At 36.6% G+C, this 144,179-nt stretch overlaps 1 protein-coding gene, 1 long non-coding RNA gene and 2 pseudogenes across 2 annotated transcripts; 2 read left to right on the top strand and 2 right to left on the bottom strand.

Annotated features, from left to right (window-relative positions):
• Positions 1 to 22,218: 22,218 nt before the first annotated feature.
• LOC119544997 lies at positions 22,219 to 23,428 on the bottom strand (annotated as a pseudogene).
• A 19,014-nt stretch (positions 23,429 to 42,442) lies between these two features.
• SLC38A11 (solute carrier family 38 member 11) lies at positions 42,443 to 113,254 on the top strand. Its single transcript, XM_037850413.1, has 12 exons — positions 42,443 to 42,721; positions 43,274 to 43,391; positions 45,217 to 45,291; positions 62,305 to 62,439; positions 63,388 to 63,453; positions 66,364 to 66,470; positions 68,593 to 68,672; positions 98,817 to 98,887; positions 99,576 to 99,737; positions 102,701 to 102,813; positions 105,754 to 105,885; positions 112,910 to 113,254. Exons 1-12 carry the CDS (start codon positions 42,683 to 42,685, stop codon positions 113,201 to 113,203), a joined length of 1,392 nt encoding a protein of 463 aa, XP_037706341.1. The 5' UTR covers positions 42,443 to 42,682; the 3' UTR covers positions 113,204 to 113,254.
• On the top strand, positions 83,829 to 86,893 carry LOC119544483 (annotated as a pseudogene).
• Positions 110,930 to 142,680, bottom strand: LOC119544861. Its single transcript, XR_005218942.1, has 3 exons — positions 142,538 to 142,680; positions 140,873 to 140,938; positions 110,930 to 111,087 (listed from the first exon to the last, which is right to left on the bottom strand). It is a non-coding gene; the product is annotated as an uncharacterized LOC119544861 (long non-coding RNA).
• Between the last annotated feature and the right edge of the window lie 1,499 nt (positions 142,681 to 144,179).

Raw genomic sequence — 144,179 nt, 5'->3', positions numbered from 1 at the left:
AAGAAAAAAAAAATAATAAAGGAAGCAGCTGGAGAGGAGTCCTGGGATTTGCCTGTAAGATAATTAATTTTCAATTAAACAAAAGGCAGAATGACTGATACTGAAATCAAACTGGGTAAATAGGGAAAGGTATACAAAGCATACATTTATGCTGAAATAAGTTATGGTCTTGGAGAATGGGCCAATTATGAGAGGATCATTTTGTATGGCCAACAAGCTAGACATTTCATAAATAAATAATTTTTGTCAGTTCCAGTGGGATGGATGTAGGTAGAATCCCATTTTACTTTCTACTCTTCATGATCCCAAATAAGGTATTAACTCTGTGATTATATGAACATGTGTGTTTTTACCCCCCCATATTGAAACAACCTAAAACTTTCCTTGTTGGTTTAATTTCTTTCATTCCCGTTTTTAATATTTTGTTTCAGTGAACAAAATTAGGGAAATTTATAGAGGTATTAATTGTCTTTCTTTGGATTATTCTTATTCATTTTTCCTATAAAATTGCTGATAGAATTTGGTGCTTAGAAACTTTCAGCATACTTCCTTAGGGGAAATAAACATGATCCTCTTCAATTCTGTTATATTATGCATTGTAGTGCAGAATTGAAATTTGAAAATTGTTTAGTTCTTGAAAATGTGATATATCTCCTCATTCTTTTTAGCACACTAGACCAATTATATTCAAATAAATGGCATTTTAAAATCTTAAACATCAGATAATCTACCTACTATTTAAACTATTCCATGGCATAAAAAGAAAGTCCCTCAGTTAACTTTATGAAGACATGATAATCACAAATTTTTTAATTCTGATAAAATGTTTTTAAAATGTGTCATCGGTCTATTCACTGGGAGAACCTAAGATGGCGGCTAGGTGGGACAGGGCAAAAAAACACCTCCGTGAAAAATACTAGATAAAAACCAGAAAGTGACCCAGAATACCAGTTTCAACAATGCACCAGCTGGACAAGGTCTGCTAAAACCACAGGGGCCGTGCACTTGGTGAAACCAGCAGTCTGCATTCTGAAACGAGTGACTAAGCCGGCTGAAAGCCCCGTGGCCATGCTGCAGTGTGGGGAAACCAGGGGTTGCTGTTTGGTAAAGGACTAGTTCTTTAAAAAAAAAAAAAACTCAGGATCGGCTGCAGTTACAATGGCGAGAACCATACAGTGAAGCACGGCAGGAGCAAGCTGTGCCAACATCTCGGTGTCTGGCATGGAGGATAGACTGCTGCTGATTTCCTCAGGGCTGGAGGGCAGAGGGGAGAACCAAAAGGAGAAAGAAACCATGCTACTCACAGCTGGCTCCCCGGTGGGCTGGAGACACTCCTGCCCGGGGCTGTACCCACAGTACAGAGCCACTCCAGGAAACCCAGTGTGATGGGGAGTGTATCCACGGCAGTGCGCACATGCCACAATATCGGCTGTGGACAGTGACCTTGGGTGCATACACAGCTAGTCCTGGAGCTGGGAAGGCAGAGCTGTGCGAAAAGGGGGGGGGTTGAGACACCCCATTCAGCCATCTTTGCATCAGGCTGGGAGCGCCACTGCACAGCCCGGCGGCCCGGGGCTTCCCTTGAGGGACGGCACGTACTTGTGACACAGCACAGCCTTCCCTCAGCAGAGGTCCTGGAAGATCACAGCTGAGAAGGGGGGCCCGCTCGGAAAACCCAGGGACGCTACATCAATGCCGGCAAATTGTGGATCAGTGGCAGAAAAAATCTGGGGCAAAACTGAAATGAAGGCTTAGAATCTTGCAACAGCCTTGAATCTCAGGGAACACCTGGGAGGTTTGATTATTAAAGCTGCCCTGCCTCCCTAACCACCCAGACACAAGCCCCACAAGTTGTATTTTTTACAACTTGAAAGAACCCTATCAAGCAAAGCAAATGCCAAGAGGCCAAAAACAACAGAAAATCTTAATGTGTATGATACAACCAGACGATATGGAGAACCCAATCCCAAACACCCAAATCAAAATATCAGAAGAGACACAGTACTTGGCACAATTAATCAAAGGACTACAAGCAAAGAAATCAAGAGTCTAAAAAGGTATAAGACTAACAAAGACAAAATAGCTAAATGTCAGAAGAAAATCCTGAATTATCAATAGTTACTTTACATGTAGTTGGGTCTTGCTTTTTTGTCCATTCTCCAATCTCTGCCTTTTGACTTGGGAGTTTAATCCATCTACATGTAAAGTAACTATTGATAATTCAATATTATTTGCATTTATATTTACCCATATGGTTTACAAAAAAATATAATTCAATATTATTTGCATTTATATTTACCCATATGGTTACTTTACTGGAGGTCTTTATTCCTTATGCTGCTTTAATTCACTGTGCAATATTCTTTCCTTTCAGTCTGAAGGACTTCCTTTAGCATTGCTTGTAAGGGAGGCTGTGCAGGTTTGGATGTATTATGTCCTGCAGAAAAAGTCATATTCTTAATGCAATCTTGGGGTGATGGATTGATTAATCTTTTTGATTAGAGTGTGACCTCTTGATTAAATGTCTCCATGGAGATTTGGCCCTGCGCATTCAGAGTGGGTCTTGATTAGTTTACTGGAGTCTTTTAAAAGAGCCACACAGGCCCAGATGCTTGTTTACACTGACATTTACAGATACTTGGAGATGCACCCAGAAGGACATTTTGCTACACAATGAAGCCCAGATATTCTAAGACAGGCCCCCCAGGTGCTTTGAGAGAAACATCTTGGGGGAAAGAACCAAGAATGCACAGGAGCTGAGAGAGGAGCTGGAACACAACCCAGGATCAGCAGATGCCAGCCACATGCCTTCCCAGCTAACAGAGGTTTTCTGGATGCCATTGGCCATTCTTCAGTGAAGGTTTCATCAGTTGATGCCTTAGTTTGGACACTTTTATGGCCTTAGGACTGTAACTGTGTAACCAAAAAAAAACAACTCTTTATAAAAGCTAATCCATTTCTGATATTTTGCTTAATGGCAGCATTAGAAAACCATAACAGAGGTCTAGTTATAATGAGCTCATTCAGCTTTTGTTTCTCTGGGAATATCTTAATCTCTCTCTCATTTTTTTTAAAAAAAGTCTCTCCAGATATGAAATTCTTGGTTGGGAATTGTGTTCTTTCAGCATTTTAAATATTTCATACCACAGCCTCTTGTCTCCATGGTTCCGATGAAAAATGGGCACTTAATCGTATTGATATTCTCTTATACATAACTCATTGCTTTTCTCTTGCAGCTTTCAGAACTCATTCCTTGTCTTGGCATTGGACAATTTGATCATTATGTGTCTGAACATCATTCTCTTTGAGTTTATCCTGTTTGGGTTTTATTGAGCTTCTTGAATGTGCATATTCATGTCTTTTGCTGCATTTGGGAAGCTTTCTGCCTTTATTTCTTTGAATATTCCTTCTGCTCCTTTCTCTCTTCTCCCTCTGGGACTCCCACAATGAATATATTTGTATGTTTAATGGTGTATCTCAGTTATCTTAGACTGTTAATTCTGTTATTCATTTTTATTTCTGTTCCTTAGCCTGAATCATTTCAATTGCCTTGTGGTTGAGAACACTGATTTCATTCTGCTACCTCCAATCTGCTGTTGAAACCATCTATGGAATTATTCATTTCAGTAATTTTGTTCTTTAACTAGTTTTTTTGTTTTGTTTTGTTTTGTTCCTATTGAAAATTCAAAGAGATTCCCTTATTGCTCATTCATTATTTTCCTCATATCCTTTAGTTCTTTCTCCATGTTTTCCTTTATCTCCTTGAGCATACTGAGGATCTTTTTTTTAAGGCCCTATCCAGTAAGTCCAAAGTCTGGTCCTCTTCACTGATGGTTTCTGAATTTTTATCTTGTTTCTTTGGATGGGCCATCATTGCCTGTTTCTTTGTCTGTCATGTCATCTTCTGTTGCATACTCTACATTTTAATATTTTAAAGTGTTTACTCTTAGATTTTGTCATTGAGCTGTCTGTTCCTAAAGTTTGTATCTAGCTTGTGATATGACAGAGATTTTCTTGAAAATCAAAACAAATAAACCAAAGCATAAAGCACTTTTCTCAGTCTTTGAAATTTGGCTCTGGTTTGGTTCATGGTCTCCTTCAGAGCTTAGTCCTCCTATCAAGAAGATCACCCCAAGGCAAAAGCAAAGTGCAGGGTTCTCTCTGTCTTATCTGAGTCTGTGTGGAGCTGTGAAGTCTAATTCTCTCCCTGGGCTTGTACTTGCTAGAGGTCTTAGGAATTCCCTTATTTACATTTTACAGGAATTCCAGTGAATGCCGCCTCCCACCTCTCCTCCCTTTGAAATAGACATTCATCCTCTCCTGGGTGCTTTCTTGTGTGACTTAACGAAGGTGGTTCTTTGCTCCAGACCACTTCAACTTAATTGTTTCTCACACTGTTCCAGTTATCTGAAAGCTGCTTCTCTACCCAAAGGACAAACCATGGTAGGGTGAGCCTGCAATTAGTTTCCCACTGAGTTTTTCTGATTTCCATATAATAGATTGGCCCTGACATATATGCATCCCAGTATGTGCGTAGGGATCACTCTCTTCTGCTGTCTCTGGAACAAGGGCCAGATTCCCACAATGGAAGCACAGTGTAGCTCCAATGGTGCCAGGTGCTTCTTCTGTGGCTTTTGAAGCTGTGATGTTTTGATTCACACTTGCCCAGTCACTGCAGCCCTTTAACTGTTGTCCGAAGTTTTGAGGAAAGTTGCTGTCTTTAGGATTCCTCTGCCACCTTTGCCCAAGGGGGCTTGGAACAATGGTTCCCAGTGAACTGAAGTAGCTGATCAAAAACAGGGATCTGCAATCAGATCACACACCCCTGGAGTTTGGAGGACTAGGTCTTTATGTCTCACACTGGCCCCTGCAAGTACACCAGGAACCCAAGCTGTGGTCCCCACTGCTGCCCACCCACCTCAAGACTGGGGAATGGGATATGCAGTCGCTGAAGGAAGGATGAAACTCATCAGTGTTTGTCACAATTTACCGGTCTCTTCCTCCTGCTCCTCCCTGTGTTCCACTAGACTCAAGAGTTTCAAAATAGTTGATTCAGACAGTTGCTCCCAGTTCTATAGTTGTCCAAATTAAATATTGCATTTAATGACAATATTAAGAGGTTATCAATAAGGAAGTAAAATATCATATCCCATTTTTTTCACCATGGGTCCCTTCCTATGGATTAGGTTTAGGTTTCTGAGAAACAACATGCCCTGAAATATTTCTCTTATGAACTCTAAAGGAATTCTACTCAAGAAATTCCCATCTTTAGGATTGCATTTTAAGGGAAAAGGAGTAGAAAAGAGGACTATCTCTAGTAATATACAGGGAAGTATGCAGATATGTTTCAGGACTAGATTCCCCTTTAGTGCCCCATGGTTTGGTCCCAGTGAAGTGAGATACAAACCAAGAAAATTTGAATAGTGATACAGAGGGGCAAGAATAGACCCTAAGACTGGAAATAGAGGGTTTCAAAGATGCCCTTCAGGTAATGAAAATTTAACTTGGTGCTTCTCTTGGTAGTATCACTTTCCATTTTATTTGGTAAATGAAGTTTTTGTTGTTCCCTATCTTGAATTTGCACTTGAGGGAGTGCAAAGGAAATGTAAGTCATAGTCACTGCCCTCAAGGAGCTTAAAATGTAATTGAAGAGCTAATTACATGCAAGACAAACTCACAAGAAAATATACTAAATGAAGAACTACAAAAATAAATAGTAACAAAGTAGACAAGTGCAGTGAGGATGGGCAGAAGGAAAAGTTGGTGCATGTGGGGCCCATAGGCAAATTATTGCAAACATCTGTGTGTCTTCACACACACAGAGCATGTGATGTTGGCAACTTCTCTGTGAAAAACCCTTCTTAGTTTAGACATTACGATTGCTTGTTTTCTGGGGTTTAAATTAAAAAAAGAAAAATGTGGTCCATATGGTCCTAATGAGGATCACCTTTGACCTACCCCAAAAGAGGGAAAATAACTGTGGTTGAATTGATAAGGACAATTGGTATTCATACATCACCACATCCTCTTCTTGGTAGGTAACACTTTGACCTATGTAGTTATTATCTAATTACAAGAGGTCCCAAGACTCAGCCTTCAGGTTCTGACTTACTCTTAAACATTTGTGTTTTGTACTATCTAGTGAAGGTTAATTTATCCTTAGCGTATCTCAGTCAGGGAAAAAAGTTCTAAACCTGTATTTAAAAAATCTCTGATACTATATTGCTCATCCTAGGACAAATGTGCATCTTTTCTTTGCAATGCAATGTTTCCTCATGACAATACAAAATACTCATCCACCCCAAAACCCCCATTTACAGTGCATATGTCCTGGCTCTTATTCCAAATAAGTCATTTCAGTACTGGATGATAGCTTCAGTTAATTCCATGTTACAGATTGAAGAATTGCTTAACAATCCACTAGATAAAATGTCATGGTGTAACAGAGAAGAGATCTTCATTGGCACCATCATGAAGAGGTTTTGTGATATATTTCAGTCAGTAGCACGTTTAAAGAGCAGCATTTAAAAGTGCCCCCATCCCAAAGGGTGAAAATTTCAAAAAAAGTGGGTCAAAAATATACTTTGAAAGTACCAGCCACTCTGTAATTATGAATTTAAATTTTAAATGTCCTCAAATAACTTCTCAACCATTAAGACTAACGGCTTGGCAAATTTCTTCTTTCTCTTTCTGAGGATTGGCAAGAGTCACACAGAATCATTTGCTCACTTCTTTGAGCAATCAGGAAATGGTGGGTTTTACTGCAGATTTCTGAAGATTTTCCACACTTCACAGCCCTCCAGGTACAGTTCAGCATTCTGTCAGAGCCAGACATTAAATCTTAAAAGAAGAAACATGCTTCCCTCTTGTGGCTAAAGTAAAACACTGATTAAAACAGCATTACTTCATTTTATTCAAAAGTAGCCAAGGCCAAGGCCGAGAGCAGTATTTAGTTTTAAATAGGTTTGTAAGTAAGAGGACTGGAGAGCCTTGATATGAAGCAAGAAGACCCTTTAAGAAATGAAATTCTGAATCAGACCAAATTAAAGGGTTTTAAAATGGGGCCTAAGATTGTAATTACCCTCATAACTCTCCATTTATGCAGATTTTTCCTCCAAATTCTTCAAAATTTGACTTAAAATCCAGTGATCTTGATTTCTGATCCAACACTTACCTTCTATATAAGATAAATGAACACTCAGTGAGACCAATTTTTCAACAGACTATTTATTGGGCCCTACCTCTTCTAGCCCCTGGCCAGATTTGTTCTTTTCATGCTCTCCGTTCCAAAAAAAATTGATTCTACATTACTACAGGTCTTGCTTCCTACTGCCAAGGAATATTTTAAGTCCCATTGCAGCCTGTAGGATGGACGTGGCACATGGTGGGAGGTGGGGGGTGGGGTGGTATTTAATAAGTGTTTGAATGAATGAATGTTAATGGGAATTGAGTAAAGAAAGAATGGATGGATACATGGTAAAATAATCATTGTAGTGGTCTTTTTGTTGAATACCATAGTCTTTTTTTGGCCTCTCTTCAACATGTAACATTTCTACATTCTCGATTACCCATTCCTAGAAGAATCTCCTGACCCTGCACCTTCCTGATTTTCCTCCCAAGACTAATCATTGGTGAGTAGGCATTTAAGCCACTTCATTGTTTTCTTGCTTGTTTTTTTTTTTTGAGTCCAAACATTATGGTATGTTTTAAATGTTTACTGTTATTAGATTAAAAGTGTAATGCATACTCAGAAAATATAGTGACATGATCTCATTTGGAGATGTCAGAAATCCAAACTTGAGGCCATGTATGGCTGTGAAGTCCCACTGTGGAAGGCCCATTATGATAGGTTTTTCCTGCCTCTCTATCTAGCTTTGACATCTCTTTCAAAGAGCAAGAAACTCCTCTTGCTACAAAATTCAGTTCTCGGTGCTCCAGTCTCTCTACTTTCTTTCCCTTGGCCTACTGTTCCTATGTTTTAGCTCCAATAATCATTTTTATATTAGTCACTTCCCAACTGATTTCCTAACCCTAAACTCTCATCCAAGCCTAGATTTCATGCCTCTGGTTGACTAGAGGACTTCATTTACAAACTGATTGCATCACCTTCCCTCTGGACAGGAAACCAGCTTTCCTATTTCCCCTGTCTTAAATCTTATTTCAGCAGAAGCTAAGTGTGCTATACCTGAGCTATATGCAGGGAAGGAAGACCATCCTATTTGAGCCTTTAAAACTGGGTGTAATGATCTGAGACAGAGGAATAAATCTTAAGGAGCTTAGCAGATAAACAATTCTAGTTATAAGGTGATGGATAGTAAGCTGTTACACCTTTTTAGAACACGACAGTTTTCAAGGTAAAAGGCAGAGCTCTGAGCTTATATAGTAGGGGGCATATTTTTATGGGTTAGGAGGGAGTGGTTAGGGTGTCCAAACAGTTTAGACATCTCTTAGCAAACTGGGAAGCAATCGCCTCCATGCCACATACCCAAGTCCTATTTATTAATTACATGCATGTCACAAGTAATAAAATGTAAAATATGATTTTTATTACCATTAACTTTTGTTTTCCTCTCTATAAATTATTCACTCTGTGGATTTTTTTGTAGTCAATTTTTAATCCCAGTGTTAGGGTGATGTCTCAGGAAAATCTCTTTATGGTCTGAGACCATCCAACATCTCCAGGTCATTCTCGTAGGTGTGGATAGAATTAACCAACAATGTCAGTGCATATCTTTTCTTAGGCATATTATTGCAAGCATCTATGTTTCTCTTCACAGAAAATACACCATACATATTACCATAAGGAAGAAGAGCCTGTGATGTTGGCAACTTCTCTGTGAAAAACCCTTCTTAGTTTAGACATTATGATTGTTTGTTTTCTGGGATTTAAATTAAAAAAGAAAAATGTGCTCCATATGATCCTAATGAATATTACCTTTGACCTGCCCCAAAAGAGGTAAAATAATTGTGGTTGGATTGATAAGGGCAATTGATATCCCTGCACCACAAGATCCTCTTCTTGATAAGTAACATTTTAACCTATATGGTTATCATTTAATTACAAGAGCTCCCAAGGCACATGATTTCAGACTCAGCCTTCAGGTTCTGACTTACACTTAAACATTTATATTTTATACTCTCTAGTGATGGTTAACTTATACTTAGCGTATCTCAGTCAGGGAAAAACCTTCTAAACCCATAATCAAAAAATCTCTGGTACTATGCTGCTCATCCTAGGACAAATGTGCATCTTTCCTTTGCAATGCAATGCTTCCTTGTAATAATACAAAATATTCTTCCACCCAAATACCCCCATTTATACTGCATATGTCCTAGCTCTTATTTCAAATACAGTCATTTCAGCAGTGGATGATCGCCTCAGTTAATTCCATATGTTACAGATTGAAGAATGTCTTACCAAGCCTCCTGATAACAAAGGCAAGCAACAGAGCCCTAGATAACCCATCTGGTGATCACTTTCCCACTTGTGTTTACATTTACTCACATCACTAAACAGCCATTCTGACTTCTGCCCAGTAAACCTCACAAAGAAGATCACAGCTAGGTTTGATCAAAGGTGTGCGTTAACAAGGGTGTTACCATTTATATGGAACAGTCTGAGTCCAGAGCCATACTTTTAGCACACCACCGTATTGTGTTTGTAAAGACAGAAAACACTTTTTAAAATATAATTTTATTATTAGCAATATATTAATATGAATTATATCTATTATACTACAAAATTTGACAGTCACAAAATCTATCTAAAGAGAAAAATCTGAAATCATTAAAGATTACTTTCATGAGGACAAAAATGTTTGATCAAATTTAGAAAGCCAATAGAAGCAATGAGCAGTAAGTTGAGTCATTTTTAAAAATACAGTAATTTATAAAAATAGCTAGAGAAATTTCTTCCATAACTAAAAGGGAAAAAAATAGATACAGTTGAATTTAATGAAGGAGAAGATAAGAGATTTGGTAGACAAATTGTGGTACATCTATACCATATACTCAGCAATAAAAAGGAATAACTATTTGTACAAACAGAAACTTGGATGGATCTCAAGGGCATTATGCTGAATGAAAACAGCCAGTCTCCAGAGGTCATGCTATGGATTGAATCTTGTCCCCCACAAAGATATGTTCAAGTCCTAACCCCCAATTTTGTGGATGTGAACTCATTTGTAAATAGGATCTTGGAAGATTCTATTAGTGAAGGTGAGGCCAAATTGAATCAAGGTGGACCTTAATCAATTATGACCGGAGTTCTTATAAGCAGAGAAAATTTTGACACACGAATAGGAGTCAGTAGGAGCGAGAAGACAGATGGCCATGTGACAGAGGCAGAGCTGTGAATTGCCCACAAGCCACCACCAGAACGCTACAGATTTAAGAAAAAGTATGATCCTGCCGACACCATTTTTTTTAAATAAATTTGAACATTTTCACTCACCCACCCCAAAGGGTATATTCTTCCCACATCCAGTGTATAGCCCAGGATGTTGAGAAGTAACCAGTATTCTCCAACTCAAAAGATCTTAGCCGGAACAGATGTAAATAAAACCTACACTAGCCTTTCCAAGCACTTTACCTGGCATTCTCTTAATTTTCAGTAGGTATCCACTGAGTTCCTCTCTTTGAGACTCTCGCTATAACAGCAATGGTACCATTGTTTTCCTTCTCACTCAGTCAACATGGATTTCTCCCCTTCTTACAACACATCCAAAGTGGAGGGGTGAGGGGTGGAGCAGGAAATAGAGTAGATTTTCATCTCATCTCTTTTCTGTGACTAAATGAAATAAAAGAATAATTCCATGAGAGAAGTATAACTACATGTCATTTTAAAGTAAAATCATCTTAATTTGTATCCTTGACCTCTCTCTGGTGAAATTGCTAAAAATGAAGGAAGTATCTTTGCAGACTAAATGCAGTTGTAAATAAAAGAATTGTAAGAGAAACGTAATGCCCAAGCCAAGTCTTTAAAAAGAGGGTTTTTTACATCTTCTTTTATTACCAAAACTTTGAGTTGCTGTTACAATTATTATTATACTTTTATTTTTAATTGGTGCTTTTGGTGGAAAAGTGTTAGGTTTGACAGATATAAAGACTGTAATAAAGCCATTTGTCCTAAAAACAAAGCACATAGAGTAATGCGGTTCTTCATTAAAGGTTTCCCACACCTTGGTTTGCATGGGCCTTAAAGTTCAAGAGATTCAACCCAGGGCTTCAGTAAAATGAAGATCCTATATCTCCTTCAATATTTGACTCAAAGGGAAATAAAGCAAACACTTCTTTTGATGCCACTCTCTATTGTAAGAATTAGTTGTGTCAGTTAATGTGTCTAGGTTTATATTTTCTTCCTCAAATGTTTGAAACCACTTACACTACCCTAGGGTAAATGAGAGGTAAACATTTGTGGATTAGTTTTAATCTGAACAGGAAAACAGAACCACCTCAAGTGTTCACGGCAGAAGGATGGGTCCTCCAGGGACCCATCCATGGAAGATGGAAAGGCTGAGAGTCAAACAGGAGGCTGTAAGTTCACCTTCTTGCTGAGGGTTAGCAAGAGCAGGAACTCTTTACTGTCCTTAAACTGGAAGTACAGAGAGAGAATGTGAAATTACTGGAACCAAACTGGAACTATAGTAGGTCTGGATTTGGTGGAGGCTGGAGCCACAGAGGAGATAAAGCCACTGGAGAAACCATTCTAGGCTGAAAGAGAGGCAGTGGAGGGGTGAGGGGTGGTCCTTGATTTCTCCCTCCCCCAAAATCACTCTTCACCCTGCCCTCAGATCTCCAGCTATTGACTTAATCCTGCCTTCATTGGCTTAATTCTGCAGTAAATCAGCTAACACTGGAGCTGGAAAAGTAAACCTGCTGGGATCTACCTCATCCACTAAGCTACAAACAGAGCAGGAGAGGGATCTCTGGGCAAATCTCTGGACAAGCACACCCTATGCTTAAATGATCTTATAATATTACATAATTTAGTATATCATTTAATTCAACCCATTCATTTTACTAAGAGGAATCAGGGTCCAGAGAGAGTAAACAGTTTACCTAAATGCACACATGCAGCATGCTTTTAGGTCTCAGCACACAGCATGTTTTTATTAGGATCTACTATTTATTATGCAATTGTTTTCTGCTTAATTTAAGCTACATTGTAAACTGCTTGGGAGCTGAGTTTAGTTCATATTTATTCCCAGCCTGATATAGCACTTGGTGCATAGAAAGCATTCAATAAAATATTTATTGAATTAATACAAATTGAAAGAGAAAACATAGCCCATCGACTGATTTAAGGTTTTAAATAATTTTAAATAATTTCCAGTCAAATATGGGTTACTAAGTACATTAAACAAAGGAGATTGCCAAAACTACTTCTCTTAAGCATTTTAAAGGGAATTACACATTCTCATTGGCCTTGATACTGGACAAAACTGGTGGATTCGCTGCCTGATGTGCACAAATGACCAATTCCTGAGACACTGGGGTTTCAAAGAGAGAAAGAGTTTATTGCTAGGCATGAAACAGAAGATCGGATGGCCTTTTGACCTAAAAATCTGTCTCCCTGAACTGCAGTAATTCTTAGTTTTACGATAATGAGTACAGTGGCTCCAGATGATGTAATTAGAGGTGATCTAATTATTGAGCATGCGCAGATTGATTTCATGGTTAGTCACAGAATGTATGTAAGAAAATAGAGGCCTTAATATGATGATGGGCATGAGTTGTAGTATTTTAATGAGGTATAGGTCACTTATAGGTTAAAGCCTAAGCTACTGCACATGTCAGGTGGGCCCATTTTGGTTAGATCCAGCTTCCTTTATCAAGATAGCCTTGGAATTGGGTGGGTTAATTCTGGGCTGACCCAAGTCCCTTCATTAATAAACATTAGGGGCTGTCTTTAGTGACCATAAAACTCTAAAGTTGAAAAACTGGATAAAATCGGTACAAGTAAAGATCAGTTACAAGGTTTTTACAATCACAAGGGCACAAGATAAAGGCTATACAATCATTATCAGAGATCAAGGCAGCTGGATTACAGTTCCAAGATTTCAGGTATTTCCCTCTGTCTACTGTAATATTACAGAAAGTAAAAAAGGAATATTTATATAATGATTCAGTAATCATAATCATCCCTTAAATCCAAACTTCTTGGTTATAGCCTGCTGTGGTTTAAGCTCTCTACCATTTAAAACAAGGACAAAGATATGATCCCCTTTTAACTGTGCATTTGAAATAATAAACACGCATGTCAGCAATGAAAAACTGTACAGGTTGTACGGAACATAGAGATACAAATAAAAAACTAATAAATATTTATGTGGTCATGTGTGGGAGTGTTTCCTCCACAGCCACGTCTCCGGAGTGAAAAAGGAAACATAGGAAAAAATATACCCAAAGAAGGATATTTAAATAGTACAGTGGGCAGCTGGGGGAGAGATGAGTAATACTGCTGCTAGTAGTGGTTTAGAAACAAATGTGGCAAGTCTGCTCGAAAGCTCCTGTTTTCTTTACTGCTCCTCTTTAAAGCTTAAAGGCTGGAGAGAAGGGGAGAGAGAGAGAGCAGACATTGAAGAGACTGCAAACTGAAAACCTATTTAAACTATTTCCTGCCTTTGGCCAACCAGTAATATACAGGTTAAAAAGTTCATGTTGATGGGAATCCAATTTAAATAGATTAAATGCAACTCCTACATCACTCAAAAATTGAACATTAATTGACTTTCTTTATCCATAAAAACATAGCATTATCCTTACACACCATTTTTAAAATCTAGCATTGAACTAATAATGTACATGAGTTCATTAATTGTATATTAAATGTGTAGCATTTGATGGAAGTCAAAAGAACTCCCGATCAAATGTCAAGAGAAAAATAAATATCATTTAATTTGAAGTGGAGCAACCAAAAGATAAAAAAAAAAAAAAAAAGGCAGGGGGTAATTAAATAACAGAAAGAGTTTGCTTGAAACCCTCAATTGCTGGGGCATTTTTGCTCAAGGCTTCCTAGGCATCAGGAGCACAGAGGGTTGCTCTGACTCTTGGATCAATCATTAGTCACTGCAATCACCCATTGCTAATTTAGGATCAAGTGGAAAAGAGATCAAATATGTATAAGAATGAAAAAGAAAGAAAAAACTATCCTTCTGTTTCAAGAAAACTATGCAAGGTAAAATTCCATTAGAGCTTTCTGAGGGAAGACACATTGAGGATAGAAGTTAGATTTGAAACATAAAGAATCCAAGAAAGACATAATATGTTTGTAGAATTTAGCCTCATTTTTATAGACGGCTGGAATAAAATGAAAGGTTAAGTAGTTTAAATATTATGTAAATTTTAACAATTTTGTATCAGGAGATTTATATCAACAGAATACATATAATAGGACTGAGCAGGAAAAAAATTAATGTTAAATCCCAAAATAAGGGTCGTTTAGGATATGAGCAAATTATTACACCGTGGATAAGTAAATAAACTAGGAGAAAATAGTTTAGGGAAGGGAAATTCAAAACTTGCATAAAATGGCATAAATTAGAAAAAAAATTGAGTGCCAGCCAAAGGCTAAAAGCATTTTTTAAAAGAAAAAGCAATATCAGAATTTAAAGCTTAAAAAATCTTTATTAAAAAAACACATCATCAATTATGTGGTATTCATGCCTAATATGTTTTGTCTAAATTTAGTCATGAGGAAACAATCAGGTAAATCCAAATGTAGTCCAATCTGCAAAAGGAGTAGCCTGCACTCTTCAAAAATGTTAGTATCAAAAAAGTGAAAAAAAATTTTTTTTAATTTTAATTTTAAAAAAGGCGAGATTCTAGATTAAAGGAGACTAAAGAGACTGGGCAATTGGCTTAGACTGGATTTCCCAAGAAGCAGACTGTGAGATCACGATCACGGATAGACATTGATGAAGAAACAGATCAGTGAAGCTGGGCTGAAAAGAAAAAGAGGTGCATATCAAACAAATACATAGAGAGAATTGCTTCAGTCCCCCAGGGGCAATCTCTGTCCCACTGTTGCTTAGTAGCAATACTTCTAGTCCATCCTGCTCTTCCGGCAATTTGTGAGCCCTGCAGGCAAAGTAGGTTCTGGCAGCCTTGACTCAGAGAAGCAAATTTAAGCTCTTGGAGCAATGACATGTCTGCTGTAACTACAAACAATGCCTCATCCTTGGTTGAATTAAGGATGGGAGTGGGCAGCTATAAAGGGCATTACTGAGACAAGTAGGGAAATTTTTTAATGAGCCCTACATTACATAGGTGTATGTTTTTATCGATGATAAATTTTGAATGTGATAATTATGTTATGTGTGGTTATGTAAGAGCATATCCACTTACCTAGGAGATACACGACTGAAGTATTTAGAAGAAAAGCGCTGTGATATTTAAATTTGAAATAGCTTAACAACAAACTATATATATAGTATTAATGTATGTGTGTGTATGGATATATATGTATACATTTATATATACAGATAGCGTGCACGAAAAGAGGGGGAGAGAAAAAGAGGGGAAAATGTAGAAAATGTTAACACATTGTGACTAAGTAAAAAGGCCTATGGGTATTCATTGTTCTGTTCTTTCAACTCTGTGAATTTGAAATTTTCAAAATAGAAGTTGAAGGTGTCAACCAAGAAATTACGGGCTGAGCTGCAAAGCAACAAAAGTGTTTATTTGTGATCTTAGAATTGCAATTCAGGGAGCATAGATTCAGGCAGTAACCCAAACTGTGTCCCATCTTGGGGCTTCCGAGCAAGGTTTTTTAAAGAAAAAGAAGTAGACTACATTAGTTGTTTGTGGAGAATTTTGATTGGGGAAGTTTTAAGTCTGCTTGGCTGCCAAAATGTAACATATCAGAAAATGTGTTGGCTTTTAACAATGAGAATTTATTAGTTTACAAGCTTCCATAGCTTTCTCTCTGAGCTTCTGTGTCTTTCTCTTTGTGTCTTTCTCTGAATTTTATCCTCTTATAAGGGCCTCCAATAAAAGGATTAAGACCTACTTGGGGCACCTCAACTGAAATAACCTAATCAAAAGGTCCCACCCACAATAGGTTTACACACACAGGAATGGATTAGCTTTAAGAACATGGTCTTCTGGGGCCCATAAAGCCTCCAAACCATCATAGTGGATATTTGGGGCTTTCCGAATGTTCTTCAAGTTAGACAATCTATTGATTTCTTTATCTTGTAGTTCTTTCTTAGCATCCAGATTTCCACAGAAACATTGTTGCTTTTGATTTTGCACAACTTGGCAGTTTGTGATATCTGGCTGAGACACGCATAAGAGTAATTTCCTGAATGGCTTCCCGACTCCATTTGAAATGTCTTAATCATGGTAACTACATTTTGTTCTATCTCTTTTCTCAAGGGAAATAGAAATTAGTACTTGTCAATGTAACTCTTGAAAGAAAAAAGCTGTATCAATATCATTGCATTGTTGAATGAAGTTATATTGAACACCCAGTAAGAAACTGAGAATAAATAAAATGGAATAGAAAATGGAGAAAACAAAGTCTTTATGAAGTTCTTATGAAGCACAATCATAATAGGATGCATGGCTCCCTGACTTTCTGACTACATGACTTCCCATTTCTTTACTGTTTATTATAGAATGGTCCCTGTTCCTTCCAATTGTAACTTACTTTTTTTAGTGATACTCAGCCCTTGGGGTTCAAAGTCTTTGGTGGCATATTTAAAGAAAACATTTAAGATATCCAAAATATCGTTAATCAAGTCTATAACAATCACTGTGCACATGTTGTAACTGTATACCTCTGTCCTAGAATGTCTTAAAAGCATCCATAATTATTGCCAGCTCTGTGTAACTAATTGCTTGAATAGAAATAATCACTATCCTGATTTTGTGTTCCTTTATGCTGACAAAGACAAAATTCTCGTGTGTTCGAGTAAAAACCCCATCTTTGTTTAGCACTTTGCATCTTATCTCTTACTTACAGAAAATTGTAGTCAATTTACATGATTGACATGATCTGCTCCACCCAATAGTTCTCTTTGATCAACACTGCCACAATACCACATACACTTGTTTAACCAGAAATTAATTTTACACATTCATTTTGATACTCATTATAGCGATCCACAAAATATTTCCTGTTCTTCCTGCTGCAGACCTGTGGCATGACTGCAACTTCCTGGCCTCCTTGTGGTAAGCGATTAGGTGACCAGTCCTAGCATAAGGGGTGAGTGGAAGTGACAAACAACCTCTGGGCCAGAATATTTAATTATTGATGAAAAATCTACCACAGTTCCACCGTTCTCTCCTTCCCTTCAGCACAGCAGCGGGCAATTTTCTAGGTGGTGCCACCCTGTTAGATGAGTTCTTAATGACCACCATGAGCAGAAGTCTCCTGCCTATCCATGATAGACATCTAACAGGAGCAAGAAATAGACAAAAACAAAACAAAACAAAACAAAACATGTTGTTTAAGCCACTGAGATTAGGGATGGTTTGTTACCAGAGAATTACCTAACTATCCTGACTGACAAATTAATCAAATAAAAGAGTATACTTATGAAGAATGTATGTGTGGTTCAATAGTTTGCCCCATCACACACAAGGAAATGGCTGTTTTATAGGACTTATATCAATGAAAGGTTTTAAACACAGAACACCCAGTTTAAAATAAAACAATAAAAAGGATGCATAGTATTTGTATAATTGCCTTTTTGTAAGCAGGTCGTTCCCATGGTTTTTTTTATCAAGTTATATTAATATTAGATAGACCATGTCTTCATTTTTCTTTATTGGTTCTGAACATTTGGAAGTGGAAAGATTTATTATGGGAATATATAAATATACTCTCTTGAAAAGTCCTATTTTGTGGAAGGCATTAGTTCCCTTTATTAATCAAATGAAGTTAAACTGTTCTTTAGACCTTAATCTTAAGGAATCCAAGAACTATAAGCTAACTGAAAACATGAGACTAAAGAATAAGTTAGCTGAACTTTATTCTAAGAGTTTCTACCTTGAATGATGTAATTCTAGCCAAGTCATCTAAATGCTTTGAATTTTTTTCATGTGTGTCTAAGACAACTGTAGGCTTTTAAAGAAGGATTAAAATGTTTTCAGTCCTTTTGCCTAAAGTACAAAACACTAAACACTGTATTACTTGGATTATTTATGTGTACTTCCCCTTGTTTCAAAAAGGATTTAAAACATAGTCTATATTATTATTTTATTAACACATTAAAAAAAAAAAAACTGAAGTAACCCCCTAAGAGGATTTTAGGGTTTTCCCCCTGTCATACATCTTAGAGAATTTTAAGCTTATTGTAGATTTAATTCACTTATAAATCTGATAAAAACTAAAGTGAAAATCTCTTCTCTAGAATCTCAAAATACCTAGAAAGCATAGCAACATTTCTAAAGAAAGAGGTAGATCATGTTGAGAGGAATTTCCTGTTTTAAGGTTTCTTGTAATGATAAGATACTCAAAATAAAATACTCAAAACACTGTAAATTAGGGAATATGATTTGATTATATATATTTTAGATTTATGAGTAAGAATTAATCATATCTGTTTCACTGAGTAGAAAACATTTAATATAATGTAATGGGTTTAATCTCCCGATGTATATGTATATGATCTAAAATATCAAAACATTATTGAACTTGCAGTGTAATAAAATTAAAAGGTGATTAACCGAAATTAAATCAATTTTTACAGCCTATAGCTATTCAAAAACTAGGCAGATACCTGAAAATGATTTCTTTTGAAAAACACAATTTTATAGCGTATTAGTAACTAAAAATCTATAATTATGAATGTTCAGAGGTCTTCATAAATATTAAATAATCAAGTCTTATAGATTTCTCAATTGTTAAATGTTTCCTTTCATGAGATACTTTGTAAATCTTTGCAATGGTATATTAGGGCATGGACTTTGTAATTAAATCAGCACATATTGTATATAGCCTTGGACAGTTTATCTACTTAAACTGAAGAGCTTTATCCTCAAAATTTCTAACTTGGGGATAGTAGTACCTCATAGGGATGTTGTAAACAATAATTAGGTCTATTCAGTTATATTCAATAAGTAATCACCCACCCTGTGAAAAGTGTCAGTGATACAATAGTAAATGTATATAAGTAAAACAGCTACCAAAAGTCAGGTACCTATTTAATTAATTCTCACTTCCCCTTTCCCTCAACCCAAAACCCCAATAAATGTAAAAAGAAATGGGAATGTTTTAAGACATTTTCTTCAACCAATACAATTTGGGATATCTGGAGACTCATCCATCCATCCTCTTAGTCAATAGTACCTTCCACAGCTATTTATGAGACTAAGTATACCAAAATTAGACCTTACTTTTATCCCTAAATTTCAAGGCAGTGATTAAGAGCTGTGATTAAACTACCAAAATAAAGAATCCTGGAGGAATAATGAACATTGACGACAAATTAAACTGATTATCACATATTCTCTCTGGTTATTTGAGAAGCCACTTCTCATTGTACACTGTAATTCAATGAAAAAAAACAGCACACACAAAACAAGTATTTAAGAATAAGGAAAAATTGAGACTTAAAATATGCTGTCAATGTAATGTTCCATGTTAGAAAGGAGTAATAATTAAAATGTGCCTCAAGGGCTAAGTAAGGCACTTTTTCTCCTTTTTTCTTTGTTAAAAAATACTTCTAGAATAAAAGTAAAACAAAACAAACAGACAAAAAAACACCGATAGAACTGTGCAACACAGTGAACCCTAATGTAAACTATGGACTATAGTCAATAGTACAAATATGTTAGTATTCACTCATCAATTGTAATAAAGTTACCACACCAATGCAAAGTGTTAAAAATGGGGACAAATGATGGGAACTCTGTCTTTTCTGCATGATCTTTCTGCAAATTTACAGCCTCTTTAATAAAAAAAATTAAAGATAGAAAAAATAATACAAGGGAGTTTTTTATCTACAAAAAAAAATTTCAATCCATATGGCCAAATCAATGATGCTTACAGCAGTTTCCCTGTAAATTCTTGACTCAGTTCTTGACATCTGAGTCATATGATAATGTTCTATTTCCTGTACTTCCTTACTTAAATAAAATCTTGCTTCAGGCAGCATTTCTGTATGTATATAGACACCAGGGACTCTTACTGAATTGTTTCTCCCTGGCTACCTGATCTTTACAAGGAATTTAAATAGTCCTGATGCCTGGGGTTTAACAGTGGGGTTTCCTAGCTTATCAGTTACTTAGCAGCACACAGCACATTACAACTCATCTGAGTCAAAGAGAAATTATGGCACGCAGGGCTAATACACTGAGTACTTTTTACGTAATTCACCTCTGGATTATTTATTCCTTAATGACTTATAAAATAATAATGAAACAAACCTGCTAACCTAAAATGTATGTTTCCCAGCATAAGCACTAGCCAAAAATAAAAGTTTGTGCCACAATAACAATTTAAGAAACATAAAATTTCAGGCAAAAAGCATAAAGACAATGAAGGGAATTATATAAGGATAAAAAGGACATTCAAAACAAACAAAAAGATACCATAATCATGTAGTTAAAGACACCAAACAATAGAGCCTAAAAATATATAATGCACATACTTTTAAGATGACAGGGAAAAAAATGGATAAATCCACAATTATTCTGGAAATTTTTATATAACTCCATCAGAAACCAGTAGATTAATAAACAAAAAATTAATAAGATATAAAGTTTGAACAACATAATTAACAAGCTTAATATAATATATATACATCCTTTTCCATACAACTATGTACATATGTATGTGTGTATATGTATATATACATAAACACATGCACACACATATATAAAACCCTGCTTCAGCACATAGATAATATACATTCTTTCCAATCACACAAAGAAAATTAACCATTATCTGAAAATTCTTAGTAAATAAAAAAACTTGACATCATAGAGACCATGTCCTCTGAACTCAGATACATGGATTTGAAATAGTCATATTATTTCATGACACATGATCATCAATGCATTATGTAGGACACTCTTTTTATTTGTTTGTTTTTTAAGATATAATCAACACCCAAAAAAGCAGCACCCAACACAAGGACTAAAATATTGTTATATCTTATATACCTCAATAAGATTATTACAAATCAAATGCAAAGTCTATTTTTAAATATTTTGAACCTAAAAAAATTCAGAGTTAACTCGTGAAAAAAGAAAAAAGCAAAATGGAAATAACAAAACATTAAGCATATAATAAAATTACTGAAAACACTACACAGTCATTATAATTTAAAATTATATATATATTTGCTTTGCAAGTTTCTTTAAATTCTTGCTTCACTTCAAGGAAACCAGAACTGGGAATTATAAAGGTTGAGTAACGGGTATGAACTTCAAACAGTGGATTTACACTCGCAGAAGAATTTCTGGCCGTATAACCAAGGACTGGCAAATGAATGTGCATTTCTGTTTTATATTAAAATAAAATCATTTTTATATACATTTATATACATATTATATGTACATACATGCACATATGTATATATATTCATGAATCATTTTTGAGTCCCTACTTTAATTGGCCTTTTCAATTAATTGAACTGCTGATTTCAAACACATTGAATTAGCAGGCTTGTAAACTGTGCTCAAATTTTGGATTCACTCAAATTTTGTGAAGGGAGGACCTACACCAGGGAGAGATTACTGTTTGTGTTTCATTATAATTCTGCCATAATTAGGGTTGCCAGATTTAGCAAATAAAAATAATTCACCTAATTAAATTTGAATTTCAGATAAATAATGAATTTTTTTTAGCTTAAGTATGTCCCATTATTACATGGTGTCCAGTAACTTATCTGGCAACCCCAGCCAGAATATACTATTTATCATCACTTAAGGAGTAGGAATTTTAATGACTTAGATAAAAATAAATTTTCATTCAAACTTTAGATTTCTTTCCACATTGTGAAAATAATGTTAGTCTCTCTTCCAATTCTAAGGAATGCTGTACAAAATGTTTAAATGCATCAGTAAAAGGGCAAAAAAAGTTTTTGATTTTAAAATGAAAGCATCTGATACATAAAATATCAGTATATAAAAGTACTTTTTTAAAAAAAGCATTAGCTCTTATCTATGTATTATGGCAAATAGCTGAACCTAATAAAAACAATAGAAATGTTTTGGCTTTACCCTTCAATCAGTCAAAAATCTCCTTTTGGTCTAAAAGGATCAAAATGTGGGAGACTGTGGTTAGTCACAAGAACCCTTCACTTTCACAATCTCTTCATCTGTTTCTGGACTGCTAATCATGGATGCTTCCTCTTGGTTACTACTATCAGTATCTGTTTTGGATGGTCTTTTTTGTACCTCCAACAGCCGTTATTTCTTGACTTGCCATCCATTATCCACGTCCAAAACTTTCGCTTAATCATTTGCTGTCCACTAGCTTGATTAGCTTCAAGAATGTCAGTGTATTCTACCATTAAAAGTCAGTTTGTCTACCACATTGAAATGGTGGCTAGTATTACAGGAATTTTATAAATATGCTTATGTTTCAAGGAGATAACACATGAATGAAGAAGCTCACAATCTGGAAATAAGGTCTGTAAAGCTGGACAAAGAAAAGCATTCTCCGGTGGGTCTTGTGGAACATTCTTCTCTCCTGCTGCTGCTTGGATCTGTGCCCATTTTCTTTTTTTACCTTCTTGTTTTAGTCTTTACATCCTCTAGTAGTTTCTGTTTGCTCTCTCACCATGTTTCACTTTTTTGCATATGCTCTTTAATTCCTCTTATAATGAAGGCTACATTTCATTTATCTTCTGTACCTCCTTTAAAGATCCATCATCTTTTTAAAAAATCCAGGACTGTGTGTTTTACTGCTCGGCTAAAACCAATGGACACACAGGAACCTGATGCAGTTTTATAACCCAGTTGTTCAGTCATGCCCAGTTTAGCAACCAGTAAAGTACCCTATGAAAAAGTTCTTGAGGTTTTTGTAAAGCATGCTCCAACCATGGATAGAGCGGCTTTCTGTTGTTATATTTGGTGTTAATATTAGTTCTTGGCTTGAAAGATACTTTTGTAAATTTCTGTGAAGCAATCTCTCTCTGAAAGTCATGATCTGATCTGAAAGATGTCAGAATTTGTGCCAATATATCACATTCTTTTTGACACTAGATAATATTTTCTTCAGTGCTTGCTCATCACCTAAAGAACTGTAAAAGCTGAAAAGCTGATAGCTTGGAATGTATTTCTGAATGTTAATTGTATAAACAACCTCAACATCATCCATGTGGTAGTTAGTAATGCTATTCTAGGCTTCACCTTTCACTCCCCCAATGAGAAAACCTTCCGTGTTATAGTGCATGTTGAGGTGCTGGAAGGCAAGCACACCAAGCAGAAATCCCGAGATCATCGTAGATGTGCTCTTGGCCTCCATGTTCCAGCTGTCACCTCCACACAGCTGCAAGCTGGGGATCTTACATATATATTTTTTTCTTGTTAATGCAATTTTATTGAGCTGTATTCACATACCAGATAATCATCCAAACTTACAAATCAGTGGTTCATGGAATCATCATATAGTTGTGCGTTCATCACCACAATCAATTTTTGAACATTTTCATTACTCCCAAAAATAAAAAAATAATAAAACACCCAGAACATCCCATATCCCTTATCCCTCCCTATTATTTATTTATTTATTGTCTTTGTTTTCTTACTTATCAGTCCATATACTGGATAAAGGGAGTGTCAGTCACAAATGGATCTTATATATACTTGTGAATGCACATTTTAAAAAAGGAAAGAGTTCAGTTTTCAGGAATATATCAGGGTAAATTATCAAACCAACACTTCCAATGAAAATAACTAAAAATACTAGGCAAAAAGCACCAAATGTCTGAGAAGATAGTAAATAAGTATCTACGAGAAGGCGAGACCCCAAATAGGTAATGGAAATTTTGCCCATCATGGCAAGTTTGAACTTCACTTTTAGCAGCTTTTTGGGTGTAGGGAGACATAAATTAAACCCAGAGCTCACGGGATAACCTTCCCCACATTAAGTTGGGACCCCAAAGGAAAGAAGAATTGCAGTTACCTTGAGTCTGATCCCATTCCCAAGACCTGTCGAAAGCAAGAAATTTGAAAGTTTTTCCTATGGTTCAGATAGGACTGTGGGCAAATCTCATGTCCTGTCAAGGCAACAAAACTAACCTAAGCTCCCCAACATCCTCATCTCTGGCTTCCAATCAGATTGCCTAGAAATCCTAGAAGCTACCCACCACTCTAGTCCACCAGTTATAACTGGGAGTCATTCTGTATAAATGTAGATGCCCAACCTTTCTTTGAAGTTGGGTGTGAGGGAGAAGAATGGAGGCATGGAGGAGTGCAGTGGGTATTAAAAATTAAAATGGTGAGGAGGGAGTCTTTAAAAAGAGCCAATAGAGACAGTTCACTTGAGTTATGCTGTGAGGGGCAGCAAACAGTGTTGAGTTAATCTTTTCTTGTTCCCCAGTCAAAATGAGAAGGATCTATAGGCTCCTGCAGGGAAACACAGTGAAGATCCAGCATCACTCAATCAGAATGGAATCTGGTCTCTGAGAAGACAGTGGAAGGAAGAATAGAATGAGGAAATTGGTGGAGGGAAGGGTTGATAAAGGAGGAGAGCAGAGAAAAAGGGAATTTCCTATCTGAGGTAGACTCTATTTGGGCTGGCTGGCACCCTGAGAAAAGTTTGTAAATGCACCATCCTCCGGACCCCACATGCAACTCCTTAGAGATATTCTGTAGCCTACTTAATCACCCAGAAGATCTACACTTACAGTACTATTGATGCTAGGACCACCTCCTTAAGGACCAGATCACAGGATCTTGCGAATGAATTATGACCCATTTAACTACAAAAGACCATGTTTCTCTGAGTGTGACTATTCTTTTGTATCAGTGAAATCACTGAAGGAGTTAAGTTGCCTTCCTTGAATCTTATCAGCTGACTGGTCACACAAGAAAAGATGTCAGTTAGTAGCTTACCAGGAAAGTGACTAGAGATAACTTGAAATGACATGGAACCTATCATAAATGGATTATTATGGAATCCTAATTTCAGAAGTTATTGTGCTTTCCATTTCATTTTTTTTCTACATTATTTTTAATCTTACTGTCTTCCAAAAATATTTGGGTGGTTATAGTTAACAAAATAGACTTATATTAAGCATATATATCACAGGTTACATAAAATAAAAAATAATTTCAAAACAAATTTCTAAAAAGGAAACATTTCTTCTAACTAAGGTACAGAAAATATGCTTGTACAAATGGACAAATGGGGAAAAAATGAAGGTTTTTCTTCCTCTAGCTGAATTATTGACAAGTTACAATGCCCTGATAACCACTGGCTATTTAAGTTAAGCAAAAAAAGTACACTTGATTTATTTTTATCCCCTCCCCCCCAGGATTTCAAGTGTGTTTGTGTGTGTGTGTGTGTGAGAGAGAGAGAGAGATTAAGGGGAGGTGTACATTAAACTTGGCAGATTGCTCTTATTTTTCACTACAAGTCATCCAAGGATAAAATTTACAGAATTTTTAGTAGGAAATATTTCACACCAAAAAGTTAACTGACTTTCACATACACAACATACTCATATACACCCAAATACTCACAGTTTTCTTATTTCTTACTCAGTTTTTGCTACTATTCTTCATTTCCAATCTTTGATTCCATGGTTTCTTCCATTTAGATGATTTCCATTTTACTTAGAATATGTTTTACATTATTTAATTACCATTTTTGTTTGCCTTTGTAGTAGGGACATTTCAGGACAGGCCAACATCATGCATAAAAAAAAAGATTGAGTAAGTCCTGTGTTTCCCACTGGGTCACGCTCCTGCAAAGCAAGGTCGTGAGAATGTGACTACTTTCTGGGCTGCTCCTTTCCTAGCCCTGAGGGAAATTAAGGTCCTTTTGGACATTAAGTCGAAGAAGGTGGCAGTATTCATAAATAAATATACATGAATTCTTACCTTGCCCATACTATTTTTTTAATTCATTTTATTGAGATATATTCATGTACTATGTAGTCATACAAAACAAAGCATACATTCAGTTGTTCACAGTACCATTACATAGTTGTGCATTCATCACCAAAATCAATCCCTGACACCTTCATTAGCACACACACAAAAATAACAAGAATAATAATTAAAGTGAAAAAGAGCAATTAAAGTAGAAAAGAACACTGGGTGCCTTTGTTGTTTGTTTGTTTGTTTTTTCCTTCCCCCATTTTTCTACTTATCCATCCATAAACTAGACAAAGGGGAGTGTGGTCCATATGGCTTTCCCAATCCCATTATCACCCCTCATAAGCTACATTTTTATACAATCGTCTTCAAGTTTCATGGGTTCTGGGTTGTAGTTTGATAGTTTCAGGTATTTACTGCTAGCTACTCCAATTCACTAGAACCTAAAAAGGGTTGCCTATATTATGCATAAGATACTCCTATTCACTAGAACCTAAAAAGGGTTGTCTATATTGTACGTAACAGTGCCTACCAGAGTGACCTCTAGGCTCCTTTTGGAATCTCTCAGCCACCGTAGCTTATTTCATTTCCTTTCACATCCCCCTTTTGGTCAAGATGTTCTCCATCCCACGACACTGGGTCTACATTCCTCACTGGGAGTCATATTCCACGTTGCCAGGGAGATTCACTCCCCTGGATGTCTGATCCCGTGTAGTAGGGAGGGCAGTGATTTCACCTGCCAAGTTGGCTTAGCTAGAGAGAGAGGGCCACATCTGAGCAACAAAGAGGTATTCGGGAGGAGGCTCTTAGGCACAATTATAGGGAGGCCTAGCCTCTCCTTTGCAGCAACAGTCTTCCCAAGGGCAAGTCCTGTGGTAGAGGGCTCAGCCCATCAACCACCAGTCCCCTATATCTGTGAGCACATTAGCAACTATCGAGGTCGGGGAACCCAATACCCCTGCATTCTCCACCAGCTCCTTAAGGGGGCTCTGCATATTTTTTTCATTTTTTTTTAATTAACTCTTTTTTTTTTTAATCAACTATATAAAAAATTAAAAAAAAAAAATTTTAAACAGACCATAAGAAGGGAGTAAGAAAAAGACAACTAACCTAAGATAACTACTTTACTTCCAACATGTTCCTACTCTACCCCAAGAAAGTAACCTAATATAGCAACATTTCTGTGAACTTGTTCCTACTATACCCATCAGAATTTAACAGACCATAGTCATTCCTGGGCATCCCCAAAACGTTAAATTTACCCACGATAGCTTATCTGTTCTTATTGGATTATCGTTCCCCCTTCCTTAATTGCTCTCTATCACTAGTTCCCCTACATTCTACATTATAAACCATTTGTTTTACATTTTTCAATGTTCACATTAGTGGTAGCATATAATATTTCTCTTTTGGTGCCTGGCTTATTTCACTCAGCATTATGTCTTCAAGGTTCATCCATGTTGTCGTATATTTCATGACATCGTTTCTTACCTATACTATTTTAAAATTACTTTTCATAATCAATCGGAGTTCCTGTAGTGAGAGGCCACTTTGTTCACACTAACATTTTTAAGAAAACATTTTAGATATACAGGCTCATGTTGAGTAGGGCATAGGTTGAAACAGCTAAGGACAGGAAAATTAAAGCAAAATGACTGAAACTAAAAACATATGCCTTAAAAATAAGAATACTGAAATAATCAACTGAAGAAATGCCTTTGCTTCATTCTTGCTTTCACTTCATTTTCCCACATGGCTTTCTATATAAAGAAATTAGCTACTAGTAAGAATGAAGTCACTTATTACGTTATTTTTAACTTCATGAAACATTCATAGTGCTTCATATTTTACATCTTTGCAGATAGTCTGAGCACTTTTTCATGTTTTTGTGTAGTAACATGCCCATGGTCCCTCCACAGTTAATAGGAGGAAAGTAAGTAGGAAAAGATATAAATTGAAAAGTAATGAGGAATAATAATAAAACTAACTAAAATCTACCTTAATCTAGTTCCTGATACCTCCTCTTTCTTATTTTATTCACCAATAATATGTTTCTGCTTTATTCCCCATATGAGAAATTGCCATATCATCCTCTTAGTCTTTTTTCAGTGATCATGATCCAGTTCAAATTCCACCTGGTATCATAGAACTGGAGAATTGCAAGTTCAAGAGGAAAATTAAACGTGTCTAATGTTTCCATGTATACTGGTAATACTGCAGGCCACTGCCAATGTCCACCCTTAGCTCAAACTGTTCCCCTCACTCCCACTCCCTAGTGCTTGACAGGAAAGTCACAGTAACTGTTCTAGCGGTTGGCCATTGACTGGATAAGGGACAGGTACCTGCCCCAAGGATAGTCCATCACTGGGCCATCAGTTACCCAAAAGGAAGCGTGGGTCAAAGATTCTGATCAACAGAGGTGATGGTATTGAGATAAGTCTATCAGACTTGCTTGTTCCAGAATTTTCCTTGGAGAATTGAGTGATTAGCTCATCAGCAAGAGAATAATGGAGCAGACCCACAGATAAAAGCCAAGATTCCATGAGCAAAAGATCATGCTGGCCATGATAGATAGAGAAGGCAACCATCCAGGAATCCTGACAATTTTTCTATCCCTAGATCCAGCATTTAAGTTCTTCTAACAAATCCCCCCATCCCATTCCTGAGGAAGCCCAAGTAATCTATTGTTACTTGCAAGCAATGGATAACACCTAGCACCCCTTCTATCTTTCATTATCCCCTACAGCACCCTATAATCCAGTATTCATGCTCAGTGGTCATCCCTGTATTTAAATATCTACAGTAGGAACTTACCACTCAAGTTGCCATAGTACATCTCTGGGCAACTAGATTATAAAGGATTCCTTGTATTGAGTAAATTCTTAACCCCTGGAATCTTACTCTCAACTTACTTAAACTGTCGTGAGACATGGTGTCAAGTTCTTTCATCATTCTGATTCCTTTCCTCTGAAAATGTCCCAGTTTATCTGTAGCTTTTTCAAATTGTGGCTTCTACAGCTGAAAGCAATACTCCATGTGTGCTGTGTGGCCTGGGCTAGCACCTTCCTTATTCTATGTAGTATATTTCAAGTACTGTTGTCTAAGACTGCTTTAGACATTTCGGCAATCTTTGTTCTTGTTGAATCATTTAAAATTTATTTTTAATTAAAATCGTTAACTTTTTGAAATGAGTTGTAGATAATTCCCATGTTCCCACCTCATATCCAGTAGTTGTTTTAAAAAAGTTGAATTTCATCTTTGCTAAGCTAAATCTTGTTAGTTTCCAGTCTTCCATTAAATGTCCATGACCACCAACTCCAGCTTTTTATTATCACTTCCTCGTCTGAATCACTGTAGCAAATTTGTCTATTGCACTCATTTGGTACATCACTCATACTAAATTTCTCATTCTTTAATGAAGATTGGCTCCAAACTACAGAGCTGACATATCTCATCTTCAGAAACTATAGAGTTCCAAACACAAAATCTGTGTTTGTAACTAGTAATGATTAACAAAAAAGAAAAATTTGAGCATACCCAGTGGATCCTATACTGTTTCTCTAGTCAAAACCTGTGAGCTTTCAGATATATGACTGGAGTGGGACTGTGCATGGAGCCTAGTGCCTTCTCTCCTCCTCCTTCTAGATGATGAGTGGATAGTCCTCTTGCAAGGTTAGTGGATAATTTTAACTTCAACTATTAGCCTTTCAGGTGTCTTTAGCATCTTTTTTTAGGTATTTCTACTAAACTTTATGATATAGGCAATGCATATCCAAAGGGGGCTCAGAAGGGCCATTTGACTTGATCCTTCCATGCTTTAAGAGCCTCAAATTTAGCTATTGTCTCTAAATGAAATTGTATGTACAGCAACAGAGATACACCAAGATTAAAGTACGTTGCTCATAACAAGTTTAAACTCATATCCCATTATCACACCATCCCACTTTTGTGCATTATGAATAAATATATTTTAATAGATCCTACAATTATCATATGGATAATAGAATGATATTCTGCATTGTATTTTGGGGTTAAAAGCAAAGCACTAATTTATTAAATTTAAACATTTAAAAATGTATCAGTTCAGTCAGACGGGGGATGGAGATGCTTCTGAAAGAAACTTTGTGATGGTTGCCCTAGAATTTCCCCAAGTTCAGTTTAAACTTGTATTGGTTGGCAATGGCAGTACTGGAAAAACTACATTTGTAAAATGTCACCTGACTGGTGAATTTGAGAGAAGTATGTAGCCACCTGGGGGTTGGGGTCCATCCCCTTGTGTTCCATACCAACAGAGGACCTATTAAATTCAATGTATGGGATATGGCTGGTCAGAAGAAATTTGATGGACTGAGAGATGGCTATTATATCTAAGCCCAGTGTGCCATTCTAATGGTTTGATGTAACACTGAGAGTTACAAGAATGTTCCTAACTTGCATAGAGATCTGGTAAGAGTGTGTGGCATCAGAGTGGATATTGAGGACAAGAAAGTTAAGGCAAAATCCATCATCTTCCACCAAAAGAAGAATCTTCAGTACTATGACATTTCTGTGAAAAGTAACTACAAATTTGAAAAACGCTTCCTTTGGCTCGCTAGAAAACTGATTGGAGACCCTAACTTGGAGCTTGTGGCCATGCCTGCTCCTGCCCCACCAGAGGTTGTCATGGACCCAGCTTTGGCAGCACAGTATAACATGACTTAGTGGTTGCTCAGACAACTGCTCTGCTGGGTGAGGATGACAACCTGTGAGAAAGTGAAGCTGGAGCCCAGTGTCAGCAGTCTAGTTTTATAGGCAACTGTCCTGTGATGTCAGTGGTGCAAGCGTGTTTGCCACTTTAATATACAGCTAAGCAGAAAATATGCTTAATCTTTGGGATGCTTAAGGAGATGAATGGACTTCAGAGTGAACGTGGCAGTTAAAAAAATACCTTCATTTTTTGGACCTGCATATTTAGCTATGGAAACACAGTTGTTTCCTTTTTGAGTTTCAAATATAAGACTGCTACAGTCACATCACAATATTCAGTGCTAAAGTCTTGCTTGATACTGTCATACCTACCTTTTGCTTAGAATTAGAATAAAATTGTATTTCAAATATCAAAAATTTTTAAAAAAAGGTTTTGGAATTTTGTGTCACCCTTTCTAGAATTTCCTTTTTTAAAATATTCTAGTTGTGTTAATAAATGGAGATGAGCCAGGCCTTTCTCAGTTTCTCAGATGCCTTGGACTGAAATGTTCTCCTGATGGCCCTTAGTAAGCTTATAAGTGTCTAATTAAACTTATTCTCATTTAACAAGGCTGCTTCTCACTGACTAATTCCCCTTGAGATTGTTTCTTTCATCTGGTACATTTTTAATGAGCTGCAGTAATTGTATGAATCATTGTGCTAGGTTCATTGAAGGAAAAATGACATCATCATAAACAGCAACAACCAAAAAATGTGATCCTTTCCCTCAAGAAGCTTACTTTCCCACAAACAAGTCCAAAATTACCTATAGTACAAAATAAAGGATTGAGTATTGAAATTTAGGAATAAACAAAATTATCCAAGAACAGAAAGCAACAGACATAAGCCAGATAGAAGATTGGGAAAAGTTTTCCAGCCCCTTATTTATACACTATCTGCAATCTTGGCTCTAGTCAAAAAGTTCATTAAGGTCCATTTGTTCTCACTTCCTGATTTTAACCCCACTTGCCATTCTTGATGGCAAAGAGTATTTCTGGAACATGTCATGCATGAGAAGGCAATGCTCCAGCTGGGAGAGGATCCACTCACAGTTGTCCCTAACACTCCTGCTGCCAATGTTCCACCCCACTCTCTGCTCCAATTCTGCTGGTTTTTGAGCTGCAATAGTCATTAGTACTATCTTACTGAGTCTCTGATCCTGCTTACCAGCCCATCCTTGGGGTACACAATATTTTTTCTCCCAGTGTCTGATTCAACTGAAATGAAATTTTGCAAATGGAACTTTATTAAAACATAAGGATAAGAGAGAGGAGTGAAAGTTAGTTAGTCCCCCCCCAGAACAACTAATAAACAGCCAGGAACAACTAGAAAATAATTTAGAATAACTGTGGGGGGCAAGTGTGACCATCCACTCATCATACACCAACCTGAATTGAGAGGAATGCCTATGATCGCAGCATAAAATCTGTAAGTAAAAACTGTGGACCCAAGCCAGGAGCCCCCTCCCCCCACAGACTGAACTACAAAGCCTCATGGTGCTAAAGAGCAGCACTCTCCCAAACTGCAAAGCCTCGCCGTGCTAGAGAGCAGCACTCTCCAAGCAAGCAAATATAGCTCAACTGAGCTCCAACTGGGGTTTTAATTGGCACACATGGACTGCTCAATACAAACTATGAATCCCCAACAAGCAGACAGAGGTTTTTGGTGATGACTAACCTTGGAGAGCTGGAAGACCTCTCTGGGAGGGAGGGAGAGCCCAGAGGACTGGGTGCTGTCTCTGGCCGACGGGTGAAACCGAGGGGGCTGCAGACTGACCCTGAAGGGGGTCTTTCTGTCCCTTTTTCAGCTCAGTGGAGAAAGCCTCAGCCATTTTCAATTTCCAGCACTCAGACCCAGACAAGGGTGGAGATAGCAGAGTCAGAGACAATTCAAATTAAAATGACCTCTCCCCAGGGGGTATATCTTCCCTAAGAAGAAAGAGGCAGTGCCAAGCTCAACTACCTGCCTTCCATTCAAAACCAGACCCTAGAGCCTGGGGGAAAACGGCCACAGGCCACACCTCCTTACACCAGTCTGGAGCTACAGGCTGAGAGGCACCACCTGCTGGGCAGAAAATCACAGTGACTCAAGGCCTCAATCTTCTAAGACACCCTCAGGGAGACCTGAAACTATTGCCTCCTTCCAAGACCTGAGCCCTTCTGGTCTAGGAAAACCTGATTGGGGTAACCAAGAAGCCAGATGCCTAGACAACAGAAAACTACAACCTACACTAAGAGGGGCGAAGTTATGGCCCAGTCAAAGGAACAAGCTTACACTTCAACTGAGATACAGGAATTTAAACAACTAATGCTGGATCAATTCAGAAAGTTTAGGGATGATATTGGCAAAAGAGATGAAGCGTATAATGAAAATACTGGGCGAACATAAGGTAGAAATCAAAAGTTAAAAAAAACAACTGACAGAATCTATGGAAATGAAAGGCATAAAACATGAGATGAAGGACACAATAGAGACATACAACAGCAGATCTCAAGAGGCAGAGGAAAACACTCAAGAACTGGAGAACAAGGCACCTGAAAACCTACACACAAAAGAACAGTTAGAGAAAAGAATGGAAAAATATGAGCAACATCTCTGGGAACTTAAGAACAAAACAAAATGCAGGAATGTACGTGTCATTGGTGTCCCAGAAGGAGACGAGAAGAGAAAAGGGGCAGAAGCAATAATACAGGAAATAATCAATGAAAATTTCCCATCTCTTATGAAAGACATAAAATTATGGATCCAAGAAGTGCAGCATACCCCAAACAGAATAGATCCAAATAGGCCTATGCCAAGACACTTAATAATCAGATTATCAAACATCAAAGATAAACAGAGAATCCTGAAAGCAGCAAGAGAAAAACAATCCATCACATACAATGGAAGCTTGATAAGACTATGTGCAGATTTCTCAACAGAAACCATGGAGGCAAGAAGGAAGTGGGATAATATATTTAACGTACTTAAAGAGAAAAACCACCAACCAAGAATCCTATATCTGGCAAAACTGTCCTTCAAATATGAGGGAGAGCTTAAAATATTCTTGGACAAACAGACAATGACAGAGTTTGTGAACAAAATATGTGGTCTACAGGAAACACTAAAGGGAGCACTACAGATAGAAAGGAAAAGACAGGAGTAAGAGGTTTGGAACACAATTTTGGGAGACAGTAGCACCAGCAATGTAAGTACACTGAACAAAGATGACTGTGAGTATGGTTGAAAGAGGAAGGTTAGGAGCATGTGGGACACCAGAAGGAAAGAGGAAAGATAAAGACTGGAACTGTATAACTCAGTGAAACCTAGGGTGCTCAATGATTGTGATAAGTACAAATATGTTTTTACATGAGGTAGAACAAATGAATGTCAGCATTGCAATGTGTTAAAAATGGGGTGGGATGGGGGAAAAATACAATCAATGCAAACTAGAGGCTACAGTTAACAGAAACATTGTATTATACTCCCTTTAATATAGCATAGGTAATATACCAAAGCTAAATGCTTATGGTGGGGGGCATAGGGGAAGGGTATGGGACTCTTGGCATTGGTGATGTTGTCTGACTCTTTATTCTACTTTAGTTTAATGTTCTTACCTTTTGTTGCTTCCTAGCTGTCAAGTCTTTTTTTTTAATTATTATTCTTTTTTTCCTCTCTTTTTTCTTTTTCTTTTTCTCCTGTCTGTCTACCTTCTTTGACTCTTCCTACTCCTTGGTGGAAGAAATGGAGATGTCCTTATACAGATATTGGTGATGGTGGTGAATACATAAATACATGACTACACAGGGAAGCATCGATTGTTTACTTAGGATGGAATGTATGGTGTGTGAACAAAACCGTCTTAAAAAAAATGGGCTGATGAAGAAAACTTGAGGACACTATATTAAGTGAAATAAGACAGACACATAAGGACAAATATTGCAGGGTCTCACTGATATGAACTAATTACACTATGTAAACTCATAGACATGAAATGTAAGTTATAAGGATATAGAATGAGGCTAAAGAATGGGGAGCAGTTGCTTATTATGAGCAGAATGTTCAACTAGGGTGAACTTAAATGTTTGAAAATGGACAGAGGTGATGGTAGCACATTGTGAGAATAACTAACAGTGCTGAATGGTGTGTGAAGGTGGTGGAAACGGTAAGCTCAGAGTCATGTATGTCCCCAGAAGGAAAGTTGAAGGTTAAAAGATGGAATGTATAAAACAGTGAATCTTGTGGTGGACAATGTCTGTGATTAACTGTACAAATATTAGAAATCTCTCTCATGAACTAGAACAAATGTATGACACTATCACTAGAAGTTAATAATAGAGGGGCATATAGGAAAAAAATATAGACCTATTGCAAACTATATACTACAGTTAGTAGTATTTTTACATTCTTTCATCAACAGTAACAAATGTACTATACCAATACTATGAATCAGTAATGGAGGTGGTATGGTTAGGGGTATGGGAGGATTTGAGTTTCCTTTTTTTGTCTTTATTTCTTTTCTGGAGTAATGAAAATTTTCTAAAAATTGGAAAAAAAAAAAAAAAAAAAAAACTGTGGTGATGGATCCACAGCTGTATGATGGTACCATGGGCAAGTGATTGTACCACTTGGGATATTTGGATAATTGTATGGTATATAAACAATCTCAATTTAAAAATGGAAAAAAGCAAGCTAAAAAAAAAAACAGAAAGATAAGAAAGATCAAAAAAAAAGCAAATATCTTTTTACTTATTCTAGTGCAAGCTTCATAGATTAGCTTGACCAAATGATCCAATATAGTGGACTCACAACCCACAATTTGATTCCTTCAGCTCTGTCTTTTTAGGTGTGTCTTGGGCATATTTATTAATTAATGATAAAAACTAGTTCTATTTGAAGGTAAATCTCTGCTTGTTCACCTTTTTCTTGCATATCATTACTCACATTATAGTGGGCATGGAAGACCAGGCTATAATAGCCACCCACCTCCAGCTTCCAAAGCCTAGGAAATCATTAGTGGTTTTACAAAGAAAATATTATAAGCTGCAAACAGGAAGGATCAAATTTCTGTTTGTTTTCTCAGTAGAAAGACATTTCCATAGAGACTTTAGAATTGCATCTCATCACATTTGCAGAGAATATAGGCACCCAAGGGGAAGGAAACTGAGAGTACTCACAAGTCAGAGTCAGAGCTGCAGTTTAGCTGGGTCATTCCTCAGGTTAATGATTAAAGCCTAAGAATTTGTGGTGATAAATTGTGCAGACCCTGAAGCAAGACATGGATAATGGGTGCTGACCAGACACTAAGGACAAGACCAACATGGGACACACAAAATGTCCACACCATACTGACAGAGAGAGTATTTCCCTAGCCACATTAGACAAAGTTTTTACTAGTTCATTAGTGAAGCAAAACTAAAAATATCAGAATCCAATGATTTATAGTTCATTTATTAATTTATTAATACAGGGTTTAATGAAATGACAACAAACCCTCCTGTGAGATCCACAATATAATCAGTTGAAGAACCTCTTTAGGTGCTATTATACAGAAATATCTGGATTGGATGAATCCTGTTTGACTATTAGAATCATAGTTGTGGTACCCAGAGGAAGTATATGAATAAGGATTAGATTTGACTCCAAATGACAGAAATGACTCCAAATAACAGGGGTTTAAACAAGATCACACTTACCTAACCATGAACAATTCAGAGCTGGTACTGTGCTTGCCTATCCATTAGGGACCCAGGCCCCTTCTATCTTATTGCTCAATCATCCTCAATATGAAGTTTCCAACAAGTGGTTGGCAGAATAATGTCCCTGTTTTGGCCGTCATGTCTCTGCACCCCAGCCAGTAGAAAGGAGCGAATGAGAGCTAAGGTATAACCCATCTCTTTAAGGACACACATTCCACCTACATCCCCTTGGCCAGAACCTGGCTGCATGATCAAACGCAGTTGCAGGAGGAGGTGTGAACTGCAGTCTTCATTCTATGGGGCCAGAGGTCCAGACAAAAATCAGAGAGGCTCCATAACAGTGGAAGAAAGGAGAATGGATATTTAGAGCCAAATAGCAGTCTCTTCTGCAATAGCCCAAACTCCCATGCCCCATTTACACTTTCAGCCTAAAAAAGTATTTTTCTGTTTGGATATAGCAGTGGAAAACTCATGGAGAACTTGTTACATGCCAGGCAATTAAATCCTTTTAAATTGCTTTTATTTTCAATTAAGTCCCACAACTACTGCTAAGAAAGATGTACTGTTTTTCTTCCCTTTTCACAAATAAGAAAATGAAGGTTCAAAAAAGTTAGGCTTGCCAAGATCACTTGTGCTTGAATTCAAACCCAGGTTTTTCCAATTCCAGAGCCTGGGCTCTCAATCTGCTGTACTAAGTATTAACCAAAAGTCTGCTTTTTAGATCTGCCATCCCTTCTCAGCTTGGATACAATGTAAGAAAATTGTGATATACCATGCAAATATTAGGTGATATTAATATATCAGTGGTGCCTGTTAGCAAGATCTTATAAGCTGTCATCCAAACTGGGACACTTGAGAATGAAAAAGATGCTACTGATATTTACACTGAGACAAGAAACATAAACCAGGACTGTCTCAGGTAAATTAGGGCTTACAGTTATACTAATTTTAATTCATTCCTCAATACCAACCCACCCTGACTCCTAACCAGAAATGTCACTATACGGTCTCTACAGTATTCTAGTAATTACTGTTACATGAAAAGACCTTAATTCTTCAATAATAATAACATGGTACCATAAGATATTTGATAATGAGTAACATATATATCATAGAAGATCATTACAGGAATTATTTTGTAACGTTATTAATCCATAAAAGACATATACATTTTGATAAGTTAGCCAAAAGCATCTGAGCATTCCTTCCAGACCTCCCAAAGTCTGAGAAAAGACTTTAACCTCTAGGAAGTTAAAAAAGAGAAAGAAAGCTCCATCTTGTTTGAGACTTTGTATTTTAGTGCTGTGTTTGTTACAGCAATTAAGCCAAAACCCTAAATACTGTGGAAAAAATCAAGCATCCATTTTTACCAAAACCAAAAGTACACCTAGTCCAGACTCCTTTCCAAGGTTGAAGATAAGGGACTTCTTCCTTAAAGTTGTAGATTGAAAGTCATTATCTCTAGTCTCATCCAAACTTGTACCTTAATAATGTCAGAAAAAGAGTCAGGTGAGTCATCAGGAACAGCTTTCTAAGTTCAGACTTCTGCCAAGATAGAGCCATCTTTGGTTATTTCCAAGAAAGCCACGGGTGCTTCTTAGAGGTCACCTGGTCTGGATTGAAAACAAATAATGAAGAAAAGTAATCATCCTACATCATCATAGTATATTATCTACATAATTATACAATCCAATTAAAAGGCCAAACTATGGATCTCTACATTCCTGAAGATTTGGCTCCCATGGCTCTGTCTGGGGCTAGGACAGACTCAGGAAAACTATTTGTGAGCATGTGAATATGCACTTTATCCTCCAAACCAAGCACTGTATAATCTGACTAAACTAGGGTTCCAAAATGTGAACTGTGTTTACCTCTGAGTAGGAGGATTATCAGTGATTCTATGTATCCTTTTCTTTCTGCTTCAAGTTTTCTCATTCAGAATATAGTACTTTTGAAATTATATTGAATAAATAATAATTTTGAAATTCGAAAAATAGATCATTAAGAAGAATCATTAAAATATGTACAAAATGATCCTGTATTAGTTATCTATTGCTGTGTAACAAACAACCAACTCCCAAACTTAGTGGCCAAAACAATAAAAAGTATTATTTCACAGTTTCTGTGGGTCAGGAATTTGGTAACAGCTTGGCTGGGTGGCTCTGACTCAGGGTCTCTCATGAGTTTGCCGCCAGGATGATGGCAAGAGGGCAGTTACCTGGAGGTTTGACTGGAGCTGGAGGAGCCACTTTCAACATATCTCACTGATAGGGCATTCATTGGCAGGAGGCCTTGTAGGCCTCTCCATAGGCAGCTTGAATGTCCTCAGATCATGGCAGCTGGCTTCCCCTAGAACAAGAGATCTGAGAGAGATCAAGGCACAAAAAGCCTTTAATGACCTAGTACTGGAAGTCACACACTGTCATTTCAGCCATATGCTATTTATTAGATGCAGCCCACATTCTAGGAAAAGTGAATTAAACTCCACTTCTCAAAGGAAGGAATATTAGAGGATATGTGGACATATTTTAAAACCACAACTGAGTGCATACTCTCAGAAACAGAAAAAAAAAGGGTATGCACACAGAAACATAAAATATATTGAAAAAACATCCTAAAGATAAATCAAAGTCACAAAAACAGTTATATCTGAGAAAGACAATACAATAACTTATACAGCTTTCTTCTTTTACTTTATTTTCTACTTTTTCTAAACAAAAATATTTTTCTTTTGCAATAAAAAGGAAAGTTTTATAAATTTACCTTCCTGGATATTGTGGTCAATATGGTGAAATTAGCTGTTAATCAATAAATGATTAACTAATTGATATTCTTAGAATTAGTTTATATTCTTAGAATTTTATTATTATTATTATCCATGAATATAGTATATCTCTCCATTTATTTAGGTCTTCTTTAAAGTCTCTTAATTGATATAATTTTCTCTGAAGAAATAGTGCAAATCTTTGGTTGGACTTACTCCTAAGTACTTGACATTCTCTGACACTATTATTATCTTCTTTCAAATTATGATATCTAGGTTTTAGCAGCTGCTGTAGGGAAATTAATATATTTTCATGTTAATCTTTCAACTAGTCAGTTCTCTAAGCTCACTTATTATTTCTAATATTTTATCTTAGATTTTGGATTTTCTTTATAAATAATCTTATCTGAAAATAATGACAGTTTTATTTCCTCCTTTCCAACAGTTATACCTCTAATTATCTTTTTCCTTTATTATTGCTGTAGGATATTAACTCCACAACCACATTAAGTAAAAGACATGATTGTTGCATTTTTGTTTCATTTCTGAATGAAATGGGAATGCTTTCAAAGTTTCCCCATTAATGAATATATTTGCTGTAGGTTTTTTATAGAAAGTTTTTTAAGGAAGTTGTCTTCTACTTCTAATTTACAAAGAGTTATTTTTTTAACAAGAATTCAATATTATCAAATGCTTTTTCTGCATCTAGTGAAATAATTACATTGTTTTCTCTTATAATCTCTTAATGTGGGGAATTATGTTTGTAGGTTTTCAAAAAATCATAGAATCCTTTCATAGGTGGGGCACACTCAACATGGTCATGATATTAACTTTGTTATACAGTTATAACAAATTGGATTCAAATTGGTATTATCTTATTTGTGATTTTTTTAAATCTATATTTATTTGTGAAATAGGGCTGTAAATTTTTTTCTCCTAATGCACTTTTATCAGGATTAAGATTACTCATTTTGAGTATATCAAAATTGTAAACCTTACATGATAAAAAAAATAAAAAATACCATAAACAATTTTTAAAGAGAGAAGCTGGGAGAAGAGATGTGCAAAATATATAATTGACAAAGTATTGGCACTCTAAATATATAAATAACTCTTACAAATTGATAACAAAAAGACTAAAACCAAAATCAAATGGGCAAAAGATAAGAAATGCAATTCACAAAGAAGACAACCCAAATGTTTAATTGCTATATAAAAAGATTGTCAACCTCACTATTGATAAGAATAATGCAAATTTATACAATAGTTGTATATCATTTAAAAACTCTTCAGAACAACAAAATTTTAAAAAGAAACCAAATCTTGGTGTTGTTGACAATGCAGAAAAACAAGAATTCTCCTACTCTGCTGGTGGAAGTGTAAATTGGTGCTAACATTTTGTAGAGCAATTTAGAAATACTTAGTGAAGTTGAAAATGTGCATGTCCTAACACTCAGCAGTATACTTCTAGAGAAACTATGACTTATATGATCCAGAAATACGCAGTTTGAAACAACTTTAATACCTTTCAATAGGTGGGTGGTTAAGTAAACTATGAGGCAGATAAAATGAATAAGCTGTATCTGCATTTATCTACAGGCATATATTTTGAAAACATTATATTGAGCAAACAAAAATGTCAGTGGAAAATAGCATGAACAACTGTGCCGGTTTGAGTGTATTGTGTCCCCCAAATGCCATTATCTTTGTGGTCTTGTGTGGGGCAGGCGTTTTGGTGATGGTTGGATTTGCTTGGAATGTGCCCCACCCAGCTGTGGGCAATGATTCTGATGAGATGTTCTCATGGAGGCGTGGCCCCGCCCATTCAGGGTGGGCCCTTATCAGTGGAGCTATATAAATGAGCTGACTGGGGGGGGGGGGGAGAGTGCAGCTGGGAGTGATGTTTCGAAGAGAAGCAAGCTTGCAAGAGAGGAACGTCCTGGGAGAAAGTCATTTTGAGGCCGGAGCTTTGGAGCAGACGCCAGCTGCCTTCCTAGCTAGCAGAGGTTTTCCGGACTCCATCGGCCATCCTCCGGTGAAAGTACCCGATTGCTGAGGTGTTACCTTGGATGCTTTGTGGCCTTAAGACTGTAACTGTGTAGTGAAATAAACCCCTGTTTTATAAAAGCCTATCCATCTCTGGTGTTTTGCATTCTGCAGCATTAGCAAACTAGGACAACAACCATCTTTGCAAATCTTGAAAACATACAAGTCAGAGTTATATTTGTTTACAGCTGCAAATGCATGAGTTAAAATATAAAGCATGGATAGAAAAGATACACACCAATTTCATGAGAGTGCATGATTCCAGGAATGAAGGGAGAGGAAAAGGAATGGAGAGGGGCAAAGGGGTTTCAATTGTGACACTAAGATGTTTGTTCATTTTTACAAATTTGAAGAAAATTATGACAAAATATTCACATTTGTTAATTTGATGGTGAAGAAAATATGGATGTTTATTTCATATCTAATTTTCTATGTTTTTGTAATTTTTCATAATTTAAAATAAATTATGTAAAACAACCTCTTTAAGTTTTTTATAACTACTGATGTCATATTACCACTCTGACATGTTTTCTATGTATTCTGTACATTCATAACTGAACATTCCTGAGCCTCGATTTAACCATCTATAATATGAGAGTGTTGAATAGATGGTCATTTAAGAGTCTTTCTAGCTCCTATATGCTAACTGCTTTTCCTTTTACATCCACTTACCCACCACTCCTCCTTTTAAGGTTCATTACCTGAATCTATTATCAATCCTTCCTCCTTTCTCCTCTTTAAATCTCATTTTCTGAAAAGTTACCAGAAAGCATTTGGCCAAAGCATGACCAGTAATCAAATTTGTTGATACCCTAGACAAGTTTTTTCTGTTTGTTTTCTCCTGAGTCCTCCAATTTCCACTTAAAAGTCCTAAATTTTCTCCTTTCATCTCTGACATAGAAGAGGTGCAGGAAAAAGAAGGAGGTTGTGATTGAATGGCGTTCCGTGGAGACAGGGATGATACTGCGTTCTTACCTGGGTATTAGGTCCAGCAAAATAGCAGCTAATTAGGGAATTGACTAAAATGAGGCCATCGTACTCTTTGTACAATCTGGGAAGGGCAGCATGGGTGGAACAAGTTGTACTTTGCCAGCTTCCAGCAAGAGTAAGTCTCCGTGTACTGCGGGGGTGGAGAGGGGGAAAGGGAGGTGGCTCGGAGAGGGGGTTGCCTCAGGTCAAAAACATCCTGTAGCTTCTTTGCGTCTCCGCATCAGAAGGAAGGTACTTTGGGCTGGGGATTCTCCGGTGGGAAACCGTCCTGGACCGCGGCAGCGTAGAGAGCTCCGGGCTACAGCCCGCGCGGCCCGCAGAGGTGGGGCCCGGGAGAGCCGCGGAACCTGCTCCTTCCAGCTCGCCTGCCGAGCTCCGGCCCTGGTGGCCGAGGTCGCCGAAGAGGCTGGCTCGGCAAGAGCCGGCTACCCAGGCCCGCGAACCTTCCCAAGCTCAGGACGACTACGCAGCCATGGGCTACCAGGGGCAGCTGCCGGTCATCCCGCCGCAGGTAAAACTGGCGACTAGGGCTAGTCTGAAGTGAGTTCTCTACAAGTTGCAACCTCAACCGAAGTCAGCTACCTCCACCCTGAGGTCTTGGTTTAGCACCGCAGAAGTTCTCCAGGAGAAAAAGTTTTGCGTTAATCTTTTTCTGGCAAGCACTATTCATTAACACTTTTTTTTAAAAACAATGTTATTCATACACCATACAATACATCCTAAGTGTACAATCAATGGCTCTTAGTTCAGTAACACTTTTTAATTTCACAAATTCACGTTAGTAAATTCACTAACATATCATGTACACTGGATTTCTTGCAAGGACCCAGACTCTTGGGCAGAACTTTACAGTATTTGGAACATTTTAGGATGGAATTTGCTTACAAAGCTCTGTTTACTAGCTATTGTTATCATCATTAATTATTTATTATTATCCTTAAAATTATTTTATTGATAATAGTGTACTGATATTATCGTGTGAGCAGCCTGTATTTCATATTTGTCTGACACTTTTCTGTTTGAGCTTGTAAGTATTTAATAGCCATTTTATCTATTGAAATAGAGAGATCTAGATGGCAAAGAGACTCTCGTTTCTCAACATAAACATAAAGAGAAAACTTGTCGTCAGTCCGCTGCTGTTTTTAATGTTGTCAACTCAATCATAGGATCCAGTGTAATAGGTAAGTGCTTTTTTTAAATTTTCAGGTGAAAAGGCCAGACTTAACAGATTCTTATTACGCTGCTAGTGTCCATTGATTGTCTTTAAAGGAAGAATCTTAAACCATAAAATTGGTGATTTTCTTCCATAAAGGCCCTTGTTTTCCATTGTAGCAATGTACACATCAGTCTTTTTAGGCTGAAAATGGGATTATGATTCACACTCTTTACACATTTGAGACCAATTCTCTATGTGCCGTGAAATTAAGGTGCAGCTCACAATGCTGATTTCTTTTTTTCATAGGTCGCATGGTCAATTGATAGTGGCATGTGATTTATTTTTTCCTCTTCCTGAAGTGTCTCCCATTACTTGAAACACCCTTCTATGACCTTCTAAAATGTAAAACCTCCAGAAATCTGGAAATATTGGAGGCATGAAAGATTAATTTGAAAACATAACGATTTTGTGAAAAATCAAATCCAAAAAAATATTTCTGTACCCATCTTTTAACATTCAATTTTAAAGTACCAACTTAATATGACTTATTAATTTAAATTCATTGAGCAATTAATTACAAATTTCTTCACTGAAAAATTCACTTAAATTTTTAACAAAGGAGCCAAACAATCAGAATTAAAAGAAATGATCAGCTTTATTTTCCCAGTATTTTAGAAGCCAGAGAAAAATTCTGAAAAAATACTTTTTTTAAATGTATTGTGTTATAGTAATAAAGGCATTTGATTTTTCAACAAATAATATTCTTTCCATTATTTGAAAACATTTGTTTTCAGAAAAGGCAGGGGACAAAACAAAGTTCTGCAAAGAGCAATACTCATTGAGAGTACAACTTTTTACTACAAAGTTCTGACATTTTAGTCAATCATTGTCCCCTGAAAATTGAGTGTTTATCTGGGGTGAGTTACTTTTCTCATCTTTCACAGGTTATGTTTCTTGGTTTCACACATTTCCATGCATAGACAATTTTTTTATTCCAAATGATACATAAAATGGAGGTACCTGAGGCAAAGTAGAAGTAAGTAGGGGCAAAGAGAGTTTGAAAGTCTGCCTCCATGAACCAGGGAGATGAGGGGCAGCTCTGCCTGGTGGAATTCCAGAGTTAATTCCTGATATGAACACCTTAAACTGATTCAGGCCAGCAACTTTAAAAGGTACCTCACAATTGTGCCATGCAGAATTTTTGTATGGGTTTTTCTTTTTTTTTTTAAGGAAATCCTTTTCAGAGGATAAAAACTCTGGATGGAACTATTTTTAAATGTTTTATTTTAAATATTTTATTGTCTATAATCTAAAATTGTTTACCCCTCCAAATATCCTAAGAAATAATTTTATGTTCCCCATTCCTGATTTTTTGAAGAATACTCTTGCCTTTTTCCTACATGCCCATCACATTTTGACTCTGGAGTCAGTCTTTTGGAATGTGGCATTACCCTTCTATGCTCCTTATTATTCTCCGTACTTTCCTGGTGAGCACATAGGAAGGGTTTGAGTGTCATTACTCTCCACGTATTCTAGGGCATATCTCACCCTCACCCTGAAGTGCACATTACTTGCATGAAATAGCATCTATTTTTCATTAGCTGCTTTCTAATTCTTTTTCCATCACCTCATAAACTTGCTTTTTTGTCATGTCTCTAAATTAATTAACATTTTATTTTGAAATAAGTGTTAATATGCTCAGTAACATTTCATCTTAATACTGCATTGTTACAACTATGTCATGCAAATATGTATATTTACTTAACCTATTATACACAGGAATTGAGGAAAAGCTTCTGTATTTCTATGTCTTATTAATGTGAAGGGTGGGGCATTTTATGTATTTCCAGGATTGCCTTATTCAATGAAGCAAGCTGGCTTTCCTCTGGGAATATTGCTTTTATTCTGGGTTTCATATGTAACAGGTAAATTACTATATAATTACTTATTCCTGCAGCTGAAATTGTACTATGACTTTTTCATATCCACATGCACACACACACACACACACACACACACATACACACACAAGCCCTGCTATTGAATTTCTTAGTTAATTAAAAAGTGCATCATAGTATCTCAAAGAAAGAATCCTTAGACATTTATGTTTGAGGAGATTTATTTTTCTCCCTAATCCTCTGAACAGATTAGAAAAAGTAAAAGAGCATTATGTGTCACCAAGCTTAAATCCTTTTCATGTGCCTTTTTCCACTTTATGCAGAAAGTGGTAGATGGAGGAGTCATTTTAAAGGTTAGAGTAAGGCTAAGAAAGGACTATGTCTGAAAGTGTATACGGCAGCGTTTCCATTCCCACCAGAGCCGTCGGCAAGTGCATTCAAATAAGCCACCTCTTTCAGCAATGTTTGTACAGGTGGAATTGAAATCCCAGGTGCTCAACTAGAAGGGTTTAAACCCCTCCCCACTTCATCCCCTGCCTGCCCTCTCTCACTGCCTACAGTAACAAGAGGCTTCCAACTGAATTCCTCTCTTCTGTTTCCTCCTCTTCTTGTAACATTCATTTGCAGCCATGTTTTTCTGCTACTCTGTCTAAATGCAGGCTTCACTACTCATAATCCTCTTCATCCCATTTCCCTCATCCCTGCCTTGTCATTCTTCTCTCTCACCCCATGACAAACATGGAAACTTTCTTCTACCTTAGGATCATTGTGAAATATCCAGCAATCATAAACAGACACCATTTGCAGTGTTTGCTGCTGTGGTGGATGCTGTGTATGGCTGCCTGGATGCCCGTTTACCAGCCAGTGGAAAACACCTCAGCTGCCTTCTTATGCAGAGCATTGGCCTGGTCCTTGAAGGAGCTGCCTCCCTATGAAGCCATGAGGTCTTGACCTCCATCCCCCCTTTCCCTACAGCCTTCAGCCAATGACTGACTGACAGAGACTCAAAGGCCGGCCTCTGCCTTCACGAGGGACCAATGTGTGGTGTAGTCTGAGCTTCACCCAGGACCAGGCTGCAGCTGAGCTCCACCTGAGACCACATGCTTCCTTACTAAGCTGTTTCTCCTGCCCTGTGTTCTTATTCTTCTCCCTTGAGAGTGCACCATCAGTAAATCCCTTGCCAAAAATCTCTAAGATCTGCTTCTGGGGATCCTCACCTAAGATCTCAGGCTTTGAGAACCAGCTGATAACTATTTCTCCACCACACCCCCCCACACCCCCACCCCTTCAGGCTGCAGAAGAGACAATAAAGCTTGTAGCAGTTACCAAATTCAGAGTTGTAGAGTCAGTGAACTCCCTTCCACCCTGCTCAATCTCCACAACACCACCTGTACCCCAAGACCTAAGCTACTTATAACTTCTACAGCTCTTAATTTGTAGCTTAAGACCCATAACTTAGTAGCGTGGAACTCCTGCCTTTGTGCTTATTGACATGCTGGTGTTTAAAAATTGCATTCTATTTATTAGAGCATTTATCACATAAAAAAAATCTCATTCAAGGATTTCCTCTTGTCCTTTTTTAATTTCCTGTTTCTCAGTCAATCACCACTGACAAACAGTTAATTTCCTCCCAGGCATAATAATCATGACTTAAGTGCATTGTAAACATTTATGTCTATTGTAAACTAGTGGATTGAAAAACATAGACAGCATTTATGAATTCAGTTCTTGAGTTTAATAAACCCAAAGCATATTATAAATAAGTAATTTAAAAAGTTAATAACTTTCTCAATTGATGTTACATGAACCTACAGCAATGACTGAGCAATACTTTGCAAAGTTATGTGTATATACATATATATATAATATTACAAGAAAAAAGCAAAAAATATATAGAATACAGTTCATTTTGTTTTGTAATTAGTCTTTCATAAGCAAAATCTACAAGTAGAGTATAAATTTGATTTTTTTTAATTGACACTATAATTAAACAGTAGTTTTTCTCTAGAGTTGTTCTTTTGTTTTTTTAAGACCTCTAATGAGATATTTTCAGTTTAACAGGTAGTTTTTCTAAGTTGTTTTTATGTTTGTGAATTGTTGAGGAAAGAAACAATTATAAATATCTACAACAAATAATTATATTTTACTTTGCTTTAATATTTTCATATATTTGACTAGAGAAAAGTAATTTTTGTTGTCCAAGCATATGTAAGATTTAAATGACAATTTTGCTGTTAAATAACATACACTCATTAATGGATTATTTAAAATTTTTCATTCAACTACATGTTATAGTAATTGGTATTTAAGACTCCTAAAACTTTTCAGAAAATATATTTATAGCTTATGTTTTTGAAAAGGTTTTTTATTAGAGAAGTTACAGGTTTACAGAAAAATCATGCAGAAAATTCAGTGTTCCCAAATACCCCCCACCTGTTATTAACACCTAGGATAAGTGTGTTATAATTGATGTTATATGTTATAATTGTTGTAATGTTAGATTTGTTATGTTATAATTGATGATATATGTTATAGTTGTACTATTAACCATTGTCCATTGTTTACATTAGGATTCTCAGTTTGTGTTGTATAGTCCTATGAGTTTTTAAAATTTTTATTCTAGTAACATATATATAACCTAAAATTTCCCCTTTTGATCACATTCAAATATATAATTTGATGCTTTTAATTACGTTCACCGTATTGTTCTACCATCATCACCATCCATTACCAAACTTTTCCTTCACCCCAAACAGAAACGCTGCACAATATAAGCATTAACTCCCCATTCTCTACCCCACTCCACAGGCCCCTGGTGATCTATATTCTAGTTTCTGACTCTATGAATATGCTTATTCTAATTCTTTCCTAACAGTAATATCATACAATATTTTATGTCTGGCTTATTTCACTCAACATAATGTCTTCAAGGTTCATCCATGTTGTCATATATATCAGCACTTCATTCCTTTTAATGATTGAATAATATTCCATTGTGTGCATATACCACATATTGTTTATCTTTTCATTGGTAGATGGACACTTGGGTTGCTTTCATCTTTTGGCAGTAATGAATAATACCTTTATCACTGGTGTGCAAATGTATTTTCTAGTCCCTGCTTTCAGATCTTTTGGGTATATACCTAGAAGTGGGATTGCCAGCTCATGTGGTAATTCCATACCTTCTTTCTGAGGAACCACCAAACTGTCTTCCATAGCAGCTGCATGATTTTACATTCCCACCAACAGTGAATGAGTGTTCCTATTTCTACACATGCTCTTCAAACTTGTTATTTTCCTTTTTTTAAAAAAATAGTAGCCATTATAGTGGGTGTGAAATATTATCTCATTATGGTTTTGATTTGCATTTCCTAATGGCTAATGATGTTGAGCATATTTTCATGTGCTTTTTGGCCATTTGTATATTTCCTTGGAGGAATGTCTATTGAAGTCTTTTGCCTATTTTTTAATTGGATTGTTTGTTTTTTGTTGTTGAATTGTAGGATTTCTTTATAGATGCTGGACATTAAAACCTAATTGAATATGTGGTTTCCAAATACTTTCTCCTGTTCTGTAGGTGGTCTTTTACTTCCATAATAAAGTCCTTTGATGCACAAACATTTTTGATTTTGATGAAGTCCCATTTATTTATTTATTTTTTCTGTTGTTGCTTGTGCTTTGGATGTGAAGTCTAAGAAACTATTGCCTAACACTAGGTCCTGAAATGCTCAATATGTTTTCTTCCAGGAGTTTTACAGTTCTGGTTCTTATATTTAAATGAATATAAGATCCAATATTTGATCCATTTTGAGTTGAACTTGTATATAATGTGAGAGAGGGGTCCACCTTCATTGTTTTGCATATGAATATGCAGTTTTCCCAGCACCATTTGTTGAAGAGATTATTCTTTACCAATTGAGAGGACTTGGCACCCTTTCAAAAATCAGTTGGCTATAGATTTAAGATATGGTCTATATGTCTGTCTTTGTACCAAGACTAGCTTTTTGATTACTATGGCTTTATAATATGTTTTAAGATCAGGAAGTATGAGCCCTCCACTTTTGTTCTTTTTTCAAGATAGCTTTAGTATGCAGGGCTCCTTATCCTTCCATATAAAGTTGATGCTTGGTTTTTCAGTTTCTACAAAGAAGGCTGTTAGAATTTTGATTGGGATGCATTGAATCTATAAATCACTATGGGCAGAACTGACATTTTTTTTATTTGAAGCTGTATGTGCCCCAGAAAAACATGTTCTTAAATTTAATTCATTCCTATAAGTATAGACCCATTGTAAGTAGTACCTTTTTTCTTTTTTTCTTTTTTTTAATTCATTTTATTGAAATATATTCACATAGCATGCAGTCATACAAAACAAAGCGCACATTCAGTTGTTCACAGTACCACCATATAGTTGTGCATTCATCACCAAAATCAATCCCTGACACCTTCATTACCACACACACAAAAATAACAAGAATAAAAATTAAAGAGAAAAAGAGCAATTAAAGTAAAAGAGAACACTGGGTGCCTTTTTTTTTTTCATTTGTTTGTTTGTTTGTTTGTTTCCTTCCCCCATTTTTCTACTCATCCATCCATAAACTAGACAAAAAGGATTGTGGTCCATATGGCTTTCCCAATCACATTGTCACCCCTCATGTAAGTAGTACCTTTTGATGACTCTACTTCAGTTAAGGCGTAACTCACCTTTTTCAGGATAGGTCTTAATCCTATTACTAGAGTCTTTTATAAGAGAATGAAATTCAGACAAAGAGAGATAAAGCTGAAATCAAAAAAAGAAGAGAAGAGAGAGACCAGGAAATACTGCTGGGTGGCAGAGAAGCTAAGGATCACTGGCAGCTGGTCTTCGAGAAGAAAGCATCACTTTGATGATGCCTTGATTTGGACATTTTCCCAGCCTCAAAACTGTAAGCTACTAAATTCCCATTGTTTAAGCCAATCTATTGCATAATATTTGCTGGAGCATCTTAGGAAACTAAAACAGACATCTTAGCAATACTTAGTATTCTTACAAATACAAAATGTCCTTTATTATTATGTCTTTGATTTCTTTTAGAAATGTTTTACAGTTTTTATATCCTTTCTATCCTTGGTTAAATTTTTTCCTAGATATTTGATTCTTTTAGTTGCTATTGTAAATGGAATATTTTTCTTGATTTCCTCTTCAGATTGTGCATTACTACGTATAGAAACACTACTGATTTTTGCATGTTGATATTGTACCCTGCAACTTGCTGAATTCATTCATAGTTCTAACAGATTTGTTGTGGATTTTTCAGGATTTTCTATACATTGGATCATGTCATCTGCAAGTAGGGAAAATTTTATTTCTTCATTTCCAATTTGGAAACAATTTGGAAATAAAAGGCCATTTTGCCTTTTATTACTTTTTCTTGCCTAATTGTTCTGGCTAGATCGTCCAGTACAATGTTAAATAATAGTGGTGACAGTGGGCATCTTTGTCTTTTTCCTGATCTTTCAGAGAAAGTTTTCAGTCTTTCACCATTAAACAGGATGTTAGCAGTGGGTTTTTCATATATCCCTATGTCATTTTAAGGAAATTTCCTTCTATACCTGGTTTTCAAAGTATTTTTATCAAGAGGAGTTTTTTTCCTTCTGGATTTTGTCAAATGTCTTTTCTGTGTCCATTGATAAGATCATGTGAGTTTTTTCCTTCGTTTGGGTAATATGGTATATTACATTAATTGATTTTCTTATGCTGTGTCACTTTCCATATGTGGTATAAATCCACATGATCATGGAGTATAATTATTTTAATGTTCTGTTAGGTTCAGTTTGCTAGTATTTTGTTGATGATTTTTGCAGTTATATTCAGAAGGGATATTGGTCTTTTATTTTCTTTTCTAGTGGTATCTTTTTCTGGCTTTCATATGAGGGTGATGATGGCCTCATAACATGAGTTAGGTAGTGTTTCCTCCTCTTCAATTTTTTGGAAGAGTTTGAGGAGGATTGGTGTTAATTCTTCTTGGAATATTTGGCAAAATTCATCTGTGAAGCCATATGGTCCTGATCTTTGTTAGGGATTTTTGATTACTGATTTGATCTTTTTACTACTTAGTGGTTTGTTGATATCTTCTATTTCTTCTTGAGTAAGTGGAGGTAATTTATGTGTTTCATGAAGTTAGACCATTTCATCTAGGTTAACCAATATATTGGCATATGGTTGTTCATAGTATCTTTTCATAGTCTTTTTAATTTTTGTGGAGTTGGTGGCAATGTCCACTCCACTTTTCATTTCTTATTTTAGTTATTTGGGTCCTATCTCTTTTTTTTTCTTTGTCAGTCTAGCTAAAGGTTTGTCAGTTTTATTGATCTTTTCAAAGAGCCAACTTTTGGTTTTGTTGATTCTCTCTAATTTTTTTTATTCTCTTTTTCATTTATCTCTGCTTTAATCTTTCTTATCTCCTTCCTTCTGCTTGCTTTGGGTTTAGCTTGCTCTTCTTTTTCTAGATCCTCCAGTTGTGAAGTTTGGTCTCTGATTTGAGATCTTTCTTCTTTTTTACTGTAAGCATTTAGAGCTATGAATTTTCTCCTCAGCACTGCCCTTGCTGTATCCCATAAGTTTTGGTATGTTTTGTTTTCTCCTCAAGATAATTTTTAATTTCTCTTGTGATTTCTTCTTTGACTCATTGGTTGTTTAAGACCATATTGTTAAATTTCCAAAAATTTATGAATTTTCCATCTCTTCTTCTGTTATTGATTTCTAGCTTCATTTCATTGTAGTCAGAGAAGGTACATTTTATGATTTCAATATGTTTGAATTTATTGAGACTTGTTTTGTGACTAACATATGGTCTATCCTAGCAAATGATCCATGTGCACTTGAGAAGAATGTGTATGCTGCTGCTGCTGGGTGGCATGTTCTATATACGTCTGTTAGGACAAACTGGCTTATAGTATCTTTCAAATCTTCTATTTCCTTACATTCACTTTCTGTCTAGATGTTCTATCCATTATTGAAAGTGGTGTCTCATATTATTAATGTAGAATCGTCTATTTCTCTGTCAATATTTGCTTCATTTTTTTGAGGCTCTGCTCTTAGGTCCGTATATATTAATAATTGTTGTCTCTTCTTATTCCTTTCATTAGAATATGGTGACCTAACTTTGTCCCTCATAACAGTTTTTGACTTAGAGCGTGTTTTATCTGCCATTATCATAGCTATCCCAACTCTTTTTCTATTACTATTTGCATTATATATATATTTTCCACCTTTTCACTTTCAATCTGCTATTGTCTTTTAATTTTAAGTGAATCTCTTGTAAAGAGTATTTAGCTGGGTTATGCTTTTTTAATCCATTCTGCCAGTTTCTGCCTTTTGAATGGAGAGTTTAATCCATTTTCATTTAGGTAAATAATGATAATGCAGGACTTTTTCTGCCATTTTGCTATTTTGCCTTTGTTAATCTTACACATTTTTGACCCTCAATTCTGTTAATGCCTACTTTCATACGTATTTGATTTTTTATATTGTATCATTTTTAGTTCCTTCTCATTTCTTTCTCAATATATTTTTCACTTATTTTCTTTGTGGTTACTGTGGAGTTTAACATCCTAAATCTATAATAATCATATTTGATTTGATACCAACTTATTTTCAGTAGTCTACATATACACTGCTCCTATACACTTCTGTCCCCCCACCTTTTCTTTTGTACTTGTTGCAAATTATATCTTTGTACTTTGTATGTTCAGAAACATAGATTTATCATTACTATTTATGCATTTGCATTTTAGCATCTATAAGAATTAAGAAGTGGAGAGAGAGAAACTAAGATGGCAGCTAGGTGAGACAGGGCAAAAAAAACGCCTCCGTGAAAAACACTAGATAAAAATCAGAAAGTGACCCAGAATACCGGTTACAGCAATGCGCCAGCTGGACAAGGTCTGTTAGTTCCACAGGGGTCGTATACTTGGTGAAACCAGGAGTCTGCATTCTGAAACGAGTGAGTAAGCTGACTGGAAGACCCACAGCTGTGGGAGGTCTGGAGAAGCCAGGGTTTGGCGTTTGGAGACCAACGGGCTCTTTTAAAAAAAAAAAAGGGGGGGAAAACCCAGGAGCGGCTGCAGCTGCAATAGTGGGAACCACGCAGTAAAACACAGCAAGAGGGGGCTGGGCTGGCTCCTTGGTGTCTGGCCTAGAAGATAGCCCACTGCAGATACCCTTGGGGCCGGGGGAATGAAGGGGAGAGCCAGAAGCAGAAAGAAACCCTGCAGCTAGCAGCTGGCTCCCCGGAGGTCTGGATAAACTCCTGCCTGGGGCCATGCCCATAGCCCAGAGCCCCGCCAGTTGTCCTGGAGCTGGGAAGGAGGAACTGTGCAAGGAGTGGGGTGTGGAGACGCCCCGTTCAGCCATCTTTGCATCAGGCTGAAAGCGCCCTGGCATGGGCCGGCGGCCCAGAGCTTCCCTTGAGGGTCAGCGCGCACTGGTGACGTAGCATGGCATTCCCTCAGCAGAGGTCCTGGAGGATCGCGGCTGGGAGGGGGGACCCGCTTGGAGAACCCAGGGATACTACACCAAGTCCGGTGGTTTGTGGGACAGCGAGAGAGAGGGTCTGGGGCTGAAATGAAATGAAGGCTTAGATTCTTGCAGCGGCCTTGAATCTCCGGGAACCTGGGGGATTTGAATATTAAAGCTGTCCTTCCTCCCTGGCCACCCGTACGCACGCCCCACATTCAGGGCGGATGGCTCCAGCAACACACCCAAACTAAGTTCTCCAACTGAACCCCACAAGAATCATTTCCCCACACACTGCGGGGACAAGGTGGAGAACTGACTTGAGGGATATAGGTGACTCACAGACACCATCTGCTGCTTAGTTAGAGAAAGTGTAAGCCACCAAACTGTGTTTCTGAAAAATTAGATAGGTATTTTTTTTTACAACTTGAAAGAACCCTATCAAGCAAAGCAAATGCCAAGAGGCCAAAAACAACAGAAAATCTTAATGCATATGATAAAACCAGACGATATGGAGAATCTAACTCCAAACACACAAATCAAGATATCTGAAGAGACACAGTACCTTGCACAATTAATCAAAGAACTACAATCAAGGAACGAAAACATGGCAAAGGATTTAAAGGACATCAAGAAGACCATGGCCCAGGATATAAGCAACATAAAGAAGACCTAGAAGAGCATAAAGAAGACATTGCAAGAGTAAATAAAAAAATAGAAGATCTTATGGAAATAAAAGACACTGTTGACCAAATTAAAAAGACTCTGGATATTCATAATACAAGACTAGAGGAAGCTGAACAATGTCTCAGTGTCCTAGAAGTCCACAGAACAGAAAATGAAAGAACAAAAGAAAGAATGGAGAAAAAAATTGAAAAAATTGAAATGGATCTCAGGGAAACAATAGATAAAATAAAACGTCCAAACTTAAGACTCATTGGTGTCCCAGAAGGGGAAGAGAAGGATAAAGGTCTAGAAAGAGTATTCAAAGAAATTGTTGGGGAAAACTTCCCAAACCTTCTACACAATATAAGTGCACAAAGCATAAATGCCCAGCGAACTCCAAATAGAATAAATCCAAATAAACCCACTCCGAGACATATTCTGGTCAGACTCTCAAATACTGAAGAGAAGGAGCAAGCTCTGAAAGTAGCAAGAGAAAAGCAACTCACCACATACAAAGGAAACAACATAACACTAAATTGTGACTGCTCAGCAGCCACCATGGAGGTGAGAAGGCAGTGACATGACATATTTAAAATTCTGAGAGAGAAGAATTTCCAGCCAAGAATACTTTATCCAGCAAAACTCTCCTTCAGATTTGAGAGAGAGCTTAAATTTTTCACAGAGAAACAAATGCTGAGAGAGTTTGCCAATAAAAGACCTGCCATACTTCAGATTCTAAAGGGAGCCTTACCAACAGAAACACAAAGAAAGGAGAAAGAGATATAGAGAATTTTAACACACATATATAGTGTCTTACATCCCAAATCACCAGGACACTTATTTTTCTCTGGTGATCACAGATCTTTCTCCAGAAGGGACCATAAGCTGGGACATAAAACAAGCCTCAATAAATTAAAAAAAATTTGAATATACTCAAAGCACATTCTCCAACCACAATGGAATACAAATAGAACTCAATAATTTTTGAACTGTAACTCCACTATTTGCTTCCTACATGATATAAAATACACAAACTCTAATGACAAATCAGTGGTTTTGAACTCAATGTAAAATATGTAATTTTAGACAACTATATAAAGATGAGGTAATGGAGGAGTATGGGAACATAGTTTATGTGTCCTACTGAAATGAAGGTGGTATCAAAGAAAAACAAGATTGATATGGATTTAAGAGGTTAATTTTAAGCCCCACAGTAAACACAAAGAAATCATCAGAGAATATAACCATAGAGATGAAAAGTAGAGTTTGGGTTAAGAGAAATGGGGGAAGGGGCAATGGGGAGTTAAGAAATGAGTGTAGGGTTGCTATTTGAGGTGAAGGGAAATTTTTAGTAATGGATGGTGGGAAAGAGCATTACAACATTCTAAACGTGATTAATCCCACTAATGGAAGGCTAGGGAGGGGGTGGAATGGGAAGATTTAGGCTGTATATATGTTTCCACAATTGAAAAAAAAAAAAAAAGACAGTCTAAATAGATGGCAATTGAATGCCAAGGATGAGCTTGGATGGGATTGGAGGATAGAGGGCAGGTGGCTCAAAGGGACACAGTTGAGACATAAGGAAAAGGAAATATAGAATGTAAGCTTCGTATCATTGTTGAATCTCTTGTACTTCTTAGCTGCACTTAATGGGATTGCATAAAAGAATGTTCTTGTTCATGGGAAGTGTATATGTGAATTATAGTGTATGTTCAAGGATGTGTGCAGCTAGCTCTCATATGTTCAGAAGACAGAGCAATAGATGATGGATGATAGATAGGGAGGGAAAGAAATAGCGATATGACAGCATGTTAAAGTTGGTGGATTGGGCTATCGGGGGAGGGGGGTCAGGGTATGATGGAATTGTGTGTATGGGGTTAGTATTGTTTTTGCAACTGTTCCCATAACTTTGAATTTATTTCAAAATTAAAAAAAACGTATAGTCAAATATTTAAAATACCATACGGTAGTACTGGCATTTATAATTATCTGTTTGCTTACCTTTACCAGAGGTCTTTATTTCTTTATGCCACTTCTATCCACTGTGTAGTGTCCCTTCCTTTTGATCTGAGGAACTCTTTTTAGCATTGCTTGTAGGACAGAGCTAGTGGTGACAAATTCCCTCAGCTTTTGATTATCTGAGAATGTCCTCATGTATCCCTCATTTTGGAAAAAAGATCTTGTCAGATATAAAATTCTTGGTTGACAATTGTGTTCTTTCATCGCTTTAAATATTTCATTACACTACCTTTATGCCTCCATAGTTTGTGATGAGAAATAATAATGATAATATTGGGATTCCTTTGCCCATAACTTTTCTCTTGCAGCTTTCAGAACCCATTCTTTGTCCTTGGTATTGGAAAATTTGATTACTATGCATCTAGGCATGGTTCTCTTTGAATTTATCCTGTTTGACTTTAATTGGGCTTCTTCAATGTGCATATTCATGCAGTTGGGCTTCTTAAATTTGGAAAGTTTTCTGCTGTTATATCCTTGAATATTCCTTCTGCCCTTTTCTCTCTTTGTTCAACTTCTGAGACTCCTATAGTGTGTATATTGGTACACTTGATGGTGCCCCATAAGTCTCTTGGACTCTGTTTACTATTTGTTTTTCTTTTTTTTTTTTTTTCCTGCTCCTCAGCCTGAGTCATTTCAATTGTCTGTCTTTGAGATCACTAATTCTTTCTTCCGCCAGCTCCAATCTGCTGCTGAAACCTCTAAGGAATTTTTTCATTTCAAATATTGTGGTCTTCAACTCTAGTATTTCTGTTTCGTTGTTATTGAGCATCTCAAAGAGATCTCATATTGCTCATTTGTTTTCCTCATATCTTTTAGTTCTTTGTGTTTTCTTTTAACACCTTGAGTGTATTGGGGATTTATTTATTTATTTATTTATTTATTTATTTATTTATTTATTTTTTGAGGGTGGTTTCTGATGTCAGGTGTTCTGGGGGTAGGGGTAGTGGCACCTCCTTCATGGTGGATTGGGAAGATGGAGAGTGGTATTTGCAGAAAGAACCAAAGTGGGGTTGAGGATTTATTTTTAAAGTATTTTTCATGTATATTCAAAGTCTGGACCTCTTCACTGATGGTTATTGGATTTTTATTTTGCTCCTTTGGATAGGCCATTGTTTCCTGTTCCTTTGTTTGTCTTATAATCTTTTTTGCACACTGTACAATTTAATATTTTAAAGTGTTAACTCTGGGATTTAGTCCTTGAGCTGTCTGTTCCTTGGATTTGTATGCAGTGAGTGATATGACAGAGATTGCCTTGAAGCCAGGAACTAAGAAAAACAAGCCAAAGCAAACAGCACCTTTCGCAGTCTTCAAAAAATCACTCTGCCTGTATTGTGATTTCCTTCAAAGCTTAGCCCTCCTATCAAGCAGGTCAGCCTGAGGGAAGTGAGAAATGCTGGGTCCTCTCTGTCTTATCTGAGGCTGTGTAGAGCCATGGAGTCTGCTTCTTTTCCTGAGCTTGTGCTTGCTGGGGCCTTAGAAGTCCCTTCTTTGCAGTTTACTTCAATTGCCCCCTCTACTCCCTTTGAAACACATTTTCATCCCATCCTGGATGCTCTGTTGTATGACTTAATGCAGGTAGTCCTTTGACACTGGCAGCTTTGACTTAATCATTTCTTACAGTGCTTTAGCTGCCTTCAAGCAGCTTCTCTCCCTTCAGGGCAGATTCTGGAAAGGCAAGCTTCCTGTTGCAGACTGGGATTCCACTGGATAGACTGACATATAGGCACCCCAATATGCACATAGGGGTTACTCTGTTCCCTCTGGAACAGGGCTATGGCCCCACCATGGGAACACAAGCTGACCCCACACTGTGCCTGGGAGGGTGTGTGGGAGGGGTAGCAAGGGCACCACAAGTTCACCTACCATTTTTCGGGCTGCTTTTTCTTGATTTGGCACTTGCCCAGTTATTGCAACCCTTTAACTGTTTTCTAGAGTTTTGTGGAAGATGGCACTGCTACTTTTTTGCTAGTTGTTCAAACATTCTGTGGGGCACAGAACCTGGGAGTGTCTTATACTGTCATCTTGGTTGACTGGAAATATAGCCTGTATTTTACAAGCAGTTGAAAGCATTTACATTCACTATTGTAAATACTTGAAATTGTTAAACTGTTAAACTTATGCAATACATTTTGGATTTTTATAAAATTCTCAGCCTTCTCACTCCCAAACATATAGTTCATCGCCAAACCTTTAAAACATCTGTTAAATTGGTTGCCTCTTCTCTGTTAATTAAGTCATCATTGGTTCTCTTCCTAGGCCTATAAGCTGCTATTCAGTTTTCTGACTTCTAGTGTCTCTTTTCTTTCTGGCCAATCCTTCATATTGCTGCAAGATTTATCTTTATAAAACCTCAGCCTAATCCTCTGTTACACCCCTAATAAAAACATTCCATGACACTATAATGACAACAGGAAAATATTATCACTCTGAAATCCCTTCATACTTTGGCTACAGTCTGCCTTCTTAGTCTTATCTCCAACTACTCTAATGTCTCTCTCACCTAACAACAATGCCATAATGTGTTAACCTTAAATTTTATCTATTCTGGATTATTCTGCTCTCCGCATGGAGAATATGCTTTCATGCTGCCTTCCATCAGTTGTCCCCCTGCCTGACATTCCTTTCTTCTCTACCTGGTGAAATCCTGTTCATCTTTTAGGACACAAATATAGTGATGAAAAATATTATCACTGCCTTTATGAAGCTCATAATGTAGTGTGGCAGGCAGACAAAAAACACTTAATTTTAATACTTTGTGAAAAATACCATAATAAAAATATGTAAAAGATGATAGGACACAGGCATATAGCCCAGTCTCAAATGGACGGAACTATTCTGGATAGGAGGAAACCCTACCAATGAGTGTTTACAAAAAAAAAAAAAAGTTGAGTTAGCAAAGAAAATGGAAGGGTATTCTAAGCATAGGGAAATATGGAAATGTAAAAATGAAATGTGTAAGTCATTCAATCTGTCTAAAGTTTAGGGTTGATGTTCATGAGTGGAAAGAGATGCAGTTAGAGTAGTTTGCAGAGATAGATATGAAGGCTGTTCATGTAACAACAAACATTACTATTTCTTGAGGGCTGGCTAGGCATTGAGCATAATGCACCTACTATGTTTTGTCCTTCTCCCTGTGAGGTAGGTATTCATGCTCTACTTTTATGGAAGAAGAAAATTGCGATTTTAACAGGTTAAAGTGACTTGCCCAAGATGATGCAGTTACTGCTGACGGAGTTGGGATTTTGTATAGGTACATGGATTCTGGAGTCCAGCTATCAGGGTTTGAATCCTGACTCTGCTATTGCTAGCTAGCTGTGTGGGCTTGGGCAAGTTACTAACCCTTCTGTGCCTCATGTTTCTCACTGATTAAGTGATATAATAATAACACTTACCTAGGTTGTCGTGAGGAGTAAAGGAGTTAATATATGTATATATAAAGCATTTGTAAAAGTGTCTGGCATATCGAAAGTATTGTGAAAGTATACACTAGTGTTTTTGTGGTTGATATTATTATTATTGTCTGGCTCCAAACACAGTGCTTTTCCACCATAATCTGCAACCACTCAAAAATGAGGAAAAAATAGAACAAGCACTCATTTATTGAGTCCCTATAACAAATCAGGCATAGTGGTAGACATTTGAACACCATAATCCTCACATCACCCTCAAAGCTGGTGTTAATGCCCTTACCTTACCGATGAAACTCAGGAAAGCCAAGTCCTTAACCCAAAGTCACACATTTAATGAATAATTATTCTGCCTCATAAGGAGTTGGTTTTTATGCAAAGGCAGAAAAGGATCCCTTGGAGGATTTTAAGCAGAAGAGAGACATGATCAGATTTATGCTGGGGTCATATCTGTCTGGTAGAGGCAGAATGACGAGAATGCCTTGGAATGGAGGGGACATCAAAAATGTCCTGGTGCAGGCCAGACTGGCAGATGAGAGAACTTATTAGGAGTTTATTGCAGTAATCCAGGCACTAGGTGATAAAGACCTAAACCCTAAAATAAAACAGGTAAGAGATTAGAAGTGAGGGTATACAGTGGAATAATACATATGATGCAGTAGTTAATGGACTTGGTGTCCAAGGGAAGATAGAAAGGGATGGATAATAAGAAGTCTAGGGTGATTTTCAAGTTTCTGTTGATACTATTTTCAGATTGGAGGAATATGGATAGGAAGCAGTCTCAGAACAAATATATAAATTAGAATTTGGGCATTATAAAATTGAGATGCTTAAGAGAACTCTACAGTAAAATGTTTTATAGGCAGCTAGGTAGAGGTAGAGAGAAGTTGGGGCTGGAGATACAGATTTGGGGGCTACTAACATATGTATGAAAACTGAAGCAACAGCATGGATGAGATTACAGTAAGAGAACATCATGGAGAGTGGGAAAAAAGCTCACGAATTCAGGGGCTGGGCAGAGTAAAAGAAACTGGTAAAAAATTTTAAAAAAATGTTTAAAAGAGAGTATAAATGGCCAGAGAAATAAAAGGAAAACCAAGAGAAAGTGATGTTACAGAAGCCAAGAAAGAAGTTTGAAAGAGAGGGGAATTATAAACAGGGGAAAATGCTGCTGAAAGAACAAATAATATTAAGGTCTATGGGCGATCAATCAGATTTATCAACTTGAAGCTCACTGATGAACTTGAAAAATGCTTCATCGATGTGGAAGAGAATCAAGGTGGAAACCCTATTACAATGATTTGCATTTTTCTTCTTTGTACTTTAATGCATATTTAAATTATTTAAAGGGTGAAAAAGAAATCACTTGTGATGGCAGTATGAAAGGAGAAAAGAGAGAGCAAGAATCACACCTTGTACATAGTTGTGTACCCACTACAACTGCAGTGCCTTGCAGTACCTGCTCAAAAACATTTAGTGAAATGTAAAAACAGAGAGCGAGAGAGAGAGACCTTACATTTTTTTTTTTTTACAAAACAAATCGTACATTCGATTGTTCACAGTACCATTACATAGTTGTACATTCATCGTCTAAATCAATCCCTGACACCTTCATTAGCACACACACAAAAATAACAAGAATAATAATTAAAGTGAAAAAGAGCAATTGAAGTAAAAAAGAACACTGGATACCTTTGTCTGTTTGTTTGTTTGTTTCCTTCCCCTACTTTTCTACTCATCCGTCCATAAGCTAGACAAAGGGAAGTGTGGTCCTTATGGCTTTCCCAATCCCATTGTCACCCCTCATAAGCTACATTTTTATACAATTGAGAGAGACCTTACATTTTAATTACACAATTTCTATTGTATCTTGAACTTCAACTCCAAAATGGGAAACTGAGGTCCCTAAATTGTTAATTTTAAAGAAAGTTCTTAGCCATAATTACTAGAAAATAAAATTACTAATTTTAATTTGTTATAAAACAAATACCCTGGTTCTCCTAATTCTATTTTTTCTAAGTTAGTTTTAAAAATATGTGGTATACTCACAGCACTTTTCATTCTTAATCCTCACACATTGAATACCTATGAAATGTTTGTCTACAGTCTATTGCTTTGAAAGTTGGGCCACATCCTGATAATAGTTGTTGCACTGGTTTTGTTAGGAAATTAAAAGGACTCTTATTCTATGTACCCACTTATGTCCAGTTCATTGCATGGATATATTTAGGATATTTGCATCTAGACTGAAAAATATTTAACTAGAAACAGCACTGTTTCATGAAAGGTAATAAATATTACTTGAAAAGAAAGAAAACTTGTCATGGTAATACTATAGCATTACATTAAATACTTCTTTAAAATTTCCCTTTTTCTCAGAATTAAGCTACACATGAAAATCCATTGCATTAAATGAAATCTGACTATAAATTTTTTTTTTTTTTGCTACAGACTTTTCCCTTGTTTTATTGATAAAAGGAGGATCCCTCTCTGGAACTGACACTTACCAGTCTTTGGTCAATAAAGCCTTTGGTTTTCCAGGATATCTCCTCCTCTCTGTTTTGCAGTTTTTGTATCCTTTTATAGGTAAGATAATTGTGAAGATGATTATTGTATTTATTTGGGTAAACATACAGCCATTTCTGAATGAAATATTTTTAATAGTCATTAAGTACTCATTAAAAAATATTAGCAGCTGAAATATTTTCCAAATTAAATGTTTATTTCCTGAACCATTTCTTCCTTATTCTCTGGTATTTTTGTTTGTTTTCTGTGTATTTCTTTGAAATAAAATGAGGGTGAATCTCTTTGGGTTAATGTTTGTGCTTCCCTAGTCTGTTGAAATATAGAATGATCTGACATGAAAGGTGAATGAGACAAAGAATAAATTTCCTCTAAGACTGAACATATTTTTTGAAAACCCAAGGATCTGTGGATGTCACATACAAGGCCAACATGCTATTTAAAGATTGTACTGTAATGGTGAAGCTGTTACTTAGCACTTCTTAAATAATTTGTGTTAACATTCACCAATGGCCAAGTGATTTCAATTTTAAAAATCAACACTACAGAAACTATTGTTCAAACTATTGTTCTTTTTGTCTCTACAGAAGGCTGAGTACATTTCCAAAAAATATCTGACTTGTCAATTGAAGAGATATTTTAGTGCCTTTACAGTTATCTATTATCATTCCTCACTTTATATAGTATATATGTTCCTGGAAAAGTGTTTGAAAACTAAACTTTAATAACAAAATCAATCACATTTTAAATGACTACCAAAACTCATATTTAAAGGTGTGGCATGAATCCATTTTTGACATGGAAATCTTTTTGTAGTACCAATTGATTGTTTTCCTTAAATCTATTCTCTTGTTATTTTGAAATCATGCATATTGATAATCACAATATATATTTGAAAGTAGTAGGATTGTGCCAATATTTGGGAAGCAATAACTGATTACTTTTCAAAATATTCAGGATGAAATATGTTATGGCTTATTGGTAACTGTATTATTTTCATTATGTTTTTAGCTATGATAAGTTACAACATAATAACTGGAGATACTTTGAGCAAAGTTCTTCAAAGAATACCAGGAGGTAAGTCAAAATAAAAATTTTGAGGATTTAAATATATTTATTTTATATAGTTACTTTATAGTTAATGTGGTTCATAATAATTTATAAACTAAATATTCGCAAGTGAATGAAATGGAAGACTTCAATTATCTGGCAACACTCATGATCAATTCTGGTCCTAAATTATTAATTTACTTTTATGTATAATTTAGGTCTTTTTAGCTGCTTGAAAAAAATGTTACTATTCATATACTTAGAATACCTTCTAATTTTAATTCTTTTATCATGTAAATATATTTGAAGCTTACAAATTCTGTTTGAATTTTCTGTTAACCAATAATAAATCTAAAAGGATAGCTGCCAACTTTGAACAAGTTAATATTAACACAGACTGTAATTTTCAACATTAATTCTAAAGTATTCAGATTAATTAGATGCCTATGACTTATTTATTCTGTGCCAAGGTCCCCAAATTGATTATCATCTTTTTTATCACAACCAAAATGAGACTCTAGAACCCTCTACAGTTAAATTATACTTCTGTAAGTAATTGCATTTAGATTGTTGTGTCTGTTGATTTGTCCCATCCATAGTTCAAAGAGTTAAGGAGATACATTGTTTCCTTGATTGTTTGTACTGATATGACAGGGAGAAAGTGGGGAAATTTTAGGTTTAGGTAGTCATCTGCAATGATTAACTTGAAAAATCTTATTTATGCAATTATATTTATAAAGCATTTTAATAGGAAATAAATAAATGTTTGCACAGGTATATATGGTTAAATATACTATAAGTTAGTGCACTATAAAGCATTTCAAATGAACTCCTAAAATTCTTTCAAAAAAGTAAAAAAAAAAAAATCACAGAATAACATCTAATTACTGATTCAAAAAAAACATTGTTTATATCCAGTCATAGGTAGATATCAATGATCATCAGCTATCTGAATACTTTTTTGTTCATTATGAATTTCTGGGACAATCTGGCAAAAATGATTCACTATCGCTATGAATTTGTTGTAGAAATAGCCTGAAAATAAGGGGATTTTTCAATATCTGTTGGCCTTTCCCAACTTCATAATTTTGAAGTACATAAACAGATGACTATTGGAAACAGTGTTTTCATCAGATATCTATTTCAACCATCTTTTATTGATTCAGTAAAACTAAGACACAGGGAGCAAGTGGTCCCATATCATCTGCCTGTTGGGTGACTGCCACATCTTTAGTACATAACTCCACAGATAAAAACAATGAAATTGATGTGGAAAAAGGAATAATTTTCTAGTTATTCACACTGGTAGAAATCTGAAAGATAATTTAAAAGGAGTCTTCATTTAGATTTGGAAATGTCTTATAGGAAATAACTTTACAGGAAATATTTTAACTGTTATCTTTATCCCCCTAAGAATCAAAAAGTAGGCCATGATTAAATATAAGAAAATTTACAACATAGTGGAATATTTTCCATCTCTATGAAATTCCATGAAGAGATGTTACTCCATTACCTAGATAAGTCCAAATATCCTAGCAAGGGAGAAAAGTCCTTTATGATCCGTCCCTAGCCTAACTCTCTAGCCTTATTTCTGCTACACAATCTCACAAGCAACACCATGTCAGCCATAATGATTGCAGTAGTTACCATTCATTGAGCATCTACTATTTCCAGACATACTTACATAATATCATAGCCATCCTGCAAAGCTTCTAGATTGTCCTCATTTATAGTTAAGAAGATTCTCAACTCAGGGTTGCCTAATTAACTACCTGAGTTCATATATCCAGGGAGCAATGGATCTGGGATTCAAGCCCAAGTCTGTTTAACCATGAAGATCTTTTCACTACCACAGAATGCAAAATTACTGACAGCTCTCTGAATCCATCATGTTCTTTTTCTGCCTCTCACCATTTCATTCACTTGTCCCATCCTTCCCTTTAAACCACCCTACTTGCATGCACTTTAAGAAATCCAGACTAGTTTTAAAGACTCAAGTTCCATGTCAGTTCTACAGAAAGGCTTCCCTGTCCTCCCCATTGGCACAAGGGGCATATAGCCCTGAGATGCTGGAGTGGTTATTGCTTCACCTGTCTGTGCTTATCTCTCCTCACTTTTTATCCCACCAACTTACTACAAGTCTCAGCATGTACTAGGCATCTGACCATGCTTGAATAAATATAGGCCTTTCTGGGGTTAGAGGGATGAACTAAACTCTCTTCTATAAATTTGTTCATATAATTTAGAACCTATGATTTTAAATATACTGGTGTCATTATGATATCCAAGAATGTGCAATGTATACCAGTTCCCCCAGCTTCCCTGTGACTTCTTCCCCCCAACCAACAACTTGTTTCTGCCTACTTTCCTTCAGTGACACCACTTGTTTCTGAAGGGAGGGATAGATAAATACTAAATACTTTTATCTGAACCTTGATTTTTTGAAATTTTGTTAAAGTTTTACTGTTCTAGGTCCTTGAAATACAGAAGTAAAAAAAAAAAAAATCAGAAAAATACCCTGTTCTCATGTAACTTACAGTCCACAGGAAGGGTTCTGCCTTTAGAGGTTTTCAATTTTGTTTTTGTTTTTTACCTTTTAAAAGGATCTCTGTAGTTGCTGGTGAAGATTGTACTGTAAGAGGACAAAGGAAGGCAGAAGCAGGAAACTGATTAGGAGGCTTTGAAAATAATTTGAATGTAAATTATTAAAACATTTGTCAAACTATAGGTTCATCCTTAAGTTGTTTGGTATTTACATTTTTGTGATTTATTTCTATTTTTACCTTGTTTTCTGGAGTTTATTCTTAAAATTTTTGCCATTTAGGTAGTATTTAATGTTATTTGTCATTTTTTATAATTAAGTATTTGGCTATTTAGGCACGTTATTAGTGTGTTATTTAGACTTATAACCACTTTCTAATATTCATTGTGTTTTAGTTGATCCAGGAAACTTGTTTATTGGTCGCCACTTCATTATTGTGCTTTCCACAGTTGCCTTTACCCTGCCTTTATCCTTGTACCGAGATATAGCAAAGCTTGGAAAGGTAATTTTTATATTTTAAATAGGAGTAGAAATGCACCTCGTTACCTGCATTAATTTTTTCAAACTACTCTCTACATGGCAAAGTTCTTAATTTCAGTGTTCATCTTTAATTTCAGATGATTTATGATCATGCTGGAGTAAACTATGGTTGAATCATTGGCTTGATTTTCAGAACTGATGTAAATAGTTGATGAATGTGAATTAAATATGTCCTTCCTTTCTCTTTTTTAAGGTAGATATTCTGATGTCAGACCACATCCTTTAAATTCGGAAAATATGAAATATACTTCAAGTTTAATTTATCTAAAAAGTGTTCTTTCTTTTATAGGTAATTAAAACAATTTAAAATTAGACTAACTTTAAGAAGTAAGCATGAATCACATCAATGACAATGTATTTTTATTTGTACATTGCAATATCTGTTGTGCTTATTTTCATCCAATGAATTTAAATGAATATAGGGTCAGTGTGTTGATTGACACATTGACACATGGTTGACTGATTATTGAGAATTTGGCCATTTTTCATAATTTTTATTGTTAAAGAGAAATGCTGATCTCTTTCTAAGGAAACCAACCAAATAGTTACCGAGCTCACCACAAAGCTTACTTGAACAGATTTAGCCTTTATCTGGCTGTGTTTTATTTCCCCTATACTCAAGGAATGTTTATATATTATCCAAAATGTCAATGTCGCTTAACATTTTCAGTTTTCATAGAAACCTGACGCCAAGAATTCTGATGAAAAAGGGAAAAAAAATTCATATGATACTTTTATATTCTATTTTGAAAAATCCAACAGTTGAATTTCACTTTTCACTGTGATGCTGGATGTTTTATATCCACAGCTTCACAAAGTCACTCCTTCCAGGTGGAGCTCAGGGTGGCTACAATATTCCAGAGTATTTGGAGCACCACCCTCCATCCCTAACAGTCCTCCGGAAATAAACAAGCGTATAGCAGAAGGAGTTTTTCATGAATTACCTAAAATGATTGGACTACTTTCTATTTCACATGTTGAATGTACATAAATGTTATCTTCTGAGAGCAGAAGGCAAGGCAGTGATTGTACTTTTCTATCATATTGTTAACACCTGAACATTTTTTTGTAAATGTTCTTTAATTGTTTCATACTGAAATACTTAAATTAATCTCCCAATGAGCAAAGCAGAGTATTTAGGAGCCCTGATGTGGAGTCAGCTGCTTGCATATGAGTTCTGCCTCTCTCACTTTCTAGCTGTGTGGCTTTGGGCAAGTTAACTAATCACTCTGTTCCTCAGAAATCCTGTGGACTCATTCATAATAGAGCCTTCTTTCTGGTTAGAGTTAAAGACCAAACAACCCAGAAAACAAGATTAATGAGACTCACATGAAGTAAAAGTAATTTTCTATTAATTTTTTTCTTATCAGAGAAAAAAGTCTAAGATGTGCTTATACATCAAAAACTAATAACAGAAATATACATTTCCATTCAGTAAGGAGTGCACAGAGCACATCACACACAAACTAATTTTTACTTTAACCAGGTAGAGGAAGTGATAGAGAGAGGAAGAAGCAAAGCATTCCTAGAAACACAGACCCAACAACAAAACCACATAGAAAAAATAGACTAACAAAGAGCAGAAAGGAAAAACAGAGGCACCCCCAGAAATGTATGTGTATGGGTATGTGTATGAGTTTTGTGTTGGGAGGGAGGAGGTAGGATACAGACAGAAGAAGAAGAAACAATCACAGATAGAAAAAAGGTTCAAGTCAGTGCTAAAAGAGGGCCTTTTGGAAAAGAAAACATAATTTCACTCTTACTTTCATAAACTGAAATTACCAGTTTGTGTATTTTAAGAAAAGAAGCCATTAAGAAGTTTTCAAATAAAGTTGCAAGATTGTATAGTAATCTATATTTCTTGCTCTCTTGTTTGGGAGGAAAAAACTAAGACTGTGATCTGATAAGAAATTAAGTGCCTGCGATTACCAACACCAATCCTTAAGGATAAACTACTGAAAAATTGGATAGAAAATTCTATGCATACATTTACATCAAGCAAAAAAGAGAGAAAACTAATATTTTAAATAAAATAAAATATTATTTATTCTAAACTGGAAATAACTTTACATTTTTTTTTTCAGATATCCCTTATTTCTACAGTTTTAATAACGCTGATTCTTGGAATTGTAATTGCAAGGCTAGTTTCATTGGATTCACACATGTAAGTTTTATTGTTGCATTTGTTGGTCTTTGATTTTTAGCCTTCATATGGATATTTATATTGCACACTGTAAGTACAGAAATACAAAGTAATTGTGCTATCATAATCATTTATCCTTAGAATTTGACAAATTGAGAGAAAATAATTATATCTAAGGAAACATGCATTTTTCAGTTGGACCTGGCATGGCTGATTGGATGAAAATCAATTTTACTTATTATTTTAACAGCTACCCCAAAAAATTAGAATAAGGAAGGGATCTTGAATAGTGAAAAATAGGATCAAAGTAGACCACTCAGGAAGAAAAGTGGTTGCTGGTGAAAGTGTCTACATCTATCCTAGAGATGGGCTTGTTCATAACAAAATTTTGCCAGTCTAGGCTGAAATGAGAAAAGTAAAGGCAACATAAGTGGGTGTTTTTCTCCATTAAACTAAATGTATTCACTTTGAAAACCTCTTGTTATTCCCTTCTAAGATTCTATTGTTTAATTATTTTGTGTTACATGCTCCTTGATTTCTGAACTGGTGGTGATAGCTGTTAGTGGTGTTTGTTTTTTTTAATGTTATTATATGGCAAAATAAAATGCTGGCAACTTGGTATTGATTCCTCAAATTTTAAAAATCTTGCATATCCATGAAATTTAAAATTGTGGGTACCATTGATCTAAGCTACCAGAAAAGAACCAGGTAAGATTCATCAGATAAGAATTAGATAGTACATATTCCTTAGAGAAGGCTGGAATGAAACTAGCTTAAGTTGACTTTAAAACATAATTGAATTCCCACAATGCATGATAAGTATATATTGAATAAACAGTTAATTAATACATTGTGGAGTTTCCATGATACCTTAAATATTTCTCTAGTCTAAACAAGACAAAGTGAAATTCATTTAAAGCATTGTCTAGCACATTGCAAGGAACATACTTTGATGAATGGTTGCTGTGGGAAAAATTAAGAAACCTGGTGAATAGTTATCACAGATAATGCAGTCCCAAAGGTAACTTCTTTTTTTCTTATTGATTAATTGCTGTTCAGCAAAATTACTTCATTTCCCACTGTATACACTTTTTTTCAGGCTTCTTAGTTTACCAGGAAAATGCTACAAAAATACCTCAAGTTTATTTGGAAATATGAACTATCTACTCTAACTGTATTTGAAAGGGTATTATCTTTGAAAAAGCAAACACCTATTTTTCAACAGATATAGACATTTGACAAAAGGCCTAAATATCTATAATGTTCATATTGATTTTCTCTTCAAATAACTTAATCCTGGTTCATATTGTTTTTGTAATGCACCTGGTTCACTTCAGTGTGATCATTCATTCTTTCATTTAGCAAATACTTTTTGAGTGCCTATTGTTTGCGACTACTGTGCTGTGCACTGGGAGGAGAGGAACAGAAAGGCGTAAGTCATCATCTGCTGCAAGTTGTTCGCAATCATATATGGAGAATAGACTTATTAAAATATTCAAGAAAAACAAAAACAAAAAAGAAGATGAAGAAAAAGAAGTGACAGCACTGTTTACAGGTAGAAAAGAAAAGCATGAATGAGAACAGAGGCAGTGCCAAAGAAGTGAGTGCTTAGTAGTCTAGATCAGGGAGGGCTCTCTGGAAGAAGAGAAATATGATCCAAGTGTTTTAAAAGATGAATGGGAATTTTTTTTTCAGATAGATGAGGGCATAAAAGATATTACAGGCCTGGGAAAGATAGATATACAAGAGCACAGAAGTATGTATTCCATTCTACTGACAATTATTTAGTGTCTATTACACTGGTACTATATTCAGTTCTGGTGTTCAAAAGCTGAATTCACAGCAACAAAAAGGTGACGTATATTGAGAAATATCCAAAAGATAATAATGTTTGGTTATATTTAATTTGTACAAGACTAAACAATTTTTGTTTTATTCTTATAAAAGTAATTCTAGGGAACAAATCATAAGTTCATAATAAGAGATCCTACGCATTTGGTAAATATAGTACTATGAGGAAATATTGAGAAAAAGAAAAAAAAAACATGAGTAGTTGAAATTGTGAGGTAAACAAATTAATCATGAGTTAAAAGCAATGATTTTCAGCTCCAGCTTCACTTTAGAACCACCCATGTAGCTTTAAAAACTACTGCTGCCAAGGCACCACCTGCAGAGATTGGGCTGGCATGGGTCTAGGAGCCAGGTAAGGGATTTATTTAATAACTGATGGTTCTGTTGTGCAACAAGGATCCAGAACCTCTTGGTTTTATAAAGATTAGAATCTAAGTACACATTTTAAACTGATACATTGTTTCTAAAATAAGACAAGGAGATTTTGTGTTATGTTAGTTACTGTTATATGGTAATTTTTCATGATTCATTTTCCACTTTTTTTTTCAATATCTTTTATATGCAAAATGTGATGTGAGATACTCTCATGGATCCAAACAGAAATAAAATACCTCTGCTCTTAAGGGCTTACAGTTTAGGAGGGAGATAAGGCTATACAAATGACTGTCACGAGAGGCAGTGTAGCTTGATAGAAAGGAAAGAGGAAGGAGAGTCACTTCCCTGGTGGGATTAATGAATTGATTTTATGGCCAAAGAGCCATTTATCTCTGTTGTAAACAAAATGTGGCCTGTATCTGCTTGACCTTCCTCTAGTGGTGATATAATATTTTTTCTGAGCCTTTGTAATTTTTCTAATAACAGATTATTTACTTAACCCTTTCAGTATTTAGATGTTAAAAGAAGTACGTTTTTAAATTTGTGCTGCCTTTTATGTCTGTTTGAACACTACTGCAAACAACTCCTGTTTGTTCAGATTCACGGTCCGGCTAATCACATCCCATGTTCAGGGGCTGACTAGGCAGGCAGGTTTCTTTCTGAAAATATGATGGCCGCAAATGCTTATAATCCATAAAACATGAGAAATTCAATACTCTATGTGATTTTTTCCCTTGCTTTTGGTTCAAATGAATGATCAGAAAAACTGTACTTTTTCCACAGAGCCTTTAAAGTGGCATTTGAAAAAGATCTTTAAACCCACTATCCTAAAAGAGGAAGGTCTGTCATGGTTACTGGTATTGACCTTGTTACTATGGAAACACCTTTTTAGTGGTTGTGTTTTATAAATAAAGCACACAATTCAATTTCCTTTTCCATAACTCATAGTGCCATAAATTCTGCTTTTCAATATGGTTTCAAATATCTCATAGTCCAATAACTTTCAATTCTTTTTGGAAATAATGTTCAGTTTTATTTTAGTTTCTAACCTTTTGCTTTCTTAAAACTGAGAATGGCAAGGCTATTTAATTGCTTTCCTGCAGGTGTGCTAGTATCAAAATGCAATAGCACAGCTCTCCCATTTTACATTTTTTAAAAAAATCTAGATTCAGAGGCATTATCATTGTGAAAACCTCCATTCTGTGCCTCATTAATATTCAATTCTTTACATTGAGAATGGAAATTATAATCATGCATCCCAAATTACAACTATTTTCCCTTCATATGACATCTCTTTCATAGTATTTTAATCAATAGTGTGGCATTTTAAGCATAATTCCACAAAGTATGTCTATACTTTGAACAAATATGCATGTAAAACATGCCTTCCCAGAGAATTTAAAAAATATTAGTTTCCTTATCCCTTAATCATTCCAACCCTGAAATTCCATCATTTTTTGCTGCACATAGAGAGGATCTAGAGAGGAATAAAGACAGGATTTAAAAAAAAAATGGGTAAAGGCAAAGGAAGAGTGCATATCTGAGGAAGGGAATGATGCCTGTTTTCATGAAGGTCATCATATGTGGGGAAAGACATAAAATATACACACAAGAAAATACATAAAAGATGAATAAAGAAAATTTAACAAATACAAAGCTTTTTTTATTCTTGTGTGCTGATCTTTCTCATTTTCCACAGTGAAAGTTCCATATTTAACCAACTAAAATATTCAAGTTCTGAACCTCTGCCAAACACACTCTCCGATAATAATCTCATCTCTGAAAAAAATAGAGGTTACTGGGCAAGAATATTCAAATTTCCTCCATTTGGCCTCAGAATGTATTCATATTTTACTCTCCATATTCTGATCCTATTATTTCAATAAGAAAACACCAGCTCTTTTCCAGGTATCACCATCCTAACAATATCCTAAATTCCAACCTTTCAAGATCTTCTGTGGGTACACTTGGTTCTATTACTGACATATTTTAGCTTGGTCTACAACATTCTCAAATATCTCCTGTAGTTAAAAGGATTTTGTTTTGGAGCTGTTACTCTCTCACGTCACTATTTTCTTATATTACTTTCATTCATTGATGCTTTTCTCAAAAAGATGAGATTTGATGAATTTACTTCCCTGGCATTTACTCACATATTTACTCTCTTTCACCTGGCTTCCACCCATACCATTTGAATGAAACTCGCAAAGGTTACCAGTGATGTTCTGTAACCTGAAGTGGACATCTGTTGTGTTCACCATGAAATGCTTACTCTCCCTTCCTTCCCTTGGCATCAGTGCCTTGATTTCCATTGGGACTAACCCCTCCCACATGCTCAGTCCATGGCTTTAGTTAGGGTGATCCTAACCTTACCTGCCGGGGTGGGTTAACCTTTATTAACAAGGTAAACCCATTGTTCAGCACAGTACCTAACTTAATTAAAATTCAGCAAAGAATTTTTGAGTAATCAATTGAGTAGAAGAATGAATCCATGTGCCTTGTGGTTTTAGTCAATTCAACTTGGAGATTAACTGACCAAAATTTTGGAGTAATGAGACAATAAAGATTTCTAGCATAAACTCTTACTGTCTAAGATAAATTTTTCTGAGGTCACTTTTACGTTGGCAAAATTTGCTAACTTATTTGCTAAATCCATTTGACTCCACCTATTGTCAGGTTCTACAGCACTAGTAGAGCTAGCAATATGTTTTACAAGACAGATTGCCTACATGTAGCAACACACAGAACCATTGTTTTACTTGAATCTACATGAAGCAGGAAACATATCTGAAATATAGCACATTCTTAAGGAGGATTAGTGCAGTCATTTTAAGTGTCAGGGATGCTAGAGGAAGGTCCTAGGCTGCTCAATGTTAAGAACTCATTCCACGCATCAACAATTATTTTTACAGATGGCTGCTTTAGTGAGGTTTGGCACCTGTCTGTTATTACCATTTAGAAGCCAGGCTGGGCACTGGCAAGGATTCATAACCAAAGAGCAAAACCAGAGGATATAGTCATTCAATCAGAAGCATGTATTAAATGCCTACTGATGCCAATCACTCTTGTAGGTACTGGGGCTGTGAAGAAAAAGTCTTTGACTTCAGAGCCTTATAGTTTATGGAGGGGGGAAAGACTTATCAAAGATCATTCAATAAAATATTTAATGGAAGTATGGGCAGAGTGCTGTGAAAACAGAGAAACGGCCCTAAGAACAGAACCTGTGTAGGCAGATAATGTTTGATGATAGTACAACACATCTGCTTGAAAAATATGTAACATCAGTTGGGTCAGAAAAAGGTGGGGAGGGGAGAGATTAGGGCTATTGTTGGCAGACGTGTTTGAGGCCCCAAAGTGTAATGGATATAAAAGTAGAAGCAGGAGGCGGGGCAAGACGGCAGACTGGTGAGCTGTAAGTTTTAGTTACTCCTCCAGGAAAGTAGGTAAAAGGCCAGGAACTGCGTGGACTGGACACCACAGAGCAATCTGTCTTTGGGCATACTTCATACAACACTCATGAAAACGTGGAACTGCTGAGATCAGCGAAATCTGTAAGTTTTTGCGGCCAGAGGACTCGCGCCCCTCCCTGCCAGGCTCAGTCCCGGGGGAGGAGGGGCTGTCAGCTCCGGGAAGGAGAAGGGAGAACTGCAGTGGCTGCTCTTATAGAAAACTCATTCTACTGATTCAAACTCCAACCATAGATAGACTGAGACCAGACACCAGAGACTCTGAGAGCAGCCAGCCCAGCAGAGAGGAGACAGGCATAGAAAAAAAACAACACGAAAAACTCCAAAATAAAAGCAGAGGATTTTTGGAGTTCTGGTGAACACAGAAAGGGGAAGGGCGGAGCTCAGGCTTTGAGGCGCATATGCAAATCCCGAAGCAAAGCTGATCTCTCTGCCCTGTGCACCTTTCCTTAATGGCCCTGGTTGCTTTGTCTATTAGCATTTCAATAACCCATTAGATCTCTGAGGAGGGCCGTTTTTTTCTTTTTTTTTTTTTTTTTTTAAATCCTTTTTGCTTTTTCTAAAACAATTACTCTAAGAAGCTCAATACAGAAAGCTTCAAAGAACTGCAATTTGGGCACGTCAAGTCAAGAGCAGAACTAAGAGAGCTCTGAGACAAAAGGCAATAATCCAGTGGCTGAGAAAATTCACTAAACAACACAACTTCCCAAGAAAAGGGGGGTTTCCGCTCACAGCCACCATCCTGGTGGACAGGAAACACTCCTGCCCATCGCCAGCCCCATAGCCCAGAGCTGCCCCAGACAACCCAGTGTGACGGAAGTGCTTCAAATAACAGGCACACACCACAAAACTGGGCGTGGACATTAGCCTTCCCTGCAACCTCAGCTGAATCTCCCAGAGCTGGGAAGGTGGAGCAGTGTGAATTAACAAAGCCCCATTCAGCCATCATTTGAGCAGACTGGGAGCCTCCCTACACAGCCCAGCAGCCCAGAACTGCCCTGGGGGGACGGCACTCACCTGTGACATAGCACAGTCATCCCTCAACAGAGGACCCGGGGTGCACAGCCTGGAAGAGGGGCCCACTTGCAAGTCTCAGGAGCCATACGCCAATACCAAAGACTTGTGGGTCAGTGGCAGAGACAAACTGTGGCAGGACTGAACTGAAGGATTAGACTATTGCAGCAGCTTTAAAACTCCAGGATCATCAGGGAGATTTGATTGTTAGGGCCACCCCCCCTCCCCGACTGCCCAGAAACACGCCCCACATACAGGGCAGGCAACACCAACTACACACGCAAGCTTGGTACACCAATTGGGCCCCACAAGACTCACTCCCCCACTCACCAAAAAGGCTAAGCAGGGGAGAACTGGCTTGTGGAGAACAGGTGGCTCGTGGACGCCACCTGCTGGTTAGTTAGAGAAAGTGTACTCCACGAAGCTGTAGATCTGATAAAGTAGAGATAAGGACTTCAATAGGTCTACAAACCCTAAAAGAACCCTATCAAGTTCAACAAATGCCACGAGGCCAAAAACAACAGAAAATTATAAAGCATATGAAAAAACCAGACGATATGGATAACGCAAGCCCAAGCACCCAAATCAAAATACCAGAAGAGACACAGCACCTAGAGCAGCTACTCAAAGAACTAAAGATGAACAATGAGACCATAGTACGGGATATGAAGGAAATCAAGAAGACCCTAGAAGAGCATAAAGAAGACATTGCAAGACTAAATAAAAAAATGGATGATCTTATGGAAATTAAAGAAACTGTTGACCAAATTAAAAAGATTCTGGACACTCATAGTACAAGACTAGAGGAAGTTGAACAACGAATCAGTGACCTGGAAGATGACAGAATGGAAAATGAAAGCATAAAAGAAAGAATGGGGAAAAAAATTGAAAAACTCGAAATGGACCTCAGGGATATGATAGATAATATGAAACGTCCGAATATAAGACTCATTGGTGTCCCAGAAGGGGAAGAAAAGGGTAAAGGTCTAGGAAGAGTATTCAAAGAAATTGTTGGGGAAAACTTCCCAAATCTTCTAAACAACATAAATACACAAATCATAAATGCTCAGCGAACTCCAAATAGAATAAATCCAAAAAAACCCACTCCGAGACATATACTGATCACACTGTCAAACATAGAAGAGAAGGAGCAAGTTCTGAAAGCAGCAAGAGAAAAGCAATTCACCACATACAAAGGAAACAGCATAAGACTAAGTAGTGACTACTCAGCAGCCACCATGGAGGCAAGAAGGCAGTGGCACGATATATTTAAAATTCTGAGTGAGAGGAATTTCCAGCCAAGAATACTTTATCCAGCAAAGCTCTCCTTCAAATTTGAGGGAGAGCTTAAATTTTTCACAGACAAAGAAATGCTGAGAGAATTTGCTAACAAGAGACCTGCCCTACTGGAGATACTAAAGGGAGCCCTACAGACAGAGAAACAAAGACAGGACAGAGAGACTTGGAGAAAGGTTCAGTACTAAAGAGATTCGGTATGGGTACAATAAAGGATATTAATAGAGAGAGGGAAAAATATGGTAAACATAATCCAAAGGATAAGATGGCCGATTCAAGAAATGCCTTCACGGTTTTAACGTTGAATGTAAATGGATTAAACTCCCCAATTAAAAGATATAGATTCGCAGAATGGATCAAAAAAAATGAACCATCAATATGTTGCATACAAGAGACTCATCTTAGACACAGGGACACAAAGAAACTGAAAGTGAAAGGATGGAAAAAAATATTTCATGCAAGCTACAGCCAAAAGAAAGCAGGTGTAGCAATATTAATCTCAGATAAAATAGACTTCAAATGCAGGGATGTTTTGAGAGACAAAGAAGGCCACTACATACTAATAAAAGGGGCAATTCAGCAAGAAGAAATAACAATCGTAAATGTCTATGCACCCAATCAAGGTGCCACAAAATACATGAGAGAAACACTGGCAAAACTAAAGGAAACAATTGATGTTTCCACAATAATTGTGGGAGACTTCAACACATCACTCTCTCCTATAGATAGATCAACCAGACAGAAGACCAATAAGGAAATTGAAAACCTAAACAATCTGATAAATGAATTAGATTTAACAGACATCTACAGGACATTACATCCCAAATCACCAGGATACACATACTTTTCTAGTGCTCACGGAACTTTCTCCAGAATAGATCATATGCTGGGACATAAAACAAGCCTCAATAAATTTAAAAAGATTGAAATTATTCAAAGCACATTCTCTGACCACAATGGAATACAATTAGAAGTCAATAACCATCAGAGACTTAGAAAATTCACAAATACCTGGAGGTTAAACAACACACTCCTAAACAATCAGTGGGTTAAAGAAGAAATAGCAAGAGAAATTGCTAAATATATAGAGACGAATGAAAATGAGAACACAACATACCAAAACCTATGGGATGCAGCAAAAGCAGTGCTAAGGGGGAAATTTATAGCACTAAACGCATATATTAAATAGGAAGAAAGAGCCAAAATCAAAGATCTAATGGATCAACTGAAGAAGCTAGAAAATGAACAGCAAACCAATCCTAAACCAAGTACAAGAAAAGAAATAACAAGGATTAAAGCAGAAATAAATGACATAGAGAACAAAAAAACAATAGAAAGGATAAATATCACCAAAAGTTGGTTCTTTGAGAAGATCAACAAGATTGACAAGCCCCTAGCTAGACTGACAAAATCAAAAAGAGAGAAGACCCATATAAACAAAATAATGAATGAAAAAGGTGACATAACTGCAGATCCTGAAGAAATTAAAAAAATTATAAGAGGATATTATGAACAACTGTATGGCAACAAACTGGATAATGTAGAAGAAATGGACAATTTCCTGGAAACATATGAACAACCTAGACTGACCCGAGAAGAAATAGAAGACCTCAACCAACCCATCACAAGCAAAGAGATCCAATCAGTCATCAAAAATCTTCCCACAAATAAATGCCCAGGGCCAGATGGCTTCACAGGGGAATTCTACCAAACTTTCCAGAAAGAACTGACACCAATCTTACTCAAACTCTTTCAAAACATTGAAAAAAATGGAACACTACCTAACTCATTTTATGAAGCTAACATCAATCTAATACCAAAACCAGGCAAAGATGCTACAAAAAAGGAAAACTACCGGCCAATCTCCCTATTGAATATAGATGCAAAAATCCTCAACAAAATACTTGCAAATCGATTCCAAAGACACATTAAAAAAATCATACACCATGACCAAGTGGGGTTCATTCCAGGCATGCAAGGATGGTTCAACATAAGAAAAACAATCAATGTATTACAACACATTAAAAACTCGAAAGGGAAAAATCAATTGATCATCTCAATAGATGCTGAAAAAGCATTTGACAAAATCCAACATCCCTTTTTGATAAAAACACTTCTAAAGGTAGGAATTGAAGGAAACTTCCTCAACATGATAAAGAGCATATATGAAAAACCCACAGCCAGCATAGTACTCAATGGTGAGAGACTGAAAGCCTTCCCTCTAAGATCAGGAACAAGACAAGGATGCCCGCTGTCACCACTGTTATTCAACATTGTGCTGGAAGTGCTAGCCAGGGCAATCCGGCAAGACAAAGAAATAAAAGGCATCCAAATTGGAAAAGAAGAAGTAAAACTGTCATTGTTTGCAGATGATATGATCTTATATCTAGAAAACCCTGAGAAATCAACGATACACCTACTAGAGCTAATAAACAAATTTAGCAAAGTAGCGGGATACAAGATTAATGCACATAAGTCAGTAATGTTTCTATATGCTAGAAATGAACAAACTGAAGAGACACTCAAGAAAAAGATACCATTTTCAATAGCAACTAAAAAAATCAAGTACCTAGGAATAAACTTAACCAAAGATGTAAAAGACCTATACAAAGAAAACTACATAACTCTACTAAAAGAAATAGAAGGGGACCTTAAAAGATGGAAAAATATTCCATGTTCATGGATAGGAAGGCTAAATGTCATTAAGATGTCAATTCTACCGAAACTCATCTACAGATTCAATGCAATCCCAATCAAAATTCCAACAACCTACTTTGCAGACTTGGAAAAGCTAGTTATCAAAGTTATTTGGAAAGGGAAGATGCCTCGAATTGCCAAAGACACTCTAAAAAAAAAAAACGAAGTGGGAGGACTTACACTCCCTGACTTTGAAGCTTATTATAAAGCCACAGTTGCCAAAACAGCATGGTACTGGCACAAAGATAGACATATAGATCAATGGAATCGAATTGAGAATTCAGAGATAGACCCTCAGATCTATGGCCGACTGATCTTTGATAAGGCCCCCAAAGTCACCGAACTGAGCCATAATGGTCTTTTCAACAAATGGGGCTGGGAGAGTTGGATAGCCATATCCAAAAGAATGAAAGAGGACCCCTACCTCACCCCCTACACAAAAATTAACTCAAAATGGACCAAAGATCTCAATATAAAAGAAAGTACCATTAAACTCCTAGAAGATAATGTAGGAAAACATCTTCAAGACCTTGTATTAGGAGGCCACTTCCTAGACTTTACACCCAAAGCACAAGCAACAAAAGAGAAAATAGATAAATGGGAACTCCTCAAGCTTAGAAGTTTCTGCACCTCAAAGGAATTTCTCAAAAAGGTAAAGAGGCAGCCAACTCAATGGGAAAAAATTTTTGGAAACCATGTATCTGACAAAAGACTGATATCGTGCATATACAAAGAAATCCTACAACTCAGTGACAATAGTACAGACAGCCCAATTATAAAATGGGCAAAAGATATGAAAAGACAGTTCTCTGAAGAGGAAATACAAATGGCCAAGAAACACATGAAAAAATGTTCAGCTTCACTAGCTATTAGAGAGATGCAAATTAAGACCACAATGAGATACCATCTAACACCGGTTAGAATGGCTGCCATTAAACAAACAGGAAACTACAAATGCTGGAGGGGATGTGGAGAAATTGGAACTCTTATTCATTGTTGGTGGGACTGTATAATGGTTCAGCCACTCTGGAAGTCAGTCTGGCAGTTCCTTAGAAAACTAGATATAGAGCTACCATTCGATCCAGCGATTGCACTTCTCGGTATATACCCGGAAGATCGGAAAGCAGTGACACGAACAGATATCTGCACGCCAATGTTCATAGCAGCATTATTCACAATTGCCAAGAGATGGAAACAACCCAAATGTCCTTCAACAGATGAGTGGATAAATAAAATGTGGTATATACACACGATGGAATACTACGCGGCAGTAAGAAGGAACGATCTGGTAAAACATATGACAACATGGATGAACCTTGAAGACATAATGCTGAGCGAAATAAGCCAGGCACAAAAAGAGAAATATTATATGCTACCACTAATGTGAACTTTGAAAAATGTAAAACAAATGGTTTATAATGTAGAATGTAGGGGAACTAACAATAGAGAGCAATTAAGGAAGGGGGAACAATAATCCAAGAAGAACAGATAAACTATTTAACGTTCTGGGGATGCCCAGAAATGACTATGGTCTGTTAATTTCTGATGGATGTAGTAGGAACAAGTTCACTGAAATGTTGCTATATTATGTAACTTTCTTGGGGTAAAGTAGGAACATGTTGGAAGTTAAGCAGTTATCTTAGGTTAGTTGTCTTTTTCTTACTCCCTTGTTATGGTCTCTTTGAAATGTTCTTTTATTGTATGTTTGTTTTCTTCTTAACTTTTTTTTCATACAGTTGATTTAAAAAAGAAGGGAAAGTTAAAAAAAAAAAAAAAAGAAAAAAGAAAAACAAGAAAAAAAAAAAAAAAAAAAGATGTAGTGCCCCCTTGAGGAGCCTGTGGAGAATGCAGGGGTATTCGCCTACCCCACCTCCATGGTTGCTAACATGACCACAGACATAGGGGACTGGTGGTTTGATGGGTTGAGCCCTCTACCATAAGTTTTACCCTTGGGAAGACGGTTGCTGCAAAGGAGAGGCTAGGCCTCCCTGTATTTGTGCCTAAGAGTCTCCTCCTGAATGCCTCTTTGTTGCTCAGATGTGGCCCTCTCTCTCTGGCTAAGCCAACTTGAAAGGTGAAATCACTGCCCTCCCCCCTACGTGGGATCAGACACCCAGGGAAGTGAATCTCCCTGGCAACGTGGAATATGACTCCCGGGGAGGAATGTAGACCCGGCATCGTGGGATGGAGAACATCTTCTTGACCAAAAGGGGGATGTGAAAGGAAATGAAATAAGCTTCAGTGGCAGAGAGATTCCAAAACGAGCCGAGAGATCACTCTGGTGGGCACTCTTACGCACACTTTAGACAACCTTTTTTAGGTTCTAAAGAATTGGGGTAGCTGGTGGTGGATACCTGAAACTATTAAACTACAACCCAGAACCCATGAATCTCGAAGACAGTTGTATAAAAATGTAGCTTATGAGGGGTGACAGTGGGATTGGGAAAGCCATAAGGACCAAACTCCACTTTGTCTAGTTTATGGATGGATGTGTAGAAAAGTAGGGGAAGGAAACAAACAGACAAAGGTACCCAGTGTTCTTTTTTACTTCAATTGCTCTTTTTCACTCTAATTATTATTCTTGTTATTTTTGTGTGTGTGCTAATGAAGGTGTCAGGGATTGATTTAGGTGATGAATGTACAACTATGTAATGGTACTGTAAACAATCGAAAGTACAATTTGTTTTGTATGACTGCGTGGTATGTGAATATATCTCAATAAAATGATGGAAAAAAAAAAAAAAAAAAAAAAAGTAGAAGCAGTGCTATGTTTTAACACCACAAGGGACTTGGAGGGAAAGGGTACTTTAGCAATGGTTGGGGAACTTAGCATATAAAAGTAAAGGTGCCTGCACAATCCCTTTCTGCAGATCCCTGATAGCTTATGAGTAGAGAAGGGGCATGAATAAATGAATGAAAGGTCATCTCAGTAGGATATTTAATTGAATTATGAGCAGGATGCTAAGGAAACAGAGGAAGAGCCTTAATTCTTTTTAAGTTATTAATTAGGTTAGAAGAAAAAGCAGATCGAGGAAAAATATAGTAAGTTTTTCATGGTTTACTATCTTGACTGTAAGAAACTCTTGGTGGAGTGGGAAGAGGAAAAGGAAAGAAGTCACCTGGAGCTTTGAAAATAAAACTCTGGAGTTTAGGGATAATCTGGTGTGACACAAGATTGCACAGGTGTAGCATATAAGAGATGTGATCTAAGCAAGCAGAAGACTAATTGTTAGAATTATGGGTTGTTTTTTTTTTAGTTTTTGTGTGTGTGGTTTTTTCGGGGAGGGGCTATCTATTCTGTTTTTCTCTAAATAGAGTTAAAATATCATGTGAATTTATATTAAAATAAATATAATTTCAGATGTCAACTCACCCATAATTTTAACAATTGCTCAGTATATTAAAAAAGTGAAATCCTTCCTCCCCAACTCATTCTCTGCCCTTTCAATCCAAACCCAAAGAGGAAAGCACTGTTAACACCGATTTTTAAAGAGTTAGCAGAGGAACTGGAACCAATACTGAAAAAAGACAGTAGGTTACAGAATAAGAATCAAAACAAGTTGGTGTCCCTAATACTAAAATGGAAGAACTTGTGATGCATATGGTGCCAAGCCATGCTAGCTTTTTATATGATTCATATTTTTAAAACCCACAAAATTATGTTTTGACAAAAATCAGCATAAAGTGTTATATAAATTTTAATTCAAGATTAGCTTTAAAAAAGAAAAATGTGTTTTAAGAAAATGGAAGAATTTCAGTGTTTAGAGTGATTCCCAAGAAGAATTTTCCTAGATAGCTTTATATGTTCATGTAAACCATAATTGTCTATAGAACAGAATCAGAGTAGAAGTGAGCTGAGGGTGAGGAAGCGGCAGAGGGCCGGCAGCTGGAGGAAATGGGCAGGTCTGTCGATGTCATTAATGGCTTGTGGTGTGGCAGGAAACGCAGAGCCTTTGTTGGTGTGCCACACATAACTCTCAGATGTGTATAGTTAAGGAGGTTAATATGCAAGGCTCTCTTAACAAAAAATGCAGTTGTCTGCCGAGATTGTAAGCTTTGGGAAGTGCCTGTGTTTAGAGAAATGTGATGTTACTTGATCCTCCTGATCTGGGGGTCTAAGGTTCTGAGGATCAGAAGCAAACACACTGAAGCTTGCTTTCATAAGTCTATGAAGACTGGAGGTGTATTTGGTAGGACTGCTTGCCACTGCTCTGCCTTATTACTACTCAACTGTTATAAAGATAAGGAGGCCTTTCAAAACTGAATGAAATGCACGAATCCAAGAATCCAAACTGAGACAATTTTGCAAAATGATTTTAAATAACTCCCCAACCCTGCAAAAAAAAAAAAAAGTTTCTTAAAAGTATATAACTAGTTTTCCTCTTTGGCTGCTTGAGGATCACCCGCCATCATGAACAACATGGTAACCATCTGGACCAGGAAATTCATGACCAACTGACTACTTCAGGGGAAACAAATGGTCATTGATGTTCTTCACCCTGGAAAGGCAACAGTACTTAAGACAGAAATTCAGGAAAAACTAGCCAAAATGTACACGATTACACCGGATGTCATCTTTGTATTTGGATTCAGAACCCATTTTGGTGGTGGCAAGACAACCGGCTTTGGCATGATTTATGTCTCCTTGGATTATGCAAAGAAAAATGAACCCAAACACAGACTTGCAAGACATGGTCTGTATGAGAAGAAAAAGACCTCCAGAAAATAGTGAAAGGAACGCAAGAACAGAATGAAGAAAGTCAAGGGGACTGCAAAGGCCAATGTTGGTACTGGCAAAAAGAAATGAAGTGTCTAACAAAAGGAGTAAAGATTCTTCAATTACTTGATCCATGATAGTGCAGATTTTACCAGAAGATTAATAGAACTGTAAAAACTTAAAAAAAAAAAAGTGTATAACTAAACAGCCATCTAAATTTTTCAGGGCAAAAGAAGCAATCATTCTTATAAAAAGTACTTGCTATGCCAAGGCTTCAAAGACCTATCAGACAGTACCTATTTTTGTTAGTATATAAAATAGTAAAAATATTTTTAAAACACTTGAATCATTTCCTAAAATGATTTGAACTTCATAGTAAATCTGCCGTAAGTTACCATGACTTTTTGAATCTTTATAAGGCATTTTGAAGGATCCTGCTTCTTTTCAATACTGCTTTTATTGGGATTTATTCAGTTTACTTTTTTCAAAAGAATACATTCACATGTTCTTAAAAAATTAAATATTACAAAGTGCTTTTAATGAAATAGAGCAATCTGCTACCAAACCTCTTCCTATTTCAACCCTTTAAGCTGTATTTCTGGGTAATATACTTGTAACTGCAATTTCTGGATTCTCACTATTGTCTTCTCTTACATTGGAAGAGTATTTAGCTTTCTCAAATTATCTTTCCTCTTCTTACATCTCCATAATATATGGAGATAAAACACAACTTTTAAAATTAAATAATCAGGTTTCTCTTCTCATACACTTACTTTTTTATTTTTTTCTAGTGTTAATAATAGCTTTGTTATGAGGGGTGACTGTGTGATTGGGAAAGCCATGTGGATCACCCTCCCCTTTTTCCAGTGTATGGATGGATGAGTAGAAAAACTGGGGCAAAAAAAAAAAAAAAGCACCCAGTGTTCTTTTTTACTTTAATTGTTCTTTTTCACTTTAATTTTTATTCTTATTACTTTTGTGTTTGTGGTAATGAAAATGTTCAAAAATTTAAAAAAAAATAATTGCTTTGGTTTTGTTTTTAACCATGTTTAATTGTATGTCCAGTTTAACTTTTAGTTTTGTTAATTTTTAATATTCCTTTTTCAAATGCTCAAACATTTAAGATAATCCATTAATTTTATTATTTTCCCTGAAGTTCTCCCTTCCAAAGCTTTTTGTCCTCTTGCTCCTTTTTAGACAGATTAATTTATCAACTTGCTGTCCTACTATCATCTTAGGTTTTCCTTTTACCTCTTTCTGTGCTGAATACCCTATATTTAGGATCCCAGAGCTTCCATTTTTCTTTATTTTCTCCTTTTCCTTGTGCATCCTCAGTGGCTCTCCTGTGTCTCTGGGTCCTGCAAAGTGAAACAGCTCCTTTCTCATCATTATTGGTTGTAACTTCTTCCCCTCTCAGCAGTTACCACTTCAGCATCTGTTTCCCTCTTCACAAAATTTATTCTCTCTCCTCTGTCACTATCCCCTTCCCCATGGATTTATTTGCCTTTTAAATTCTTTTAGTAGTACCTTAGTGGGATCTCAAGAGAGAGGGAAAATAAGCAAATGCAGCCTATGAACCATGTTTAACTGGATGTACAAATTTACTTTTGATTATTAAATTGTCTGAGGTTTTTAAGTACAAATTCAAACATTTTATTTTAAATACTTTTTCTGCCATAGAGAAGTTATTTCATTTTTTGTGGGGCTTGCACTATGTCATTAAGGTTAGCAGACTTAGTCCATTGGAGGAAGTTGGGGAGATAATTCTTTCTCAAAATTTATTCAGTTACTGGATTATCTAGTTCCCTTCAAACATTTCAGTTTTTAGCCATTTAGCTATTTTATCTTTATTTGATCTAGAGATTAGTAAAGAAAAAGAGGAACAAATACCATCTGTATTAGCATCTAGTCGAAAGATACGGGAAGAAATAATCTGTTCAAAGCAATGACTAAAATAAGGTGGGTTTTTTTTTTTTTTTGCCAAAAATTTCTTTTTCAGCACCCCAAATTGGGAATTGTTTACTTGTGCCCATTATTTAAACATTTATTGAAAATTACTTATCTTCAATTTGGTAAAAATCATGAGAGATTGTGCCGGGGAAGATGTAGCTGCCTCTTCTCCGAGCCACCCCTTTGCCTCCGGACTTCTCTGGGGCCAGCAGCCGCCGGACCAGGGGCCCGGGGCCGCGGACTCAGGCGACTACCAGGGGCTCCGTGTCCAACCAGCAGTTTGCAGGTGGCTGCGCCAAGGCGGCGGAGGAGGCCCTGCAGAATGCAGCCGGGGAGGCCGAGGAGCCATAGCCGCTGCACGGTGCGGGCATCTGTAAGTGGTTCAACGTGCGCGTGGGGTTCAGCTTCCTGTCCATGACCGCCCGTGCCGGGGTCGCACTTGACCCCTCTGTGGACGTCTTTGTGCATCAGAGTAAGTTGCACATGGAGGGCTTCCAGAGCCTGAAGGAGGGTGAGGCAGTGGAGTTCACCTTTAAGAAGACTGCCAAGGGCCTGGAATCTATCCGTGTCACTGGACCTGGTAGGGTGTTCTGGATGGGGAGTGAGAGACGGCCAAAGGGGAAGAACATGCAGAAGCGCAGATCGAAAGGAGACAGGTGCTACAATTGTGGAGCTCTAGACCATCATGCCAAGGAATGCAAGCTGCCACCCTAGCCGAAAAAAAATGTCACTTCTGCCAAAGCATCAGCTATATGGTGGCCTCATGCCCACTGAAGGCCCAGCAGGCACCCAGCTCACAGGGAAAGCCCTTCTACTTTTGGGAGGAAGAAGAAGAGATCCACAGCCCTGCCCTGCTCCCAGAGGCCCAGAATTGAGCCTACAGCACATGGGGTCAATCCTTTTGCAATTAGGAAGTTCCAAGGAGCAGGCATCAATTGGCAGAGTGGAGAAAGTGGGAGAGGGTGGGTAGGGGGCAGCTGGCACTGCTGTGTATCTCAGGCTGAGGTCCATAGCATCACTGCCTCTTCCATCTTGGTGGGGGAGAGGGGTGAGGCAAAGGAATTCCAACCATGCTCTATCCAAATACAAGTGAGGGCTTTCGGTAGAAATACCCTTAGAGCCTGCATGAAATACTCTAGAATCTCTAGTTTTATGACAGTGGCCTGGATAGGGAAGTTTTCCTTTGAAAGAGGATTTATAAAAATTTCTCATGCCAGAATGAAAAGATGAGAGCAGTCTGATGGACCCAAACCGGGAGCCAATACATTCTGTGGGAGGGAATCTCAGGGGTGGAACAAAGGTTTTTCCATGTCTTGTTTCATAACTCTCTCTTGGGTCAGGGTGCTGGGAACTATCCTAAGCAGTGGGTTGTGATGACAGGCAAAAGGGGTGGTTGGTGGGACAGCTGCAGACCAACTGCTCCTAAGCTCACTACCCCATTTCTGGGCCAATACAATTTTATTTATTTGCTTCCTTGGATAACTGCACCTTGGGTCCCACTTTCTCCAGGATGCCAACTGCACTAGCTGTGTGCGAATGATGTATCTTGTGCATTTTAACTTTTTTTCTTAATATAAATATTCTGGTTTTGTATTTTTGTATATTTTAATCTAAGGCCCTCATTCCTGCACTGTGTTCTCAGGCACATGAATGGTCTCAGGGATAAGTCAGCAGCAACTCCAGGTCTGCACAGCAGGAATACTTTTTTATTGTTGTTGCTTTATCACCACAAAGAACAACTACTTGAACTACTTCATATTTGCCAATTAGAGCAGGCTTTTCTGCCATGGTGTCCTCTTGAAATCCCTCCCTTCATGGGAGACTAGGTTTTAATTGGGTCGCCCCATGACTTGATCTCCTATTGGAAGATTGGAAATTAGTTTAAATGGGAAGATGGTGCAGAGAGGTTAGGAGAGACTGGGCCAGGTTAAAGGTCAAGAGAAGAAGCCAAGATTAGATGAGAGTTACCAATATATGTAATAAGGGATTCCTGTTTCCTTATTACATATGTTGGTAATCTCTTAATCATAGGGCACAGGACTTGGCTTGGGACACCGGATCCATCCATCTCTGGATTAGGCTGGGCCTGCCACGCACAGTGGGGGTGTGTGTGTGTCTCCAAGGATGGATGTATGAAGCAAAGACTAAAATTCTTAACCTTTCAAATGTCTGGACTTTTCCTGCTTGGCTTCCAGAGAGACATCAGTGAAGGCTTCTTCGTGGCACCCAGAGCCAATGTCCTACCCTGCTGCAGTAGTGATTATAGTGTCATAGTAGCTAAAGGAGAAAAGGGGTTTTGTTTACATGCTGTGGGATCACTGCAAACCTACCTCACTGTGTTGAAACGGGGCAAATGCAATAGAACGCATTGGGTGATGTGTGTCTGATCCTGAGTTCTTGTCTCCCCCAAATGCTGCCCCCCTCTAGTTACTGTATTTGTCTGGGCTTTGTAGAACGTCACATGTCGCTGATTTGGTGATTGCTAGGTGGCCTAATTTGTGTAACTATAATGTGTTGGTCTTTCTCCATGTTCTTTTGGGGTTCTTATTGTTTACAAACTTCTTTTTTGTGTGTGTGGTGAAAGAAAAATAGCCAAAGCATCTTTGACAGAAGATTCTGCATCAGGCAAAAAGAACTGAAACATGCTTGGGAGCTACTCTTTGAAGTGGGGATCTTGAACCATCCTTTCTTTCGTGTTCTCCTTCCCTTGTTTCCAATTTTGGACTAGATCTTCTGTCCTAAAAGCTTACCCCATTGCCCCTTTCCAGTTCCCCCTCCCCAAATCCCCATACACATAATTTTGGGGTTATCATCTCCACAACTCTTCAGCAACTTATGCAAAAGACTTGAGGAATCTAGGAACCCTCCATCCCTCATTCCCAACCTTCTGAATTAAGGCCATTCCTTGATGTGATTCATGCCAAAAGTTAATTTCCCATTACTTCCAAAGAAGATGAAACACACATAAAGCACACACACAAACACACACATATACACACACCTCAAGATTTTGTATTACAGGCCACTCCACCTAATTAAAACAAAATGCAGAACCTCCAAATAATTACTGGTAAACTCCAAGTAAATAGAGCTTTTCCTCTTGAGTTTCTCCATACTTCAGGGGCAAGGCCGTAACTAGTATTTTGCTGCCATCATCATACTGGACAAAGGACCCCAGTGCTTCCCTCTCTCTTTTATATTATTATTTTTATTTAAGGAATGTATGCACTTAGTTTCAAGAGACAAATAGTTTGCAATGTGATTTACAACAACGTCAACAAAAATCCCCTACTCCATTCTTTTCAACTCCAAAATTCAGCTTCTCATAGTCAACTACTTTCAACTTTTTTGCATGTTCTTCTTTATTTATTTCTAAATAACTGTATATTCTGCTATTTTTTGATTGTTTTTTCTCCACATAAAATGTTATCTATTAACTTCTATCAAAACTTTTGGGCCAGAGATTTGCTTATTTTCCTGTAAATGACTAGGATTCTCTAAACAGGTTTAATCATGTGTTCATTAATAAATTTAATTAATTTATAGAGTATCAACTATATGCCTCCAATCGCTATGTTAGACCTAGAAGTGAATGCAAAGCATAAAAGACACTGGGTTTGTTATAACTCTCTAACTTGGGGGGTGGAAGGCAAGGGGATAGGAGGGAAACAGTGGTTCTGCAAGAAGAGGAAGTATGAATCATTGCTTCTGTTTTAAAGCTCACATCAAACAGGGTGAGCACAGTTCAGAGAGGCTGAAATGCTAAAAAAGACTGTTAAAGTGAAGACAGACTAAGAGGGCATAAACCCAGTACACCGTACAAAATTCAGATTTCTCTTTCTAATGCACTCACTCTCTTAGGATTCACAGTTTGTGTCTTATTGGGCCCAGGACCTGTGGTACCAACCTCTGGCCTACTATGTCGCAATGCAGCCTGTGGTGGATGACTTGGAGAGATTCATAAACAACAATTCAGCTTACCCTACCCCAGACCCACGTAAAAAGCACTGGAAACGTGATCTTGATGCACAGCAGGGTACCACTTCTCCCTGCCTTTCTAGCTCCAGTCCTATTGCTGTAACTTATTGTATGCTCCACTATCCAGGAGTTGCCTCCCAAACAAAGAAATGCCTTCCTCTTAATTTCAGAATCTCGATCCAATATGCATTTCTCTCTACCTGATTAATAATCAATAAACATTCCCATATATCAAATAAAACTGAGGCCTCTATCTGCAGGAGAGTGACTCTATCTTTCTCTACCCAAGTACTTAAACATTCATATCAATATTTATAGGAGGTTCCATACATATTGTATGGTAGAGTGAATTGTGTACCCCAGTTTGGACATGTTCTTGGTTTTGGTCTGCATTCAGTAGGTGTAGACCCATTGTAATAAGATTCGTCAAGATGTTACTTCAGCTGAGGTGTGGTTCCACAGAATCAGGTTGGGCTTTAATCAGATTACTGGAATCTTTCACAGGCAGAGTGAAAGTCAAACAGAGAGAGAAGCAATGTGCATTGCCATGTGACAGAAAAGCCAAGGACCCAAGGATCACTGGCAACAAGACTCAGAATGCCACAGTCTTTAAGAAGAAAGCATTGCCTTGCTGACATGTCGATTTTGGACTTCCAGCTTCAAAACTGTGAGCCAATAAATTCCCATTGTTTAAACCAATCCATAGTGTGGTATTTGTTTTAGCAGCTTGGAAATGAAAACATGGATACAGAAAAGCCCTATTTTTCTCAAGAACAATTGTTAGAACTGCTCAAAAGTTCAAATGGCAATGACAAAACTACTGATCTTGTAGAAAAGAGAGGTGTCTGTATAATGGGACATTATTCTCTTTAATGTTCTTTAAACTGTAATAAACCATCATAAACTGTCACTCTTTTGCTTCCCAGAGTAACAGAAGTACTGAACTTGAATGCTGTCAAAAATATTAGAAAGTTCACCATGAATATTTTATGGTTACAATGCTGTGCCTTAACAGTGCATTTCCACATGTTTGGAAGGTATTTACATAGGCATCTCCTAGTACTTTTCAACAGATTCCACAATTATACCTATGAAATATGAAAAATGAGGAAAACTACAGAATTAGTTGACTAGTATTTGTCTTAGTTTCTAGGCTGCTATGACAAATACCACACAATGGGTTGGTTTAAACAACAGGAATTTATTACCTCATGGTTTCAGAAGCTGGAAGGCTTGCCTCTTCCTGGGATCAGTAGCATTCTGGAGACCAGCAATTCTCAGATTCCTTGGCTTTCCCATCACATATCAATATCCTCTCCTTTCTCTTCCCTATTCCCTTGACTTCCAACTTCTGGCTCCTCCCCATGACTTTCTTTTTATAAGGCCTCCAGTAATTGGATTGAGAGTCATCCCAATTCAGTTGGCCATAATTTTCACTAAAAAATAAGCTCTTCAAAAATACCTATTTACAATGGGTTGAAACCCACAGAAATGGGGTTAAGATTAAGAATATGTTTTTTCTGGGATACATAACTCAATCTCCCCTAGTGTTTAATCTGATTAAACCTGTTTAATGCCAGACATATCAAAGTCCTTGGCACTACAACAATAAGCAAGCCACAATGTCTACCATCAAGTAGCCTTCAGTCTAGTGATTTGTATGGTGGAGGAAACAGAAAAGAAGACAAATTGACAGGCAGTTTAATTCAGGGTAATAAATATTCCTGTGTGGAAAACAAAGAAGAGAGAAGGCATGTACCTCATCCAGTCTAGGGAAATGATTCTTAGAGGAAAAGATCTAACTTTACTAGGGGTTCGAATTCACATAGTTATTTTAACAAAGCATGAATACAGGGGCAAATATGTCTTTTAAACATGAGTCTATGGATTTGACTTCATAAAAAGCAAATTAAAATGATTGATCTATAAATTAAATTGCTTTTTATTACTGATAAGAGAGTGCTTTTATTTTTAGTGCTCTTTCATTTATTCACTCATACAACAAATTTTTATTGAGCATGAACTAAAAGGGTGTAACATTTCATTTACTCATAAAGTGATATGAATTTGTGCAGTTCATATTGAGGATGATATGAAAGAAATTATAAATTTTTCTTATTCATTTTATCAGTATCACTGATAAAATATAAGTACAGTCTTTCATAACCTTCCCTGTGGTGAAATACAAAAGGAATACAGTTTATCTTCAAAATACTGACAGAATAAAACCCCTTCTGTAGCTGGAAATTTATATGACAACATACAAATAAGAAGAAGAATCCTTTATTTGTATGTGTATATGTAGATAGAAGCTTAAAAATGTAAAAGGTTAATTTTTATATTTTTTTTCTTTCATGTGATTAGTCTAGGATCTTATCCAGATTAATCAGGCAATGTGTCCCCTATCCATTTTAGATGCCAAATATCTTAAGGTTTAATGAGTGCCCTCTTTTATTCAAACATTTAATTGCCTTTCATTGGTAGTCTCCACACCATTATAGCTGTGTTTATCATATCAACACAGAGCTACAGCTTATGTGGGGAGACGCATGGTTGGGTTAAGAGACCTACCCTGGAGTGAGACAGACAGCTCTCAATTCCCTTAGATTCTCTAAAAGGGCTTTATGCAGCTGGAACTTTGACCAATTTGGCAGATTCCATTGCACAGAAAATTAGTGTATGAGATAAAGTGTTAGAACTATTGGTATACACTGAGAATTTGCTATGAATATCCAAAGCAGAAATGGCACTCTTTCTTCCTTGTCATCATTATCAGCCATTAGGTTGCAAAGATGTTTGTTATCAAGATTAATCATTCATTTGTTTTATATATCTTGCCTTCCCAAGGTCCTTCTTTCTCTAAGAAAAGAATATGAATACCATGAGGAAGTTTGTATTTTATGTCCTTTCAAGACCTTATGCTGACCCAGACCAATGTATGAAATATTACTTTAATGATAAGATAAGTAAAGGGACAAAGGGTAGAAGGGGGTATCATCTGACATTGATTGTCTAATATGTACTACACTCTTTCATTCATTTTCTCATTTAACCCTTATACCAAATATGTAAAATTGAATTATTAATATTGTCTCTATTCTATAAAGGAGAAAATTGAGACCAGCGTCATTAAGTAATCTGCCCAAAGTACCCTGCTAGCAAATTATAGAGTTAGGATTTAAATCCAAGTCTGCCTGACCGCAAAGCCCATAATTTTTTTTTCCTTTATAGCATGCTGTATTTCATAGGGTGTTTCCTAGACATGAGAAAGAGTGTCTTTCACAATAGAAATTAAGTTCATTTTTGTTCTAGCTGTTGTCTTTTATTGATAATATTAACCACTGTTGGGTTTTAGCCAGCAAATTGTGACATTAAATGAAAGAAGCAGTTAGGAACCAAATCGTATCATAACATGTGGAAGCTTTTCCATTCATCAGCAGGTAACGTTAACATTTGTTGAAGAGATGATATTGACTTAAGTAGGCTAATTTCAGATCCATTGACTTCTATTATGCACTCTAGACACTCACTAACAAATCAGGGTGGTTTCAATTCTTTAGGGAAATTAACTTCTTCTATAGCAACAGAAGAATCTAAAATAGAAGTTGGGATAGTCTAAACCAGAGCCCATCCTCTTTTTTCTTTTCTTTTTTTTCTTTTTTCTTTTTTTGCCAAATAGACTTTACATAATAAATAACTGTACAAGTAAGTATAACTTTAACTGACATTCCACAAAAACAGTTTTTATTTCCAGATTTGTATGATGTAGTTTTTAATATGAGACTTGCATATCCTTCAAGTGAACACATTTTTAAAGCTTTTGTCTCTTTCTCCATTTTTATTCTGCTAGCCATCTTGAAGTGATATTGTTTACCATAAATTGTACTACTGAATTTGACTTTATGGGTGGAAACATTAATGGTTTATCAGTATTAGAGACACCAAGTTCTCCAAACACTGATGCATTTTGTTCTTTAAGTGAAATCTGTGCAATAAAATAACTGTTTTCAAAAAAAGAAAGAAAGAAATTGGAGTGCAGTTCTTACTTGAGGGTTGCTTCAGAAGAAAACTTGCTTCATTTTGTACAAAAGAAATGCTCCTGTAGAGTTGTATATTAATTCATACATTTGAATTAGAATAATAATTTGAATGTCACTCCCTGCTAACAGATACCTTATTGTGAATTAATCAAAATAAAAAATTCTTATAAAGCACTTATCTTATAATCTTTTTAATAACATTAATATTTATTTAATTGATTCATACTTTATGGTGTTTAAATATGACTAATTCCCATATATATGGTTTCCCCATTTTTCTCTATTTATAGCGACAATTTCAATTTGTTTCTCCCAGTTTTCCATTTTTGCTTTTTTTTTCAAATTCTCTAATACCCATTGTTCTTTGTAAGTTGACAAAAGTATACTTCTTTGTTTATCATTATACCAACCCTGCCATTCTTCTTATTGGCAAATGATAAGCTTTAATTTTGGATGTAGCCTATACTCCAGGAAAAATTGAATCTCTTTATGTAATTTCTCTGTCTTTTTTAAGCCATTAAAAAGATAATTAACTTTTCTTGGACAAGACCCCTTAAGTAGTCACATGTGGCTATTTAAATTTAAATTAGATAAAATTAAATAAAATTAATCCCTCAGTCTCACTAGCCATATTGCAAATGCTCAATGCCCAATGAGGCTAGTGTCTACCATATTAGGTAGTACAGATGTGAGCATTCCCATCATCACAGAAAATCCTATTGTAGATTGCTGTTCTAGATTTTGATATAGAGTATATACAAAACAGTTGAACTCTTTTGTCTTTTTTCCTGCAGTATCCCCATTTATTATAACAGTGATTGCCACATAGTACTGAACAAGTATTATTGAAAATGGAATGAATTGAATAAGTGACTGGAAAGAAGGAAGAACCTAGTTTCAGTAATAGAATATTTGTGAAAATATAAGTATAAAATTTAAGTTCAACTGCAGAGTGATTTTGTCTAGAAAACTGTATAATTGCATAAAATTCAGGAATCAGGAAATTGGGTGAGATCCTTTTGAAGCAATTTTCTAAATCTGCTTCCAATCTTTAAAGCAATAGAACTATCATATTTAATTTGTCTTCCCTAAGAGGTAACTATTATTCCTTAGTTTGAAACATACCTGTTCCTGCTTTTATTCTTTTATTATGCATTTTTCTTGGCAGAAAGACAAAGAATTGAAGAGTATTTTTGTAAAATACACATAAATGATCTCTGCAGTAAAAACTTAGACATTCCTTCTATAACTTGCTATTTTTCCTTCAGTATTATGTTCCACATTTCTGTATTTTGATACATTTAGCATTGAGTGAATCATTTTAATTGCTGTACAACACAATTTTATGACAATGTCGCATTTTATTTGTCAATTCTATGCTGGACATTGAGATTGTTTCCAATTTGGGGGCTAATAAAAACAATGCAGCAGTGAACACTCTTATACGTATCTACTTGTGGACATGGGCACTTGCTTTGGCATAGGATGTATACCTAGCAATGTAATTGTTTGTTTAGAAGGTCTGATTGCCTTCAACTTTACTAAATATTGCCAAATTCTTCTCTGAAGTGTTTTACAATTTACAAGTTCTCCAGTAATGATTGAGAATTGTCCTTTCCCAGCAACTTATCCACCTTGGTATTGTTTTATTAGGTGGGAAATGCTCTTATTTTAGTTTTCATTTGAATTTCTCTAATTATTCAGAGTGAGGAACATTTGCATATTTATTGGCTATATTTATTTGCCATTTTATTCTTTGAATTTAAATGTTAATTTGAGGAAATTGGCATCTAAATAATATTGAATCTTCCTACTTATATTTATGGATATGGCATATCTTTCCGTTTATTTATCTTCCAATAAAATTATGCAGTTTTATCAATAAACATCATGTGTATCTTTTGATACATTTAGTGTTCTTTTTGTCACTGCCATTTAAAAAATACATTTCAATTGGTTATTTCCATTTATCGGCCCTATTGATGTGGATATATTGAACTTGAATCTGCTAATCCTTTTGAATATTCTTATTAATTTCAAAAGTTTGTTAGTAGTTTCACCTGAGTTTTCTAAACACTCAATTCAATTGTGTACAAATAACTTATTTCTCTCTTTCCAGTGGTTACTCCTCTTATTATTTCTTATTTTATTGCATTAGTTAGGAATTCCAGTATTATATTCTGGAAGCAGTGCTGATGAATATCTTTATCTGATTTCTCCCTTTAATTTTAATGTTTCTAAATTTTCAATCTTGCTGTAGGTTTTGTAGGTTTTATTCTTTCTTAGGTCAAGAAATTTCTTTTTATTTCTAGCTTGCTTAGCATGGTTATCAAAATAAATATTTGAAATGATCATAAACTTTTTTCCTACATTAATTTGTCAGTGTGGTAAATTACATTAATTAATTAATAGATTTTGTCTGTTAGTAAACTATCCTTGCATTTATTGGAAAAATCCTTCTTAGTCATTTTTTCCCCTTATACATTGCTTGACTGCATTTGATAACACTTCATTTTGTATTTCAACATCTTTTTCTTGAGTCAGAACAGTATATTACTTCATCTTCTAATCCAGTTTAGGTATCAAGGTTATAGCAACCCATAAAATATACCAGGGAACTTTCTCTTTCTCTTTGGTGGAACTGGTTTATGTTTGGAACTCAATACCAGGCTGTTTTATGAGTGGAAAGCCATATTCAGTATCACCTCTTTCCCTAGATTTGGACATATATATTTTCCTATCTGTAACACCTGTTTTTTTTTGTTTGTTTTTGTTTTTTTGGCACTTTTGATTTTATAAGCTCACCATCAAGACAGGCACAGAAAATCCAAAATTATCCCTAGGTATGGTTTCACACTGCATTTTATACAGTAAATACACTCTAGCAGTCAAAAAGACATCAGGAGAGAGAGAGAGATGAAAATAAAGCTCCTGCATTTTCATTAGTAATTTAAGATTTGAAAGTAAGAACACTACTTTGTACTGTGAGAAAAATAATAAAAAGAGTATTTTTCATATGCAAAATACCCAAACTGGAAAAGCATATTATTTAAAATATTAGAAAATTAGATAAGCTTCAAATTTCCATAGCTGTTAGTGCTGCCTGATCAAAATCAGTTTTTAAGGATCATATGCATCATCTTTATGTGTGTTTTCCACCTATATAGGATTTCAACATTAATTACAATTTGACAGTTATACTGCTATCCTTTAACGTTTGCTGCAGCAAGAGTACTACAGACAGCAGGTGGCAGCAGCTCCCACTCAAATAGCTGTGGGACTTGGATCATGCCATCTAACAGCCCAAGGCCTCCCTTGCAGGCTAGCCTCCCAGTAAAGTTCTTTTAAGGAGCAAAAGATAATATAATGCATAAATCCCACAACCTTAGACAAAATAGTTCTTTTTTGTGTCTTCTTTGAGTAAAAAATGAATAACAAGCTTATGAAATAGGTGGATTTTTAATTCCCTGTTTTTATTTTAAACACCCAGTGCATTCACACTTTCTAGGACCCTTCCCCTGACCCCTTATTTTACTTTCATGTAATCTTTTGGATCTCACTCATTACTCAAGCCTGTTCTTCCCAGGCAAGCTAGCCATACTTTCAGACTTTTTACTATCTTTAATTAAATGATTTCTAGACTTTTTACCACCTTTAATTAATTAAGTGGATAATAATAACAATATCAATACATAATGATGGTAATAATAGTGGCCATTTATTGGGTACTTACTGTGTTCCAGGCTCTCTTCTAGAAGTTTTATATATATTATCTCATTTAATCCACACAATAATTCAATCAATTGGTACTGCTATTATTATTCCTGTTTTATTGATGTAGAAACTGAAACACAGAGAAGTTAAGTAGCTTGCTTAAGATCACACAGCTAATAAGTGGAAGGGCCAGAAGAACACAGGCTATCTTACCTTGGAGTTTATGCTTTTCACCATTACTTTACCATTTGTAGACCAATCCATGCCAGTATCAGCTAGGAAATATTTTAATTCCTCTAGGAAACAGGCTGCTTCAAGCTATTTAAAATGCACTTATTTACAAAACTTTGTTGAGAAATGTAACCACAAATGACAATTTGAGGCCACTAGCAGCTTAGTATGGAGAAGATATTGGGAAAGAAAGCCAAGGAGATAAATCAACTTTTTCACTTATTATCTGTAGAAGCAGGACAAGTTTCTTCACTGACTAGAAATCATGTGTTAAATCATGTTAATAATATGTCATAGTGCTGTTGTGAAGATTAAATGAGATAACACAGCATCCTTCCTGGAACATTCTCAATTAATGTTAGTTCATTTGCACCTCTCTCAATAAACTGGTGCCAACTATGAATTTCCCTTGCATGGATTGAACCTGTAAGAATGAGTTAGAGGGGAGTAAAGGTAAGTATATTAGGGAAGAATATTGCATTATTAATCTTTGTATCTCCCTCAATGAGTATCTCAACTGGTGAATGCATAATGTTTGTTGTTAAATTGATGAGTAAATAAACAAATTCACAAAGTTAAATAGTCAATGGATATTTTACATATGTAAAAAGAGCCTTTCAAAGTATTTGACACGCGTTTTACAAGACTGAGATGAAAAGTAACGTTGCTATTCCTGGGAAGTTTATTTATAATTAAATAGCATTAATGGGGATCCCTTATTGATTTCTGGCTTAAAAATACTCAAATCAAACTTCTGAGACTATTTCTTGTTCTCTGATGTTCTTATGCTTGCATTTATTTAATCACTTATCAAATTAGCTGATTTCTCTTCTAGACCAAAAACAGAAGATGCCTGGGAATTTGCAAAGCCCAATGCCATTCAGGCTGTTGGTGTTATGTCATTTGGTGAGTATAATGGTTTCAAAGACCCTTTTTCAATAGGGAGTCATCTCTACCATAAAAAAAGTACTGTTTCATATTTGTGTCTGCATAGCAGATATCTTAACTTTTAGACTCCCATTAGCAGCATATGATCTAGTTTGTGCCAATATAAAATTAGACTCAAACTTTTCTCACTCATCGCTACAATTTGTTTCAATTTGGATAAATCTCTCTCATGCAGAAAACTCATTACAGCCATCTTGTTTCCTAACTTGGAAGTCTAGCAGATGTTATGGACTTCTTCAAAACCTTGCACACGAAGTATTTCTAATTGGCTGGATTTCTAAATTTTCCTATTATAACCAGATTGCAGAGGAAACCAAGGACTGAAAATATGATGCTATTTAGAGTCCCCTTAAGATGGTAAAAGGTACTAGGAATAAGAAAATGGGAGAGAAAGTTGGATGAGACGGGCCTTTTTTATGTCAAGAGTGACATGAAAAGACCCCATAAGCCTTATGTGAATGAGTTTCTCCTTCCTGGAGCTGTTAAAAATTATTTTCGTGCCTATTTAGTAAATTAGGATATTTGAACTTCAGTTCATTGGCATGCTAAAGTAGCATCTCTCTCTCAATTTTCAGAATTAAAAAGAAAACCCTGATGCTTGCTTTAATACTTTTCTCTCTCCCTCTTTCTCTCTTTGGTATTGCAGCATTTATTTGCCACCATAACAGCTTCTTAATTTATGGTTCTTTGGAAGAACCCACAATAGCTAAGTGGTCCTGCATCATCCATGTGTCCGTCTTGGTTTCTGTATTTATCAGTATGCTCTTTGCTGCATGTGGATACTTGACATTTACTGGCTTCACACAAGGTAAAACGAGAGATTCAGTCTTAAAACACTTTTGTATTTATGTGGATTGGTGCTATCACTTATTTTTGGTGCAAGTATACCCAATATTTTACAGCCAAATATTACTCTCTCTCACCCATTCTCTCCTCCTGCATCTCTGCTGTCTCTCTTTTCTAATTTTCTCCTTCTCTAAGTACTAATCTTATTTCTGTGGTCCATACTCTCCTTCTTTGCTTTCACTTCGCAGCACATGAATTCTGACTTCTCTCCCTCTACTCCACAGCAGCTTCACTTTCAAGCTAATAGCCGCCTTCTTGGTTCTGATTACCATGGACCTCCTTGAATCACTTAATAGTCCTGAACATCCTTTCATTGCTCAAACTATTTCTCCTAGAGGAAAGACCACCACTAGATTAACATGGTTAATCTTTCTTTCTGTTAATACTTTCTCTCTTGCCAAGTGATTGATTCATCTTTGCTTTCTCTTAATTCTCCGCCACCCCCTCTCAACTTGCTCAGGTAAGTTGCCTCCTTTACTCACACCAGATTCTCGGAAGATTCATTATTTTAAGTCCAGTCCAGACCTCTCCTCATCTCCAGCCTTGTGCCCATAGGACGTTTCTTCTAGGTTGTCCCATTCTTACCTTAAACAGAAAACTTCATCTTTCCCAAAAAACTAGCTCCTTCCACTCCTCCCCCCACTACTTGTGCTAAACTTCCTTCTCTTTTCTTCTGTTCACCCAAGCCCAACAACTGAGTGGTCATCTCTTCTAGCTCCTGTTTCAGTCATCTAGGTAGTGCAATATTTATTGTGTTCTGACAGCCTGTTTAAATGCTAGGCTAGTCTGTTATTTCATTTGACCCTTAGAAATCCCTGTGAAGGTAAGTGGAATAACTAGTTTTACCCCCTGATTAAAAAACAAAGAGGTGAAGCAACTTGCCTAAACTGGCTGGTAAAAAACTAGAAAACAAGTCTCCTGAATCCCAGTCCAATTTTCCTTCCATTCTATCTTGGTCAACCATGACTCATTAAATGTTGTCTCTTAGCCCCCAGCTCCTCTTAGCTTAATTTTCTGGTGACACTGAGATGGCATTGTTTTAAATAGAGAATGCAGGTGACTATGATTATAGATGAGATTTCTCAGGAAGTAAAGAAAATGGCCTAAAAAAATAGCAATTGATGTAGTAGCAATGTGGTCAAAAATATAGTAACATGCATGTGCCATTGGAGTGCGATAACAAGTTGACCTTGAAAGTCTGAATAAGAATTATGTCTCAAAGTATTGCCATGTGTCACTTTTGCTATGTACTTTGCCAAAACCGATGACATGTGGGCTCCAGTGAGTACAGAACCTTGGCTTGCAATGCCTTCTTTGTAACTTTTGTAACACATAAACCCTTTTGCTTAGTCACACCTTGATTTTATCAGTGATAATTGTTCACATGTAATTAAATCAGATAATTGTTCAGAAATCAAGTATATAACGAAGCTGGCAGGTTGTTGTCACCCTCCCTGCCACCCACCCCACCCCCCCAGCTATAATACCTTACAATTCAATTAAACTCAAGCCAGAAGAAGCTGATATTGTTTCTCTAAACCATTCCACTTTAGGCAAATCTGGTCTTGTTTATGCAAACTGCGTGCATCTTTTCTCCCCGCCTTCAGCAGATAAATTCCAGCTTGTCACAAGGGAACTTGAGATTCTTCTTGAACTTTCCCACTGACTTTTAGAAAGATACAGGGTCCATTTCTTAGTGGAGATTAGTCAGTAGGGAACGTCCGTCCTTTTGTCTCAGAGTGCTGGAACCCTTTCAATTAACCTTTCAAGCAGGTCACTGTCACTTGTGCTTTGCTGTTGGATCTCCTCTGCCCACAAAGGCGCACTGGAAAGTAATTTACATTTGTTCTCCTTGATAGGAGGAGGAGAGAAAAGTCAATGAAAGTAAGTCTTGGGAAATGGTAGGTCATTTAGGGTATTTAGCTTTTAATGAGAACAGGTACAGAGACATTGTTATTTTGTTTCCTTCTTTTTAAACAGTATAGTAGTGTGTGACTTTGATCTAATTTTCTATTCAGTTTAATTGAAGAAAAATGACCAACATTCTAAAATATAAGTGTGTTATATCCAGGAAATAAACAGGCCTGAATACTCTTGTTTTAGCAATGAAAAGCTGTTTTTGCTGATATGACTTCTGTGCCCTCATTAGATTCCTGTATTTCTTCAAAGTATCTGAAAAGATACGTCTCTAAGTAAGAATTGGTTCAAAGTATACATGGACCATCATTTAGTTTGGAACTAATTAAATATAATGTTCTTCTTGGGAAATAGCCATATTTTCACAGTTTTAAATCAGTACATTTACACTTGGGTTCACTAGATGCCATGAAGACAATGTACATTTGGAATTCCTTGTCGTAGTACTGGGTTTCTGATTAAGCTCTATAGCATGATACACAGGAAATTCAGCTCCCCAGATGTACTGGTCTACTCTTCCTTTCAGGATAGTCCTTGATCTAAGAATAGCATTTCAAAAGGAAATTTGTTTATTTTAACAGACTTTAAAAAAAAATGAAGTCACTTACCAGAAACAAAGACCAGAAGCAAGTTTAAAAAACCAGTGAAAAAGAGTTTTAAGGAGTTGATTCTAGTGCAAGTAAGAAGAGAATGAATAAAATATTTTTCAGAAGTTAATGTGAATTTGTAGCAAGCATACTAAAAATCAACAGTGAAAATAAGGAAAAATCTATTACTGATGAACTCATTTTTAAGTGGAGCATATACTGGTTTTAATATCAGTGAATAACTATATAGTTATTCGATATAAAACTTACATGTAGGCCAAGTACTCTATTCTCTTAATTTAAATGAAATGAAGTTTATATAGATTCATTTATTTAATAAATACCCAGTATCTCACTTACTAGATATTTATCTTAATGATCCCATGTCTACTAAATAAATCTCATTTCTATTATTCTCTAGGAGATTTATTTGAAAATTATTGCAGAAATGATGACCTGGTAACATTTGGAAGGTTTTGTTATGTCATCACTGTCATTTTGACATACCCAATCGAATGCTTTGTGACCAGAGAGGTAAGCCCAAGTCTTTTCCAGCAATTTACCCAAGTGTTTGGTCCATCTACTACATTTATTTTAGAAGATTTGTAAATAATTCAATTCTGCAAATTTCCAAATGTATTACAACTAATATAATTTATAAAATTTTCTTTTTCAATTATAAAATGTCAGAGTTTAAAGATAAGTTTATATTTGGATATTTATAAGTTCATTTTTTCACAAGTTGCATTTGAAAATCATGTTTGGTAGGTTAGTTGATATTAGCATAAATACAAATGTTTATGAAACTACATTCCAAAGTGAAGGCCAACATTTACTACAGCCAGATTGTTTTTCCTAAGCATTCTTACAAAGAAATTAGGTACCAAGGTTTAAAACATGTTTTACAAAATGGTCATTTTGCTAAGATGTTTTATGTCAACATGTATTAAAAGCACCACAGAACAGATTCTAATCAATTTTATTATTTTTAAAAAACAAAAATATCTTACGTTCCATTGAAATTCAACTTTAACCTTTAGTTTCCTTTTTTTTTAACTGTTTATTCTAAAACCTTTAGTTTTACTGACACAATAACATATTTTATTTACGTATTTATGTTAAACTATATAAATATTCATGTGTTTGTATATAAATAATACAACCACTATATTATTTATGCATGTACTTACATTTATATTTCATTTACAAAGCCAACTCCAAATTAAGTTATGTTTATATGGTCCACTTGAAATTGTAGAGGGAGATTAGTTGAAAGAGAAGTAATTTTTGTGTGCAAAATTGGATAACAAGGCTTGTCAGAAATCCCTTTTGCAGTCAGCTAAAAATCCACTGTACCATTAGCTGTAAAACATGATCCTGCTTCACAGTGGTTCTTTCAGGAATCACACTGAAAAGGGCCTAGTCTTAGGATCTATTCCGAGAGGCTGTTTGTACAGTGTACCATGTGAATGGGTCTAATGTATGAAATAAAAAGTCCACCCAGTTTTAAGTACACCAAACCCATCAGCAGGCTTCTCAAGGCAGGCCAGTGCCTACCATACGCTATTATTAGGAATAAGGAACTGCAGAGGGGGACTAGAATAAGGAAATGTTCCATACTGCTCATGCCCTTTACAATTAGTACATGTGCTCACCTTATAATTCATAGGATAATTCTCCACTTTGAATATAAGGGAGAAGTAGACAGAACTGAGTTACCTTATGAAGATTTTAAAACTTGAGAGGATTTCAAAAATCTGTTAACTATTGTTAGATGCAGGAAATGGTTTTATTTTAGCTTATACCCAAAGCTTTAGGTTCAAATCTGATCTCTAGATTAGCAGTAACGGATGGTGCATTCTCCTGTGGTTTCTGGTGAACTGCTTGTGGATAGTCTGAGTCACTTCACCTGCACAGCTTACGTCTTCAATACTGGGAAGTTGAGTTTCCTTCCTAGCTGCCCAAGACAGAACTAAATCAAGGTCTCTACCCGGATAGCAAATACAAATCAGGGGAACCTAACCTATTCATGTCCTTTCTCTCTTTCTCCTCTACGAGCCCACCTCCGCCACCCCCCACCACACACACACACACACACACACACACACACACACACACACACACACACAGTGTAGCATAAACATAATCAAAGCCATTTTTGTTCATGGATAAATAAGGATGCCACATTCAAGGATGCCAAAAAAGCTGCCTACCCCCAGTAAGTATCTCTCACTTGCTTGCCTCCCTGATTTTTCCACCATTACAATCATCTAACAGACTTCTGTAAGTGTGGATTTTAAATAAGACAATATTTGGGAGTACACTACAAATTGTAAAACCATAAGTGAGTTAAAGTTATTAGTCTCACCATTAAATTAGTAGCAGAATACATCAGGATCCTATCCATGAGGAATGTTACACAGCTTCAAGAGCTGGCTTCTTTCTGGTCCCCCAGCATCTGACCCTCTCCTACCGTTTCTAACTCTTGTCTCACTTTTCTTTTGCACAGAGCTACCACCCTATTCAGACTGTCTTCTCCTTGCCCTCAATGGTATCGTTCTTGTTCTTACCTCTTTGCTCTTTTCATACTGTTGCTCCTCCTTATCCAAATCCTATCCATGTTTCAAGCCCCACCTCAAGCCAAGGTAGGACAAGTACATTTCAGGAATGCTGTGGAGCAGAATACTCAAAGGGAGACAGAGCTAGATAACTAAAGCTCCTTCTAATTCTAAATGGTATTTGATCTTTTTTATATCCTGCCATAAGTTGACTTCTATTTGTTTCATTAATATTGGTTGTATTGCTCCAAATAGGCTGTTAATGCTTGAGAATAGGAATCATATCCTAGACATACTCTCCTTGAAAATCATATCACAGTGTAGGATGCATTAAACATGTAACTGCCAATTGATTTCTTGATCTGAGTGTCTTTGGAAAATGGGCACAACTCCTCTATTTTTGTTGAGGAAAGTCAAGATAAAATAGGCTTAAATTATAATAGAATGTAGTTTATATAAAATTCATTTTCTGTTAGTAAAGGATATTACACATCCATTATTATTAAAAGAAATGTGGTAAAACCCTCCTTAGAGGTCATTCAGATAATCTAAATAGCATCTGTAGTTTGTTTTAGTGGTGACCTTGGGCTCAAGGAAAAAGGATAAGATAACTTCTCAAGGTTTCTCTTATACTACAGAAATGTTATATTTATTCCAACATTGGTATGCCTTATTCTTGGTCTTTAATATAACCCACTGATTGTCTTAAAGTTCAATGAGATAACATTTGTTCATGATAAATGTTTGCCTGTATGTAAGTACTATGAAAAAGTACATTCATAGTGGCTTGAGATTTAATTAATTGCCTTATTGGTTGTATTTTATACTGTCCTAAGTACTATAATATGAAATACTCTGTTTGTATGGCCTGCATGCCTCTGAGAGTCCCTCTCTAAATAATCTGTTTATCTGGCAGGTAATTGCCAATGTGTTTTTTGGTGGGAACCTTTCAACAGTTTTCCACGTTATTGTCACAATGGCTATCATTACTGTAGCCACGCTTGCGTCATTGCTGTTTGATTGCCTTGGAATAGTTTTAGAGCTCAATGTAAGTACATTTAAAGATTTACTTCTTCCATTTTAAAAACTCCTTTCAAAATAAGGTTTACATTCAACATAAGATGTATTTGCTTTAATAAAACTGTCACTTTCTTAAATGGAATGAAAAATGGGTTTGTATATAGTAGTAAATATTGACAATGATATTGTGCACTTTATAGGACTATATACTTTTAGAGTAGTGGTTCTCAGTCCATGTGGTTTTGCCTCTGTAACCCCCATTCCCAGGAGCAATTGTCTGGAGACATTTTTGGTGGTTGTAACTGGGAGGTAAATGGGCACTACAGGCATCTTGTGGGTAAAACCCAAAGATGCTAAATATCCCAAAATGCACAGGACAGCCCCACATAATAAAGATTGATGCAATCCAAATTGTCAGTACTGCCCAGGTTGAGAAATCCTGATTTAGAGCCCTTTTGCCAACTTTGTTTACTTAAAATACATAAATGTTATTTAAAATAGCTACAAATTAAATGGATCTGAAATTTCCTTTCCCGGGTAAAAATAAGTCTAGTGAGATTCATTTAAAATGCATGAATGAAGAGAGTTATAGACATAGCCCACACTCACTTACCATGGTCTAGTAATTTTTCTTTAAAATATTTTTTTCCCTCTCTCCAGACTGTTCCTTCATAGTCTCTACTGGCGCCACCTAAATCTAAGACTCCATCCCATCATGTCTGCATTAATCCAGGCTTTTCTGCTTCAACTAGCATATATTTAAATTCCACTTCCAATTTATCACCATCCTACTCAAAAATCTGTAGTGTCAACACATTTCCTACTGGGGCAAGAATAAACTCTGTTCCCCCTATAATCTGACCTGATGCCTTCTATGGAAGGTTATTTCCCATTTACTTCCCAAAATTTATCCTTAGCTCTAGCTGATCTTATTTTTGGCCTATGAACCAGCCATTTTAACACTTTCTTTTATCCTTTCGCTTATCTGCTTATCTTTTCCTAGAATGACTGTTTCCCTTTCATTTCCTTCCATATCTTTCAAGACTCGAAGGCCAAGTGCAAATTCTAACTCATTTAATTGTTGATTAAATATTTACTTAGTAATTACTACGTACTGCACAGAGGAGGTACAATGATGGAGGAAATCAGAAAGGATCCATGATCTTATGGAGCTTACTATCTCACAGATAAACATAAAAGTTCAGTTGCTATATGGGTGATGAAGAAAACAGAAGGAAGTGGATGGGCTCCCAAAAGATAATTTTGATGAAAAATTGGCAAGATTTAATAACAAATTCTATTGAGAAGGCAGAGGGATAGAGGGACATATCAAGAATGACTCCGTGCTTCTACTTTGTGGAACTAGGATAATGACGGCATTCCATGACACAGAAATGGAAGTGGATCTACCACTCCATAGAGTCCTCATAGATCTCTCCCTTCCAGAATTGTTACAGAATTTCTACTCAGAATCATACCACTTAGCTTTTATGAGTGATGCACCACAGGAAGGGAAAGCTTGGGATCCCAAGTTGTCATTACTCATTCCATTGATTGTTGGGGAGAAGTTGAAGGTATTACCGTCAGTGCCTAAGATACTCTTTCCTCCAGATGCCATTTTGATTTGAAGTCCCAGACAAATGCTGTCAGAGACTCAGTTGAAAACCTTCTGTTGGTAATTTTCTTGTAGCAGAGTAAATGGAAAGTGGGGAGTAGGCATCCTTCATGCAGTAGACAGCTTGTGAAACCTCAGGGGACTGAGAAATTAACTATTCAACTAATATTGGAAAGAAAGCTGATAGGAGAGGTGGACAAGCGTAAAAGATAATTTTTAACCTAGTTCCCAATTTCTCTAAGGCCGAGGGCTAGTAAGTCCACTCAAAATAATTCATGTACCAACCTTGATTTTTACAGAGTATCACTGACTACCTTAATGTGCTAATTTGTATTGTGTTTTATCTCATATGGTATATACTCTATGGACAATAGCTTGCCTTCCCTACCAAACTGTAAGCTCTTTGAAGAGAAGAATGATGTTTTGTCTTTATCATCCTGCATAATATCTGGCACAGTGCTAAGAACATAGTGCTGAAATTGCTGATAGATAATTCCCTCTTGGAACCACAGTTCAGTATCTATTTCTACACATGCTTCTGGACCTAAAAACATTCTTTAATGTGGCACTAGGAAATTAAGTTTTACAAAAGTTCTTGGAGTTGACAGTTATAGTAACCCTTTACCTCTGCTGTGGAGATAATAAACATAATAGTTCCCAGCCCTACTATTTCCTGTTTTGCTAAATGTCTCATTTGAGTTCACGTGATTTTTTCTCTTATTGTGGAAGAATTTTGTTATAAGAGAAGTAAAGTTATCAACTGACTGACACATCTTGACTTGATGTAACTTGATCAATATCTTGATAGACTAACAGATATTTTGTCCCCTTTGTGTTGACCAGGAATACACATATTGCTCATTTTCCAGGATTGATACATTTTTGTAAGTTTAACCATTACTTTCTATAAAGTTAATTGCTAATGTTCTTGACAACTTACACCACAAAATTATAAGCACATAATCACATTACATATTCCCTAAGTATTCCTTATCGTACTTATGTTGAAAACTTCTTTTTGTTAAGACAGAAGTCTGATATCATAGAGTAATCAAAGAGGAATACTTTATGAATATCTATTATGAAGCCAGGATCTGAGCTGACTATGGAGGACTATCTAAACAATTTTAAAACTTGATCTTAGATCAATTTCAGGTGATAATTAATGCATGCTGAATCATGCAACACATTAGAAATAACTAAAGAATGTTGTGTTCCACTTCATAATAATGAAAGCTAACATGTATTGAGTACTTACTTTGTGCCAAGTGATTTGCAAGTATTATTTCCCTTGATCCATATTAACTTTATATGTGAAGGAACTGAGGCACAGAGCAAAAAATACATAGCATAGTTCACACAACTTGTAAGAGCCAGAGTCAAAATTTAAACATAGGTCATGAAACCTTATAGCCCACATGTTTAATCATTATGCTAGTCTGAGATTTCCTAAGTATAAGATTTTAAATTACATTAAATAATTGTGTTCATTTCTCTTTTCATTTAAGTTAAAAATCTATGCGTTACCCAATAGCTTTGATTCTTGAATGTGATTGTATAACTATGTAGCTTACATGGTATGACTATGTGATTGTGAAAAACCTTGTGGCTCACACTCCCTTTATCCAGTGTATGGACAGATGAGTAGAAAAATTGGGGACAGAAATTAAATGAAAAATAGGGTGGGATGGGGGGACACAGATGGAATGTTTTAGGTGTTTTTTTTTACTTTTATTTTTATTCTTATTTATTTATTTATTTATTTTTGAGTAAGGAAAATGTTCAAAAATTGATTGTGGTGATGAATGCACAACTATATGATAGTGCTGTGAACAATTGATTGTACACCATGGATGATTGTATTGTATGTGAATATATCTCAATAAAACTGAATTTAAGCAAAGAAAAGCAAATGAATTAATTTAGTATTAGCACCTAAACAAAACAAATTTAGAAATGCCAATCTGTAAAATGACAATACACAGAATTCTAAAACCAAATAAAAATCTCAGCTTTAAATGAAAAAATCTGGCATTGAGTTTGCTTATAGGTAAGGTTAAAAGTAATCCAGATACATATGGATAGATTTTAAAAATGGGTTAAAATAGATACCAGGAGAGTAAATAAAATGGTTCTAAAGATTTTCATCTTAATTAATAAATATTAGTTAGTAGCTTTTATCTTAGTAATAATTGCAGTACTTCAGGAATTCTTTTTTATGTAGCTTCTGAATCCTCACTAAGTAGAACAGTGATCTTCAGAGGTGAGATGTCTAACAGAATCAAATCTTAAATTTGAAAAGCTAGGGAAATGTTATTTATTATAACTAAAATAATATAGGATAAATTGCTTGGGGTTACACGAGTTCTTCAATAAAAAGCAGAACTCCATTTAGACCTTTGCTTCCCTTTTGTTTCTTTGCTTACATGACAATACACAACATGGCACATTTTTCCAAAGCAAATACACCCTCAATTTAAAGAACTGATTTTTAAAAGAATGAAATAAATATAAGTCCCAATCGTGGGAATAAGAATCCAGCATCTTGGCACTGATGTCACTTTTAAAGGGAAGAAGCATTTGCAGTAATTGGGCCCTATGGGTTTCTACTTGCAGCAGTACAAAGAGAGAAGATGAAGCAGCTGGTGCCTGTGGCCAGAGTAACCAACCCAAAAAACATGTGTGCAGCTTACAGTGGAAGGAAGAAAGTAAACCAATTACCTAGCAAGAGCTCAGTATAGAAATACAGTCATCAGGGTGAGCAAGCTGTTGTCCAAGTTGCCAAAGACCTCCTGAGCTAGAGAGAATTGCTTTTTATGGTTCAGGAATAAATTTCATGAGTATGAATTGATTACAAAGTAGACATACAGAGGATGTGTAAACATTCTTTTTTTCAGTTTCAGTTTTCTGGCATAATTTGAGAAATTTCTATCTATATAGGAGGATTCAGACACTTTTCCAATCTGTATTGCCAGGAAAAAATCTTCAACACTGTCTGTTCTTTCCACATTGCAAACTGCAAAATGCCCTGGTGTCAATAGTGCTATGTTCAATGAATAATGCTGTCCTGCTTTTATAAATGAGACTATATTTTATTGTCCCTTTAACAAGCAGTTGTGCTGCTTACATTATGTCAAGTAATTTCAAAAATTATTTCAAAGCCAGTGCTGCATCCTCAAGCAAGCTTACATAAAATAGTTCAAATCAACTTGACTTGTTTCACTGCACAGCTTATAGGGAATAGATCAGATGCAACTACACTATCATTTTAGTGATGATCTCAAATACTAGCAACAAACTCAAGCAAGATTGAGCTTTCAAATATCAAGGAAAAAACTGGTATCTAGACCAGATAACCAACTGGGCTTCTTCCAGTATAAACATCAGCTATATAGTTTACCCTCTAATTGCTACTCTCTCAACTCATAAGGATTATAACACAAACAAACTACCCATTGCCTTGCATTGCCCAACATGATATGTTTAGAAGAGTCCTACAATGCTGACCAATGATAGCTTCTTTGCTTCTTAGCAGCAGTTAGTGGCAGTTGTTATCCTGATAGTGTTTTCACACTTCTGCAGTTCCAGATGAATTAGCCTTGCATGTTTTTGCACCTGTAAAGAAAGTGATCTCATATATGTATTTGTATTCAAATTACTTTTTTGATGTGTTCAAAAATACTTAAAGAAATAGGAGAGTAATAATTGTTTACTATAAACAGGGATTGAGTTCCACAATATTTTCCATACCTTAAAAAGCATTATCAGTTCCAAGTCTCATGACAGAGTCTATGGAATCCATAATCCATTTAATTCCAGCTCATATGAAAACTAATCTTTTATTCATTGTGTACCTTTGTAGGTATTCATCTGTATCCAGGTGCTATGAATGATAAAAGTATATTGTCCATATATGTTAAATTTGAAGGCAATTTTGGAACCTCTCACTATTTTCTCATTTCTTTATCTATGTTGAAATATTTTCCATACAGGGTTGTCCCTATTCTCCAGTTACATGCTACCTGGCTTGTCTGATTTCATAATGTGTCCCTCTTAATTGTATTTCTCTGGAATTTTGTTGTTTTTGTAAAAAGCATAGTTATATTTTTTAGAACCATTGTTCTAGATATACTTCTGGTGTGGGGATGGTACTTAGTATAAAGCACCCAGTAATTTTCTTAAATGGTGATACTGAGAGGGTATTTTCTTAAGTCGTCCTTAAGGTTTAATCTCTTCTTTTCTGTCATCCAACTTAAAATTCATTTTGCTATAATTTTCCCTGGGGAAAAAAATCTACCAAAATAATGCATTTAAAAGCTTTTAAACCATAGGTGATGGATGCGTGGGTTTCATTATACTATGCTTTTAACTTTTATATATAGTTGAAAACTTCCATAAGAATAAGTTTTTCAAAAATAGTAAAACATGTACTTTATGGAAAACTTTCATTTTATTCTAAATGAGCATCAAATTTGCTATTGGTGATATGTTTAAAAAATTGTATTTTCTGGTTTAAGACAATATCGTTTGTCATAAAATTATATTTAACATATTTTCTTGATAATATTTTTTATTTTATATAATATAATTAATTTATAGTATAATTCAAATAAAATATAATACTTAAAATGTATTAAATCCTAATGTTTACATCATTTACAAAGTTTCTTCTCTGAATTAAGCCTACTCAAAGGGAAAGTCTTTTTTCCTTTGAAGTAAATCAGTCTTGTATTTTGATAATAGACAATACTACTAACCATTATTTTCACTCCAGCATTCCCCCTTAGGTTGCTAATATGGAGGAGGATGGATGAGTCACCGTCATTTAGCTGTGCTGTCAATTTTATAGGGTAATTAATGGGTTCAGTTTTATTTGAAAGAGGATTTAGAAATGCCGTTTCATGTTAAGTGCCCTTGGAGTAATAGTTTCCTTGCTTATCCCGATAGGCACCTATTTTCATAGACACTCAAGTAAAGAGGGAAGACAAAATGCCCCATACACCTTCCCAAAAGGTCCCTTGTGCACAAATGACCAATAGACACTCAGACTTGAACAGCATGGTAGATACACAGTAATTTGAAAAGAAGAGTAAAAGGAAATATGATGTAACTGAAAATATGGGAAATTTCAAGAATTTGCCAGAAGTTGGTCTTACCATCTGCTTTGTTTTCTGATTGTCTTTTAAGTCTGATATGCTGTTATAGTATCTTCCTCCTTTCATTTGTAAATATTCTACCAGAAAAGGAAAGATCTATTCTTAAGTCCTTTTTGGAATTACTTTTCTTTTCGTCATTTGATTCAGCTGAATAAGTTCAGTATGATAGGTCAACCTGAACATATGCAATATCAAATACTTTTTTAAAAATGTTTTTTAAAAGCTGTCTGAAGAATGCTTCCATTGGTTAATTTATCTTGTTTCTTGTTTTCAACTCACAGGGTGTACTCTGTGCAGCGCCTCTAATTTTTATCATTCCATCAGCATGTTATCTGAAACTGTCTGAAGAACCGAGGACACACTCAGATAAGATTATGTCCTGTGTCATGCTCCTGACTGGTGCTGTGGTGATGGTTGTTGGATTCTTCATGGCCGTCACACATCCTCAAGACTGCACCCATGGGCAGGAAATGTTCTACTGCTTTCCTGAAAATTTCTCCCTCACAAACACCCCAGTTTCTCATTTTCAACTGACAACACAACTTTCCATTTTAAACATCAGTATCTTTCAATGAGCTGACTGCTTTTAGAAATGTTTTCGTAGTCTTCTAAACCACAATACAACTTTCACACGTTTTAGTTTCTATTTATACTATAAATTTTTCACTTTTTCTTTACTCTTAAGTGCAATATAAGAGGTAAAAAGAAAAGAAAATTGACTGTATTTTCTGGGACAAAATAAATGTTTTGTTTTAATGACTGGGCTAATGTTAATTGCAGAAGGAAAAGTAAAGCCTTCAGTGTTTGCTACCATCCTAGCAAAGCATTACTCTTTTATCTAATATGTGAGTCAACATATTGCCTCAAAAATAAGTAGCTGATTGTGGATTGCAACTTTTTTTTATGTGTCCTTTAGGAAAAAGAATTCTTTTTTAACATCTGTGGAATCCAAGGGAAAAGATAGCCAAAAATATTAAAGGGAATAGATACCAGAGAGCAAAGGGAAGTTCTCAATTATAATTTCAGCAGCATGCCTTGCTTAGAAGGACATGAATCCCTGGAGAAATGAGCCAGCTCCTCCCTATGTTGGGAAGCATGAATAATAGACTAGATGTGCAGGGCAAAAGTGTGGAGTCAAAACTACCCCCAAAGTTTCAATCCTGTGGAAATATGATGGTAGGACCATTAAATGAATAATAAAACAGGAAAAAAACACAAGTTGTTCTGAGATGAGAGCTAAAGGATCAGTTATGCATCATATTTGGGTCTGTTGAATTTAAAGTACTGGCAGGAATAACAACTGAAAGCTGAAATTTCAGACTAGATCTTGAAGGATGACTCAGGGCTACAGAAGGGGTGTTCTCTCTCCTCTGCAGAGTCATCAGAGAGAGTCTTAACTCTTGCTAAGTGGGTTCTCAAGAAGCGACACCAAGTTGGAGTTTGGCCTGCAGGGTATTTACTGGGGATCATAAGTACTGGGAGGGATGGGGAGCAGCAGGATTGGGTGGAGGGAGGGAGAAGAGGAACTGTCATGCAGGCCAACAAGACTCAGCCACCCCCCACCCCCCAGGAATCTAGAGCATATAGGGCCCATTAGGGTGTCCTCTGTTCAGCTGAAATAGCTGGATTTTAATACTGCTGCCTTGATCAGTCCCTGGATGTGGGCAACAGGAGAGGGCAAGTCCTTGGGCTAGGCAGCTCCTTGCAGCTGACCAACCCTGGAGGAACTGTTTGCTGGTGGCTGTCTGCACATAGCTGGAGCAACATGTGCTTCCTTGTAGGGGGACGTGGGAGACACATCTGTGTCCACCACAGAAGCCCCAGTTCTTAATGAGGATTTTTAACTTTCATGTTTTCATGTCTGCGGCAATCTAAAAAGTACCTGAGTAAAACTTGGGATCATCTGGTTGGCCACCTTACTGCAAGTATCACACAAGAATGTATTGCCCACCTTTGCATTTTTATTTGTAATCAAGTTAAGAAACCATAGGATTATGTTAACCATTACCAACTAATGAGAAAATTTCACAAGCAGACTTAATACATAAATGATGTGTTTGCACAAATCACAGACAAGAAAAAATCCCACAGGAAGTATGTAAAAGATAGTTTACACAGTAGTCTGAACAGAGAAGTGGTGAGAGCTGAGTGGTCACATGGCTCGAGGTAAGTAAGTCTATTGAATGGCAACGAACCTGTACCTTAGCTGTTGGAGCTATGCTCAGGTTGAGTGGTGATTTTTGTTTCAATAAAACATCACCCATACCACTAAATTAATCTAAATTATTGTAACTTCTATTGGTTTATTGCTTTTCTGTATTTAATTTGTAAATTTGTTTTTTGGAGTTGTGTAGGAGTCATAACGTTAAGCAGGTGGTGTCTATTTTTAGATTTTTTACATATTTAAGTAAAATAATAATAAAGTACTTTGAACACTGAGAGAATATAAGAAATTTTTGCAGCAGTCTGTTTCTACATTATGCAAAACTGAGAAACACTGACCTACATACTTGTTAGATAAAGTCATAAGAGAGATTTCCAAGAGAATGTAGAAAGAAAAGTACATCAAGGATAAATAACGTAAGTTAGCACTTAACCCTCTATTATCTTGTACTTCTGGTATTGCTTCAGATATGTTAACCTTGATTCTTCAAATAGATGAAAAGCTCATGGTTGGAACTGAGTGCTGCATTGATACCTTATAAATTTTGTTACGGTTTTTTTTTTTAATCAGTTGTGGAACATGACTGACTTTGACCCAGTTATTAGCTGCATGCATTGATTACCACCATCTTTCACATTAAGATAAAGTAAATCTTTCTTAGGAACTCACATCTATTTTATAAGGGGACCTGTCTGTTTATATTGTCACCATGCAGAACAGCAAGAATCCCTTGTCTATTTTCTGCCTCAATTTAATAAGACATTACCACTGAAACATCTCTCTCTCTGCTACTTCTTGCCCCTAACAAAGCAACCTGAAGATTTAAAACCATTTTTTGAAGCTGTCACTGTGTATAAACTTATAAAGTGCTTCTTACTGAGAAAAAAAAAAGATAGAATCTTTACATACTAATGCAGAATGCAGAAATCTATCAGTACCTTTCCTTTAAGGACATAGATGTTATGACATCTGCATAATTTATTAATTTGGTCTTGTCCACTTTACTTAGAATCTTCTCTCCTAACACTAACTTGAACCACCTTCAAAAAACAAAATGGATAGACTGCCTTGCGTCTGGCTGTTTCCAGTGGTGACGAGTGAAATCTGTTGCCTCTTGACTCTCCTAAAAGGATTCTGAAATCCAGGGTATCCAACTAAGAAACTTCTGACTGGTCTTCTGCTATAATCATACTCTACCCATTACTTAATTCAGGTTTAATTTTTTGGACAGGAGTGGGCCGCCTCCTGGTTTTTCTGCTGCACCTGCACTCAGGAAAGCAGAGCTACTCTGTTTTTCAAATAGGAGTGGCCTCTGATGGAACCAGGTGTTGATAAAACACCCATGAGTGGCTCAAGCAAGGACCAGCTGGTGACCAGAGGTAAAGTGCTGCCCACAAGGGCTTTACCGACTGTAGCAGGTTAATAATTAGCCACCCAATCAGAATAGCTCCTTCAAGAATTCACACTTACTTTAAAAAGTATATAAAGGGTTTGCCAGGATAACTGAGCAAACATGAAGAGTGGACCAGAGTCACCAAGAGCTAGAAAACATATAGGCCATGAGAAAAAGGAAAGAATAGTGTTATTCTCTAGAGCAGTGGTTTTCAAACTTCAACACCCATGAGAATCACTTGGAAGGCTTGATAAAACACAGATTGTTGGGACCCACCTCTGGAGTTTCTGATTCAGTAGGTCTGGGATGGGACCTGATAATTTGCATTTTTGACGAACTACCAGGTCATGCTGATGCTATCAGTTTGGGAACCACATCAGAGTCAAGTTTGGAGATTAGGCAAAAGAGATGCTAGATGGGGCCATCTGTTCAGAGGCTGGAGCAAAATACAAGCAAGACATGGAAATACCATACCAGAGCTCAAGGAAGAAATTGAGGCTGAAGACCCAGGAGGAAGAGCTATTTTCCCAAAATAAATATATTTATCCTTTACCTCTTTAAAAAATCATTTAGAGAAGTTTACAAATGGGAGAGTGGAGAGGGGAGACCAAGACCATAAGGTTAGTGAAGAATAATAACGGTGATGGGGGGTGAGGGTGGGATTGAGAATTAAGAACAAAGGAGAAAACAGCAGCGATTTCAGCCTAGTGGCAACACAGCTGCAGTGGTTAAACTGAAAACCTAGTTACCAGCCTGCCGGCATTCAGGGAAGACTGCCTGAGCTCCATAGCTGTCATTACGAAAAAGAAGCAAATATACTGGTTCCTCAGAAGTACACTATGTTTTCTGAGGACTAAACCCTTAACTGTGTGTCTTATTTGGAAAATAGTGTAGGGCACATGAGTGAAACTGGGGTATAAACAATGTTCTTAATAATATCATGCAGATTAATTCATTTGGCTGTGCTTGACAGGGCACTTTAATAAATAATTCCATTAATATTTGTTCATCCAAATCTAGCTTTGGAATTTTTATTATGCTATTCATCTACAGCAATATGCTAAATGACTCATTTTAAAAATTTCGTTCTTCTATATTCCTAACTCCACCTGATTCCTTTCCTTACAACTCATACCCAGAATCAAACTATGGCTTCCTAACGGGGCATTCTGTCTTCAGGCTCTTCCCTGAAGATAATTTGCACATTACTTCAAGAATCAACTTATTAAACTGATGTTTGATAACTGGTTTCCTCAAAAGCTTTCTATGAAACCCCTGTGCTTATAGGAAAAAGTAACAACTCCTTAAGCCACATTCAAAACTTTTATAATATGACTTCACTATTCCATTCTGGCCTTATTTCCCATAACTGCAAGAAAACATTTTATACTAGCATACCTGTCCCATTATTTTACATTAGAAATGCTCTGTACACCTTTGGCCTTTGCCTTTGTAGTCTTGCAATTCCGCCACTTGAAATGCCCTTTGCCCCCATCAAAATTCTATCAATCTCAAATCTTCTCTATGTGTCATTCCTAACAACCCTTGCTGGAAGTAATTTCCTCCTTTGGAATTCTGCAATTTTTATAGTTATGTTATTTGGAGGAATCTTGTCTGGTCACTCAGTCTAAACCTTGAGATCAGAAAATGTGTTTTAAATCCTTTTTCTGTTCTTCATAGCCCATGGCATGGTGCCTTGAATCTAGCAACACTTAAAAAGTATTTGCAAAGAAACTTATGGCAAATGGTCAATTGTCCCAGTAACCATTCTAATCTTTTTATTGGGTTTTCTAGCTATAAATATTGTCACTCAGTAAAGTAGCAAGCTTAGATAATCAAATTGGGTTTCTTGGTTTGCTTCATTATGCATAGATTTACCTTCAGAAAAATCATTTGGGTGGGATATTCATAAAATAATTCTTTACATACATACCAATCAGCACATACCAATCTTTTCATTTGTTTCAACTGCTAAATAAACCTATATTTCTAACTTTCTTAATTATAAACTCCTTAAGACCAAGGACTGTGTCATAAGTCATTAAACCCATATTTAGTTTTATTTTTGCCAGTGTAAACTCATGTACCTTACTCATTCAAGATGCTTAATAAACATTTAATGACTTGAATTATCTAATTTATTACTTAATTTATAACCCACCAGGAAAACTTACATTTACCCCTTCATTTAATACTATTTCTAAAGAAACAAAAGAGTCAAAACTTTAAACAGAAGTGTGTTTGTGGCTTAGGTACAATTATCAACTTGCTTGATCTCAGTGGACAGCTCAGTAATTTGATATAGCACTGAAAAGAGAGGTGATTTAGGAACAAGCAGGCACTGATTTAAGAAAATGCCTCAGGCAACAGACCAGATTGCAATTTTAAATTTGAAAGACTCTGGACAATTTTATTTCCAAGGTACAGTGGCAGATATGCATTTATCATTTTGTTATTTTGTTTTGCCTGAGGATAGCAAGGTCAGTTCCAGAAAAACAAATCCAGCCCAGGCTTCTTATAATCAAGTCTTATCACAAAACAACATTTTTCTTTAATTCTTTTGGTTCAGAGAGAGAAAATAGTAAAGCATCTTCTGAAAAGTAAAAAAGAAGATAATGGATGTATCTATATATATTATTCCAGAAAGGCAGCCTTTGAGTGATTCCTGACTTTTCTTACATATTTTGTTCTGGTTTGCTAATGCTGCCATTATGCAAAATACCAGAAATGGATTGGCTTTTACAAAGGGGGATTATTTGGTCACAAAATTACAGTCTTAAGGCCATAAAGTGTCCAAGGTAAGGCATCAATAGGGTACCTTCACTGAAGGATGGCCATTGGTGTCCGGAAAAACTTTGTTAGCTCAGAAAGCACGTGGCTGGCATCCGCTTGCTCCCAGGTTGCGTTTCAAAATGGCCTTCTCCAAAATGTTACTCTTGGGGTGTTTTGTCCTCTCTTAGCTGCAGCTCCTCTTCCAAACGTCACTCTCAGTTGCTCTGAGGTCCTTCTGTCTGTGAATTCCTTTATAGGACTTCAGTGATCCAATTAACACCCACCCTGAATGGATGGGGTAACACCTCCATCGAAATTATTCAATCATACATTTCACTCACAGTTGACTGAGTCACATCTCCATGGAAACACTCAAAGGATTCCAATGTAATCAACACTAATACATCTGCCACCACAGGATTGCATCAAAGAATATGGCTTTTGGTGGGACATAATATATCCAAACTAACACATTCCATCCCCTGGACCCCAAAAGACATATTCTTTCCAAATACAAAATACATTCATCCCATCACAATATCACAGAAATTTAAGTCATTTCAGTAACAATAGGTAAGTACAAGATCCCATCAAAGTCAGTTACACGTGTAGTCAGTCTTAAAGCAAAATTCCCCTCTGGCTGTGGACCTGTGAAACTTAGAACAAGTTATCTGCTTCCAATATACAAAGGAGGGGCATTCACAGGATAAAAATTCCTATTGCCATAAAGAAAAACTGAAAGGACAACAGGGTTTAAGGGACCAAAACAGTTCCTAAAACCCATAGGATAAACTCCATTAGATTTCAAAATCTGAGAGTCATTTATAGAATGGTGTTTTATCCTTGGGGCTTGAAAGAGTGGGAGTGCAACCCTTTCCAAGGGCTTACATGGCAGCCCTTTTCTCTCCAAACACTGGGGTGAGTGTTCTAACATATCCACACACTGGGGAGACCACCTTCTCGGCCCCACCCTCCTCAAACATCAGGGTGCCACCTGGACTCTGCCTCTCCAGGGCAAAGGATCGCCCCTTTCTGAACAGTGAGGTGGTGGCCAGGCTCTTCCCAATCCCCGGGGAATGTGCTCCAGCCTCTCTGGGGCCTGGGGTGGTAGCACTCTTCCTAAGCATCAAGGAGGAAGGCCCACGCTCTGCCTCCGGGGCAAACTCACCCTTTCCAAGTGCATGCGCTGCTCCACTCTCCCAGCCAAAGACCTCTTGACTCCAGACCTCAACCTCCATGGCTCTGTTTTTGAAGACATTTTTCCTTCAATTTGTTCCTTGTCTATCTCATTCAGTCCAGACAGGCCCTGGCTCCGGCTATACAGTTCTCTCAAAAATCTCATTGGCTTGGCATGAAGCACACAGGGGTCAAAACTTTCAGACAATAGGACTTTCCACGAATCCTTTCTGGATAACTCCATCGCCAATCCTGGCTTGTACTGAAATGGCAGTCAGGTTCTATGTTTGGTTAAATCCTCACGTGGGGCTGTAGCTTCTTGGGTCTCACTTTTTGGAAGCCCAGAATTTTCTAAACTATCAGTTTCTGGTTTCTTTGAACTCAAGAGTTCATTTCTCAGCTTATCCCTCTCTTCTTGCATTTTACTGTAAGCTGCAAGGAGAAGCCAGGCCACACTTCCGATATTTAGTGTCAAAATCTCTTCTGAGTATCCCAGCTCGTTGTTTTCAAATTCTGCCTTCCATCCGACACCAGGACATGATTTTGCCAAATTCTCTGCCACTTTAAAACAAGGATTGCCTTCCTTCCTTGCAATGACACAGTCATCATTTCTATTCAAGTCCTCATCAGAAGCATCTTTAGAGCCCATATTTCTACCAACAGTCTCTTCCAAGAAACGTAGGCCTTTTCTACCAAGCTCCTCACATTTCTTCCAGAATCTTCCCCTTATCCATTTAAAAACCCATTTCCAACATGTCTTGTATTTGCAAGCTCAGCAGCACCTCACTTCTGTTCTGGTTTGCTAATGCTGCCATTATGCAAAATAACAGAAATGGATTGGCTTTTATAAAGGGGGTTTATTTGGTTACAAAGTTACAGTCTTAAGGCCATACAGTGTCCAAGGTAAGGCATCAACAGGATATCTTCACTGAAGGATGGCCATTGGTGTCCGGAAAACCTCTGTTAGCTTGGAAGGCACGTGGCTGGCATCTGCTTGCTCCCGGGTTGCGTTTCAAATGATGTTCTCCAAGATGTTGCTCTTGGGGTATTTTTGTCCTATCTTAGCTGCAGCTCCTCTTCAAAATGTCACTCTCAGTTGCTCTGAGGTCCTTCTGTCTGTGAATTTCTTTATAGGACTCCAGTGATCCAATTAACTCCCACCTTGAATGGGTGGGATAATACTTCCATGCAAATTATCCAGTCAGACATTTCACTCACAGTTGATTGAGTCACATCTCCATGGAAACATCAAAGGATTCCAATCTAATCAACATCTGCCCCCAGGATTGCATCAAAGAATATGGCTTTTGGCAGGACATAATACATCCAAACTAGCACAATTACATAATTTTTCATTCTCATAAAGTCTGAAAAAAGATGTCAATTACACCTGTTAACTACACTTCCCCTATGTGAAAGCTATAGACCTACTGGAAAAGGAGTAATATGACTATTTGGGATTGAATCATGTCTCCCCCAAAAAGACATGTTCAAGTCTTAATTCATGTTCCTGTGCGTGTGAACCCACTTGTAAATAGGACCTTTGAAGATATTATTAGTTAAGGTGTGGACTCACTTGTGAATAGGATCTTCAAAGATGCTATTTAGATGAAGCCAAATTGAATCAGAGTGGGCATCACTCCTTATGACTGAAGAAGTCATTGCAAGCAAAGGAAATTGGACACAGAAATAGAAGCCAGAAGTAGGAGAAACCAAAGAGAAAGAGAGATCACCATGTGTTGGAGTCAGAGATGTAAGCAAAGAAACCCAGCAAATCAGCACCAGACTCCGGGAGAAAGCATGGTCTTGTTGAGACCTTAATTTTGGACTTCTAGCCTCCAAAGCCATGAAACAAATGATTCCTGTTGCTTAAGCCAACCTAGTGTATGACTGTCATAGCAGATCTGGTAAGCTAAAACACATAATCTTGGATTTCACCTTGTCTATATCTCAAAGCATTTCAAAATGAATTTAGATTTTTTTTAAGCTGTAAGAATAGACAAGGGAAGGAAAAATAAAGTTTAAACATTTAGAAAAATAGAGCTTAGAAAGCCCTAGGATTTTTTATATACTTTTTATCGTGAAATTTAACATATATACATAACAGTGATAACTTTCAAAGTATGATTTAACAAGTAGTTAGAGAGCAACTCACAAAGAATGTTAAGGGTTACAGTTCCACAATTTCAGTTGTTTCCTTATTGTAAAATATAATATATATACAGAAAGATGAGCACCTTCAGAGTACAATTTAACAAGTAGTTATATACATAATTTCAAAGAATTTTAAGGGGTGAAGTTCCACAGTTTTAATTCTTCCCTTACTGTGGAATATAAGATATATACAGAAAGGTGGTAACTTTCAAAGTGCAATTTAATGAGTAGCTATAGAGCAAATATCAAAGAATGTCATGGTTACACTTCCACTTTTTCAGTTATTTCCTTCTAACTATTCTTATACTCTAGCATCTAAAAAGTATATTTATGTGAAGATTCAGTATTCATAATCCTTTGTTAAATCCTGTTTTGTTTGTTGCTAACCCTTCTTCTCATTTAATCACTTTCTTGATTTTCAGGGGTGTCTAGGCAGAGACCACCCTAAGATGTTCATATTGAAAAAGGGTGTCAACACTATGGGGAAGGGCTGCATTTGGTTGTTGTGCTTAAAGAGGCTGTTGCCGCTACATTTTCCAGCATATACTTGTCCAGCATAGGAACACTCTGGTGGATTTAAGTTTCTGAGAGATAAACTTAGTGAGTGAAACTTTTATAAAATCTCTAGAGGAGGTGGAGGAGGAGAGTGGCGGCGACGAAGGCGGCGGGAGCAGCGGAGGGGGCGGCAAGGATCCTCCGGGCTGCTGGCTGGGAAGGAGTGGGAGATTCGGTGTGTGAAGCGTCCGGACCTGTGCGTTTCAGCCCAAGGGAAGGAAGCCAGTTGAGGGAAATTCTCCATGAATGTACGTCACAATGATGATGACCGACCAAATCCCTCTGGAACTGCCACCACTGCTGAACGGAGAGGTAGCCATGATGCCTCATTTGGTAAATGGAGATGCAGCTCAACAGGTTATTCTCGTTCAAGTTAATCCAGGCGAGACTTTTACGATAAGAGGGGAGGATGGAACACTTCAGTGCATTCAAGGGAATGACGATTTCTGACCTCATCTTAATTTTGAAGATTTCCTGGATGAATAACCTGTGTGGCCTCGAGTGTACTCACTTTACTAACAAGGATTTAGTTGCAGAGCTTTGGAACTATAAATTGTTATCCATCAAGGTTGGCTGTACCAAATATAGTTTGTTTCAGGCTGAAAAGAACAATGTCTTCAAAACTCAGATGATTATCTGAAAGCATTCATTATCTAGAATGTCAGTATCAAGAAGAATGCAGTTAATTTGCAAATAAATGAATGTCTTGGTGCTTGCCACAGTTCGTCCCTCATTTCTGTCCTCCTGCTCTGCTCTTTCCAAACATCTAGTCTCCTGTTACCTGTGTTAAATATTAGACCCTGTCTCTTCTATCTCTGTTGTTCTCTTCCTTTTTGTACCTCATTTCTTCCCTCTCATTTTTCAAGATATTTGGGTTGTGAGTCTCAAGTGTGTTAAGAGGTACTGCAAAATACTATTCAAATGCAGGAGATTGGTCAGCTTACTCAGTTTTCAGTAGAGCAATTATTTGAAATAACTTTTATTTTGATTACACAGCCCCTAATTCATTCTTGATTTGTAATCTTATGCTTGGGGTTATTTCTTGGTCCACAAGCACCATCACATTTGATTGTTGACTTGTGGCACCTCTGCCATCCTCCATCCCTGCTGGACTTTGTCTAGTAGTTGAGAAGGCTGGATTTTGTCTGACTTTGCTTGGCCTGGTGTCTTTCTTCCTTTTTTGTACTTGGAAGAAATATGTGCTTCTTATATGTTGGAAACAAAGATGCTTTTGATGCCTAGAAATATGCCCTTGGGAGAAAAGTATAGTAATTTAAGGTATTGTCACAAAAGGAAGATCAACAAAGCTTTTCAAAACTTGAATCATCTTTTTAATAACTTAAGTGCTCACACTGAAGAATGAATGCATAAACAAAAAAGTCAGTTATGGGTGAGCAGGCAAAAATTTTAAAATTCTATAATGATTATATTGTATTGTTTAATCAACAGCTTTTATAGAGGTCCTGCTGTTTGCTGAGTACTTTGGTAGATACTTTGAGAACTTTGAGAGATGTAAATGTATGATTCTTGTCTTAATGTGATCTGTCAAGTGAAATAAGACATGACAGGGGTGATGCTACACAATTAAGAATGAAATCATGTTACACTGTTACAGATAATACCCAGATTTGGTAATCAGACCTGTGTTATATTATTCTTCCAATGGGTAGGATGAGACTGGAAAGCTCCTAGCATAAAAGCATAGCATTTTTTGAAGACATTCTATTTTTGTGAGTAATATGCAATCTTAGGAACAATGGAAATTACCAGTGTTGTGAAAACTGTAAAATTGAGCATCTTATATAACTCTTCATTGTAGTATTAAATATATTTTTCCCAACACAAGCACAGTGTTGGCTGTAGATTTTGGAAAGTTGTGTCACATGAGTTATACATTTGTTTCTTTTTTCCTGTATAGAACATTCATTAAGCTTCTGTAATATGTGAGTAAATGATTATATAAAAAAGCTAACTTTAAAAGTAAATTAACAAGTTTTGTTTCTTAGCTTTCTAAGAAATTTGAAATCATTGTGATTTATTTATTTGTTCTTAAAATAGAATTTAATGTTCAAACACAATTGCATGGAACTTGGAATAGGAGGTGAGATATAGTAGTTTTGTATAGGTTAGAGTGAAATAACAACACATCCCAAAGTAATTTGGGTGGAGAATAAAAATATATATGCAGGGGTCCCCTGAGGAACTGGAGGAAAATGCAGAAGTGTTGGACTTCCTCACCTGGATTTTTGCTGATATTCTCACAAACATTGAGGACTGATGGCTTGGTATGCCGAGCCTTCCATCTTGGGGCCTGCCCTTATGAAGCTTGTTACTGCAAGCTTAGGTTATAATTCTCCCTTCACTAGCTTCTGTCTATCTCTAGGTCCCCTATATTCTATATTATAAGACACTGTTCAGAGAGTTCACGTTAGTGATAACAAACAATATCTCTCCTTTTGTGTCTGGCTTATTTCACTCAGCATTACGTCTTCAAGGTTCATCCATGTTGTCATGTTTCATGACTTTGTTCCTTCTTATTGCTGCATAGTATTCCATCATATGTATATACCACATTTGTTTATCCACTTGTCTATTGAGTGACACTTGGATCATTTCCATCTCTTGGCAATCAACAATGCTGCTATGAACTTCAGTGTGCAAATGTATTTTCATGTCACTGCTTTCAGATCTTCTGCGTAGAAACCAAGAAGTGAAATTGCCAGTTCATAGGGTAACTTGATATCTAGATTTCTGAGGAAACTCCAAACTGTCTTCCACAGCAGCTGCATCATTATACAGTCCCACCAGCAATGAATAAGAGTTCCAGTTTCTCCACATCCTCTCCAGCATTTGTAGTTTCCTGTTTGTTTAATGGCAGCCATTCTTATTGGTGGGAGATAATATTTCATTTTGGTCTTTTTTGCATTTCCATAGTTGCTAGTGAAAATGAACATTTTTTCATGTGTTTTTTTAGCCATTTGTATTTCCTCTTCAGAAAAAATTCTTTACATATCTTTTACCCATTCTATAATTGGGCTGTTTGTATTATTGTCATTGAGTTGTAGTATTTATTTTTATATACAGGATATCAGTCTCTTATCAGATATACAGCTTCCAAATATCTTCTCCCATTGCATTGGCTGCCTCTTCACCTTTTTGACAAATTCCTTTGAGGTACAGAAGCTTTTGATTTTGAAGAGTTCTCATTTATCTATTTTTTCTTTCATTGCTTGTGCTTTGGGTTCTAAGAAGCAACCTTCTACTACTAGGTCTTGAAGATGTTTCTCTACATTATCTTCTAAGATTTTTATAATACTGCCTCTTATATTGAGGTCTTTGATCTACTTTGAGGTAATTTTTGTATAGGGTGTGAGATAGGGGTCCTCTTTCATTCTTTTGGATATGGATACCCAGTTCTCCCAGCCCAATTTGTTGAACTGTCCCAGTTCTGTGGATTTGGGGGCCTTATCAAAAATCAGTCAACCATAGATCTGGGGGTCTATTTCTGCACACTCAAGTTGATTTCACTGATCAATACATGTCTATCTTTGTGCCAGTACCATGCTATTTTGACTATTGTGGCTTTTTTAAAGTAGGCTTCAAAGACAGAAAGTATAACTTCTCCCTCTTTGTTCTTTTTTAAAGAATGTTTTTAGCAATTCAAGGCCCATTTCATTTCCAAATAAATTTGATGACTAGCTTTTCCAAGTCTGCAAAGTATGTTCTTGGAATTTTGATTGAAATTGCTTTGAATCTTATAGATCAGTTTAAGTAGAACTGACATCTTAACGACATTTAGCTTTCCTATCCATGAACATGGAATATCTTTCTACTTCTTTAGGACCCCTTTTATTTCTTTTAGTAAAATTATATAATTTTCTGTGTAGAGGTCTTTTACATACTTGGTTAAAGTTATTCCTAGGTACTTGATTTTTTTTTTTTTAGTTGCTATTGTGAATGGAATCTTTTTCTTAAATGTCTCTTCCATTAGGTCCTTTCTAGAGTATAAGAACATTACTGACTTATGTGGATTAAGTTTGTATCCCTCCACTTTGCTGAATTTGTTTATTAGCTCAAGTAGCTGTATGTTGATTTCTTAGGATTTTCCAAATATACAATCATATCATCTGTAAATAATGACAGTTTTCCCTCTTCCTTTCCAATATAGATGCTTTTTATTTCTTTGTCTTGCCAGATTGCTCTGGCTAGAAATATCTATTGCTTCCTTCAGTTTTGTCAATGTTTGTCTCATGTACTTTGGAGTACATTTGTTGGGTGCATAAACATTTATGATTGTTATTTCTTCTTGTTGAATTGTCCCTTTTATTAGTCTATAGTGTCCTTCTTTGTCTCTTAGGACATTATTGCATTTAAAGTCTATTTTACCTGATATTAATCTTGCTACCCCTGCTTTCTTTTGGCTGTTGCTGGCATGGAATATTTTTTCCATCCTTTCACTTTCAATCTCTTTGTGTCACTATGTCTAAGATGAGTCTCTTTTAAATAGCGTATTGATGGTTCATACTTTTTTAATCCATTTTTCCAATCTGTATCTTTTAATTGGGGAGTTTAATACATTCACATACAAAGTAATTCCTGTGAAGGCAGTTCTTGAATCAACCATCTTATCCTTTGGTTTTTATCTGTCAGATCTGTTTCCCCCCCTCTCATTTTTTTCCCTTTAAGTTTCCATTACTAATACTCTTCAGTTTTATACCCTTCTCCAGACCCCTCTCCTTTCTTTTTTTTCTCAGCCAGCAGAACTCCCTTTAGTATTTCTTGAAAGGCAGGTCTCTTGTTAACAAATTCTCTTAGCATTTGTTTGTCTATGAAAATTTTAAACTCTCCCTCAATTTAAAGGAGAGCTTTGCTGAATAAAGAATTCTTGGCTGGCAAATTTTCTCTTTCAGAATCTTGAATATGTCATACCTTACCTCCATGGTGCCCAGTGAGTGGTCAGTACTTAGTCTTGTGTGGTTTCCCTTATATGTGGTGAATTGCTTCTCTCTTGCTGCTTTAAGAACTTTCTCCTTCTCTTCAGCATTTGACAATTTATTCTATATAGAGTTTGTTGGGCATCTTTGATTTGCATATTTATGTTGTTTAGAAGGGTTGTAAAGTTTTCCCCAAGTATGTCTTGAAACACTCTTCCTAACCCTTTACTCTTCTCTTCTCCTTCTGGGACACCAGTGATTCTTATATTTGTGCACTTCAGGTTGTCCATCATTTCCCTGCGATCCATTTCAAATTTTTCGATTTTTTCCACCATTGTTTTTGTGTGTGTGTGTTTGCATTCAATTTATCTGTCCTCTAGTTCACTTCCTCTTTCTTCTGCCTTTTCAAATCCACTGTTGTGTGTCTCTAGTATATTTTTAATTAGATGGACAGCATCTTTTATTTCTGTAAGATCTGTTATTTTTTAATTTACTCTTTCAAATTCTTCTTTATGCTCTTATGATGTCTTCTTGATGTCCTTTATGTCTTTAGCCAACTTGCTGAAGTTTTTTTTGGAGATTTGTGGGTACTTCTTTAATTGCTCCAAATTTTTGTCTTTTCTGGCTTTTTAATTTTGTTCATTTAGCTTGTCTGTTTATTCTTTGTTCTTCAGGTGCTTTATGATTTTCTTTTGGCTTTGGGGCAGTTGCTTATCTTGGTAAGATTATTTTAGGAAATCAGGATTATTTGATCACTTATATATAATTTGGCAGAGCTACAGCTTGGTGGAGTGCACTTTCCCTGTCCTACCAGCAGATGGTGCTCTTGAGTCACCTCTTACTCTCAAGCCCTTTCTCCCCCAACTTCATCTCTGTACTGTGCAGGGTCCAAACCATGTGGAAATCCATTCAGTGCACCAGTTTTCCATGTGCACATGGAACTGCCAGCCTGTGGGAGATAGGCAGGCCCTGCACAGTTTGGCAGGGTGTCTGCTCCAGGGTACAATGGTCCTGACAATTCCCAGTGCTCAGAGTGGACCACTCTGAGGCTGTGTCACTGCTCATCTCACCTTCAGCTCAAATGCACCACAGTCCCTGTCAACCATTCACCCGCAAGTCCCTGGGGTTGGGGAGAAGCACCTTGCACTTCCATGCAGTACCATTGCCTCTCAGCTGTGCACACTGCAGGCTTCCATGGAGGAAGAGTGAATGCAGTCACCATAAGCCCACCAAAGCCTGAGTTCCCTCATGGAAGCTCTTAGTGGCAGGGCTGTGAAGGGTTATCTTCCCAGCCAACTGCTGAGAAGGGTGCACAGGGCATTGAAATCTACTCCCTCCCATGCTAGACAGCTGGCTCCACCACCTGTCCCTGGTGAAGGTCTGGGCTGAACATACTCACCAGTCCTTACAAACACAGTCTCTTTGCCTCTCCAGCCAGATCCCCCTGTGTGGTGTAGAAGTCCCTGCCCAGACTGTGGCACCCTGGAACTAATGTTCTGGAGCACTTTCTGCCCTTTATCTTGTCTTTTTCATGGAGGAGAATTTTGCTCTGCCTCTCCTAATCCACCATCTTCCCAGAAGTCTCAGCCCTAGGATTTTGTAAAAGGGGCTACTTGATTGCACACTGGAAGAAATTTCCTATTTTTAAAGACAATCTGATCTTTCAAAGTAAACATTTTAAAAGAGAAAATAAGTAATTAAAAATATTAGCTTCATGTGAAAAATTTTCCAGGAACAAATAATTTTATATGTGTAAATAACTAGATGTTAGCTGAGGACCTGTTGCTCCAAGTGAACTGGTTAAACTTGATCTTAAATCCCATTCCACAATCCAAAGTCATTGCCATAATTTCCGCAAATTTTACTAGCTTCCTTTCTCATGCTTTCCTATGCTGCCATATACCAGTGTTCTTTTGCTCTGTATTTGCAAAACTCTGCAATACTCTAGAATCCAAACACAATCACTTTATCAATTTTCCATTTTATAAATCACTCAAATCATGCATTGTGTAAATTTGTTGTTGTTGTTGCATCTTTTAAAGATTAGGGTGGTTACAGGGAGGGATCATATCCCTGTGACATGGCTTTCACCCAGCCTCCAGGTGCTACTTCCAAGCTCCTCTTCTACTCCTCTCACTTTCCATCTCATTTCCATCTCTAGAGTAACAAATATTTCCCCCTGACTTCCTCAGGAAGGTTCTAGCACCTCCAGTCCTCCAGAAGCAGCCCCATCTACCCCACACTTTATCATTGTATTTTTCCCATAACAAATGCATGCTTTCCTAAGAATTCTGAGGGAAGCTGTCAATACACCCATATTTGTTCATTCCCTTACATATAAGTACTTGTTATTTAGATTCAGAATAGCCTTCTTAGTGATTTTACTCTCCATGAAAAGAGAATCCTGGAATATTTTTGCTTTTGCATAATTTCAAACTTGGTTCATGGCTTTAAATAGGAGCTACCCCATCCAGTTTGGTGTTAGGAAATTCATCAGCCCCCACTGTGGTTCCCCAGCACAGTGAAGTCACATGGCTTTCAGCTGTGCTTTCACAAACCCCTAATAGCTTATCTTCAGCCATTATAATTTTTCACCCTAACACTGTACTGTTCTCCAAATAACAGCTGTACATCTGCCTACTTCCTTTGCCCTCTGGATAAGTCTGGCCTTTCAGAATTGGATTAGAGCAGGCCCAGCTGTAACTGGTAGAAAATCATCTACTTTATGAGCAAAGGAGAATCTGAAAATCCTCTCTACTCATTTTCTCAAATATCATCTGTTAGATACTATGGTGTTTAACATATTTATTATTGATTGTTCATTAGTATTTAAGAAGATATCCCTTAACACATGGCCATAAATTATAGGGGCCAGATAAACAGTTAGAAAATGTGACTCTAAGAGGAAGAGAATGGTTCCTTTCCCACTTCTCTCCACCTCCCTAAATTCCAGCAGAATTTAAGGTTCTGCCCAAAAGCCTCCTCCTCTAAAAAGGTTCCCCAGCCTTATACAACAAATAATAACCTGTCTTCTCTGCAATCCTATGGGTATATATCTGTCAATTAGTAGAAAGAACAATAGAGTATAAAGAAGAACTTTCTGACAAATAGAGCTGACCAACTCTGGAATTTAGTGAACCCTTGGTACCTGGAACAATTTAAACAGAAGTTGGACAAACACTTGCCCACAATGTGGTAGAGGCAATTCATGTGCTGGTTAGGTATTGAATTTGATGATCTTTAGGGTCTCCTTTAACCTTGAGCTTCCAGGTACTGCTTTGTGTCTTCCACGGAACTAAACTACAGAGCTGGTATGGAACTCCTTTACTTATTTGTGCATGTCTTTCTATTTTGTTCTAAGTAGATGTTAAATAGCTTAAGAGAAGTGGTGGCTTATTCCTTCTCAGTGCTTAGACTACCTTGCATAAAGTGTTATAAAAAATTATGGATTGAGCCACGATAGCTGATTTTGAATGGAGATTAAGAAAGGGAATGGAGGACAATCTGGAGTCAATCAAGCAGATACGGAGCAGCACCACAGAGCTCCAGATTTCTAGGGTTTAGGCTCCGAGGAAGGATAGGAGCTTTCAGGGAATTGGAGAGACACTTCAACAACTTCACTTATTGCACCACTGAGCTGTGTTCAGGAATTGTTGCTGACACTGCTGCTGCTCATGGAAGATGAGCTCTCACCATCTTCCTTCTTGTCATCCTTCCTGTTTTTCTACTTGAGAAAAGTAGAAATATTTGCAGGCAGCACCAAACAAGTTATTTAATAATTGTGGCAAATAGACCCCTAAATTCTGCAATTGCCTATCTTTATTGGAGGAAATTCCCTAAAAGTAGAACGAATATCTAATCTCAGAAAGATATAGACAAATGCCTCAAATCCATGATTGGGTTCACAGAGGTACAGCAGCTATCAGTGAGTCTTACGAACCACAAGGACTTTGTCCCACAAAACGTGGGCTATAAAGCAGCAGCATCAAAGTCACCTCAGAACTGGTTGGAAATGCAGACTCCCAGGCCTCATCTCAAACCTACTGAATGAAATCTACATTTCAACAAGAGCCCCAGGTGATTCATGGGCAATTCAAGTTGGAGAAGCATTGGTGTAAAGGGGGTCTGATCCCTTGATTCATCCGAATAAGCTAGGGAATTTAAACAAGAAACCGCCCTATGGAGAGTCTATTATGCCACACCCATTTTGCAAATCACTAGCACAGTGGACCTCTGTTAGTTATGAGAATGTGTGATAAGCTTCCAGGGATTTGGGGAGGTAAAAGGGCTGTAAATCATGGAATCTTGGCTATAGCATTTAAGTCTATTTCTGTTTATTTTACCTGTAGTCATGCTGTCAAAAACAATTTTCTCCATCAGTGCCCAAAATTAAAACACAGAAGTCTACCCCTTTTTTTCGAAGTCATATTAGCAAGTTTGTTTTTTGTTTTTCAACTATGGTAGAAACATGCTGCAAATGAAGAAAACCTTTTTAAAAGACATTCTGTTCACTGCTGCCCCGGGTGCTAGAATAGGGTCTTTGTGTTCCTCTACACAGGACCAGGTATCAAGCCTTTAGTTTTTGGACTGTGGAGAAATGTGGAAGGACCCCAAGGGAGTAGAAGGGGGATGAAAAACATGGGCAGATGGGGGGAAGCCTCTGGGCAGTAAGTGTTCAGCAACCAGAAACAAGTATTTTACTATTTTAACAGCATGTTGAACACCAGATCTGACCAAGAACTGGGTGACTGCAGAGGAGGGAAGATGAAGATCATTGGATAGAAGACGTTCAGGAAAGGTAATGGATTTGTCATCCACATAAATGTGGAAATTATCCAGAGTGATAAATGGAATTGATGTGGGAAAGAAGCTAAGGGCATGACATTCACAGAGAGTAGGAAGCTCAAATAAATGTAGAATACCAATGACCTAGAAACAGCAAATGGAAATTAGGAAGTTGATTACCTTTATTCTGCTTAGAAATATGGGGATCATGAGAGACTATTCAAGGTGTTTTATTTCTTTTTTCCTCCCCCAGTGCATGGATCCAAATCTGAAGTTTACTTTTTGCCTCAGCCTAGAATATTTGGCTATTGTTCAGCTGTTTATGTTAACTTCCATCTCATGTAAGCTTTAACTCTGGGGCTCTGTCTATATTTGTAGACATCAATATTTTGTGATACTGAAGACAAAGCAGATTATGAACCTATTTATTTAATTGTCATCAGAAGACTTTCTATTTGGTTGTTATCTAAACTGGAGCCATGTGAGCAGGATTCACACTGGGAGGCGATTGTTGGGACTCTAGCACCCCCAAACAGGTACAGCTCTTTCTTTGCATTCTGTCTTCTTTTGCTGCTTCCCCACTATTGCCCTAGTTTCCCAGTTCCTTTTATCTTTCTCTTTTATTGTTTCTTCCTTGTCCCTGTCTAAATCTAGGATCATTCTTAGATATTCTGAAGCTGCACAGATGCGCCTTTAAAAGAACCTTTTAAAGTTGGGAGAAAACAAAGACTTGTAAATAAAAACCTACTTATTTGGAACCAGACGCCCAAATCCATTTGTATCATTAATTTGCTCTTGTGTCTTGTAAAGTCAAATTTAATTACTTACTTCCCAAATTTTGGAAATAGCCTTTAATGAAACAAATTATCTCCTTTGGTATCTGGAAAAATATCTGCCTTTATTCTATCTTTCTCTTCAGTCTGTTGGTATATTTAACAGTTTAAGCAACTATGTAAAAAAGGAAATAAATTTTTAAAGTCAAAATAAAACTCATATCATAAGATTGGAATTATTAAAAGTATCTTATGCAAGTGTGTAAGATATATGCTAAACATAAGTGGTTAAAATAACTTAAAATCATTTTTACTCTAAATTATAAATAAGAATACATAAACAATTAAACCCAATCTTTGGATGAAAATTAACCTATTTGAATGATTTTCTAGTTCAGTAAATGTCTTGTTTTCTACAACCTAAAAAATTAAATGGAGTATTTGTATTTAGGCTGTGTAAAACTAAAATTGTATAGATTTGATGCATATATGTATTCTCAGTAAAAAGTGAGCCTTTTCTATAGTAAATAAAATAAAAACTAAGAAAAAAAGACATCCTGTAGATATCTAGTTCACATTTCAAAAACCCTAATGAACAAGTAAATTAGAAAGGTTTTAGCATGGGAAAGTGCTTTGAATTTATGGTCGCATCTGTCATCGAACAGTGGGGGTTATGTGGAAGAATGTATCACTGCAGTGAACATAGTATTTGTGTTTGAATGCATAAAGAAAACAACTTAATAAATATTTGAAAGTCATGGAACATATATGAAAGTGTTAATATTGCTTATAGAGTAAGTGATTGGTGAACACTGTCACAAGACATTCCGATCAGGCTGAAAAACAGCTTAAAATACATTTTACTTCAATAATGATGAGCACTGTGGACCACATTCCCCTTTGTCTAGTTCATGGATGGATGAGTAGAAAAATGCGGGAAGGAAAACAAACAAACAAACAAAGGCACCCAGTGTTCTTTTTTACTTTAATTGCTCTTTTTCACTTTAATTTTTATTCTTGTTATTTTTGTGTGTGTGGTAATGAAGGTGTCAGGGATTAATTTTGGTGATGAATGCACAACTATGTAATGGCACTGTGAACAACTGAATGTACATTTTGTTTTGTATGACTGCATGGTATGTGAATATATCTCAATAAAATGAATTAAAAAAAATGATGAGCACTATTTAATTACTTTATTAACATTAAAATCTTAGCAAACAAAGTATGCTCTATTTGGAACCAAGAAATAACTGAACTGTACAATTGAATTTAAATATTCAGGGAAGGGAAAATATTCCTCATTGTAACCTCAAGAATCTTGAATATAAGGGGGACCTTGACAAGTTTAGCTTTACCCAAGCCCTGTGTTTCTGGAAAACAGCGAAGTTTAACAAATGCCCACCATACTTTTTGTTCAGGGAAAGGGCTTAATGCAAAGAACCACCTCTTCCCCATATAATTTAGGACTCAGGATGCCCTTTGCTACCTGTCACAAGGTCAGACACAGACTCTCCAAGTTCCCATTCTTTGCCTCATAAATGATTTGCTGAACTGCTTGTCCCCACTGATCAGCTGGAACCAAATGCTTGTTAACCAAACTTGGATTAGCCTTCTCTCTTTCCTCCAGGCCCCTGAACTTTAAGGGTGCCCCCCAGAAAAATAGGCTACCTCGGCATAAAATATTCTCAGATCTACTACCCGATCACACCAACTTTTCATCCCACTTCCCTACATCCTGCTCTTTCCCTTTATCAAAGAAAAATTCTTTTTGCATAATTCTTGAGATGCTTGATGATTTCATGGTCCAAGCATTCTCCCTATTGTGATAGTCCTATGCCCTCTCTTTAAATAGCTCCTTTCCCCCTTGCAATAATCTTTGTGTATAAAGTCTGTCTTTACCAAATCTGGATTTATTTTTTATTTTTATTTGATATGGACTAGACATAGTATTTAGGTGCCTGGGTTGTGAGGGCTGCCTGGGTTTCCTCATTGTCAGGGTGACACAGAGCAGGGCATGTGGTCTGAGACCAAAGTTATAAGGTGAGTCTCTATAAGGTCATTACCCATGTAAGCAAGTCTTCGTTCTCTAAGACTGCTCTGACAAATTACCACTAACTTGGAGATTTAAAATAACAGAATTTTATTGTCACATGGTTCTGGAGGCTAGAGGTCAGAAATAAAAGTGTTGGCATGGCCATGCTCCCTCTGAAACCTGGGAGAAGTGGTGGAATTCTTCCTTGCCTCTTCCTACCTTCTGCAGAGGTTTGCCTGCAGTCCCTGGGGTTCCTTGACTGTAGCTGCAGCACTTCAATCTCGCCTGCATCATCACATGGCCTTCTCCCTGGGTCTGAGCCCGTCATCCTGGATAAAGGACCCATCCTACTCCATATGGCCTCACCTTGCCTAATACTTTCCAGAATGACCCTATTCCAAATAAGGTTACATTCTGAGGCACTAGAGGTTACGGCTTCAAAATATCAATCCTTAACAGCAAGTGATTTAACCTTTTTGATGCTTACTTCCTAATCTATAAAATAGAGAAATCATTACCTACTAGGTTTCTGTTAAGAGCTTTTGCTATCTATCTTTATTGATCATTTGAATGACTGCTATATGCTATATTTCATTTACTTACTTTCTCCCAATGGGATTTTCTCTCTTTTCTTCATGAATTAATGATAACACCCCTTTGTGTACATCTATAGTAACTTAAAAAAAGGAATTAGTATTTACCTTTGAATTTTAATAAATGATTACTTTACTTAATGAGTTTTTCATTTTATATAGCCAAATATACTGTTTTTCATTTAAGATTTTTCAGTGGTTATTATAAAAATCATTCTTCAATTTAAGATTAGATAATACTTTAGACAAATTATCTTCTAATTTTAAATTATTTACAATCCACTCTTGTCTCGTTTTAAGTATTTTTATTATAAAGTATGCATTATAAATAAAAATGGAATCACTTGGTATAAAGTGAAAATAAAAATCTCCATGTTGTTAATATTTTGGTTTATAACTTTCCAGGTTTTTTTCTATACAATTTTCTCAAAAATTGGGATAATGCTATATAAAGTTTTGTGTCCAATTGTTTGCATCATATTATGAGCATTTCCCCCTTGTCATGAAAAATTTGGTGGAGAAAGGATTTTTTTTACTTCTTTTTTATTAGAGAATTTGTAGGTTTACAGAAAGTTCATGAAGAAATACAGCGTTCCATATACCCACCTCCATTTTTAACATTTTGCTTTACTGTAAAATCTTTGTTACAATTGTACTATTTATTATATTATTATAGTTATAATTGTACTATTAACTATAGGCCATAGTTAAAATTATAATTGTACTATATACAATTATAAATGTGCTATTAACTATGTATTAATTATATTATTATACAATTGTATATATTACTTGTACTATATAGTTGTAATGGTACTATTAACTATAGGCCATAGTTTACATTAGTATTCACCATATTGTACAGTCTTATGGTGGTTGTTTTTTTTTATTTTCATACTAGCAACATACATACCACCTAAAATTTCCCCTTTTAACCCCATTCAGATATATAATTCAGTGTTGTTAACTACATTCACAATACTGTATTACTATAACCACTATAATTACCAGAAGTTTGATATGATTTTTAACAGCTGCCTAACAGTCCACTTTTCACATGTACCATAACCATTCACCCATGCTCATTGTTAGGGTATTTCTCATTTTTGTTATTGATGACACCAATGAACATTCTGGCATGTAAATCTTTGTACCATATCTAACTATATCCTTAAGATAAATTACTAGAAATAGAATTACTGAATTAAAGACTATAAAAAATTTCAAATCTCCTTGTTAGAGTTAAGTTCATATGTCAGCTTAACTAGGTTATGGTGGCTAATTGTCCAGTCAAGTAGGCACTGGCCTGATTGTTACTGTATGTTCTGTGCAATGAAATCATTAGCCAGTCGGTTAATGTCTGACTACATCTACAATCAACAAAGGAGACTGCTTTCGACAATGAGAGAAGTTTCATCCAATCAGTTGAAGGCCTTAAACGTAGAACTGAAGGTTTCAGCATCAAAAAGAATTTCTATCTCTGCTTCAGCCAGCCAGATTCTCCTGGTGGATTCATCAAAACTTTCATCGGCATTCCCAACTTGTGGCCTGCCCTTCAAAATTCAGGTTTGCTAATCCCCACAGTTGTGTGAGCCAATTCCTAAAATAAACCCTAAAATATTTTCATAATCTCATTATATATGTATATGCTCTGTTCCCCTGAAGAATGCCAATTAATATACTCCTTTTTTATTGTTGCAAAATTGAAATCTAGGAAGGTTATACTAATTTAAAACTTCACAAGTATACTTGAAGGTCCATTTTGCCACACCTTAACTCTATATATTATCATTTAAAAATATTAACCATCAAAGAGGCGCTGTTTTATATATTCTTACTGATGGTACTCTCGGTGGTACAGGCACTGTTATTCTGAAGTTGGTGTGTTGGTATTGTGGTTTAAGGCAAAGGAATACTTATGCTGGTGTTCTTAAAAATCAGGATTTTGGACATGTGAATAAAGGAGACACAGGTATAATAATAATAAAATTGTATAATATCCCTGTGGTCCTGAAATTAAATTGGCATTATCTATATGAATTCAAAAAGTACTTTATCTTAAAAAAAAAAGTGATGACATATGTCCTACTTCTGTCTACTGCGAAGGTCAAAAGCATTGACCAATGCAGTAATACATTGAGCATAGCAATGCCAAGGCTGTGGTCTCTAAATATCTTTTCCCACTAAAAAGAACCAGGTCTCTTGGAGAAAAAGCCTATGCCAGGACTGGGACAGAAAATGTACAAGATAAGATGGGGGTAGCATTTTATGACAGAAAACTAGGCATCATCAGAATTATCAAAAGAAGAGGGAGGTCAACTCAAAGGAGTTGGCTTTCATTGCCCAAAAAATAGGACAGTATGTGCATCAGTCAGGATAATAATGGCAATGGTTTAAAACACATCCTGCATATATTAAAAAAAAAAAATCATTGGTCATCTTTGGAGGATTTTAGGGAACCAATGTATTATTTGAAAACTTGCAAACAAGGGGAAAATCTAGCATTTTTGTAGTCTTTTCTTTACAAACTGTACTACTGAGTAACCAAAGAATTGATGGGAGAACATTTTTCTTTTATTAAAGTATTCCAACTAATAAATGAAAAAGGAATGATGGAATTAAAATGTCACCATTTGGTGAGGGAAGAAGGAGTGAGTCTAATCAAATAATCTTCCAGGCCTAGAGGGAAGGAATTGCACAGTCTGATCTTTTTAGGAACTGTTTTTTGGAGCATTAAAAAATTGTGTGAGCTCATAATCTTCTGGCCATTGTGAAAGAAATGTTCTCCTTAAACAAATATCAAAGAATAGTATGAGGATGGAGACAGCTCCTGGAACTCAAATAATACTTATTTTCTTGGGTGCAAAAAGGAAATGGAAGTGAAATTGCCATCATCAGATATTCTCCTTTCTTAGCCTTCTAAACTGGAGTTAGCTAGAATTTAGACAAAACAAGCTAATAAGCTTGCCCTTTGGAATTCAGATTTGCTGTATTAGTTTCCTAGGCTGCTCAAGCAAATACCATGCAATGGGCAAGTTTAAACAACAGGAACCCATCAGCTCATGGTTTTGAGGCTGGGAAAAAGTCAAAATCAAGGTGTTATCGGGGAAATGCTTTCTTCCCGAAGACTGGCATTTGGGGGCTGGCTACAGTGATCCTTGGTCCTTGGCTCCTCTGTCACATGGCAATGCATAGTGGCCTCTCCAGGTCTCTCTCTTCTCTTCTGGGTTCTGTTGGTCTTCAGCTCTTTGCTTACTGTGGCTTTCTTTCTGAGTTTCATTCTGCTTATAAAGGACTTCAGTAATAGGACTAAAACCCATCTTGGGCCATACCTTAACTGAAGTAACCTCATCAAAAGTCCTGCTTTCAATGAGTTCACACTCACAGGGATGGATTAAGTTTTAGAACATATTTTTATGGGGTACATACAGCTCCAAACCACCACATCATCTAACCATGTTAAAGACTTGTTAACAATGGCTGTGATTTTTTTTTTTTTTTTGGTAAATATAGTTGACCAAAATGCAAATATGACTAAAAGTCACACAGTATCCAAATGGGGTAACCAAAGGCAAGGCATGGACGTAAGTCTCTCCTCAACAGTTTTCCTCTTATACTTGCCTTGGATCAGTTTCTGGGTAATCAGAATGGCAGAATAGCTCCTTCCAAGACCACACAGGGAGGATCACTGTCTTCTTCTTTTTTCCAAGTTCTCCTCCCAGCAATACCCCACCCTGGTGCTGTCCCCAGCAACACAGCATCCTAGGTATATTAACATGCACAACTCATATAGTATCACAGAATCTGACTGCAAAATTGGAAAAGGACCCTATAAATCTTTATTACAGTGTGAGAAAAATTCAGAATACAAATTATATAGTGTTGAGGTAATTTGCAAGTACATAGTCACACATTCCTCAATAAACTTGGCACAGGTTTAAAGCCTTAAACAGACTGTTCTTGGCCAACTTCAGTTTTAATTCCCTTGGAGGCAGCCAGCCCCTCCTTTGGCCTTGACCTGGGGTCATTGTCCTTTCTTGTTAGGCCCACCATCATCCCAGGCCTCCTCTGAGCTTTACTGTCATTGGTTTCTTAGGCTCCTAAAAAGCTAGAGGGCCAGGCTTCCTTCCAGCCTGGAGCCCAAGTTAAGTTATCTGTGCTCAAATAGAAATGCTCTCCTCGTGGCTCCCTAGGTGAGCTGAGAATTTTCTAACTGGCTTTCCTATAGACTCTGGGCAATGACTTACTAAGCTAAGCATCCTCCCATGATCAATATGTTCTGGGGTTCCCTTAACTATTTTTCATCTCCTCCCCTTCTTTAGGCTTCAAAATTTAAAGACCTTGTATGGTCCTCTTCTTTCTACTCCTGACCACATTCACCTAAGGAGTTCCCACCACCACCCCCCATTGGAGATTAAAGTCACCGTTCTTTGAAAATGCCCAAGGCCTAAATGCATCCTTGGACTTGCAAACTCTGCTTCACAGTTTGACCCTTATTACAGACCCTTTGGCCCAGCAAAACACAGAGAATCATATTTCTCAATCTGAATGCAGATTTATGGCAGATTAGTGACAGCCATGAGTAGTGAGCATTCTTGGTGTTCCAAACAGATCCCCCTGGAGTCCCTCTCAGGGGACTGACCTTGAGCTACTGGAGCCCTTTCTGCCCAAGAGTTCAGAGAACCTGAAGTGCCTGGGGGGTTATATTCCTCAGAAATCCCATAACCAACTACTGACTTATATGGGCGTCTGACAGCCTAGCTCCTTTGCCTCAAAGTGGGACAAATCTGAGATGTAATCTATGTTGCAGAGCTCCTTATGGATCCAATCTGAGGCTGAGAATTCACTTGAAATTTCACCCTTGCTTTACTTCTTAGTCCTTCCTTGTCTTGTTTCCTCCACTTCCTTACCTTCTCTTCCCAGGAGCACTTCCTCGTAAATCCTTTATACGTGAATCTTCATCTCAGGGTCTGTTTCTGGGGAATTCAACATTAAGAGTCCATGATATCAAAACCCTGACATTTAATTACAAGTCAATTCCCTGAATTGTGCAAAGTTGATCATTCCATATTTAACAAATTTTGAGAGCAGGAAGTCTGTACCTCTACTTGAGCCAAATAATCTAAAGAGAGAAAATTATCCTCCCAAATTAAAAAAAAAAATTGTATTATTTTCTTCAATGATAGCTTTTTTAAAACTTATGTTGAATTTTCATATTGTTAGGAATCAAAGCTTACTTTGTATTTTTATAAATCAGTATAAATTGTAAAGAAAACCAAAGGATTTAACTATCCACGCAGTAGCTTGAACACAATGTCTTGACCTACATCTTTCCTACCAAATATTTGAATTATTTTGCTTTATATCACATGGATCAGAAATATGATCAGTTCCTGAAGCCATTTCAAGCAATTGGCTTTGTTTTAATAAGACTAACTCTAAAATGTTTCCAAGTTTATTATTATATAACATTTTCATATAACTGTGTATATAAATTTTCATATTTTGAATTGTTCCACTTAATGTTATACCTTTAAATTTTTCAAGACATTTCCTGCATTAGCCCATAAGAAAATTTCCCAGATTCTGATTGTTTATAATGGAAAGTCACAGTCTATGCTCCCTTCATGTAGTTGATTGCCTAATACTGGAGCACAATTCATATTTGCTAAACAAATGTTTTATGGTAAAAAATTGTAAAAAAAAAAAAAAAGTAGCTTTTCTTTAGCTTTGTTTTCATTAACTGATAATCAAGATATTTCACAATGAGCATTACTATAATATAAGAAATTTGTATTCACATGTAAAAATCCCTAATCATGAAAGAAACATCTGCTTGCATAAGCAGAATGAACATTAAACAGAAGTAAGATACAATAATTTAATACTAGTTTTCTCTAAATGTACATATTCATAAATCAGTGATTTGTGCCTGAGGTTTACATTTGTCATAATCTAGCTATCACCTTATATATTTGGTCACTGCTTTTAATATCACAATTCTAAAGAAAGCTTTTAGTCCAGAAAGTACTTGCATTTTAAAAACAGTATTCTTTTGAGTACATTTGACTCCAAATGTGAATTTGGTTTCATCTGTTGGAAATAACATAGAGATTTATGAAGCTAATTTTAAAGAATAGAACGTGCTTACTCAGAAAAGAGCTGTTTTCACATATCAACACTATATTAAAAATGAGTTCAGTGTTGACATAGGAAGTTAAATCATTTGTAAGAAGGGTCTTCACAATTATTCTTCCCTTAGTTTTTATCAAATAAATTGAATGTGACATCTCTATATCAACACTCAAAAGCCATGAAGACATTTAAAATAGCAAAAACCTTAGCTCTCTTTCAGTTTTCATTTGGTAATTACTGTCATGGCATGTCTTTCAAGAGGAAAACCATAGCAAAAATCAGCATAATTCTTAATAAAAGAAATTAGACATCAGAAACGGTCTCATTAAAAAAAAAGCAGGTGGTTTAACAAGGAGACAAGCTACCATGGCAAGAAGCTCTGGCTATTCTACCTCAGGGGTCTGAACACTAGAATAACTGTCCCTGGGTAGTGAACTCACCTGGATTCAAGCTGATTGAACTGTGCCTTTGCCTGAAGACCCTTCCAATGGTGTGTCCTTGTGATTATTTGTGGAAGAAAGTTTTTTGTGTTAACTACAAAATTTGACCTCTGCAGCTTTAGCTTTCTGGAAAAAGTTAGACAAACTTATTGTGGTGGTTTGAAGCTGCATGTGCCCCAGAAAAACATGTTCTTAAATTTAATCCATTCCTGTTGGTTTGAACCCAGTGTAAATAGGACCTTTGGATGAGGCTACTTCAGTTAAGGTGTGACCACCTCATTCAGGATGGGTCTTAACCCTATTACTGGATCCTTTATAAACAGAATGAAATTAAGAGAGAGAGTGGGAGCCACAGGAATCAAGAAGCTGAAACAGAACCCGGAAGAGAAGGGAGAGACCAGGAGAGATGTGTACACTGATGAAATATTTGAAGGAAGAGTTAACATTTTAATAGCATACATGATTAAGGATGTCGTGCATGAAGACAAAGCAGGAAATATTTGAATTGAAAAAAGGCAGGCTAAAATGTCTTCAGTAATTAATTTGGCTTCAGAAAGTTAAGTCCAAAGCAATCAATGAAAGCGGTTTCAAACTTCTTTTACAGAAGGAATCAATATAATCCATACGCAGTGAAGTCTGGGAGAGATTAATGACAAATTATTTAGATTAAAAAATGAAAGCATAGAATAACATTATTTTTAGTGCAGACTTCATGTATAGCTCACCTTCACCAACTTCCCAAAGCTATTAAAACTCAAAAGCAAAAGCAAAAACTTTTTCTTGAGTAATTCTAGTAAATCTGATCCATTAGAACTAGCCTATGAGACTATGAAAATTATTCTTAAGGTATTTTATTGTGTCCTCTATTTAACACTAGATAAATGCTCCTTATATTCATATACAATTTAATTGTTTGTTCCTATTTTTCAGGCATATGAATAGAACTAGATGGGTCAAAGACAGTCACAGGCTTTTCACACTACACCTTATTTATTAATCTCATCTATGAAACACCTAATATATTTTTGCTAGTTAAGAGCAGCACTTAGGTTGAAAAGCTGGCATGTCTCATTGCCACAGGGATGAAATACAGCGCACCCTGGGAACCGAGCATTTCTTCCAGCATGTTAAGACCTGTCCCAGCCTTCTTTTAGGTTTTGCTGCTTGATCGTTCAAGCACGCAGTCTGTGAAGTTTAACTCATATGTGCCCTTGGCAGTTTCCTTTGCCCCACACCCCTCTTTACTACTCAGAGATTCACCCCAGCTGCCTTTCCCCGACTCTAGTCTGAGGAGTGCCCTTTGTCATCCTGGCTGCCGGCCAGATTTGCCCAGGAGAGGCCAAAACAAATAGCACTATTGACAGACATTACAAAATGGCTGTTCCTTTGCCAGGAGCTTCAGTCGACTCACAAGTCCTCAGGGGATCTCCAGGGGTGAGTTGAGTCTAAAGTACAAGCCTCCAGACTTTCTGGAGCTCTCTGCTGCCTAAGGATCAATGCACTTTTTATAAGCAAGAGGTGTAGGATAATATCAGGAATGACTTTTCTGACTCTGTTACAGAGCTTACCCAAGGCCTCTGAGTACAAGGGAAGTAAAGACACTGTCCCCAAGGGGACACAAGTAGGTAAGTAAATGGCTACC

The sequence above is a fragment of the Choloepus didactylus genome, chromosome 9 (genome assembly GCF_015220235.1).
Source record: "Choloepus didactylus isolate mChoDid1 chromosome 9, mChoDid1.pri, whole genome shotgun sequence".
Taxonomy (NCBI): Eukaryota; Metazoa; Chordata; class Mammalia; order Pilosa; family Megalonychidae; genus Choloepus; species Choloepus didactylus.
This window is presented reverse-complemented; position numbering and strand designations above follow the sequence as displayed.

What these genes read in the sequence shown, in the direction of transcription:
- SLC38A11 (XM_037850413.1), top strand. Translation starts at nt 42,683, where the DNA reads ATGGGCTACCAGGGGCAGCTGCCGGTCATCCCGCCGCAG. An exon ending in AATGCTTTGTGACCAGAGAG is followed by an intron (nt 102,814 to 105,753) that starts GTAAGCCCAAGT and finishes TTTATCTGGCAG; the next exon opens with GTAATTGCCAATGTGTTTTT. An exon ending in GAATAGTTTTAGAGCTCAAT is followed by an intron (nt 105,886 to 112,909) that starts GTAAGTACATTT and finishes TTCAACTCACAG; the next exon opens with GGTGTACTCTGTGCAGCGCC.